This window comes from Spermophilus citellus (assembly GCF_964194105.1).
Source record: "Spermophilus citellus genome assembly, chromosome: 14".
NCBI lineage: Eukaryota > Metazoa > Chordata > Mammalia > Rodentia > Sciuridae > Spermophilus > Spermophilus citellus.
Window position 1 is genome coordinate 96,726,928 of NC_138194.1, and position 141,148 is coordinate 96,868,075.

At 54.3% G+C, this 141,148-nt stretch overlaps 2 protein-coding genes across 4 annotated transcripts; one reads left to right on the top strand and one right to left on the bottom strand.

Annotated features, from left to right (window-relative positions):
* Positions 1-4,048: 4,048 nt before the first annotated feature.
* On the top strand, positions 4,049-29,975 carry CCN4 (cellular communication network factor 4). 2 transcript variants are annotated; one of them, XM_081266676.1, is made up of 5 exons: positions 4,055-4,242; positions 16,815-17,094; positions 23,069-23,329; positions 26,185-26,378; positions 27,839-29,975. In XM_081266676.1, exons 1-5 carry the CDS (start codon positions 4,177-4,179, stop codon positions 28,136-28,138), a joined length of 1,101 nt encoding a protein of 366 aa, XP_081122802.1. In that variant the 5' UTR covers positions 4,055-4,176; the 3' UTR covers positions 28,139-29,975. The 2 variants fall into 2 exon arrangements, with proteins under 2 accessions (XP_081122803.1, XP_081122802.1); XM_081266677.1 differs by lacking the exons at positions 23,069-23,329; positions 26,185-26,378 and having other exon boundaries at positions 4,049-4,242; positions 27,839-28,135.
* Positions 29,976-36,017: 6,042 nt separating this feature from the next.
* Positions 36,018-87,805, bottom strand: NDRG1 (N-myc downstream regulated 1). Of its 2 annotated transcripts, none has more exons than XM_081266323.1 (16): positions 87,682-87,805; positions 75,773-75,853; positions 72,036-72,071; positions 57,933-58,038; positions 56,236-56,356; positions 54,026-54,088; positions 53,260-53,320; positions 52,303-52,389; positions 49,821-49,877; positions 47,137-47,240; positions 46,242-46,298; positions 45,259-45,310; positions 44,123-44,170; positions 42,140-42,175; positions 40,692-40,743; positions 36,018-37,887 (listed from the first exon to the last, which is right to left on the bottom strand). In XM_081266323.1, exons 2-16 carry the CDS (start codon positions 75,833-75,835, stop codon positions 37,646-37,648), a joined length of 1,185 nt encoding a protein of 394 aa, XP_081122449.1. In that variant the 5' UTR covers positions 75,836-75,853; positions 87,682-87,805; the 3' UTR covers positions 36,018-37,645. The 2 variants fall into 2 exon arrangements, with proteins under 2 accessions (XP_081122449.1, XP_081122448.1); XM_081266322.1 differs by having other exon boundaries at positions 75,773-75,856; positions 87,682-87,702.
* Between the last annotated feature and the right edge of the window lie 53,343 nt (positions 87,806-141,148).

The window sequence follows — 141,148 nt, forward strand, 5'->3', positions numbered from 1 at the left end:
CTCCCCTCCTCCCTCCCCTCCTCCCTTCCTCTCTCCCCTCCTCCCTCCCCTCCTCCCTTCCTCTCTCCCTTCCTCTCTCCCTTTCCTCTCTCCCCTTCTCCCCTTCCTCTCTCCCCTCCTCCCTTCCTCCCTCCCCTCCTCCCTTCATCAATCCCCACCCTCCCCTCCTCCCTCCCTCCTCCCTTCCTCCCTCCCCTCCTCCCTTCCTCCCTCCCCTCCTTCCTTCATCAATCCTCACCCTCCCTCACCTCCTCTTTATCCATTTTGTGAATTAATTTGTTCTTTATTAAGGTAAGTCTCCGGCACCTCGGCGGCAGGGTTCTGAACAGGCACTGGGGATTTGGCACAGCTGGGGAGACGTGGCCTGGTCTTGCCCTTGAACCTTGCAACTGATGATGAAAGCGAAGCCAGTGATTATACAAGGAGAGCTGCACGGGCCAGAGCAGAGCAAAGTTACCAGCTGGAGAAGAATGAAGGGCTGCCTAGGAGAGCCACCAGGGGAGGAGACCACACGGCAAAACCTCATGAGCCTCTGTCCCCAGAGACGGGGAAAGTGGAATATTTAAACAACGGAATCATCTCCCACACCCTCCATCCAATCCATCCTTTGGCCCATCTTCTAGGTTTGGTGTGGCTTGCCCCCAAGGTCCCTGTGCTGGGAACCTGGTCCCCAGGGTTGTGGTATTGGGAGATGGTGGGAAGAGATCACAGGATGTCAATCTGCTTCCTGTTTGGTGACACGGTGATTTTTCTGCCATAATATGACATATTCCAATAGGTCCCACAACTGAGCTGAACCAGTGCAAGTTCCATGCCCTGAACCTTCAGAATTATGAGCTAAATAAACCTCTTTTCTCTATAAAGTTAGCCCGTTCGGTGTTTTGTTATAGTAATGGAAAACTAACGAATACACTCTCCATCTACCCATCTACCATCCTGATTCCTCCTTGTACTTATTAATTTCTTGTTCAACACGTAGAGCAGTGTGTCTGCTGGGGAGGAATCCACTGGTAGGGCTGGGTTCTGATGTCCAGCTTCACCAGGCGCTGACATATGAGCCCAAGCCTCAGTTTCCTCTCTGGAGAATGGGGATAATGATGCCCTCTGGGAGCCTGGTTACAAAAGGAGCTGAGGACCTCGTGAGTGGGCAAGTGTCACCCAGCCCATGGCAGCTGTTGTTCAGGTCCGGCAGCCAGTCACGGAGTGTCTGCCCAGCTCACCTGCGGACAGACATGAAAACTCAATCACTGGGCTCGCGCAGTGGCCCCATCTGACTCCTCCAATCAGAAGTGTGGAAACACCCAAGTAACTCTGAGGGCTTCCTGAGGACCTGCAAGGTGGGCGCTGGTATCCTAGTTCTTCAGGTGAAAGAAATGGAGGCACCCAGAGATGGTGGACAGTCCAGGGCCCCTGCAAGTGGCAGGGCTGGGCGTGCCTTGCAGGATTTTGACCTCCCAGTCCACCACTATGCCCAGGCCCCTGGTCATCTCCCCAGGTGTCACTGAACTGGAGAACTCAGCTGCCTGTGGGCTCCTCTGGGCCATCTGAGGGTATCTGTGCTGGTCACTCGGGGCTATCAGGGATCTTCTCTGGGTTTGGCCTGGACAAGCTCCTGACGTGCAGCATTGAGAGACCGGGGCAGCTCAAGTTCACTTGGAAATGCCTGGCCCTCACTCTGTCTCATCGGGGGTCCAGAAACTTGGGTTTCAGCCACAGGTATGTGGTCCCTAAAGTCACCTGCAGCTCTGAGGTTCTGTTCTGCCTGTGTCATCACACGGGGAAGTGACGCTGTCGAGCCAGGGCCTGAGGTGTTTCATCACACAGGACCCCGCCACACTCAGGGTTCACCAAAACACTGCTGAACCTGGACTGGCCCCTAGCACCATGCAAGTTTCCTTCAATGGCAACTCCTGACAGTGCTGGCCTCGAGGATTTGTTCTGAGGAGCGTTCCCTATGTGAACGAGAGGATAGTGGTATTTACTGGGCATCTCTGTGTGGCCCCATGTCCCTGACTAGGATACACATACAATCTCAGTGAATCCTCAATACACCAGTTAGTATGATACAAAAGTATCTTACTATGACTTAAACCATAAGTAATTTTATTATCTCACACAATGGGAAGTCTGTAGGTGATGGTTCCAGGTTGAGCCCAGACTTTTAAAATTTTTTTTATTTGTTCTTTTTAGACATTCATGACAGTAGAGTGTATTCTGGCCTAGCATACATACATGGAGTATAACTTTCCATTCTTGTGGTTGCACATGAGGTGGAGTTTCATTGGTCATGTATTCTTATATGAACACAGGAAAGTTATGTCTAAATTATTATACTATCTTTACCATTCCCATACTCTCCCTTCCCTTCATTCCCCTTTATCTAATCCAATGAAATTCTATCTGCCCACCACATATTGTAAATCAGAATCCACACATCAGAGAGAACATTCAGCCTTTGTTTTTTTTTTTTTGGAATTGGCTTATTTCACTTAGCAAGACAGTCTCCAGTTCCATCCATTTACCAGCAAATGCCATAATTTCATTCTTCTTTATGGCTGAGTAATATTCCATTATGTATATATACCACATTTTCTTTATCTATCATCTGTTGAAGGGCACCTAGGCTGTCTCCACAGCTTAGCTATTGTGAATTGAGCTGCTATAAACATTGATGTGGCTGTGTCACTAGAATATGCTGATTTCAAATCCTTTGGGTATAGACCAAGGGGTGGGATAACTGGGTCAAACGGAGAAGAACCCAGACTCTCATTCCCTCTATTCCTTTATCCTCGGGCTTGTGCCTCATACACCAAAATGGCTACTACAGATCCAGCTGATGCTCACACACCAGGAAAGAAGAAGAAGAAAAAGGGCATTCTTTTTCTTTCCTTGAGCATGGCAATCCTTTCTAGGCACTTCCAGAAGATTTCCTCCTGTGTCTCATGGACTAGAATTGGTCGGCCCACTCCCATGTTAGTGAATAGAGAAGCCATCAGTCGTCTCTGGTGGGGTCGTGTCCACGGGGATCATCAGCCCCTCCACACTGCTCTCCCGAGGCCGCCCCACAGGCCGTGATCTAAGCCTCAGGTAGAGCTGCGGAGGCCTGGAGATGGAACCTTGCTGGGATGGTGGCTGAGCACAGTGCACACGTGGGAAGAGAAGTGTCCAGGGGGGTAGCTGGGCCAGAGGCCATTCGCTGAGGAAAGCAGATCAGCCTGGGGAAGTGCATCCAGGAGATGCTCCGTGTGTGCCCCGTGTGTGCCCCATGTGTGCCCCGTGTGTGCCCCGTGTGTGCCCCGTGTGTGCCCTTCCAGATCTCTCTGGCTGCTCCGAGGCGTGTGAACAGGAGGAGGCTGGGGGAGCCTGGGGACCAGGTGGGAGGCTACTGTAGAGGTCCGTCTGGAGAGGACGGGGCTGGGCTGGGCAGGTCAGCCTCCCTCCCAGACAGCCGAGACACCTATGTGGCCACCGTCCAGCAGGCGGCAAGGCCAGGGGCCCAAACTCCCTGGGGACAACAGTGCCCAGAGGAACTGGAGCCAGCTCCAGCACCCACGCCGCTCCTGTGCGGGAAGAGGGTCCCTGATGACCACCTGGTCTGAGGCAGTGGGTCCAGAGCTGGAGCCGGCGGGTTCCTGGGCGAATTCCTATCATTTCTCCAGGGGGACCGACAGGCAGGGGGAGAAGAGCAATGAAGCCAGAAGCCAGCAGCCTAGAGGAGTGGGAGGAGGTCATTCCCCAGGGACCCTGCCCATCCAGGGACCCTGCCTCACCTCACCCCCCTGCACCCGCCCCCTCCCCGCCTTTGTGGCCTGTCCAGCAGGACCAGGGCTCCTTGGTAGGGACTGTCTGCCGGTGGCCCCTGTGCACCACAGTCCGGGAACTGTCCCTTTAAGAGCTGTCAGGGAGGGGAGGCTGGCCAAGCGGGGCTGGAGGTGGGGACAGAGGGAAGGAAGAAAAGAGAGAGAGAAAGAAGCAGGAAAAGTTTTTTTCAGAGGAAAATGCAGGGCTTGTCCTTCACCCTGACGTCAGATCTTGCTTTAATAAAACCCCCGAGGGCTTCAGAGGAAGCCTATCTGCTGCTCCTGATGGGCAGGGCCAGTCTGGGCCCAGCTCCCCTGAGAGGTGGCCGGACCCTGTGGGCTGATCCGTGGATGCCGGTGTCGTTGGCTTCCAGGCATGAGGTGGTTCCTGCCCTGGACGCTGGCGGCGGTGACGGCAGCGGTGGGCAGCGTCCTGACCACGGTGGGTCTTGCCTGGGGGCTCCGAGAAGGGGCTCTGCTCCCTTCCACGGTCCTGCTGTGGGGGCCCCGGGGCACAAGGGCTGCAGTGGTGGGCCAGGGAGGGCCCCTGAGGGGCACAGGCGAGGAGAAGGGACTGGGCGACAGTGGAACCTGGCGGCCTGAGGAACCAGGGGTGCTCTTGGTCCTGCGTGCCCCCTTCCCTCCTGAAGTGAGACGGAAAGGGGGCCTGCAGGCGGGCGTGGCAGTGGGCGCTGTGTGACCCTGGGCTGGTCACTCACCCTGCTGGGCGGCATGAAGAAGGAGTTGTGGGGGCGTCTGAAGTCTCGTGTGTTGGAGGGTCTGCAGGAGGGGAGCCGGAGAGCCAGGAACAGCGGGAAGGGGACGCAGCTTTGGACACAGCTCCACGCTCCACGGAGAGGCAGGGTGGGGGGCCCCCAGTTGGTGCTGTTCCCTGGGCTGTTCTCCTACCTCCAGAGCTGGTAGCACCACGCATAGGTCTCGTCCACGGGGCCCCCACCTGCGTCCCAGGCACACCTCGGGGAGGACACAGGCTCTACCTCCCAGAGGCCAGGGCAGAAGACACGTGGCAGCCCAGGCCAGCCTGCTAGAGCCACAGTGGGCGGGCGGCACAGCCAGGCGGGTGCGGGGTGGCCAGGGGTGGGCGTCAGGGCAGCTGCTGACCGCGAAATGCCTCGGCTGGGGCGGGAGCCTGTGCCAGGGCAGCAGGAGGCAGGAGGGGGACGTCAGGACTGCCTTGTGCCCAGGGCCTCCTTGGGATCTGTGCACCTAGTCACGGACCCGGAGCCTGAGGCTCCACAGGCAGCTGGTTGCCTGCTGGCTCGAGGCCCCTGTGTCTGCTTTAGCTGGCTCTGAGGCTGGCACCCAGAGCTGGCACCCACTGAGAAGTGGCCTCCCTCAGAGCTCGATGTGTGTGAGGACCTTGAGTGGCAGTGCCCAGCCCCCAGAGAAGGGACACTGGCCCCATTTACAGTTGAGAGAATCGAGGACTTGGAGCGGAATGGGACCTGCCTGGCTCCTAGTGAACAAGTGCTGGGGTTGGGGGACACACTCAGGTCTCGATGCCAAATCCCGACCTCCCCTCCAGGGCTTTCCCAGTTAGGGGAGCAGCGTCCCCTCCAGCCCAGAGCAGGGAGCGAGCCAGGGCAGCTGCTCAGGCCATGGGTGCAGGAGTGCAGGTCGCCTGCCGGAGAAGCGGGGAGAGCTTCAGGGTGGCTGGAGAGCCCCAGGAGAGGAGTCAGCCAGGGGCCCAGGACCTCTCCAGAGCAGCTGGGGCTGGGGGCGGGGGAGCTGGGGGTGGGGGACAAGCTAAGGAGCCAGGAGACCCAGAGGTCCAGGCAGGAAGCTGGAGAGGGCTGCCAGGGAGAGCTCCGGGACCCAGTGCCACACCATCCCCCCCGGGACCCCGCTCCGCATCCCACCCTTGCTAGGGGACTTCGGGGCTCCCAGCACAAGGCCCAGCACCTGGGTTCTTCCAGCATCTGAAAAGCCCTGTGTGGGGATGTGGGGAGAGGAGGGGAAGGGATGAGCAGGGGAGGAGGTGAGGGAGGGGAAGGAGGGGAAGAAGTGGGGGAGAGGGACAGGAAGGGGGAGGAGGGGGAGGGAGAGGGGAGGGGGGAGGCGGGGAGGGAGGGAATGGGGGAGGGAAACACTCCCTCTGCCCAGAAGCCAGCGCCCTGCTCTATAGCTGAGCCCATGCCTGGATTCCTACATAAAGGGAGTACAAGTCCCTTCAGGGTCCTGGAGGATTTTAGTGGAAAAAGTGATTTACAGAGTCCATATGGAAGAAAAAATGTGCGAGATTGCCAAGAAAATCTGGAGGAAGTAGAGCTGTGAGGGAGACTTGCCCATCAGATGAAAACCGAGCACGAAGGTCCCGTCATGGAGGGAGGAGGGGCTGGCCGGGATGGAGCAGTGCAGTGAGGGACCAGACAGGGACCAGGGACACACAGCCAAACAACCTTGGGAACTTAGGATACTATAGTGGTGGACTACAAGTGGGACTTATTTCACCTCTCTACCCTTTCCTTCCTTTGACATTTATTGAGCACCCACCACCTGCTAAGATAAAAGGTCCACAGTTGGAGGGCCCTGCAGGTCCTGTGCCAGTGTCCTGCACAGGACTAGACATCAGACTGCCCCATTGCTCCAGTGCTCATTCCCATTTCTTAAATTCACATTAAGCACCCCTAAATTCTTTAAGCAACAGTACTAAGGGGACATAATCATTCTTCTTTGTAGAGGTAAAAAAAGAAGTGCAGAGAGGTTAAGTAATTTGCCCCAAGTCACACAGCTTCCAGCTTCCCTGGTCTAAATACTTGTGCAGAAGTGGGATGCAGGCAGTCCCTGCCCCAATAGGAGTTTATAGGACAGACAGGTGGAATGGGAGGGACAGAGTGATGTCATCCAGAGCAGAGAGGCCGGGTGCAGGCTGCCATCTCAACAGGACCCTCTGTCACATAGGACCTGTTAATCAGGGCCAGCAAGCCCCTGCCCACCAAGCTCTCTACTGCTGAGTCCAAGCACGTGACATTTGAGTGGGCCTCTCAGAAGCATAAAAGTGGCCAAACAAGTGCCCAGGAGGCAATGCCCAGGCAGACCTGGGGTCAGGGGAGTGCACAGGTGTGAGGTGAGGCTCAACGCTCCCTCCCATCAGTGGGTGTGAGGTGTGCAGCTGACTGAGTGTCTGTGTGTGAACATGGTGCATCCGAGTGCAGGAGCCTGTGTGTGTGTGTGGTACGCAGTCCCACTCTCCACCCCCAGAGTCAGCTGCAGACACAGGCTCATTCCAGGTGTGGGAGGAGGGGCAGGCTAACTGGCTAGCTAGCCTGGGATCAGTGCTGGGACTGATCAGTAAACACTCCCGGATATTGTGTGGGAAAATGGAATATGGATGGTGATGATGGTGGCAATAGTGATGGTGATGGTGGTGATGATGATGATGGTTGTGATGTTGGAGATAATGGCAGTAAGGGTGGGGATGGTGGTGGTGGTGATGGTATTGGTGATAATGATGGTGGTGATGGACAAAATGGTGGTGATGTGGTGGTGGTACTGATGGTGGTAGTAGTGATGGGGTGGTGATAATGGTGGTTTTTATTAATCTGATGGTGGTGATGTTGCTGGTAATGGTGGTAATGGTGAGAACAGTGGGGGTGGTGATGGTGGTGATAATGATGGTGATGATGATGGCAATGATGATACTGATGGTTACGATGGTGATAGTGATGATGATGATGGAGATAATGATGGTGATGATGGTGATAATGATGGTGATGATGATGGTGACGATGGTGATAATAATGGTGGTGATGGTGTGATGATGATGGTGAGGTTGTTGTTGGTGGTGATGATGATGATGGTGGTGATGATGGTGATAATGATGGTGGTGGTGAGGATGGTGATGGTGGTGATGGTGAAGATGGTGGTGGTGATGGTGATGGTGGTGGTGGTGTGATGATGATGGTGAGGATGGTGGTGATGGTGATGGTGATGGTGGTGGTTAGGGTGGTGATGGTGGTGATGGTGATAATGATGGTAATGATGGTGATTATGATGGTAGTGATGATGATGAGGATGGTGGTGATGGTGATGGTGATGGTGATTATGATGGTGGTGGTGATGGTGGTGATGGTGATGGTGTTGGTGATGGTGGTGGTGATGGTGGTGATGGTGGTGATGGTGATGGTGATTATGATGGTGGTGGTGATGGTGGTGATGGTGGTGATGGTGGTGGTGATGGTGATAATGATGGTAATGATGGTGATTATGATGGTGGTGGTGATGGTGGTGATGGTGTTGGTGATGTGGTGGTGATGCTGAGGATGGTGGTGGTGGTGGTGATGGTGATGGTGATGGTGATTATGATGGTGGTGGTGATGGTGGTGATGGTGGTGGTGGTGGTGGTGGTGGTGGTGACAATGATGGTGGGATAGTAAGAACACCTCTGGTCAGGTCTGCCCTCAAGCTGGAGTCAGAGCGATGGGCCCTCCACACTGACTGTGCTTTTCACAGGTTGTGCACTTGCTTGTCCATGGACAGTCCCTATGGTGGCCCCAGCCGTTTCCAGTCTCTAGGGTTGTGGCCATGGGGCGTCTGCCTTGTCCTGCATGGAGGTTGGCTATTGGAGGCGGGTCTTTACGCTTGCAGGGCGGGGGGAGCTGAGGACTCAGTACTGAGGGATGGTAGAAGCACCTGAGTTCTTAAGAAGAGCCCAGGAGCCTGCGTGTCTGGTCCCCTCGGGATTCTTGTGTGCACTGGATTTCAGATCATCTCTCCTCGACCGCTGACATCCTGATGCTGATGGTCCACTTCTGCACTCCACAGACAGAGAGGGAGGTGGAGGGAGGAGGGAGCCAGAATCGGGAAAGAAGCTGGGCCTCTCAAAACAGGAACAAGGGACATTCCAGGGGATGTGATAAGATCGGGCCCGCCCAGGTCTGGGATCTGCAGGCAAGTCCAGGCTCCCCCTCCACTGTGAAGGCCACACCTTGAAGGGGCCCCGGGTGAGAGGAGGGCAGAGCCCGGCACCAAGGAGAGGAAGGGGTCCCTCTAGGACCCCTGCCTTGAGTCTGGGAGTGAGGGGAGGGAGCCGGCCATGAGCCTGCCCAGGGCTAGGGAGGAGCTTGAGGGCCTAAGTGGACAGATTTTGTGAGAGAGCAGGGGTTGAGCCCTGCCCTGGGGACAGAAGGTAGACTCACCTGCATGGCTAGAAGGCCACCAAGAAGCAGCTCATGGCCACCCTAGTCCCGAGCCCACTGGCCCGTTCTGGACGGACCCCTCATTCCACAAACAGCAGGGCTCCCAGGGGGCAGCATCTGCAGGGGAACTGACGGCTGCTGCCTCTGGAGAGAGCGTCACTGGCCTTTGTGCCCAGAAGGGTGTGTGCCGCTCTGGGAGGGCCCTCCCCAGAAGCTCTCCAAACCCATTCTCCCTCTGCCCACGTCTCCCCTGTCAGTCCGCCAGGGCGGCTCCTGGTCTCTGGCCCTGCACCCTCAGAAAGCCAAGAAGCGTGAGAGCAGCTTCGGCCCCTGGGTCCCATGTCAGCCCCTGCCCCTGCTCTGCCTGCCCAAGCCGGTTCCCCAGCTTCTCCCTGGCACGTCACTCAGGTCTTCTCCCCGGCTCATGGGGGCCCTGCACACGCCCCCACGCTCTTCCTGCCATCGCAAGCACCTCCCAGTAGGCACTCTGCTGGCTGTGCCCACCGTGGTCCACCTGCCTCCTGCCCCTTCTTCCTGCACACCAGCCCTTGCTAGGCGGCCACCTCGGCTCCTGCAGCCTTGGTTGGGCCTTGGCTGGTGCTGTCCCTCCACCAGTCCTGCTCCTGCATTCTTTCCTGGTGGCCCGACATGTCCCCCACTCAGCCTTCCCTGTCTGTGCTGGCGCATCGTGGGGCTGGGAGCATCCTTGTGGAGTGAGTGGATTCAGGGGACCTGGAGGCGGGCAGCATGTTTACAGGGCAGGGACCACTGCCCTTCCTGACAGGGGGACTCTGCTGGGGGCAGGGGGGAGCTGGGAGAGCCTGGACCAGAAGCTCAGAGGACAGTGGCAAGCGCTGGCTTCGGGCTCAGTCCCTGAGTGTGGAACTAGGGGTCAGGAGCCCCAGCTCTAAGCAGGTTGTGCTTTCTCCTCTGAGCCTCAGACAAGAAAAGGGGACAAGAAGACCTGCTTGGCCTGTGCTCCAGGAGGGGTGGTGCAGAGCTCCCTCAGCAGGGGTGGCAGCGGGGACAAGAAACGGCTCCTCTGCCCAGCTCCCGCTCCTTCTGTCACCTGGGCCGCAGTTATCCTTTCTGAGATGGACACAGAAGCCCATCGCACAGAGCCCTGTGACTGAGGGAAAGGACGCAGGTCCAGTGAGGAGCACGTAGGAAGCCACAAAGAAAACCAAGATGTCCAAGTGCATGGGATCAAAGGGTGCTGTCCTCTAGGTCCTTTCAGTTCTCAGCAGAGCCTGGTGGTGCCACATGGTTTGGGGTTGGAGCTGCCCACCATCCCAGTTTCTTCCTCCCCCTTTTTTTGCTAGTGGACGCCCTGCGCAGCTCTTTCTGTCCACAGCGCCCACGTCCTGCTGCTGGCAAACTTCAGCTCATTTACCATCCCAGGAGTCCACCTTGGACGGCCCTACTGTGTGCCATGGTTCCACGGGCTGTGCCACCGTCTTGTTAAATCCCACCATAGCCCTGTGTGGGTGACAGGAGGCAGAGGAGACACAGTCCCACGCCATCCATGCTTCCAACACCACCAGATTTCCGAGCAAGGCTGGCGGGACCCATTCCCAGGTCCATCCTGTTGTGTCAGCCCAAGCCCAGAAGAGGGGAGGTAGATGCTCCAGCTCAAGTTAACAGATATTAACTTGAGACAATTAAGAAATTGTAACTCATTGTATTGGTGTGATGATTGTATGGAGGTTACAATTTTTAAAAAATTCCTCATACTTTAAAGATCCATTCTGAAGAATCTCAGGTAAAATCACAGATGTCTAGGATTTGCAGATTTCCAAGAATAAAGAAGCATGTGTATGCATGGTAGCAAGAAAAGAAACAAGAGTAACAGGTGTCGTAGTTATCAAAGCTGGTGGTAGGTATGTGGGTTCATTATGCCATTCTCCCAACCTTGTGAATATTAGAGCATGTATCTGGCAAAGAAGTAACACATTTCAAATTTGTATGTGCATATGTATATGTGATTATATACATGATATATTTAATTAATATTATATACTATGTGCAATATACAATTGTATCTTATAGATTAAAATATTGCATATTCTATATTATACAAAACATACATTTTATAGGTACAACTATATATAATTAAATATAGCATCTATATATTGTCATACATAGTATAGAATATTCAATAGATATCAGTGCTTCTGTTGTGATTTCTTGAAACTCTGAACATGTGAAACCATCCCAGGCTGCCCTGGGGCCCGTGGCAGGGGCTGTGTGCCCACCCTCACCCTAGCATGTGCTGGCTTCCTTCTGCTCTCTCCCTGCCCTCAGAGGAAAGGGCCCTCTCTGTGGTTCTGCCCTCAGCTCTGAGCCCTGCGCTTGGAAGGCAGCAGATGCTGCACCTGTGTTGGACAAGTGAGTGAACGAACATGTGAAAGAGTGCTCATTATTTGGAAAGAAACCACTCCCTGCGAGCAAGTCGGCTTCCCCCACTGCAAGCTCACCAGGCTACGTTAGAAAAAATCTCAGCAAACCTTCTTTATCCCACCAGCCAGGAGCCTTCAGCTCCCAGGACCTGCCAGCTGATCTGCAGGTTCTGGCAGTGCTGGGTGATGGGTCAGTCCCAAAGCCCTCAGCCCAGGAGGACAGCCCCAACAGAGGTGCAGATCCACTGCTGAGAGGCACTGGGAAAGAGGTGGCCTTCCCTTGTGGTCAACTCAGTACTGAACTGGAAATGAGAGAAGCAAGCAGAGGGCAGGCAGTGGGCTGGGCCGAGGCCCTCAGCCCTGCACCCAGGCCATCTGCACCTCCCTCTTCCCCAAGGCCTCTCTTCAGTAGAGCTGTGAGCACAAACTGCTGCGAGGTAGGGCACCCTGTCCCTGAAAGCCCAGGCTGTGAGTCCTTCAGGCCATTCCTGCCTCAACCCTGCCCCCTCGTGGCGCATCTGGGTGCAGCCTCCCTAAGGCCCGCGGTGAGATCTCCTTCCATCCTACTGTTCCCAGGCACGGAAGCCTGTGCTGGGCCCCACACAGGTGGGAAAGGGCAGCCCCTCCAGGGCGAGTCCTGCAGGGGCTCTTCTCTCCTCTTCTGGGGCCTGTGGCAGCATGGGCTCCACTCCACTCTGTTGGAACCCTCCCTGCAGGTGAGGGCCTGTCTTCACCCGAGCACCAGGTGGGTGGGTGATGGGCAGTGGAGGAAGGAATGGCGAAGGAGTAGAGCAGCGTCACAAGCGAGGGCTCTAGAGGGACACAGGAAGCATATGCCACTTCCTGGCTGCTGGCCCTGGGAAAGTCACTAAGCTCTCAGGGCCTCGGGTTCCTCACATATGAAATGGGGACAACACTAGTACCTGCTCAGGAGGGCCGCTGGAGGAGCTGTCACCACTGCTGCCATTTTACAGCTGGGGGAACAAGCTCAGAGAGAGTGAGCACAGCCCAGGACCCAGAGCTGACAGGGGTGGAGTCGGGGGCTGTCACATGGGGTCCTCTCACTGCAAGTGCTGCCCTTCCACTCATCCTGTGTCCTGGTCACCACTGAACCACACACACCTCAGAAGAGAGAGGGACACTTCTTCCTCATTAATGGGACATGGCAGGTCCCGGGTGCCCCCATGCCCACCACCAGGCAAGTACATAATGATGCACTAGCCCTCATGCATGAAGGTCACATTGTATACTTGTTTCCAGGCCCATTTTCAGAGAGCTGAAATACACTATAAAACCCATGGTTACCTCTCACCTTTAAATATCGTCTCAAAAGACAAATGCAGGATTTCTTACTGGGGCTCTTTCTGTTCCTTCTCAGTGGAAATCAGCTTAAGTGTGCCCAGTAAGCATGACTGCAGGAATCAGTTCACAGCTTTTAACCCACCTGGGGATTACCTTTAGTCCAGAGGGGTTAAATATGTGGCACTTAAGGGACTTATCTTTGGGAGCTACTCCTTTTTATTTCCTTCCATTTTTTATGCATTTTACAAAACATCAAGGGAAAATACATGATCTTCAATTATCTGCACAGGGCCTGCTTACTAAGCAACACAAGGCCCGAGGAACCGCAGAGCGATTTGGGCATCACATTTCTGCAGGACTGTGCTGGGGTCAGTCTTAGGCTGTCGGCGGTAAAGCACAAAAGTGTTGGTTGTCCAAAAGTCAAATGTTTAAAAGGAGGTGAGCTGCAGCCTTACCTCCTCCCTCTCCTCTGCCAACTGAGGCAGTGACTCCTCCCTCTCCTGTTTTGAGATTCCAAGGGTTGCTTGTTAGTGTGCAGGCTCTGAGCTGGAAGACGGCAGAGGTCCACCTGAAGCCTGGTGTGCAAGGTGGGATCCAGGGCCCGCATTTAGCAGGTTCCATAGGTCAGTGGTTCTCAAACTTTGCTGCCTTCAGAACCACCTGAAAAGATCCCAACACTCAGGCAATCAGGATCTCTGGGAAAGCGACTGGGCATTGGTGTATGTTGAAGCTCCAAGGTGGTTCTAAGGTACAGGGAAGTCTGGGAACCAGTGAGGCACTTTGGTTCTGTTTGAGGTCAGCCGACCTGGGTAGTGGAGGGGACACCGAGAATCAAGGGGCGGGATGAGGAGGAGCCTGGGTGGGGTGGGCAGGGCGGGGGTGTGGCCAGAGCCTGCAGGGCAGAACTAGGCAGGACACACTGTGACCAAGCCAGCCCTGGGCATGCTTGGGAAGCATCTTAGAGTCATCAATCCATCTTGTCTTCCCCATAAACACAGTGGTGTCTGCGAAGGGTCCGATTCCAGAAGCTCTTCATAAAAGAGGCTTTCATGTGAACAGTTTCAACTTGGAAGGACAGAGGCTGCTTTCCTTTCTTCCTCTGACTTTCCCCTGACAACATTCTCTTTGCCATGATTTTCCACTAGGGCCCAAGTGGCAGTGTGTTTGCAAGGATCAGTCTCCCACTGCTCCACAGACACTGTGGCAGTCAGGACTCTTGGGGAAATGGTCAGGGTTTGGGCATAGTCATGCCTATGGCTGGGAGAGCAGGGGTGGGGTCCAATCCCCAGGGAAAACGAGAGCCTGGCAAGAGGGAACAAGGGCCCAGAGGAGTGTCCTAGAGTTTGAGTAACAGATCCAGCCTGCACAACAAAAGTGCCGTTTAGAAGATCCTCTATGCACACCCTCATGTACACACTATTTGTACACACCCCAGTATACATGCCCCATGCACATACACTATGTACCCTCCCCAATGTACACACTCATGTATACACTCTATGTACAAACCTCAATCTATACACCCCATGTACATACCACATGTATACACCCCAATATACACACCCATGTTGCACACCCTAATGTGCACTCCCATAAAACACTCTGTGTACACACACCAATGCACACCGGCCAAACTGTCAGCCCTGCATGGCGGGATCCGCATGCAGCCCTGTTTTCTTCTGTGCACATGGGGTGGGTTTGATTGGTTCTCAGGAGTCTGGACTACTTGTGACCTGCAGCCAAATGCCCAGGATCTCCACGCTGGCAAGGCAGTGGGACCGGGAGGGTCCCCAGCACTGCACAGCTGTGGAGGGCCTTCCGCCTGGACTGTCTGGGAGCCTGCGACCACTAGGTGGTGCCATCAGCAAAGGCTGGGTCAGAGGACCCGGGAGCCCAGCTCTCCAGCAGGATCCCTTAAGCTACCTGCCTAGCCCCAGAGAAGGTTTCCTGTAACTCTGTAACCTGCTGCATGCCCCAGGGTCTTCAGGCAGGTACCTGGGAAGGGAGCTTTTCTGGGGGATTTGCAACTTGATGTGGAGATCCATGGAGTGGGTACCCGCCGGCTCACCTCCTGCTCTAGCCCAGTCTGCATCCTATCCCTGTGCTGGGCACCAGGAAGGAGGGATGCACAACTGCATCAGGACAGGGGCTGTGCCTTCAGTATATCATAGGCCAGGCCCAGCACGTCCCCTTGCCTTATGCCTTCCACCCTCCCAACAGCTCCTGGGGCAGATGTTATTGTGCCCAGATTACTCTGAAAGTTCATGTGTGACTGTGTCAGGTCCCATGTTCATTTATAGATTCTCAGTGCTGAAAGGAGAGGTGCAGGACATGACATATTGAATATCAAGTGACACTCTAGCTGTTTGAGGTCAGCAATCCCGCAGCCATCCCTTCCTCAGCAGGCCCCTGGGGAGCACTTCTGTGTGCACCTTGTGTTTCAGGCACACGGCAGAAGCAGGGCCCAGACCTTGCCCTCAGCAAGTCCACCAACCCAGGGCCGTGACCAGCTCCAACTAACCTGGCTCTTAGGGCAGGAAGGAGTCATCGCTTCTGCCAAAGAGTGCTGACAGCACAGGGACCCTCAGAGATGGCCAGGGGAGTCCATGGAGCTTCCAGGCGTCTAGTGCCACAGCCCTGCAGGGAAGTGCCTCCCTCCATGGAGTCAGGCAGCCAGCCAGCAAGGCCAAATGACCGTCACTTTCACAGTACTCAATGCCACCTGAATAAACCACCCCTATCTAACGCCTGCTTCTCCATCAGCTTAAGTACAGGGAAAGCTTAAATCCATCTTCCAATGCCTAAAATTTAAGAGAAGCTATAACTAGCTCAGGAAATGGTTGTTAGGTGAATGAAAGCCCAGAGGAGGCCAAGGTCAAAAGTGGGTGAGTAGAGTTACGAGAGGCATTTGGGTCTAGGCCTTGACCCAGACTGTGTCCATGGCCACTTTGGGTCTGTTTCCTTCTCAAGAAGGGAAGATAAATTTGTGTGAATAACCCACATCACGGCCTGTTCTGTAACCATGAAATGCAGATTTATAAGCCACATAGAGTAGGGCCCTTCTGACAGAGGGAGACCCTGGAGCCCAGCCGAGCCCACCCTGCTGCCCCACAGAAGCCCTGGCCTCACCTCTGCTCACCCCAGAGTTCAAATGTCACAGTTGAGCCCTGGAGGATGCTCTGTGGCCTAGAAGTGGCAGGGCCAGCTCCTGCCCTTGCTCTGCGTCCTCCGGGCATCCTCTTCCTCCCAAGGCCTTGGTCTCCTCTGGGACCTAGAGTGAGGGGCCTGGATGGGATTCAGGCTGCAGCTAGGGAGGGCAGAATCCCAGAGGCACAGAAAGCTCAGAGCTCTAGACACCAGGGCCGTCCACCAGCCCAGCCTTCAAGGCCACAGTTGCTCCTTTCAGCTGTCCCTTTTGCCACTGTACATTGCCAGAGTGAAGATGGACTTGCTGACCAGGTGGTGGGAACAGCGTGTTGTGGGCTGCCGGTGGGAGGGGTGGAGTGAGACCCATCACTCTGACTGCAAAATGAAGACTCTTCTCTAGGGGTTTGCTCTAGCAGCTGAGCCCGGCCCACCTCCCCAGGGGCTAAGGAGATCCAGACACAGGGAGCTGAGGTCACGTTCCTGTGGCTGCAGCATGCCCGCCTTTCTTGATAGCCAGTGGCAATATCAGGCCCCCTGGCCCAGCCTGGGCTTAAAGAGCTGTCATCGGCTCAGCTGGGACCCAGGAAATCAGCAGAGGAAAGACGGGGAGCATCTTGAATGCAGGGAGTACCGTGAGATACCAGCCAGGTCACTGCAGTGCGACTCTCTTGTCAGCAGGCCCTCAGCTGCCCAAAGCCTGGGCCCCCTCCTCTGTGACCTGAGACCACCTCCCCAGCCCCTGGGAGTGTGAAGATGAAAGGGAAACAGGAAAGACAGTCAAAAAGAAGGCAAGCGCGAGACGATGTCCAACCTGGGCCCAGCGCTTTTCAGAGATTTGGGCTCCTGGGCCTTATTTTATTGAAAAGGAAAGAGACGCTTAACTATCCAATGCAAGGCGGAAAGTCTATTAAATTCTCGACACTGTGAAGATGGGAAGGTGGTGGCAGGGCCTTAGGGCTTCTATCCCCTCCTCAGCAGCCCCCCTCACTGCTGCCTTTCCCCCACAGGCCCTCGCTCCGGCCCCCACAGCCACGACCTTCACCCCGGCGCCGCTGCAAGACACAACAGCAAGCCCTCAATTCTGCAAGTGGCCGTGTGAGTGCCCGCCATCCCCACCCCGCTGCCCACTGGGGGTCAGTCTGATCACAGACGGCTGTGAGTGCTGCAAGATATGTGCCCAACAGCTTGGGGACAACTGCACAGAGGCTGCTGTCTGCGACCCCCACCGGGGCCTCTACTGTGACTACAGTGGGGACCGCCCGAGGTACGCAATAGGAGTGTGTGCACGTAAGTGAGAGCCTCCGTACCTTCCACCTGGCCCCAGGACCCCAGCTCTGGCCTGGGGCCCCTCGCCCTTGGCACCCTTGCAGGCAGCCATTCATCTGGCCAGGCCTCAGCTTGGCAGGAGGCACCCCCAGCCCAGCCCAGCCCATGGTGAGAAGCCACAGGGCAGGTCCCTCCTGGGGAAAGGGCGATGCCCATGTGCCTTTCATCTCTACACCTTGACTCCTTGCTCCCTTCTCAGTCTGGAAACATCCTTCTCTGGTAAGGAGTTTCCCCAGGGAAGACCTGTTCTCTTAGTGGGTGGCACCATCCCAAGGGATGTCAGGTCACTTCAGAGCGCCTCACCGTTTAGTAATATTATAAATTAAAATAATGTGGTTAAATCCAGTGGGCTTGAAATAATAAAAACCAGCAGCCTACAACCACCCCTTCCTACCAACCACGTTCTCTGGGTTAATTACAGTCACTTTTAACTTTCTTATATTTTCCACTGAGTGGCTCATGCCTTCTGCTGTATTTTAACTGAACTGATATGTCAATTTTGGATAATTTGTTAATAATCCTATATGATAACTGATGACTTAGCTCCTCAGTGTCATCTAATACATCCCTTTTCTTTCAATGTCATTGCCATAATTTGGGGGTACACAATAATTAGTATTTTTAACCTTATGAGTATGGGAATAATGCTCACTACAGTGTAAGATAGTGTACCTGATTGAATTTCTGTTTTACAATGCCTGGAGTGTTTCCTGGAGTTTCTAATTGCCTTTGCTTTTTTCTTGGCTCTTGGTCTTTACATCATCCTCATGTATTTGTTTGCTCTTCAAGTGTTTGCTCCACTGTGGGTACCCTGCTCTGTTTTGTTTTCAGAGACTGCCTCTCTAGGGCTTTCTGACCTACTTCTGGACTTGCATTTCCTTAATTTGACTCATGTCAGCATTGCCGTGGTACATGCCCTAGCAGGACGAAGAAAGGTACTCAACCGTCATGCCACAGCAGCCTAACTCCGGAAGAGTTCTGTGGACTCTCATAAATCCAAGAACTCCCTTCTTCCCTTAGTGCTGAATCAAGACTTCCCCATAATTACAACTCCACATACAGCCCATCACATATTCACACACAGTACAGTCTCTTATCCCCAGATAGCACATTACACTTCCTGAGGTGGGTTGCTGGTGAGGGCTATGCACATGATCTCAAGTCACGCAATCCTGTCCAACCCTCGTGGTTGACTTATGGCACTTTCCTCGTTTGACCATTAGTTCGTTTTCAACTTTCATGACAAGACATGTCTTTGACTTTGCAAGCAGCCCCCTCTGCTTCCTCTATCCTTCCAGTCTTTCTTCTTTTACTGAGACTCATTAATAGTTCCACAAAACAATGTGTTCAAAGAGAACTTGCGACCTGACCTGTACAGATGCATCCAACATATTGATTCAGATATTTATTCCTGATCCCAGTCCAGACTTACTGAATCACATCCTTTGGAAACAGAGATGGGAATCTATACCAGGTGTTTCTCAGGGATGCTGAAGATCAAGACTGACGGCTAACACACAACCTAGGAGGGAAACTGGCCCAGCCTCCTTGTGCTAGAGTCACCTAGATTTATATGAGACTGTCTCATAATTCCTCTCCATTGTTCTTCAAGGTCACTCAAAGGGCAATTCAGTTCATGGCCATTGTACTAATCCCTGGAGCTGTACTACAATCTTGTCAATTACCAGGCATCAAAGCTTTGTAAGCATTCTCTCCTGGATCCAGAGGCTGCCTCTCCTGCTTGCCTCCTCCACCAGGGCCTGGAAGCCCCCTTCCCCACCCCTCCTCCTGCCTGTACATCTCAGGTCCTGCCTGCACCTGCTCCAGTCTCTGGGCTCCCTGCCACCATGAGCCTTTTATGTATTTCCTTGCCATTTATTTGGGAAAACAAACAAACAGAAACTGTGGTCCTGAGAAGATTTTATTGGGTCTTACCATTACCAAGGCTTATCTGGTCGTGTAGGTTTGCAGACACAGGTGCCACTGAACTTCAGGGGCTTGGAATGTTCAGGTTCATTGTCAAGTCCCAAAGGAGCTTCGACAAGAGGCCTTTTTCATTATAAACTTATTTGAATACTGAGATATTTTGCTCAGGTACTTTATTCTCCACTTTCACCACACATATGCACACATGCGCGCGCACACACACACACACACACATTATGTATATAATACATATGTATATAACACATCACATGCAAACCCATACACACTCACACAGACACACACACCAACTCACTAATGTTCTACTGACTCTTGTCCTAGAAACACTGCCACAGTGTAGGACCTTCTGAAACCCCAAATGCAAGAAAGAAGAGAAGCCAGGCTGAAAGCATAGAGAGGATGACACCTCTGAGCCAGAGAGAAGGAAAAGTCTGGTCCAACAGACCCTCCCACCAGGGTCAGCTCAGCCAGCAGAGGGTCCTAGGATGAGATGCATCTGCCTTTGGAGATTTTCATGTAATTATGTCAGGATGAGCCAGGTCATAAAAATGAGCCATTGCGAAGCTGGCACTCAGAGAGGATGGGCGGGGCCATGGCAAACTGCCAGCTGCCAGCTTGGGCTGTCTGAGGTCACCTCCTGGGGACCTCAGCCCTGGTGGCCGGGGGGAAATGTGAGCTTGGTCTTGCCAGTCTGCTCAGTTTTCAAGAAAACCCAGAAGTCTCGATTTGTGTCGTGTGCATAAGTTGGCAAGACATTCAGAATGTTTTTTAAAAACACTTGGTGGGCCAAGCTAAATGCCCCCGTGGGCAGAGCGTGACCTCTGAGTTAGCCCGCTTGGCTATTTTGGTTGCACAAACACTGCCTCTAATGCGGCTGGGTCAGCGCGAGGGCAGGGTGGTTGGTGGAAGTATCATGATGTTCACAGGCACCGGCTGGGGTTTCCGCCCTGGCCCCACTCCTGGCCAGCTACGTGTCTGTGGGCACGTCGCTCGGGGGCTTGAGGAAACCAACCTCGGCAGCCAGGAGGAAAAAGGGAAGGCATCTGCCCACCGGACCAGCGCTCTTGGTTTTGCTTTGTTTGACTCGCCTTTTCAGAAGTCATCTCAGTCCTGTCTGGGGTCCTAATCAGAGGAGGGACAGGTCTGGTTCCAGTCCTGGCCCCGGCCCCAGTCTGAGGCGAGGGAACAGTAAAGGCAGACATGGTCTTTGGAGCTGGCCAACCTAGGTGGGATCCCACCTGTTACCTGGTACTAGCTAGTACTAGTAAACAAGTACTAACAAGGGCTTAGGCAAGTTACCTAGCCTTTCAAGTCTCAGTTTCCTGGAAATGACCAAGAGCACCACCTCTCTGGGTGGTTGGGTTGAGTCCCCACATCTGGGGATGGGTCACCCACAACCACTGCACACCCCATCTCCACCAGGGTCGGCTCATCACAGCTGGTAGCAACTCCCCCCACTTCCCCACCCACGGGTCCAAGGAGACCATGGAACCTTCCAGACCTTGGCTGCAAACTGGATTCAAAAACACCGAAGATAAATAAGCCAAACATGGAGGTCCCCCTCAGATTCCATGTCATGGGCTAAGCACCCGCATTTCCCTAGGTGCCTCTGCTGGTCCCAGGGAGCCACGGGTGCAGAATCTCTGCTCGAGGCCAGGCCTGCCCCACTGCCTTCATCCAGAGTCCCACACGGGGGCGGAGCCTCCGTCTCACCTGCACTCGTGGTCCCCACACTCACTCTCACCCACACTCACAGACTCACACACACTCTTACACCCCCCACACACATACACATACACTCACACACATTCACACTCCTGTTCACAGAGTCCCACACACATGCACTAACATACAGCCATGCCCACACCACCCCCACACACAATCACACAAACACACACTGCCCTCACACACACTCACACCCCTGATACATACATAGTCAAATGCACACTCACTTTTACACACACACACACCCATACAACCCTGACACACTCACACTCACACCCTCATAACACACACCTACACATTCACACAGTCCCAGTCACATTCATACCCCCACACTCACACTCACACATTGAAACACACTCACCCTCCCATAACACACACACCTACACACACAGAGTCAGAGTCACACACACACACACACACACAATTTCCCTCCACACACTCACCCCCACAGACTCACACTTGCAATCTTCTTCCTGGAGGGGGCGGGCTCCGTCAGGGTGACTCAATGCAAAGCTGAACAATGCACTCCTGCCCCCTCTTATCGCCATGCTCTTCTTCCTTTCCCATTTCCTCTCCTCACCTGGTGGAAGGAAAGGGCTGTGGGGTCAGAGCCACAGGGCTGGAGTCCCAGCTCTCTCATTCACCAGCTTCCTGACCTTGAACAAATGAATCACTTGGCCTCCTGGACCTTTCCTGTCTGCAAATGAAGAAAATAAAACTCTCTGATGAAGTCATTGGGAGACCTGAGTGAGGTCACACCCTGGGGTACCTGGCACCAGACCAGATGTCCAGGACATACTGGAGTCCTGCCTCACTGCTCCTCCCCCATGGGTGACCACTCCCTGGAAAACAGCAGCCAGCAAGACTCATGCGCACCGAACCCGCTTCTCATTCTGGTCACCTTGGGGAGGGGACTGCGCCTCGTTGAGGTGGTCTTGCTGTAGTCACAGTGACAGTGATGATGTGCTTCCCTCTAGGAGAAATAACTCCCACGCCTGCCGCAGAGGAGACCCAGGCCCCACACTGGATAGAGGATGATGACTATGGACAGCCCTCCCTAGCAGAAGCAGGGACAGGACAGAACCACAGGCAGGCTGCACATTCCTCCTCTGATGGGCTCCTTACTGCCTGGGGACTCTGTTCTCAGGCAGCAAATGGCATCAAGCATGACTTCTGGCCCCGCAGCCCACAAAACCCTCCCAGAAGTCCAGGCTTTCATGGCCAACTCCACGGCTACTCAGATGCCAGCCCCGACACTCACATCAAGACTCAAATCAGCCTACCTCAAACCCTGCTCCTCCAAGGAGGACAGAGAGCACCTCGCCTTCCAGGGAGCCTGCTCCTCACACCCCTCCACCAACAAGCGGAGCCCTTCTCATGGCCATGGCCCTCCCTGGTTCCAGTCACCACTCACTCCTGCCTCTTGCCAGGGCTGGGCTGGCCTCCCACGCTGCCCTTCACCCCTCTTTACTCTGTTCTCTGCTCGGTACCACACAGGTTCTTGTGAAGCATAATTTACGCCATTCATGAAAGTTACTTATCAAACACCTACTGTGTGTACAGCATGGTTCTAGGCTGTAACTGCTCTGCATTCTCCCCTGGGCCTCCAAGGAAGCCGTCTCTGGCCTGATCTCCCACTCCCCACCCTCTTTCTTCCTGCACCCCAGTTTCCTCCCACCTGGGGTGTGACCCTTCCTGCCTGAAGCTCCTCCCCCAGCACCTGGGCTGACTCACACCTGCCCTCCTTTGGTCTTGGCAGAACCATCCTCCGCTCATTGAAGCCTCCCCAGCCCACCCGGTTTCCATTCAAAGCTGTTCCCCATCCTCCCTCCCGCCGCACTCTTCCCCAGGCGGAGGGAGACGGTACCTAAGCCCCTCCATACGTCAGCCCTGAAGAGGGAACTGGGTTTCCGTGTTCTAGCTTGCCTGCAGGTCAGCTCTCTCAGCCTACGGCCCTCTGGACCAGGACCAGGCTGTGTGTCGATGCCACGGGGAGCAAGCTGCCCAGTCCCTCTGGGTCTGTACCCTCTTACCACAGCACTGGTCCCTTAGGGGTGCTAGCCGCAGCTAATGACCCCTCACACCCCAGGTCCTCAGTCCTCTCCCGCCCCTGCTCTCCGGGTGTGCCCACCCTGGACAGCTCCCCGTGCTCTGGCACCGTGAGCCTGAGCTCGGCGGGTCCAGCAGAGCCCGGGGCCACACAGACAGCCCTGGCCCAGAGCCCTGTGCCTCCTGGGCCTGACCGGGCCGCTGGCTGTGTTTGCAGAGGTGGTCGGCGTGGGCTGCGTGCTGGACGGGGTGCGCTACCTCAACGGAGAGTCCTTCCAGCCCAACTGCAAGTACAACTGCACTTGCATCGACGGCGCGGTGGGCTGCACGCCCCTCTGCCTCAGCACTCGGCCCCCGCGCCTCTGGTGCCGCCGCCCGCGGCGGGTGAACTTGCAGGACCAGTGCTGTGAGCAGTGGGTGTGCGAGGACGACGCCAGGAGGCCACGCAAGACCACGCTGCGGGACACCAGCGCCTCGGGTAGGTGCGGGCCGGCAGGGGCGAGACCTGGGGCGGCGGGTCACAGACCCCTCTGCCTGTGAATGGCTCCAGGCGCCCACTGTCCAGTTCAGAACTCACTGATGTTGTCTTGAGGAAGCCACTCCTCCCTGGGGCCATAGGTCCCCCCTTGTAAAATGGAAATTAAGATTTTTATGCTGAGATTCTCGCAATATAAAAAGAGGAAGCACTTTGTAAGCTTCGTAAAGAACAAAGGTTTTTCACAGGTAAACCCTTATTATCCTACCTGAGTGCTGGGGGGCACTGGAGGCAGGGTGGGTGCCCTGGGAAGGGAGGCCTGAGTGGCAGGTGTCAGGGCAGAGGCGTGGGCCTCCTGGAGGCTTCAAGGTGTCTTGAGGTCCCCAGCTATGGAGGATGGGTGGGCAGGCTGAGCCAGGTAAGCCAGAAAAGAGGAGAGGGAGGCAGGGATGGGCCTGTGTGTTTTACCACTGTCTCCTGGAGCCTAGGCCAGGGCCAGGGTCCTGTGGGTGGGTGGCTAGTGAGGCTCTGAGCTGGGCGGTGGGAGTCAAGGCAGGGAGGTCGGCTAGGCTTGAGTCAGACGGAGCTCTTGTTATGCATCACTGTGGGGGTGAGGGAGAGGCAGGTAGAGGTGACTCCTGGGACTTGTCACTGCTGAGGAGAGAACAGGAGAGACTGGGCACCTCTGGTCGGAGAGCTCTGCCCGCTGTGAGGGGATGTGAGAGAGGCTGGGGCTGGCTGGGGGGGGGGGAGGCAGAGAGCCCTCTCAGGGAACCCCCTGAGCTGCTGAGGGCAGGGTGGCAGGGCGGCAGGGCCCAAGGACACGACACAGAGAGACATAGAGGGCCTGGGACAGAGGTCTGTGGAGGTTGAGCTTTGAGAGGTTCTCAGAAGAAGAGATGAGGAGAAGAAAGTCAGAGAAAACCCGAGCACTTGGTGCCATGGGAGACAGGAGGGGACGCTGCTGGAGGACAGAGCCTCCTAAGCAAGGGGACATGAAGCAGTGAAAACTGGAAATGGGGTCAGGAGTTGCAAGCATAGTGGGTACAAAGTAAAACCCCTAAGTGCGTGAGAGTATTCGTGTCTCAGCCCTGGCGGCCCTTGGGGCTGCAGAACTACTTCCTTATGGTGGGGGCTGTGCAAGGGTCCCCATGTCCTGGCCTCTGGATGTCCGTAGCAACCCCCACCCAGAAGTTGTGATCATCCAGAACATCCCAGGGTTGCCAATTGTGCCCTGTGGGACAGAGCTGCCCGGCTCAGGAGCAGGTCCCTGTAGGTGGGAGAGGCAGCAGGGAAAGCCTGGTCCTTAGCAGACCCAGGGTGTCAGAGCAGCTGTCCCACACAGCCCCCCTCAGCAGGGTCACAGAAGAGTCACTGGGCGGTGGAGGGGGGCAGAGGCTGTCCGCCAGTTGTGGTCTAGTGACCCCATTACAACAGCACCAACAGAGCCCCTGCAGTGCTGCGGAGGTGACCCAGAAACCAAGCCCTTTTATCCTCTAGGCAAATCCTTTCTCACCACCCCCAAGATGCTGGCAGCCCCCCTCAGCCCAGCCCTGCCCTCTCTGTGAGCTTTCCCTCTGTTGACATCCCCGCCCCCACACTCATTCCTGCGTCTTGGGGGGAGGGAGGCCTGCACCCAGGGCCTGAGTGTAGACGCAGCTTCCCTTCTTGATCCACTTCTCTCCTACTTATCTTCCCCCTCCAGCTGCCCCCCCCATGCTTGTGTCCTTGGTCTCCCTCCTCTCCCCTCACTCTTTCTTTCTCTTCCTTTTTTCCTCCCCTCCTTCTCTCTCATCTGGGCCCTTCCGTTTGTCTTTCCATCCCTCCCTCTCCGCCTCTTCTGTTCTCTCTGGCCTCCTGCGCCTGGGTGTCCAGTGGGACCCTCTCCTGCGAGTCTGTCACACCTTCCTGTGGGCAGCTCTCTGTCCTGCTGGCCTTTCTCTGCCTCTTTCTCTGGTTCACTACCCTCCGCTCCTCGGATGACCACAGCACACCATGTGTAGAAGCTGGAGCGTCTGTGAGCACAGACCTGTCCCTGAGTTGGCATTCATGTGGGTGACAGCCAAGTGCCCACACATGCCCACATGGATGGGGGCTACTAAGGGCCAGGGGCAGCTGGAGCATGCTTGTGTGTGTGACATTCCCTCCTCGACCCCAGCCCTGGGAGAGACAAGCTGTGGTTGACCCCATTTGCAGAGGCGGGGCTGGGCGCAGAGGTGTGAGGGAGCTGTGGGCAGCAGGGCCTGGTGATCCCACGTAGTTTATTGTCTTAGCCACCACACTCTCCACGTGACCTCAGTGAAACATCAGGTGCCCAGATGTATGTCCTCACCTTTGAATTTCCCCAGAATCAACTTCATCATGCGGGGGTGGGGACAATGTCTTGCTAGCCTCTCATTCCCAGAATCTAGCAGGACACTAGGCATAGGTTCAGTCCGAACCTGCACCCCGTGGTCCTAGGAGCCCCCCAGGGCAGATATGGTTCCAATGTGGTAGATTGGAGGTGAAGGCCAAGTGAGTGTGAAAAGATCACCCAGCTTGGAAATGGTATAGAAGGATTTGAACTTGGGTCCACCTGTCTTAAAAGATAATTTTCCTTCCATGCACCCTCCTCCAATCAGAAAATTATAAGGAACTCAGAAAATGCCCCCCCTTCCCAGGTACCAGTGATGATTAGAAACCAACTTGCCCTCCTGGGAGAGGGACAACCCAGTTCTCTCTCTCTCTCCCTCTCTCTCTCTCTCTCTCTCTCTCTCTCTCTCTGAGTTCTGGGGACCCCACACCTCCCTCCTGTGGAGGTGGAGAGGGCTAGGGCTGGGGGTGGCTGCAGACTCACGGGCACTCTGGTCTCTCTGCAGAGGCTGCAGGTGAAGTGGAGCCCTGGCACGGGAACTGCATAGCCTACACAAGCCCCTGGAGCCCCTGCTCCACCACCTGTGGCCTGGGGGTGTCCACGCGGATCTCCAACATCAACCCCCGGTGCTGGCCCGAGCAGGAGAGTCGCCTCTGCAACCTGCGGCCGTGTGACGTGGACATCCGTCTGCACATCAAGGTGGGTCCAGAGCAGGGGCAGGCGTTTTGAACCACAGACGAAGCTGGCCTTGAGCTGGCTACTGGGCTTCCTCATGGGGCCACTTGTAGGATGGGAATAATGAAGCCCACCCAGTAGGCCTGGGGCAATGTTATTTAGGATGATCTGGACACGGAGACAGGGCAAGGTCACTGGGAGGAGTTCAGGGACGCTCCACAATGCTCCTGTAATGATTTCGAGGGACCTCGTGGGCTCGCCTCCTCCCTCTGTTCCTGCTAGCCCAAGCCCACCCACATGGGCACACAGGACAGTGTGTGGTGACAGGAGGGGCACTGTACAGGTGAAAACACCTCTCTGCTGTTAGTTCCCAGGGCTGGGATTCATCCTTGCACCTCTGGGCCTCAGCCCCCCTTCATCATAATGGAGCTGGTTTCTAAGATAACAGGAATGGAGCATCAAGGATCTAGCGGGCCACAGGACTCTGAGCCCCTTCCCAGAACTGGACATGGATCTTACCTGCCTCCTTCAACACCCCTCACTCACGTCTCAGGCCTGGGGTCACATTAGAAGCAAAGAAAGCTCCATTTCGGGAGTACACAGATTTCTTGGGGATGCGGAAGAGACGCAGGCTCTGTAGATGCCTCCTGGCTTCCCACCACCCTCATCTGACTTCTGACATTGCTCCTGTGCATAGGACAGCTCCCAGGTCATCTCCTGGGGGTCAGCTGGAGGCAACCCTCCTCTTCTTCTCCCCTCCCTCTTGGTCTTCTCCTTCATCCTCTGAGCACCTTCCCTGTTGGGCTGCACTTGTGTCCTCTGTGCTTGGTGCAGAGCAGGGACTCAGTGGACATCTCTAAATGGGACACCTGGATGGGAAGTGCCTGCAGCAGGAGAGTGGGGCAAGGCAGCTCTACAGAAGCTGAGGCCAGGCCCTTGCTGGAGGCAGGGGACTCCTTCCCAGTTTTGTGTGTATGATTGGGTGCCCTGAATGGGTTCCCCAAATTGCATGAGCTCTACATACCCTGGGGATTAACTTAATAAGTGCCTACTATGTCTAGGCATGGAATTATCCCATAGAGACATAATAGAGCCCCAAATCTCAAGTGGCCCAGAGCCTAATGGAAGGATGGAGTTCCTTTTAGACAAATGTCAGTCCAATTTGATATGGTAAGTGTGCATGGTAAGTGTGCCAGAGGCTGTAGACAGCAGGAGGGGGAGGTTAAGGTAAGGCAAGCCTCTGACCATGGGGTCTGCATTCTAGCACTGCACCTGGCTAGCTGGGAACTGGATTCACTGAGAGGGCTACCAGAGCTTCCTGTGCTGGTGAAACTGTGATGAAGACATTGGCAGGGCTAAAATGCAGGACAGAAGGGAGATTGCAGGCTGTGGAATACAGTCCAGCAGGGCAGTCAGTCCCTCCTGTGATCCAACTGGGCATTCCCTGAGCATCCCCTGCTGAAAGATCCCTTCCTTTCCTTCAGGCAGGGAAGAAGTGTCTGGCCGTGTACCAGCCAGAGACGCCCATGAACTTCACCCTCGCAGGCTGCGTCAGCACACACTCCTACCGACCCAAGTACTGTGGGGTCTGCATGGACAACAGGTGCTGCATCCCCTACAAGTCCAAGACCATTGATGTCTCTTTCCAGTGTCCAGAGGGGCCTGGCTTCTCCCGCCAGGTCCTGTGGATCAATGCCTGCTTCTGCAACCTCAGCTGCAGGAATCCTAATGATATCTTTGCTGACTTGGAATCCTACCCTGACTTCTCAGAAATTGCCAATTAGGTGTGCACATCATGGAACTGGGGGTCTGGCTCAGTGATGGCAAAGCAGCTGGCCCCTCTGGGGCCAAGAACTTCACAACTGAGCCATCAGATTTTGTCTATTTCTCCCTCACTTCTAATTACCCTGATCTGGACTCTTCTTGTCTTTGACTACCCAAATGACCCATGATGGTGCTGCTCAGGTCCACACAATCGGTCCCTTCCTTGGTGACATTCAGCATCACTCCAAAGAAAATACTTATCTCTAGCTGTTCTGGACAAGCCCCAAGCCTGATCCAGCCTGCCCAAGTCATCAAACATCCTTGTGCATCTTGCCCAGTCAGCTGGACATCCACTATCACAAGTTCCCCTTTTGAATGCTAAACTGGGGGACCCTTTAGTCCCTTCAGAATGAAGCACAAAATTGGGGACACTAGAAAAACTGTTACTTGGATATGCCAAAGGGACTCTTACAGGCAGCTGTGTTCATAACACCTTAAAAGTAGCTCTGCTTCCTAAGATTTGTGCACCACATAGTCCACAAACCTTGGTCAAGTGAGGCTAATGGTTGTTTGATTATTAATGGAAAACTGTATTCATGAACCTGGGCATTGTCAAGGTTAAATATCTCCTCACTGCTGCACTGTCAGGGTCTCAACTGGGTTCATCCCAGTCAGAAATTCAATTTCATGAACATCATTTTTGTGCATGAGAAAAATCTCCGGTCACTACCCCAGAGACAGGGCAAGGTCAGCCAATTTTAGAGGCAGCAACTGACCCAAGCACCACATCTGCTGCTGACCAACAGATCTGTGGGCATCTGGCCAGGCACCTCCTTGCAACATGACCCTCTCTCTGCTCAGGGCTCAGGGGAGTTGGTGGAGTGCTGGAGAATGGTGTTCTGGAACATTCCTTCACTTTTACAGAACCTCAGCAGAATCCTCTGAAGTCCACCAGACCACACCTACCAGGCCAGGTAAGGGTCAAGCCACAAAGTGGCTCCACCCTTCATTAGCCTGGCATGGTCTGGGGGACTAGAGATTATAAAGACCACAGAGTCCCTGGGCCCAGGACATATCTTTTCTACTTCAGTAACCTACTTCACAGCCCCTGGGTCTGCGGATCAAAATAACTCAGTTCTGGTGTGAAGTCAGAGGTTGACCAGTTGTTTCAAGGTGGAATGATATTTAATAACATTATCCTTTGGTTAATAGCCAAAAGGAGCTAAAGCTAAAGGAAGAGAAGGTTGGTATAAATATAAATGAGACTATTATTTATTTTATTAGTAGCATATAATACTGTTATCTTTCTTTCTCTGTGTGTTAGACATTGTTCTCAGTGCTTTACATACACTTTCTCATAAATTTTCATGATAATGATGAAAAATCCTATTATTATTGCTGTTCTTACAAATGTGAAATGGAAGCCCCTGGGGTTAAGGAGACATGTCCAAAGAAACTCAGCTGTAAGTGAGGGAATTGGAATTCATATCCAAGGTGGAGTACTTCTTAGTCCACATTCCCCGCTGCTGCCAGAGTTTCCCAAAGTGTCAGAATAAGATACCTTAGTGACATAAGTGACTTCTCTCAATTTTGCTCTTCACCCTGTCTTTCTAGCTTCTTTCCAGAAAGAAGAGAGTATCTGATGTTCTGGTATTTTGGTATTTAAGCATCCAACAATATGTAGGATAAACAGAAATATATGCATCCCTATGGGTCACCCCCTCCTCCAAACCTGGACCAGCTCTTATCAAATCTCCTTACAGTGACCTCCCAAAGGCCTAGCCCATTGCAAGGCATACAGTGGTGCTCAATATGTATTTGATGAAGCAAATAAATTTGTACATGTTTCTACTTTTATTTAAAAGCTCTCTTCTTTCAATTGTGTGAAATATGATTTTTATCAGTGATGATTTTACATTGAATGCCATAGTAGATAACATCTAATATTTCAAAGAAAAGCATATTCATATATGTACAAGAATTCTCCTAGGGAATTTACCCACGAATCATTTCTTCTGTCAATTTGTGTGGATCGTGTTGGATTTTCTTAGAGTGGAGTCATCTGCCACCTACAAACTTGAAGGCCATGTAGCTGCTAAGTGTATATGAAATTTAGTAGCAACCTAAGAGCCAGGTGTTTACTAAATTTGCACCTTGATTTGGGAGCTGAGCATGACTCTTCCCAGATTGTAGGAAATCTGGTTGAAGGAACTGGGGGTTATCCTAGGAACAGGTGGGATGGGATGACCAGAGTGACTCAGTCAGGATTGATTTTGAGACATGAGACGGGCGTGAGCAGGACCTAGTGGTCACAGTATAGAGGAGATCCGGACCCCGACGGAATGAAGCTCTTTCTAACAGGATTATTCTTGGGGGTGTGGCCTTATTCAACAAAAGTTAAGAAAAATAATTACAATGAAAACAGTTTCCATTTCTTGAGTCCTTAGCTAGATAGCCCCAAGCACTATGCTAAGTTTGACATTATCAATATCTCAACAATTTCAAGTGCACTTCTTTTCCCCAGAGGGAACAGCCTCAAAGGGGCTGGAGGTTGGGGTCCAGACCCTCGATTGTTCCTGCTCTGGGAGGCTTCCATCTGAGGCCTGATGACTCCGAGGAGACTCACACTGCAGGGGTCCAGACAGACAAGACTGCCCCTCCAGTCCCTTGGAAAGAAACACTATGGACTATTTGACCTTGGGTGTGGTGGCACATGCCTGTAATCCCTGCTACTTGGAGGCTGAGGCAGGAAGGTCTCAAGTTTGAGGCCAGCCTGGGCAAATGTACAAGACCCTGTCTCAAAATAAAATAATAAAAGGGCTGGGTGTGTTGCTCAGTGGCAGAGCCTGTTTAGAATGCACAAAGCCCTGGGTTCAGTCCCCATCTTAGAAACAAGAAATTAACTCACATTGGTAGATCAGCCTTCTCTGCTGTGCTTAGTTGTTGGAGAGGGAGAGAGACCTGACTTGACCAAACTACTGATTCTTGCTAAACCTTATGACAGGTGTTTGCTGAGCCCTCCACACGTTCGAGGTCTGCTGCTAGGAGCTTTACTGCCATATCTCATTTAATTTCCAAGTGAACCTAGGAACTGTGGGATTAGCCAGTCTTTGTTGTAGAGAGAAGACAGCTGAGTCTCATTGACTTAAGTGATTTGCTTAAGCTCTTATCAGCCAGTGAAGCGCAGACCAAACCCAGAGCCACCTGACATCTGAGACATCTCTTCAGGCACTAAGCCTCTTATCCTGCCCCCAAAGCAAAGGCATGACCTATACAAGAGGAGTTTGCTTGAGGATAGCTGCAATTTTAATTGTGATTCAGAGAGTGGTCCAGGAAAGCAGAGTCAAATGCTATGTTTGTCTACCATCTCACTGATCTTGTACTGTGTATCCTCAGAGACTGTGGGGAAGTGACACAGCCTGTGACAATTATGTTGAATCGTGCAACTGCTTTTCAGAATCTTGTTCTGATGCAAAGTGGTCACAGTGACATCTCTGCAAGGCTGGAATCATGAGTGGCCATAATGATTACTGCATTTCTGTGTGTGTGTGTGTATGTGTGTGTGTGTGTGTCTATTTTCAAACTATGATTTAATATTTAAATACTCCTACTGCCATTTTTGTAAGTGACTAAAAGACACATATGAAGAAATCTTAGGATTTAGCAACAGTGTTGGGCAATCTGCCTTGTCTCATGATAGTCCTCCTTTTTCTCATGATTTATGTAGCATGGAACATATTTGTTCAACATGAAGGGTTTTCATTGCTCAAAGTTATTGTTTACAGCTTTTCTTGTTAAAGCAATGAATCACCAGTAAAGTAACGTACCGGATTTGGTGGAATTTCTTGGAATACCTTGGAATTTCGTTAGGAGGCACCAGTGGAGCACTGAGCATATTAAACCAATGTGTAGAGGGTAGAAATTAGGTCCCAGATATTTTATCTGGAAATAAAAATAGCTTAAAAGTTTGGAGATGATGGAGTTAGAAACCAATTCTGGAATTCACCAATGCCTCCAGGCTAAAAGAGACCTTGTAAATACAAAATGGAATTTTTAGCATTCATTTCTTCATTCCTTCACTTTCTCGTTTATTTAGTTTCTTTCTGTATCCCCAAGTAGAGCAGGAGCCCCTGAGGTCAGGGAAATGACTGCTTGTCACAGTGTCTGGTTCATGTCAGGGACCCAGTAAGCAGGTGGATGGCCAGAGGGTCTGTTTCCAGCCAGGAGCTGGGAGAAGACCAAGGGAGGCTGCATGGAGCATGGAACCCGTCCTGACTGTGGGCCTCCCGGGATCCAAACCTGCTCTAGTCCTTGCTGGAATTCCTCAATTACCTGAGCTGCGGCTTCCTCAACGGTGACAGGACAGAATGACGTGTCTAATTCTTGACAGTATGCACATTGCAGGTACGATTTTAAAACAGAACTTAGAACATGGTAAGAATTTAATCGACACTTCTATTATGAGCTGAGTCTCAGATTCATCATAAACAGGGTAATTGACCACCAAGGTACAGTAAGAATTAGTCTCCATGTGTGTGTCTACACATTTAACTCAGTTACCTTTTGCTTAAAAGAGTAAACAGAGCCGGGCATGGTGGCACATGCCTGTAATCCCAGCGGCTTGAGAGGTTGAGGCAGGAGGATCACAAGTTCAAAGCCAGCCTCAGCAAAAGCAAGGGCTAAGCAACTCTGTGAGACCCTGTCTCTAAATAAAATATAGCACAGGGCTGGGATGAGTGCCCCTGAACTCAATCCCCAGTACCAAATAATGGGAAGTGGCCCCAGCATTCATTTGAACGCTCTTCTCCTTCCCTCATAGGCTGCTTGGTCACTTAGTCATTCAGTGCTGTGTTTTGTGCTCAAACTTCATTCACAGCCCAGCTCCCTCAGGGCAGGAAGGACCGTGTCCTTCTCGCCTCTCTCTTCCACACCCAGCACAGCCAGCATACGCTCGGCTATGTGAGCAGATGCCCTCACCCACAACCCCCAAAACATGATGATGTCACAATAAAAGTCAAGGGGAGACTAGATAAAAAAAAAAGTCACATGAATTGTTTCCAAGACCTTCTATCCTAAAGCACACTTGTTTTTCAAAATCAGAAGATGGATGGTTGGAGTCCTTTTGGGGAGAGATCCCCCAAGGATAGGTAGTTGAAGTTTTGGGGAAATGGAATTTGGAAGAAATGACCTAAGTATTTTTATTATGAAGCGATTTATCCTAAGCAGTATATAGTGGCTGCTGGGAGTGGTGGCACATACCTATAGTCCCCACTAAGGAGTCTGAGAGGAGGATCCCTTGAGCCCAGGGATTTGAGGCCAGCCTGGGCAGCACAGCAAGACCTTATCTCCAAACAATAAAAATACACAGTAGAGATGCCAGCATTCTGCATCCCCCCCACCCCATGGGCAAAATAAAAACGTAACGACTTCCTCTGTATTCAGAAACCCAAGTTCTGGCTGAATCTGGTTCTTTCAAAATGCAGGACTGAGCAAAACTGGCTTCTGAGCTGAAGGAGCTGGCACAGACCAGGGCCCCAGGCCCCATCCTCTGATCCGTCCCAACAGCTCCAAGCTCTGCTCTGAGCCTCGTTACACGTGGATTTTGCACTATACTGACAATATGTATTTCTTAGTCCATTTCACAAAGAGAGAGAAAGGCTTCCTGATAATCTTGAGAAAACAAGGAGACAAATTAAGAACCAGATAAAAACATAAAGGTGAGTGGCCTGAGGTGACTGTTCCTTGGGGGACAGAACACATCGATGGCCTGATCACCTTATGTCCCGGGAACCACCTGATGTCCTACAATCCCGAGGTGTCAGTGGGAGGTTGCCTGGTCATGAGGGTGCTCAGCCGCTGTTCTAACAGGCGGCGAGGGACAGGGCCCATTTTAGTAAAGATCCGACAAGTTGTTTACTGTTGCTGAGCTTTGGTTTTCTCCTCTGTGAAGCCAGGAGAACTCCTTACAGACAAGAATGAAATGGAGAAAAGCTGAGACTTTCTGACCAGAGGAAGCACATATCTGCTTATTTAACAAAAACCTCTTCTTGTGTGTTTGACACTGGGCTAGCCCTGAAAATCCAAAAGTAGGTGGTCACTAGTTTGGGGGAAGGATGCACAAAGTGCCAGGCATTGCGGGAGCTGCATGTGCTACCCCTGCCAGGAGGCCCTGCTCCCTTCCACGTGGGGATGGGGCCGGGCACCCGGGAAGGGCTCTGTAGGAGTGGGAAAGATGTGATCTCCGTCAGGGCACTTGCTGTCAGTGGATTTGATTGTGCAGAAAGGACATAACAGTTCACCTGTCACAGCTCCACGGATGCCTCTGGACCCCTGCTGCATGGGGTGGGGGGGCAGCGTGAGCCCCAGTCATGGTTGAGTGACACTTGAGTCAAGCCGGGCCAACTAGTTTCCTCCCCTAAGAGGCACAAAGAGCCGATTGGTTTCAGTTCCAGAGCTAAATGGTCAGGCTAGCTGGCCCAAGGGCTACCATTCCATGCTTCAGTGTCATGAGCAATAAACATGAGGAAGGCATGTCCCTTGACATGAAGTGACAAAGGGGGCATTTCACCTCTGTGGCCCTCCCCTGGAGAAGAACCCTACACAAACCACAGCCCAGGGAACTCCTACTAAACCCCTGGTCAGTGCTGCTCAGGAAAGTCAACAGGCGAGGAAAGTCCGAGAGACTGGCCACCCAGAGGGGCAAGAAGACACGAGGCTAGATGTCAAGGGTGTCCTGGAAGGGCCCCTGAGTTGTGTTTGGAGGTGAGGAGTCCCCAGAAGCTCATTGTGAGGCCATGCGGGAAGGTTCGGAGAAAGGATTGGGTTCTGAGAGCCTTAACTGAAGGTGGGTGGGTTGTGGCTGGAGGAGGGCATGGGATGTGACTGTGGGGTATATTTGTACCTGGCGACTCTCTCTCTCTGCCTCCTGATCATCAGGTGAGCTGTTGAGCTCGGCCACACTCTTCCGCCATGGTGTTCTGCCACCTGGAGCCTGAGGAATGGAGCCAGCTGTATATGGACTAAGACCTCTGAAACTCTGAGCCTTGAATAAACTTCCCTCCTCTACAGTTGTGCTGTTGGGTCCTTAGTCACAGCAGCAAAAAGGCTGACTAACACCCTGGGATAGGAAGAGCAGCGAAGCCCCCAAGTCTCAGCTTAGTGAGCAGCAGTGAGCAGCAGTGCTCCGCTGCCAGCATCAGCTGTGACAATGGTACCACAGTGACACATGGATGACAGGGACATGAAGGGCGGGGCATGTGTTTGGGATGCTCTGTACACTTGTTGCAACTGTCTTAAATCGATCTTAGATTAAAAGTTTAGATATAATAGAAAGTTATATTAAAATCTGTTTATAATTTTTTCTAAATGTACCGTAAAAAGCGAGCTTTGCTCATGGGTGGACTTCGCACGTACTTTCCTGTAATAAAAATAAAATTTTAAAAAAGACGTTTCCCTCTGACTTTAGATTGAAAAGCTCTACCTTCTCCACGCCCTATTCACCAACTGCTGGGCATCTGAAATGTGGTAGGTGTGCCTGAAATAGGCCTTGAGGGAGAACTATATCCTGGAGTCTCAGAATGGGGAAGAAATGCTAAAGGTCTGGTTATTCCTTTTATAAAAACGGCGATATTTGGATAGATTGGGCTATATGGGGTGCATTATTAAAATTAGTCTCCCTGTTTCTTCCTACTCTTTGAATGTGGCTACTAGAAATTTGAAGTGACGTCTGTGGCTGATAGTTCTGCTTCTCCTGGACTGGGATGCTTTAAAGCAAAAATCCCAGGGGCGAATGAGAGTGGAGGGCCCTGGGTATCAAGATGTGCAATCCCTTCACCGGAAGATTCATCCCCACGCTTGATGTCACACACGACCTCTCAGGTAGAGGAAAGGGACACAAGCCACTGCAAAGTTACAAATTTATTGGTCTGGAAATAAATACAAATATCTCATTAAGAAAGTCCTCTGGAAAGACTTGGACAATAGTTTCTGGTCTGCATTCAGCCACTCTTGCCTGGATCCCTGCACGAGGTCAGGGAAGCCTCCACGTGGCCAGGTGGCAGGTAAACTGAGTCACTGCCTCTCAAGCACCGTGATGGCAGGACTACTTCCTTCTGCCAGCCCAAGGGACCTGGACATCACCAAGGCCCAGCGGCTGATTCTCAATATTCGATTCACTCTGATCAAACTTCCTATAAGAAAATCCACGGTTAGCCAAAATGAAAATCAAAAGGCAGTAGTTCAGGAACTGGACAGCTGTGCTGACGCTGCTCAGAAGAGTCTGTGGCACTGCCCCATTCAGCAGAAGGAGGTTACAGGGGCGGGGAGAGGGGTGGCAGCAGACGCAAGGAAACTCCCGGGGAATGTGTATTCCAGAACCCTCGGTTTTCCCAGCCCACTCCCCACATGAAATCCCATCCCCAACAAGAGCAAAGAGTTCATCTGGAGACCAGTCATGACCCTAGGTCAGAGACATCCAGCTTTCAAGTTCGGATCAACCCCCGAAGTCAACGATTGGAGGCTGGACTTAATCACAGATTCCTGGGAAACAGTCTGGGATCCACAGAAATCACCAGGGCACTGGATCCCAGCACAACCACCAGAATCCCTTAACTTCTAGTCATCGGGGCCCCTCCCGCCCCCCTCCCCACCCTGGAGACCCATCACGGCCAGGGACAGCTGACCGAACGTCTCCCTCCACTCCAGAGCATGAGCTACAAATCTAAAAGATGTTCCCCATGAACAAAAAGAATCACTCAGTCACGTAGGTGGGTGGGAGGCAGGGGCTGCTGGGGAGGCAGACGGCAGGGGTAAAGCCTCTGCCTCCGACATGTGCCAACGAGCACTCACCCCAAGCTGTTTTATAAATACAGCGGGGTCTGTGGCCGGCTTTCCTGGTATGTTAAAAGGAGACCAGGGCAACAGGCTCCCGTGCCTCAAAAGCTTATATCTGCACCCACAGTAAAAGCTGACTTCTTCAAGTGAATTACATGGATTTATTTTTCTTAATGTTCAGCCTCCACCTAAATTCCACCTCTTTTTCTACCTTCCTGTTTTGCCTATGTAAAAGAAGTAGCCACACTCCACCTCGTCAGAAATGGGTGGCTTCTAGGACTTGGGCCAGTCTCTCTGCTGCAGTTGGAGAGGAAGCAGGAAGTAGGTGGGCTGGGGACACACCTGGTGGTGGAACCTGGAAGCCGCTCAGCTGCTCAGCCGGAGCTGGATTGCAAAGTGTTTGCTGCTGGTTTTTGTTTTGGGCAGCTGGGTGTCTCTGAGGGCGGGTTAAAGCGTGGCAGCCAGGCCACTAGTTAATGAAAACAGGACACAAAGATGCCTCCTTCTGTAGGTCCCCCACTGCCCACCCTTATCAAAGAGGCACCCTAGACAGACCCAACCTGTCGTCACCAGAGCTCACTCTTACAAAATAAGCTTTGGATTAATACCAAGTTAGTGCAGGGTGCAGGCAGAGGCGGGAGGGGCTGGAGGGGAGCCGCTACAGAGACCAGAGTCCAGGGCGCGGGCACAGCCGCCTAGCAGGACACCTCCATGGATTTGGGGCCCGCGCTGTTCCCAGTGGCACCCGAGTTGGGGGTGATGTCCAGGTGGGCTCCTTCGCTGGTGTGGGAGCGGCTGCGGGCGCCCTCACTGGTGTGGGAGCGGCTGCGGGCGCCCTCGCTGGTGTGGGAGCGGCTGCGGGTGCCCTCCAGGGAGGTGACGCTGGAGCCGGATGCGGTGCGGGACCTCATCAGACGGGTCATGCTGGCAGAGGGCACTGGGAAGACAGAAGACAGCAAGTTAGGGGATGGAGACCTCTACAGAGGGACCAGATGGAGCCCTGGGGATCAGCCTGGCTGAGTCCTCTTCCCGTCCCATCTTAATCCTCTGGGCTGTCCAGCCACTGGCACCTGATGTCTCTGTCTCCATCAGAGGGGGGCAGTGAGGTCCAGATGGAAAAGGACTTGCAGCCATCACATGGCAAGGGAGCTGAACCCAGGTGTCAGCTGAATCCCCATTCTGTACCTGCTCAGCAGTGTTGTCACCCTGGGAGTGTCCCATTCTGAGCCTCCCTGTCCCCATTTCTAAGGTGGTCCCTCCATGTCAGCAGTCAGGAGGGAGGACACAGAGGCCAAAGGTAATCCCTGCACCTCAGTGGGGGACAAGGCTACACAGCAAGGTCTGGGCAGAGCTGCTTGCAAGCTTCCAGGGACAAGCGACGGCACTGCCCACTCTCTGAGAGCTTCTCCAAGACTTAAAATGCCCTCGTCCACAGCAGGTGCCTGACAGGGTGGAAAGACAACAGAACAACCCTCCCCACCTGTATGGGCCCACGGAGCATTGTCCCCAATTCATGTCCACTTGGAACCTCAGAATGTGATCTTACTGGAAATAAGATCTTTGCAGAAATAATTAGTTAAAATGAGTCCTTCTAGATTAGAATGATCCCTAACCCGGTGGTTGGTGTCCTTACTAAAAAAAAAAAAAAAAAAAAAAAAAAAAAAAAAAAAGACAGAAGCAAGGGACAGGGCCAGAGTAGATGGAGCCGGAGACTGGGATGCTAGCGTTCACACCACAGGAGGCCCAGGGGCTGGGCTAGGCAGAGGCAAGGACGGGTCTTTCCCAAAGTCTTTGGAGGGAGCCTGGCCCTGCCAGTACTTCAGCCTCAGACTTTTAGCCTCCCAAACTGGTAGAGAATACTTTTGTGTGGTTTTAGGTATCTCAGTTTGTGGGGATTTGTGGGGGCAGCCCTGTGAAACTAACACCCCATCCAATGGAAACTGCATGGTGGAGGTCGCGTGTGGACAGTGGAGGCCAGCAGCTATGAATGTGTGTGTGGGGGGGCACCTTCATTCCATGGGCATGCAGGCTGGCTCTCTATGGCAGACACACATAGAATTCATCCTTGCTGTACTGAATTCCTTCCTCAAAGAGTGAATTTTGAATCCGGAAGGGATCGGAGTTAACCCCTGACCCGTGGCTCCCATGTTTTCCCTGAATCTACTTCTCCACCCCAAATCCGGAAGGCTAGCTGACTCCCCGGGGCTATGGCACCATCCAGTGACCCAGGTTTGCCAAGGTTAGTGCTGCTGGCCCACCACACACTAGGCTCTCAGTGAAAGGTGGCTTTCTTCCTCTTGGCCAGAGCCTGGGATTGTAGCTCTTCCTCCTGTTTTCTCCAAGACCCGCAGGGTGCTTTGGCCGGGAGAAGCTGAACTTGGGAATAAAGCTGGAGTAGAAGCTGGCTTGGGGGAAATAGAAACAAAACCTTCCTTTCTCCCTGGAATACATGTTCAGAACAGAAATCCAAGCCCCACGGCAGGTTCCAGGCAAGCCAGCCTGGTTCACACCACTCCCTGCCAGGCCAAGGGAGCCGAGGGGCAGGTGGGCAGGACAGGACATGAGTCCTGCCCCATGCATGCAAATCAGGCTCCCTCCTCTCCACCATGCTAGAAACCAGCCGTGGCCTAGACCCATCTGGAGACCACGCTGGTTTACCAATATACTATTTTACTCTTTTAAAAGGAAGAACAGTTTAAGGAAAAAATGAAAGACTGGAATTTCAGTCTTCCTGGTTAGGAAAAGCACATGAATTGTAATTCCAAGCTATAGGCAAGAAAAAGAGAGAGGACCCTGTTGACGTGCCCACTAGTACTGACCATCTCTGCTGCTGAGCTGGAGAGTTTAAACTGGCCATTGTAAGTGCTGGTCAAGGCCTGGCATTTCTAAAAAAAGGGCCTTATGTGTCTAACAAACTGTAGCCATAAAGCAAGAAGGAGCGAGACTTTGAATTAAGCTTCCATCTGTCTTTCCTTTCCCAAATCTAATGATTAGGCAAAGACATTCCATCTCAGCTCTAAGCAACTTCATCACCCACATAGACAGTATTGGTTTACAAAGGGTGCCCTGCCACTGCTTGCTTAATCTCTCCAAGCCTCAGTCTGTGCACTTATAAACGGAGGTCAAGAATCCCTTGTAGGATTACTGTGATGCTTAAATGAGAAAAATAAAGGCTATATTCATCTTTCTCACTACCACTACCACCAGTTCTCCACCTTCATCCTCATCACCACAATGGGTAGACTCTTAGGCAAGTACGTAATCAAAATGCAAAAGATGTTCATCACTTTGCTCTTCATCATGTTCTTGGTGTTTACAGGCACAACCCTCATCTAACCCTAAAATATCCCTATGAAAGAACTGCCACCTTTTCAACAAGCCACCTGCAGTCACAGGCTGCATAATGACGTTCTGATCAACTAAGGCCATCCATGGATGGACACAATGGTGGTCCCTTAAGATTATGTGCTTAGTGATGTCATAGCCCTCTGGCTTTGGATAAGCAGCTGTCTGATGTTTGCCCAGTGACAAATCTGACCACGATGCATTTCTCAGGACGCCTCCTGCCGTTCAGCCTTGCGTGACTGTAAATATGTCTTTCTCTGCCCTGCCCAGTGTTCAAAGAGCTGAAGCCGGACAAGGTGATACAGAAGTCTCATCCAAACCTGGCCAGCGCACAGCCTCTCCCACCCCACCCCTGCCCCTGCCCCTGCCCCTCCACGCTGGGGACGCCACACTCACTGTATCCCATGCCCTGCACGAAGTACTTGAAGGCCTCGGCGAGCTTGGCTGGCTGTGAGAGAGAAGAGACAGAGCAGTCAGTGGCTGGAGGGACAGGTCGTGAATGGCCACCTGCCTGCTGTCACCTTCATGCAGGAGCCTGGCCTCAGCCACCATGTGTTCAGGGGACAAACCACAGAAGTAAAGGAAAAACTAGGGATAATTTTGGCCAGCAAAGAGCAGTTCCAATTCTTTTCCTAGTTGAGTTATATGACCTGTCTGGCCAGCTTCTTCTATAAGGTGTGGGTGGCATGCCCACCTACGGCCTCTGTGGGACCACGCTGGACAGTGCTGTGCCCAGCATCAGGACCGAGCTGCAGCAGCGTCCCATGACTCACTGTGCTCGGGGACCTGTGGTATCAGCTCACTTACTCTGACATCTCAGGAGGGTAGTGCTACTGTAGGACGTGTCCCAAGCCACAACTAGTACAAGGTGGGTCCTGCAGATGGACCCTGAGATCTCCAACCCCAGAACCCATGTCCTCAAGGCAGCTCACGGTCAGTAGCAGGAAGGAAGGATGGATGGAGAATGGGCTGAGGAATAGTGGATAGATGGGTAAAAAAATGGATGGACGGAAGGAAGGAAGGATGGACAGACTATGGATAGAGGGTAGATAAAAGCAAAACAGGATTGATGGAAGAAAGGAAGGAGGAGAGAGAGATGGACGATAAAAATGAAAACAAGAAAGGGTGGAAAGAACTGGATGCACAGTGGCTGGATGGACATCTGAACTGGGATGGGAAGGGAAGGCTGAGGCCGAGCTCGGTTCACAGCTCCTCAGATGCCTGGTTCTGACGTAGGAGGTGAAAGCTCTAGGTCAGGGCAGGTGCGCAGGCTCCAGCTAACCCAACCCTGAGACCCTGCCTGCGTCTGCTCCTCCTCTCTCCTCTGCATCAGTGACAGGTCCCTGCCCCAGTCCCCACACCTCCACCAGCTCCTGTCGCCAACCTACAAAGACCCAAATGACATTGGGCTATGCAAAAATTGCCCTCTGGGATTTGAGTGACAATGGGGAAAAGGGGCAGTTGTATTAGAGTAGCACACAGGGGACCTCTGTGTCTAAGATGGGAGATATGCACACATGTGCCATTTGGTGTCCAGTCCTCTGACCCTCTGCTCTGGGCTTGGGCTCCCTGGGAAGCCTGCGATCTCGGGGACAGGCACACAGATTCTGACCCACGACCACCAGGCTGTGGGCCCCTGGCACGCCCGCACCCCTCAGGGCTTGCAGGGGAATCAGGGAGACCTCGAGCATAAATCAGCATGTTACAGACAGACAATAGCACGTCCATGGACCGTCACCCAGCGGCATAGTAGGTAGTGAGGGACCAGGGTTAACAGGGTCACCCAGGGAAGTGAACTCGGCCAGGGAGTGGTGACCTTCAACACAAAGCCAGGTGGCACTCACCTGGGAGATCTGAGGGAGGCCGCCACAGTCCGCCATCTGGAAGGGAGAGAAGCTGGTTAGTGCCAATACCTCACCTAGGCAACCTGTGCTCTGTGAGCCAGAGCCACACAGGCACCCAGTGCCCACTGTCCACAGGGGTGACTATGGGTGGCACGCACCACTACCCACCAGGCAGGACTGCTGCCCACCCCAGGCCTGCCCTCCCAGCAGCCAGCTGTGCCCCCTTGGCAACATGACTGGCGGCTCAGGAGGTGCCAGGCCTGAGGATGGGCCTGGAGCTCACATCACTCGTCCCCAGACATAGGAGGTCCCAGTGCCCCACCAGGAGGCAGAGCCTGGCCCAAAGAGAGTTCCAGGAGTCTGCTAGACTGGGCCAGAGTCTGTAAGGGGTCACTGCAAACGGCCCGTGGGCACACGCCCCTGCAGATGGCTCAGAAGGCTTCATGTCCCCCGGCCGGCCACCCTTCAGAAACGCTCTTGACTTCCAACTGAATCACCAAGCCTAAAGCCACCGCCACATTCACAAGGCCATTTTAGGTCCCTGTGAATCCCTGAGGTGGCTGAGCAGGGCTGGGTCTCCAGGGAGCAGTGTGGGAGCTGGAGGAAGATGAGGCTGCTAAGAGGTGACGGCCGGGAGGCTGAGGCCATCCTGGGCCCGGGATCCTCGAGGCTACCTTTTGAGCGCCACCTGCAATGCCCCTTCACCTGGGCAGCTCGCAGCTCTGTGAGAATTCAGGTAGAACTAGGCTGGGGCAACTCTGCAGAGCAGGTGCACAGTGGAGGGATCTTTCTAGAACCACGCTGAGGTGGTTCTGCTCCTGCATCCACCATCAGATCAGCCTCCTGCTGTCACTCAGGCCACCTGTCCTTTGTTGTGGGTTGAACTGTGTCCCCCAAAGTACCCTGAGTGGGGCCTCGCTTGCCTATGCGATGAAGCCAAGCTGAGGTCATGCTGGATCAAGGTGGCCCTACAGACCACAGTCCTTAAAAGAAGGGGGGATCCGGATGCACATCAGGGCCACCCAGCCATATGATGATGGAGGTAACTGAGACCCGAGCGCGCAGGCCGAGGAAGGCCAGGGACTGCCAGGGACTGCAGAGACCACCAGGCCCCACAGAGCCTCAGACAGGGCGGAGCTACCCACACCCTGATGTCGGCCTGCCAGCCTCCACAACAGGGAGGAAATGAGAATCTGATGTTCTAAGCCACCTGGTTCATGGAACTTGGTCACAGCAGTCCCCAGAGCACAGCATATGAAGACTGGCTGAGCGACTGCCAATCTTGCAACTTCCTTTTGAGGGGATCTTGAAGGAAAATATATACAAAGAGCCCAGCGCAGGAACCAGACCTTCCCATTCTACCTTGAAAGACTGGTGCGAGGGACAGTGGCCTCCAGCAGCCACCTTCATGTCCTTCCCCCTCCAGGTCCCTCCCGGTCACCTGCCCTCCACAGGTACACCCAGGTCGGGGATGCCCCGCAGGAAGGAGCCTGCTCTTGTGCTGTCCCCAGGTGAGGCTGCCACAGACAGGCAGCTTTGGCTGTGCAGGCAGCTGACCTCCAGGATGCCAGGGCATGGCAGGGGTGCCACAGGCCCTGACCCAGCTCCAAGAGGCAGGTGTGCTCAAGGGCTCCTGGAGGCAGCCTTGCCCTTCCTTGGCCTTGGGGACATGTCCTCAAAGGACAGGCAGAGCCCTGGGGAGCATCCTGCCCCAACCTGGGGAGCACAGAGACCCCTCCAGGACATTCCCAGCTCAACCCTCCCTGTGCCCACAACCTGCAGCCGCAGAGGTGGATCCAGATTTACTCATCTCTGCAGCCTCAGGCCACCCACCAGCGCCCACAGAGGTCTGTAAGTCATCCATCAAGCCCTGACTTCTGTGGGTTCTGGCACCACTTTGCCCCAACCAGGCCCAGCCCCACTTTGCTGAGCCCCTGGGAGTTTCTCAGGAGGAAACAATGCAAAGCCCACTGTTCCCCGTACCTTGAGGAGGGTGGTCTTCGTGGGATCCAGTTTTGAGTTGCACTCCACCTGGGTGACGGGGAAGAACTTGGTCAGATTCTACCTGACGCCAAAGTCAAAGCCCTCCTCCTTCCCTGTGCTCTATGCCAACACCAGAGGCTCCTCCGTGTCCCTCGTGCAAAAGAATGAATGTGGGCTTCGGGGCTAAACAGATGTGGTTTAAATCCCAACCCTGCCATTGCTAGCCGTGTGGCCTCAGGCAAGTAGTTGAACTTCTCGAGCCTCCATTAATGGGGACAGCATCTTCTTTCAAAGAGCTGTTATGAAGACTAGGCAGAAAACAGAAGACGCTCTAGAAACATCTGCTAAATGAACGGCCATGATTAACTAGCCACTATCGGGGATTCTACGGTCTTCACATCCCAGTCCTTGTTCTTCATATTAAATCACATCTACCAAGATGATTCCTGTCTTCCCTTTGTCAGTGGCCCTCTGAAAAGTGGCAACCAAAATTAAGCAATATACCTATATTCAAAATTCCTAAAGAAGAACCATCAACCCCCTTCATGTGAACAATTTATCTCTATTGATACATCCTGTGATTCTCTTCAGTGAGTCACACAAGAAACTCATGGTTCATTAGAGACGCCCAGGTCTTTACTACATTCCGTAGCTTGCTGCCTAAGACATGTCACCAATCTAGGACTATGACCCATCTCACCCAAGCCTCTCAGCTCCCAAATGTGGGAAGCATATAGTTCGAGTCCTCTCTGTCTCCACAGCACCGAGGTGAGTATTAAGGGGCAAAAGGAGCCAGAAAGCTCTGCCTAAGCCCGATCCCCTGCCACTCTCCCCGCCAGACAACGGGCAACAGTCCAGGTGGGAGGAGCCACCTGACTCCAGAGGAGGGGCGTCCCGTGGCCAGGAAGCCAACGTGTTCTGCACACCCATGAAAACAAGCCCGTGGGTGGGGACCCCAGAGAGGAGCCAAGGAGAAAGGCCAGGGCTGGGCTCCCTGCCCAGAGGCCAGGTGACATTTAAACCATCCCCTGCACTGACAGCGGCCAAGAGGTAGGGGCGGCGGGGAGACTGCCCACAGCATCACCAGACGGAGACCCCCGATGACCGGCAGAAACCAGGGGCTGATTGCCACATACCACAGCGTCCACGGCAGGAGAGTTGTCCCCGACCACCAGCAAAGCAGGGCACCTGAGGTCAGGAGAGAAAAAAGGAGTGAGCACAGGTCACACTCCCAGGCCTCCTGGCCGGGCCAGGACTCTAAGGAAGCCTCCAGCATCTTGGCTCTTCGACATCACTCTCCCCAGTCTCCATTCTGCTCTAGTAAAATGGGTGAGTAGTCCTTACACCTCAGTCTAAATTTCAACCAGAGAAGGTCTGTGGCCTGGAGTTCCTATTTAAAGTGCCCTCTCCTCCATGCAGGCCTGATGGCACACACCTGTGATCCCAGTGGCACAGGAGGATGGTGAGTTCAAAGCCAGCCTCAAGCAGTTTAGTGAGGTCTTAGCAACTCAGTGAGACCCTGTCTCTAAATAAAATAAAAAATAGGGCTGGAGGTGTGTTTTAGTGATTGAGTGCCCCTGAGTTTAATCCCAGTACCTCCCCAAAAATAAAATAAAAAGTGCCCTCTCCTCAGGGAAGGATGCACATGGCCAGTAATCAAGACAGAGATAAGAACCGTGTGAAGGACGAAGGTAGTGACCTGTGTCTAGTGCCCCAGGGTCAGACCCCATGGTGCATCTGGGGGGCACAGAGACACTGGCACCATGGGTAGGACCTCAGCCAGCTGTGTCCACCTCCTCCTAGACGTGCAGGCTCTCTCAGGGTACTCTGTGCCGTTGGTCACTCCCAGCCACCAACATGGTGGCTCAACAAAGGGCGTTCAGAGAGTGACTGGCATTCCTCCTTAGAGACCACCTTTGTTGAGCCCCCCACCCTCCAGAGCTGACGCAGCCCCCACAGAGAGAGCTCAGCCCCTGGGCAGGACACATGGGGGCCCATGGCCTGCAGTGTGCACCCCAAGGGTGGGAGTCCTGCCAGGCTCTGCAACAGGCCCTAGAGCAGCCACAAGCAAGACACAGGCAGTGGGTGCCACCTGCAAGGGTGGGGAGGGGCCACTCACTGAAGGGTGACGGTGTGGGTTCCTGGCATGGGCCGCTCAATCTCCAGGTCCCGGCGGCTACGGACAGGAAAGACATCGTTAGCATCAGCAGACCCGACCCTGGAGAAGCCCTGCTCCCACTGGGCCAAGCCCTGGGGGCCCCACTACTGGCCTTCTGGACACACCCACACCAAGACCTGCATGGGGTCATGTGGCTGTCAGGACACCACCGCCTCTTGGTGCGCACAGAAGCAGTTAAGGGGAACTCAGGGCTCCTACATTCCCAACAGAACCCACCTCATTTTGTCCCACATTACTGTTTTTTAATAGCACCACAAATCATGCCCTCCATTACCAAGGGACCCTATCTCCCTGTGCCCCTGGTCAGAGTCCCCACCTGACAAATGGACCAGCCTCCCCATGGTCCCCAGCCTCCACTCATAACCTGGGTCCTGTCTCACCAACCAACCCTGAGGTCTCTACGTGGTGGCCGATGATCTCTGAAAACCCAGACTTGCTCTTTCTGCTCCCTGTGGCAAAGTCTCCAGTGGCTTCTCAGTGGTGTGAGGTCCACACGGCCAGCTCAGCACCCAGAAGCCTCCCTGATTCCTCCCACCAGCCTGTGCTTCGCTGCTCTCTCTGTTCAGCTCCCAGGGCCCCTTCCTGAAGGTCAGCCACATGGACCTTCCACTGGTATGCGGTGGCATCTTCCTGGACAAGGGACGCTCCCTTGGGACAAAATGTCTGGGTCAGAGGCTCAGACCCTCACCAAGCTTTCACACCTGGTGTCCTTACCAGGAGGCCCTGCCCTGTTAACTAGGAGCTCAGACCCAGGGCCGGCACCCTCTGGGAACTCCAAGCCTCCTCTGCCCCCCTGGTTCCCAGCCTGTGGCAGGGGCTGAGGCAGGCGCGGTACCTGTTGTAGGCATTGATGAACAGGTGCAGGTTGCCGGGGTTCATGTCGTTCAGGATGTGCTGGCGGTAGGTGTGGACCACCTCCACATTGCTGTGCATTTCCTCCTGCGTTTGGAGAGAGGGAAACAGGCTCAAGGCGCTGCAGCCTGGGCGGGGCACGGCTCTGCCTCCTCCAGGTTATTCAGGCACAAAGTGAATCCAGGAGACCTGGTGGAGCCCAAGGAGGGCCTGAGGAATGCAGTGGGCAGCACTGGGTTGTGAGGACCACAGGCAGCAAGGGGACCAGCCCTGGAAGGCACAGCACAGCCCAGGACCCCCTGGCTGGGGAGTCTTAACTTGAAGGCAGGCCCCTGGGCAGAGAGCTTGGTAACACCAATGTCCCTCTTTTGGGCAAATCCTTTAACCTGTCTGGGCCTCAGGTGCCTCAAAAGTGTGTGTTTGGAGGCGGGGGGAGCTGCCTACCTCACCAGGCATAAGACCCCAGCAAAGGGTGCACAAAGTCCTTTGCAAACCAGCCAATCTGATGCAAATGTCAGCAATTACTTTTCTCCTGGAGGGAGTTAAAGTTTTTGTACTTCAAAAATCAAAACCATCTCCTGCACTAGGAAGTCACTGGAAAGAGGGGGAGTCTTGTTCCCAGCCGACAGCCGAACACGGCAGAGGTCTGCTGAGGCCTCGCTCGCTGGCTGCTTTCTGAACGGGAACATGATTTGGGACAAACAGGCCATGTGCTGCTTGGTTTCTAGTATGTACAGTGACAGGCGCTGTGGTTGTCATGAAAGGATCTGATGTGACCAGTGGCAACCAGAGCAGGGCAGAAGAAGAAAGAAAACCAGCAACAAGCCCCGGCTGCTGAGAGTGGTTCACAGTCACTGGAGCAGGAAGGAGGCCAAGAGGCTATTAAAAGAAAAATCAGGAAATGGTTCCAGGAATCGAGCTGGGATCTCTGATGCAGTCAGATGGGTGGCAAGGGGAACAGGAGACTCCACGGCCCGACCTCCCGGGCTCCAAGCTCCTGGTACAGTCAGGATGGACGCCCGGGCTGCATCTCTCACCTTACCTTCAGGGAACCAGAGATGCTGGCTGGGAATTAAGAATTCCTAACATGCTCAGGGCAGAGGAAAGGCCTCTCCAACTGGGGTGAACCACAGAGGAAAAAGACGGCTGTAGCGTGCCAAAGAGCGGCCCCCAAAGACGTCCACATCCCCCAGTACTTGCGGGCATTACTTAGGAAAAGGGTCTTTGCAGATGTAATTAACTAAAGGATCATCCCAAATCCATGGCCAGTGTCCTCAGCAGAGGACAGAGAGGGAGAGTTGAGCCAGGCAGAGTCCTCCTGGGCCATGTGCAGATGGAGGCAGGGATCAGAGTGAGCAGACACAGCAAGAAGGGGACCCCTGGAAGCCAGGAGAAGTGAGGAAGCTCCCCAGGGTCTGTGGAGGGTCAGCAGCCCACCAACGCTGAGTTTCAGCCTCCATCTCTGCACCGGGAGAGGGTGCGCTTCTGTTTCTGGAAGTCCCTTGGGATGCAGCAGCCACAGGGAACTGGACACGATGGCCAAACCTGGTGGACACGCCTCACCAACCCCCAGGCAGGACATCTTCTGTTGCCCTGGACTCGGGAGGGCACCAGACAGTCACATGCACTAGCCCAGGACAGACAGTGGTGTGGAAGCCACAGACAGGAAACAGACAGGTCACCTCGAGGCTGGGAGACCAAGGGTTTCCCCAGACCCTGGATTTGCACCCGAGCACACAGCACAGCACCCCAGGCTGCCAGCCCTGGCGACGGCGAGAGAGGTAGAGCCCGAGGCAGAGGCCAGGCTGATCACTGCCTGCCACGGGCCTGGCTCTGCCCTCAGTGAGCCAACTCTGCAAACAGTAGCCCATCTCAGAGCCAGGCAAGAACACAGGTGCCCAGCAAGGGCAGGATCACAAGAATGGACATTGGAGACAGACTCATGGGTTCCAGTCCTCACCACAGTGCTCCACCACAGGCTGTAGGACCTTACATAAGTCACTCAACCTCTCTGGTCTCGCTTTTCCTCGTCCACAGACTGGGAATGGAACAGTATTGATCCCAGAGATCACAGAGCTCCAGAGCAGATTTGTGAGCCAACACTTGCAAAGCCCTTAGGGCCAAGCCCGGCACCCAGCTAACCCAGGACAAGTTTGCTGTGGACTTTATCTGTAATAACCCCAAACAGAGAAGAGCCCTAAGATCCATAAACAAGTGAACAGAAAAGAAACTGTTCCATCCAAAGGAATGCCACTCATACCGAGACAGAAGGAGGCACGGACGCTCCAACGGCGTGGGTGGATTTCTAACTAATCACCAGAGTGAGAGAGGCAGACCAGGGAAAGGAGCACGCGCTGTGTGGCACCCTTCCCACAAGTCCAGGGACACAAACTGCCCTGGGGAGACAGAAGCAGAGCAGTGCTGCCTGGGAGGGGTCACCAAGGGCACGAGGAAGCGTCCCGGGGAGACGGAGATGTTCATTATCTTGATTTCGGTGATGGTTTGACAGGTGTTCGCACACACCAAGTTTGTAAAACAAAATACGTGCTGATTACCGTCCTTCAGAAGAGGTTTGTAAAAGGCCTGTGTTTAAAGAGGGAAAGAAGGGCCCAGGAGAGAGCTGGTGAACGCCACAGGGTCACCCGTCCGCCAGGCCACGCCACTCACCTTCCCAAAGAGGTGGGACACAACCATGTCTGGCAGGGCTTGGGTCCATCCAGAGATCTGCAGAGAATAAAAGCAGGTGTGTAAGAAACCAGGGGTCCACCGCAGTGAGGAGGTCAGCAGAACCCCACTGCCCAGGGGAGAGCGGCATTGCCGGGTCCCCAGCCTTTGGGTCTTGAGGACACCCCTCCTAGAGTTTGGAAGGGGGATGGTCCCCAGAGGCCCATGTGTCAAGGTTTGGGCCCCCACATGGTGCTGCGAGGAGGTGGTGTGGCCTTCAGAAGGTGGGGTCTAGTGGAAGGTACTCAGGCCACTGGGGTCATGCCCTAGAAGGTGACGATGGGACCCTGGTCTCTTCCTCCCTTTTATCTGTTGCCTCCTGGACACAAGGCAAGCGGCTTTCCTTGGCCACAGGCTCCCCACCATAGTGTGCTGCTCGCCACAGGTCCCGATCAGGAACTGAGGCCCCCAAAGCCGGGACCTGAGAGCAGACAGTCTGTGGCCGGACGGAGTGGCCGAGCCTCCCCCCATTCCCTGCCTCAGAGCCCCGGGCTCGGCGTGCACAGAAGTGGGGTCTGACTAGGACCCAGCCGGCTCCGAGCTTCCCCTGCTCCAAAAGCTCCCCAAGTTCTCAGCAAAGAAGCCCCTGCGCCCCTCTTCTGGACACACACTGAGCCTCCTGGGCCACACCCCAGGATCCGCTTAGCCCCGACTGTCCCTCCTGTGTCACGCTCTGGCTCTCTTCCTCATGTCAGTTTCCTTTCTCTGAACTGACTGAGGTCACCGACGACCCTTCCTCTCTCCCCTCAGCAACAGGCTGTGCATATGGCAGGAGCTCCGTGAATGCCAGCTTACACCAGGCACTCCATAAATGCTATGTGTACTGTAGGGGCTCTGTAAATACTGAGCATGGAGAACAGGCTCCGTGAAGGTGCTGACTTCAGCAGCAGCAGGGACTGATGGAGGGAGGAGCTCTTGCCCTAGGGTCCCGGCTGGCCTCTGCTGTCACCTCCCCATGATGTGGTGCTGTGCATCACAAGACCGGCCAGGGCTACGGGAGGCAGTCGGCACCTGGCCTGACACGCAGGCCAGACCCAGGCCGCCGCACCCAGGTCGCAGCTCCCCAGGGCTGGGGCTGAACGGGAGGGCAAGGTGCACAGAGCAAGGCCACAGTGTGCCTCCGGCTCCAGTGGGCCGTGTCCCCAGCCTCCACGCCTGGCTCACAACAGCTGTTCAGAAGCCAAACTGGCCAGCCAGAATGTCACTTCCTCTGCTGGAAAATCTAATAAAAACCAGGGCATGGGCCACACTCCTGCAAGTCACGTCACCCAGGATGTAGGGCAGGGCTTGAGGGAGAAATGCACAGGACAGCAGAGGACTGGGGGGGTGGGGACCGCGCAACCCCCGAGCCCTGTCCCCACAGCCACCCCAAACTTGGCAAAAACATGCTTTCACGAGACGCTGGGTCACCCCAGCCTGACGGCTTTGTGCTAATTCATTCAGAACTATCCCTCCCTCCTTGGCAGACACTGGGGCCTTTATGGGAAAGAAAGGAAGGAAAAAAAAACAACAATCATCATTTTTAAAAGATAAACAGGGAACCTCAGGACAGCAGCCAGGGCAGGGCTCCCGGAGACAGCTCAAGCCACTTGGCCTGCAGGCAGCTGTCCTGTGGCTCAGGCCTGACTGTGCCCCACTCTGGCCCAGAAGCCCCAGCCCCAGGGATGGTCAGGCCCAGGGACCTCGGTGTCCAAGTAATTATACCCAGTCCCAGATCTGCCGCTAGCTTGTGTGACCTAGACCTTTACTTGACCACTCAGACCCCAGTTTTCTCTTCTGTGAAAGGTTAGGAGAACCCCACCATGAGCGTGAGGGGAGGTGAGACAGTCGACTACAGGAGGGCACGGCAGGTCCCAACTCGGGTGAGCCAACCACCGTGGTGAACCTGGGGCACAGCCACGGCTCCCAGACACGTCAGGAATGGAACCCAGGAGTTCCGTAACCACTGAGCGACATTCCCAGCCCCCTCTACTACTTTTTCTCTTTTGAAACAGGGTGTCACTAAGATGCTGAGGCTGGTCTGGAACTTGTCATCCTCCTGCCTCGGCCTCCTGAATCACTGCGATCACAGGCACGTGCCGCGGCACCCAGCGATACATGGATTCTTAAGAAGCTTTTGTCTTGTTCGTCTCAGGAAGATGGTTCATCAAGATGTTCAACAGTTGAGAGAAGCCGAGCATGTGACAGGAGCCCAGCAAATACTTAGGAATTGAGCCATGCTTATGGAGCTGGCTGGGGGACCCCTGTCCCTGTGGCACCCCTGGCTTAGACAGCACGGTCCGCTTGAGTCTTCTGAGGAACAAAGAGCAGGGCTCGTGTTTGCCATTCTGAGCACAGCGAGGAAAGCTGCGCCAGGCTGAGGCTGTGTGGCCCTGTCCCTCTGCATCTTGGCCCCCACCAGCCCTACCCTGGCCCCCAGCCTCACCTTGGAGGCCGCCCAGTCCATCCAGCCTTCCGCACAAGGGTTCACGTTGATCAGGACGAGGCCCTCCACCATCTCGGGGTTGTTCAGCTGCAATTAGAGACACGAGGTGAGTCAGACAGCCCAGCAGTCTGAAATACAAGGAACCTGGGGTCAGACGGACACTTGAGAGGAGCACCCAGGAAAGGGCCAGTGGGGGGGCACCAGGACAGACCGCTGCTCTCCATCCTCCACCAGCCACTGCCCAGGCAAAACTAGACCAGGCCTTCGAGAGAGCAGAAGGAGGAAGCTGCAGGAGGAGGCCAGCCCTGCACTGGGCAGCCTGGGATGGTCCCTGCGGCTCGCTGGCCTCAGTCCCAGCTGTTGGAGGGGTCAGCAACCTACCCAGCACACAGATCAGGCAGGCAGGGAGACATCTGCAACTCGATTACTCCTGGGACACACGTATATACACAGGAGCCACTTGAGACCTCTTATTAACCGGCTCCGAGCCAAGATGGCCAGACATCTGCGTTCGGGCCACATCCCCAACCTCCTGCAAACCACAGCCAGTATCAGGCATCAAAACACCTACGACTGAATAAAGTGGGTACATGCCATCCTCAAAAAACTGTTGGATGATGATACAAAGGGCTCAGGTCCTGCTGCCACGGGAGAATGGGGCACAACTCGGGAGGGGGCCGTCCTGGGCACGAAGGCATGCGCCCTGGACGGAAGAGCGTGCCCAGCGCATTGTTTCAGCAAAGGAAATACAATGAAATAAAAGCCACGGGTCTGTGCGCGAGAACACACGTCACCCGCACACGAGGGCTGGGCAGCCCTGTCCCAGGGCTCCCTTGGGGACAGGAAGTACAGTGCATTTATTTTTCCCTTTTAGTCTTTTCAGTGCTTTTCCAAATGCCTCTCTTAAATCTTGAGTGAATTTTATTCAAATGTAATATCTTCAATGCCAAGACTCACCGCAAAGCGGGTCAGGATGTAGGCGCCCGCTCCTGTGCCCATCCCGATGACGCTCTTCAGCCTGCAGGCGGGAGGGACGGGTCAGGTCTCAGGAGGAAAGAGTGACGGAGCCTCAGCACCACCACACAGTCCCCTTGTCCCTAAGAGCCCCCTCTCCTCGGTGTCTGTTCAGTGCAGTGAGGGCACCCTGACGGCCTCAAGTTTAAGACTCCACGGAGACCAGCAGCCTAGACCTGCCCCTGCCTCTGTTCTGGGTGGCCGCTGAGGCTCCCAGAGAGGCCTGGCATCCACAGGAAGGCCACAAAGGTGCCGCTTCCTCCCTCTCCTGAGCTTCATTTTGGATTCTAAAATTTGGAATGAAAGCAAATTGGACCAGAACCAGGAGATATTATCAGCCTAACTTGAAAGGCTCAAGCGGGAAAGAAGGGAGCACTGGCAAAATAAGAGTCTGCACAGAGACACTGAGGTCAGGCAGCCCCATTCCAGAACGTTCCATGGAAGAGACTAGGTAGAGGAACAGCAGGCAAGGGCAGGATGGGGGGTGGGGCTGCCATTAGTGCCATAACTGCTCAAGAAGAAAGGCTCAGGTCCTGCAAGGCCGAGGAGGGTGTCAGGAAGAGCGGGCTGCACCCGGGGTGCCTGCCTGGCCTCTTCTTTAAACTCCTAACTGCACTTCAGAGGCCAGGCCAGGTCAAGGCCAGGGAAGAAGAGGAGGCTGGGCCAGCCTCCTCTGCAAACTGTGGAGGAGGTGACCTCTCGCTCTTACCCGAACTGCTGAAGGACCCCAGGAAGCATCTCGGCCAGTTGATCCATAGAGGGGTACATGTACCTGGGGGAGACGTGGAAGGCAGGAGGTGAGAGCCGGACGCAGCTATGGGCTCACCCCACTCACCCACCTTGGAGCAGGCCCCACCCGGCTTCCCCAGGCTCGCTACCCCAGCCAGAGTCCCTCCTTTCATTTTGTCAGGATGACTTTTTATGAACTGCTTCCTCTGTCCCGGGTCCTGTGGGAGAGTCCCACACAACACACAGCTCACTAACCCCAAAAGACTCTACGAGGCTGCTGCTGTGGAGACTATAAACGTCACTGAGTGTGACAGGCCCCTTGGCCTCCCAAGACCAGTGGACGGTTGGCCACAAACAGCTATCTCTGGCTTTGGAAGGAAGCGTCGGTGTGGGCTGGACGGCCACAGCCTCCGTCTCTGGGAGCAGGAACTGGGACAGGCACTGCTGAGTTCTATCAACACAGGCCGGACACACGCCCAGCTCTCAGGAGGCCACAGGAGACCATGTGAGCTGGGCAGACATGGCCCAGCCCAGGACCCAGCTGGTGAGTCAGCGGAAACCAGCAGGCATGACGCATGGCCGGGCTACAAAGGGAACCCGAGGGCTGAGAGGGGACACGGAGATAGGAAGACCCACTCTGCTCTGGTGGGCAGGAGGGGCTTCTAGGGGAAGTGGCCTGAGGGCCCTGGGAGCCTGGAGAGTGTCAGAGATGCTGTCTAGGAGGGGCCGGCGTGTGCAGACGTCCTGCCACGGCCAGGAAGACTGGACGTGTAACCCCAGTGAACCCAGGCGAGCCTGAGGAGAGGGGCGCAAAGACATCCGGCCCCTTCCAAGTGCCACAGCTCAGCATGGGCCCGAAGCTCCCTGAGGGACCTGGGGAAGCCGCCTCCTCCTGCAGGGGCTTCTGCTCCCTCCCTGCTCCCAGGTCTGGTGCAGCAGGGGGACAATGGGATCCTGTGAGGGCATGGACTTCAGGGCCAGGAGCCAGCAGGCGTCCCCACCCTGCATGGCTGACTCAGCACCCAGAGGGCCTGGCAGACCCCACGCCCAGGCTCCAGGAACAAGCCAGGTCCCTCCCACACTGGGCCCCACCCACTCACTCTGGAGTCAACCTAGTGATCTCAGGGAAACCACCCTCCATGATGGTCTCCAGATCCCCGGAACCAAGTCCCTGGAGGTGGGCACACTCCTAGGACCTCCCAGGGGAGCTGGGAGCCTCTGCTTTACCAAGTCTTTCCAACAGTTGGCCCCACCTAAGCGGCCTGTCTTCTAGTTGACAGTTAACTGTGTCCCTTTGTTTCAAAAGATTTTTATCTCTGATCCTACCACAAGGAGTGGGTGTCCCTTCCCTTCCTCTCTGTTAAAGGTTGATAATTAAGAACTCTGGCCACTAAGGAGAAAGGACATCTGCCGGTAAATGCCAAGAAGGCCTTTCTAGAAGCCTGGAAGCCAAGGAACCCCCCCCCCCCCCGACATACACCAGGTGCTATTTGGGGGCCAACAAGCCTGGGCATGGCTGCACCAGGGGACCTCAGGAGGGCTGGGCAGGGCCAGCGCCCTGGAACAAGGCAGTCACATGTGCCAAGGACGTAGGTCTCAGCAGACCCCCTCACCCCAGCTACGTGACCTTGAGCCAGGTGGCTAACCCTCCAGGCCTCTCTTTCTACGTGTCGAAAACAGAGCTCACAACACCAGGCAGAGACCACTGGCCAGAAAGATGCAGGGCAAAGGACATTTATAAGTAACAAGTTGAAGCCTGGCCCAAGGAGGCGCTGCATCGGGATCACTGCCTACCCTCTGTCTTCTCAGCTTTCTAGGTCTTCCTCCCCCTTGACCAGTTGGTCCTGTCAAACTGACTCCCAGGTAGGTCCCACGCAGGGTGAACCCACCTGGCACGAAGCCAGCCCAGCCAGAAACAGGGGTCAGGGTTTAATGGGCACAGTGTGGGGTGGCTAAAGAGTCCTAGAGACAGACCATGGATGGACCGCGGCACAATGTCTGCCCTGTACTAGATGCCACCAAACTGTCACCTTAAAAATTGTTAAAATGGTCAATTTTATGATATAGGTCTATATAGCCACAAAAATGGTTAAAATAGTAAATATTATATTTTATCATGATTAAAAGTTTTTAAAGCCAGCTCGACACTCCCACCCCCAGACTCCACCCCACACAGACCCCTGGTCTCACCCCACGGGGAAGGAGGGAGCACCATCCTGCTGGCCAGGGGCGTCCACGTGGCAGACAGCAAAGTGCTGGGTGATCTCCTGCATGTCCTCGTAGTTGAAGAGGGGGTTGTAGCAGGTTTTGTCTGGAGAACATGCCGGGAAGGGGGAATGGGAAGGAAGTTAGGGGAGGGAACAGTCAGGTGGCAGAGGGCAAAGCACATCTGTTCTGCTACTTTCACTCATACTCAGCAAGGGGACGGAGGACGGGGACATTCCCTGCCCCACTCTGCCCTCCTCTAGGGATAAAGACAAGAGTAAGTCACAGGCAGGGAGCCGGCACGGGGTGGGGACGGTCAATGAGCTCCGCTGTTCATGCAGCGGTGAATATTAAGCTCCTGCTGGTGCTGGGAGGGGCTCTCCGTCTGGCTCCTGCCCCTCCACGGCCATGGCCTCATGTCCACCCTACTCCCTTTCTCTCTGGGTCTTCTAGGCCCTCAGCTCTGGGGACTGAGCAGGACACACACCATCTTCAGACAAGGAGAAGCACAATGGATAAAGCATGGACCCTCCACTTAAATGGCCTAGGGCGAGGCTGCCAACTGCCCTGGTCCTGAAGCAAAGATGGCCAGCAAACCTTTTCCTGCAGGGCACACGCTGGACTACATTTCCCAGGGTCCCTTGTAACCACAGGCTGCCATGTGACTGGGTTCTGGCCAACTGCATGCAATGCTCACAGTTTCCTCTCCACATCTGCCGCTCAGACCTCTGAGTTTCTCTCTCTTCTCTCTTTCACCTGCTGGGTCACAGGAGCCAGCAGGAGCTGCTGAGGACCCAGGGGGTGGCAGAGCTACTAGTTAAAAGGGCCCCACGTCCCTGAGTCAACGCACGGGACATGTTTCACGGAATGCCTCAACTGTGACGGAGTGAGGAGACAGGCCCATTCTGGGGGCCTCTTGCTACAGCGTTCAGCCTGCCCTAACCCTGGGCTAAGCAGGGGAGCAGCAGATCTGACACAAGTGCGCTGCCTTCTCAGAGACCAATGAAACAAGGTGAGGTCTCCAAAAGGACCTGGCGTGGGACCTGGTACGTGATGGACACGAGGGACAGATGGGGAAGTACAGGGAACGTGAAGGGCAACCTGGCTTCCAGCAGCTGACCTCATCCCCGCCCCGAAGGCTCACAAGCTGTAGGAAAAGGTGGAAAGGAGGCAGTTCTCCACCCCCAAAGAGCACCCTCCTGCACACTCCAGCTCAGATGGCGCCTTCTGACTCACCGCAGAAACTCACCCCTGTTCCAAATCAGGTAACAGGGGCTAGCTCCTATTTTACCCCTCTATGAAAAATTGGCCACCCACACGGTAACACTATCTGGTCATGTAAAGAATTCAAGGTCTAAGCCTTCAGAGCAGCACTGTCCACCACAGCCCAAAGCAGAAAGGGCCCCGTGTCCAACAACTGGAGGGCAGAGAAACCAATGTGGCACGTCCATTCAGTGGAACATTACCCAGCAATAAAAGAATGAAGCCCTGATACAGGCAGCAGAGGGCCCCTGTGCTCCTGTATGAGGACAGTGCCAAGCCCCACCAGAGTGCATGCAGGGCTTCCCAGTGTAAACAGTTCCAAGAAGTCCCCCAAGAGGAAACAGCCAGCTGCAGCCCTTCCTGGGGGACCAGATGGCCAGTGACCACTCAACCAGGGAACCGGGATCCTCGGAACTTACGGTTCATGCCAATGTCGTGGTATGTGAGGATGACGGGCCGGTTTCCCTTGGGGGTTCCACACAGCGTGACGTGCAGGGAGCCATGTAACGTCTCGATGTCCTGCTCCTGAGGAGAGACAGCAGACAGAGGCCGGTCACGTGGGGTCAGGGAGCCAGCGTGCCTCCCACTGTGTCGGAGGAGGCTCTGAGCACCCCTCTCCTGTGGCCCCAGAGCCTTGAGTTTCAGGCAGCAGATTTTTCTGGCTAGAAACCACACCCAGAGAAGAGAGAGGGAGGGAGGAAGGGGAGGAGAGCTCCAGGTGGAGGCACAGGAAGGAGTCCGGTGCCCACCGTTGTTAACTGCACAAAAGGCAGGGGAAGGGCCGTCCCGTGGCCTTCTCTGCAATGGACTTTGTTTTCTCCACCCAGAAAACTGAGGCCATCCCAGCTGAGCTTCCTGTCTACCCCGTCTCATGCCTCACCTGTCCCATAGGTTAGTCCCCCTGTGGCGGACGTCTGATGATTTGGGGTTGCCCAGAATTCTCTTCCCATTTCCCAGCTCAGCCTCCAGTTTCCTTGGGAATTCACCCCATTCTCCCCCCAGGAGGTCTGTGATGCTCACTCCTGCCCCGTTTCACAGTCCAAAGCCGATTCCTGAACTCCACCTCCCTGTTGGTTGCAAGGATACGAGCTGGGTGAGGCAGATCAGAGCCAACTACTGCAGAAGTGGATGGGACTGGACAGAGCAAGGCTAGGAGGGCTGGATCTACAGCAGCCATATTGTTACCATGAGGGTGAGGGCCTGCCTGAGGAAAACTCAGGCAGACCAGACAAGGCAAAGATGAAAGAGCTCTCAGCATTGCTGTCTACCACCTGGAATGGCTAAGTGGACCACAACTTCCAGCCCCACATAAGCCATTTGGGCTGGACCAAGAGTCTTGAATGATACCATGTCCCTCCTCCTCCTCTTCTCCCCCAGCCTCACAGAGTCAGGTGGCTCCTCTCCCGGGCAGTTCCCCCGACTGCTTGCTCAAGCCACCTCCCCCAGTGGCCCCACTGTCCTTGTACTAAAGCCAGCCACCAAGATGGGACCTACGTCAGTCACTGCCTGGTTGTGGAAAGAGGAAGCCCAGAGTTCACAGCCTCCTGTGAGACAGGAAGGGCTGGTGGGCCACCCCCTAGGAGCCCTCTCAGCTTGGGCACCTGGACCCCACTGGTAACCTGGAAGGCCGTCGGTCCCCGCTCCTGGGGATGGTGGAGACGCACAGCATACAGCAGGTGGCGCTGTGCATATGCTGTCCCTTGAGGCCCGGAGACCCCGCCACACCACTGTCTACACAGGCTGGGGTGGATCACACCTTGAGGCTCCCAGTGAGACTGAAGCCGGTTCAACTGCAGCCAGCCAATACGCCAGGCTCCCTCAGTCCTTAAAGTAGATAAGAACTCACAAGCTACAGGAGGTGGTGGGGTCCCAGGATGGCAGGTACCTGGGTCACGGGAGCTGAAGAAGAGGACTGTGGCCCCCAGGGGGCTGTGGAAAGAGCCGGAAAGGCTGGAATCCATAAAGCCAGTAGTTCCCCAACCGGGGAATGGACCCCCAGGCCCCCCTCAGGAGGATGGAAGCTCGGTATTACTTTAACCAAAACATGAAAATCCTGTCCCCATCCCAGGCAGAGGGATGCAGGGACTCCCAGCAATCATCTCACAGAAGCAAAGCCAGCCAGCCTGGGGCCACCGCGGTGCCTGGTGGAGGGGACTGACCCTCCCAGGATGCAGAGGGCCTGCCAGGAGAGGGTGCCCACACAGGCCCAGGACAGAGAAGGCCCAGCTCCCTGGTAGTGCCCAGGCCCACCAGGACAGGGTCCGCTTGGCCATCTGCCTTATCACCCCCCAAATAAGTCACTGGATACCAGACGTCTCCGTCTTCCTGTCCCCTTCCTGTTTCATCAGGGCCCAGCACTTCTTTCCTGCCCATAACAAGCGCTGGAAAAATCCATGGCCTGGTAGCAACGGCCCAGCCCAGTGGGGCCACAGATCATCTGTGGGCCCTGAAGCCATCATGGGAACAATGGCTTATTATGGGGCCACATTCTTTATTGTCTTCCAGCCTGACCCACATGGCTCCTTCTAAAAATAGGCCAAGCCGCACGGTCCCCTACGCCTGCAGACCTCCGGGTCCAAGTCTGCATTCCACCCTGCCCGTCGCTCTGGGCCTTGAGGTCCTCGCCTCTCCACCTGGGCTCCTAAAGGTGGAGACCACCACGCGGAGTAGGACAACCCCCAGAGGAAAGGGGGTCCTTGGCACATGCAGCACAGAGTTGAGATAGGGTGGCAGAGCTGGGACACCTAGCCCACTGGTTAGACTGTCCGGGGCAGCCCCCAGGGTGGGGGTGGGAGCAGATTTGGACTCGTTCTTTGGTGATCTTACTAATTACCAACCTTAACTGGAAGGGCCTACCCATCAGTCACAGGGGGAAAGGCCAGCTGGCCCTATTGCTGGTCCACATTCAGGCCTGGCACAGCCATCTGCATGCAGAGGGGCTCAGTGTCCGCTGGCAGAGCCTCTGGAGCCCTGGGTAATGTCCGCAGTATCCCTGTGCATCCTCCACGGGGCACCAGTCCCCTCTGGATCCACTCTCCAGCGCCTCTCCAAACTGCCACACACTCATCAAGTCCTTCTGGACACCCAGGACCAGGGAGCGGCTGCACAGCCCACCTGGCTCACCCTCACCAAGGAGCACAAGAGGCCATCGCCATGGCCACTGCCTCAGCCTGCCCGACCTTGTGCCTGAGCAGGTCCTGGAGGAAGAGGCGTTCGTCATGGTTGGCCTCTTAGGAAGGACAAAGGCCTGGGGCTCCGGAAGTGGAAGTGACATTGGGGCACAAGGTGCAGGCTACCTCTGGTCACAGGTGGCTCTAGGGAAGAGTACCTGACACACAGCTGCAGGAACACCTGCAGACCAATTCTATGGGTGGAGAAACCTAGGGGACTTCCCCAAGGTCACCAGCTTGCAGAGGAAGAACCAAGGTTAGGGCCTTTATCTGCAGGGTCCTGTGTCCTTGTGCCAAGGGTCTGCTGGCCCCCATCATCCCTGGCAAGGTCCAGGTCCACCAGCCCACACATAAAGGAGGAGGAGGAAGAGAGGTGGGTGCTGGGGTGCCTGGGCGCCAGAGCCTGTGCCCCACGTTACGCACTGTGCTCAGGCGGTTCTGAGCCAGCCCTGGCGCACGCTCTCCATCAGCCAAAACCAGGAAGACTGCGTCTGAGACTGAATGGGAGAATGAAAATAGCCACAAACACACACCATTGTCCTCTTCAGTCCCAAAGGAACGCTCTGTCTTCCTGTCCCTGTGGGGATCAATCACCCACTGTCCTGCACGGAGGAACTTGTCGTATCTCCCACGATCTCACCGACACGAGGCACCAGAAACCCAAGCCGCCACCAGAAACCGGCGGCCACAACCGCAGGACGACGCTCTGCATGTCCTCCAGCCTGATGGGGGAACACCTGGCTCCGGCTCCCTGGAAGGCACCCCTGGCTGGGACAATAGTGGGAACACACACCCCCTCCTCCACCAACCAGAACCGATCCTCAGCTGCCCTGCAGCTCAGAGGCAGACTGCACAATCCCTGCTCAAGGGGCCTCACCAGCTGGGAAGGTACGAGACAAAAGCCAGGCCACCCTGGTCTTTCATTCACTGATCAGCAAGACCCTAGAGGGCTACTCTCTGGAGGTGCAGGTGGTGGCGATGGTGGTGGTGGTAAGGACCTTCTCAGCCAAGGCTCCTCACCCCAGGCCCTGCCTGAGCATCCTACATGTGCTTGCTCAGCAAATCCCCAGAGACCCATCAGGGAACAGCTATCTGTTCTGCGCAGATGAGGAAACTGAGGCTGAGAGAGGCAGAGGAACTTGTCTAAGGTTGCACAGCAGGAGTGGTGAGGAGGGCCTTGAGCCCCACTTGGATTTGGACAGTCCAAGTTCAAAGCCTGCTCTCTTTACATCCCTGTTTTGCGCAGAGCACCAGCTGTTACGTGAAGAAGGGGTTCTGGAAGGCCTGACACGCAATCCACAGTGGACTCGCTAAAAAGGGCCACAAGCAGGCTCCCCACATTTATCTACTCCAGCCCTGTGTGGATTTCCTGGTGCTGGAAGTCCACGCAGCACAGGATGGAGCGATAACACTCTCTTGTGCTCTGCTAAAGCTGCAGGTGCCACTGGCAGCAGGTGCATGTGTCTGTGGGCAGGTGCGTGATGGTGGGAGGGGCTCAGGAGGGACTGGCCTTCAGGAGAGGCCCTTCCCACCCCACGCCACACACGCCATGCCCCCTTGTTCCCTTCTCTGGCACTGACTCCCCAGCAGCTGCCTCCTGGGGGCACTGTCAACCCCCCGAGGGACACTTGGGGACTGACGCCATCTACACTGCCTGAGCCAGCAAGTAGTAAGCACGGCACCTGCTGCTGTGGTCTACACTGCCTAGAAGCTGCTGAGTGGGGAAAGGCCCCCCACTCCTACCCTGAAGATCTCGTCTCTCCTGGCGAGGGAGCGCCTCGACCCACGACCGACTCTTGCTGTGGTCATCCCAAACAGCCGAACCCTTCTTTTTGACAACAGAATTCCAATTGTGGGCCCAACAGTTTGTGCCTGATAAAATTCCCTTCCCCATTCCCTGGCATCAGAAGATGGTCAGAGGCTCAGCTGGCCAAGACCATGTCAGCAGAACTTGCTGGAGCTTCGTGGAGAGCTGTGTTCGTTTAAGTTCCAACCTTGGAACTTTCCTCTTGCCCCTCCACCTGCTTCCTACCTGGAGCATGGATAAGATGCTGGGGACTTAGCAGCCACACTCTAAAGGAAAGACAGGAGCTACAATCAGGGTGACAGAAGAGGGAGGAACCTGGGCGGGTAACATTCACGGCAGGCTGGACTAGGCCTTCCAGGTGTCAGCAAGTACAGCAAACATTTCCTGGTGAGGTCACTGCTTATTGAGTGACATTAACCCTAACGACACATCCACCACGTGCCCTAGGCCAAATTATGGACTTCCTCTGAGAATTTCTTCCCTGAACTGTAAACGGAGGTCAGTAAGGAGCCTGCCTGCTCCCCAGAGCTGTTCCCAGGACTCAAACCACCGCTGGGACCTAGACACTGTGTCACAGTGTCACCCTCCTCTTCAGTCATCACAGACAGCTGTTCTAGAGATGACTACCATGACGGGCAAGGTCAAGTGGCTGGACTATCCGGGGCTGTGGAGACCAGCAGCCACACCCTCCATCATCCCCTCCTCTCAGCGGGCCCAGGCAGATGCTCTAAGAGGATGACAGCTTACCCAGGCTGTCAGTCAGAGGGTGCGTGGGGTCACCCTTCCCCTGCCAATCAAGCTTTGGGGCCACAGTGTGGCCAGAGTGGGAGGTGCCTATGGAAAGACAGGCCAGGAAAGCCGACGGTGGCCCGTCAGACCTGCCTGGAGTCCAGGCCCATCACAGGGCTGCAGAGAGTGCGGGGAACTTACCCCACCACCTTTTATAAACTAGTACGCCCTCCCCATCTTCCCAGCTCTTCCTGAGTCCACAGTGAGGAGAGGTGGGCACTCCTAGGAAGGAGGCCCAGGGAGGAGCCGGGGAGCAGGGGAGGACCTCAACAGCATTGGCAGAGGACAGCCACCCACTCAGGTCTGGCCCCACACTGCCAGGGCAGCCTTCAGACAGCCGCTGAGGCTGCAGGTGGGTGCCAGGGCACATGCAAATGTTCAAGGCAGGCTCCCACAGCCACATCTGGCCCCTGCAGGCTGCGCAGGCCCATGGGGACACGGGAGCACAGGAAGCCTCAGGAGGCTGGGCCCGAAGCTCTCTAACAAGGTCCCCCCAGTGGGCAGTGCAGGGCAGCAGGCTGCTGAGAGCAGAAGGGCATCGCCTGGGGTCACCACATACAGCTGGGACCCACCCTGCAGACCTCCACTCCCTGAGGAAAAAAGAACCAGCAGCAAAATCTTTCTGGGACAAGGGAAAAGAGAAAGGGGACCAACGCCATGGGGTAGGAGGCCCAGGCCCAGGCCGAGTGAAAGGCCATGAGGGTTAGTGCTCAAGACCCTCCGAGGCAGACGCCCTCCCTCGGTTAAAGGATTTGAAAGCAGACCCCAGGGAGGCTCAGCAAGTGGTCAGGCGCAGCTGGGTCTGGACACCCCTCTGACCACTGCACCTGGAGACAAGATGGTCAGAAGGCCCAGTTTGGGCCAATAAAATGTCAGCAGAACTGGCTGGGGCTTCAAGGAGAGGTTTGTTTCTTTGTTTTAAGGATCAACCTTGGAACTTTTTTCCTCTTGCCCCTCCACCTTCTTCCTACCTGGAGCATGGATATGATGCTCCTCGGGGATTTAGCAGCCACACTATAAAGGAAAGCACAGGAGCTACACTCAGGATGACACACTGGTCAGTGTGTCAGAGCCTGGACAGACCTCGATGACCCAGCTCTGAGTCCACCCAGGCACCTGGTGACCAAGGCGCCCTTCCATTCCGGCAGGAGGGCATCCAGGGAACCCACAGCAGGGGGGAGAAGCGGCAGCCCGTGTTTATTTCTCAAAGCCTCATTTTACGTTGATCCAGATGAGAGCTTCAGCCATCTGTCACCCGGGTTTGCTGCACAACCTGGAGGCTTTGCCAGGAAGTGGGGCGCTGCGGGGGCGGGGGACAGGGAATGGGTGGGTTGGGATTTCCAAGCTTCTGTCTCAATCTGCACACCTTCACTTAGGGGGCAAACAAGAAGGAACTGTGTGCACAGAACGGGGTCAGCACAAGATCCACTGTTTCCGCTTTCCCTGCAAGCTGATGGGTGTCCAGGGGAGGGGGAAGAACCAGCCCCCCACAGGGACCATACTTCCTGGACCCAGACCTGGGAGACCTGCCCACCAGCTGTGCTGCCCCCGCCCCTCTCCCCGCACCAGGCCCTGTGGGGAGCATCAGCTCATTTCCCAGAGAGTCCTGGTGAGCACACAAACACGATTCCCATGGAAACCAAATCAAACCAATCCATCTGAGTAAGGCAAGATGCAGGTGGAAAGAACTGGAAAGAGCAAATCCAACAGAAAAGGCGCCCGGGGCGCCACAGGGAGTCACTCCGCCTGTGGGGGAGAGTTGTGGGTAATGCAGGCAGCTCTGCCGCTCCTTCCCAGAAACTCACTGTACGACTCTGCTCAGGCCTGGGGCTGAGCGTTCCGCCATCTGTCTCCTCACGGTGTGATACGGGGCAGATCCCTTAAGTCCTCCTGGCACTTATATTGTGGGATGCAATAACTCCCTTACAAGGCTGCTGCAGGGGCCAGCTGAGAGGGCCTGGTGGAGCCCCAGCACTGTTTCTGGGGTGCAGTTCATGCCCAAGAGCCATCACCCTCCACTTCCATGAGGCTACACTTTCAGGAGTCTGCTGGACCTAAATTTAGGGTAATCACATGGCAAGTTCCCCGCACATCTCCAACCTGCACTCTCAAAGGAGGACAATACCTCCCACCCTGTCCAGGAAGCCTAGAGATGAGGTGATCCAGATGAGATCCTCCTCTGGAGCAAAAGGGCTAGAGCTGGACCATCTCAAAGGCACCTGTCAGTTCTGATGGTCTGGGTCATGGAATTCTAGCCAAAGAAAATAAATCAGAGCCGCAAATACCCCAACCTTCCCCTCATCAGACCTGTAAACACAACTGCCTAGACCCTGAGGCCAGAGCCTTCTCAGCAGACCGGATCAGACACATCCTTCCTAGAGTGTGGCGCCTCAGGCCAGCGGCCTCCCGGGTACAGGAGGGCTCCAGAATAGGATGCAGGGTCGGCAGCAGCTGGAAGAACCTCACATGCACCACCGACCAATCTGCCCTGGGACAAGTCCCAGACCAACAGACCCCCTAAGGAGATGCTAGCCAAGGGGAGAGAAGGCCACGGGCCATCTCCTCTGGCACCCATGCTGTCTCTTGAACGGGCTGTCAAGATGAGCAGCACACAGTCAGCAGCTTCTCTCGGCTGAGCTCCGGCCTACAGGGTGTGTGTTTTGACTCACAGAAACATTTAAAAGCTGAAAGGGAAGGACAGGGAGTCTGCCGTGATAGCTCAAATGCTGAAACCAGCTGTTTGTCAAGCAATGACCTGGACTGCTGCTAGGGATGAAAGCAGGTACAGTCCTTAGTCTCCAGCCCCAGGGACCTGGCCAGAGAGACAGGGTGTCCATCGTGATACAGAGATACATGCAATTGGCCACTAGGGAGCAGCGATTGGAATCCTTGACGCATTAAACGTAAGACCAATGATACTCCAGATGTCCAAAAAGAAACTGCAGAGGGCAGTGGGCATCAAGTCCTGCGGGCTGGCTGGCCCTCCCAGGTCTGGGACCACAGTGAGGTCCCAGGGGCCAGAGACCAGTCCTGGCTCAGACAGCTGGCATCAGCAGGGCCCCCTCGCTGCTGGCCACGGGAAAGCCTCGGTTTCCTCCCCGGTAAACGGGGGATGACAGGACATGTCCCAGGGTCTACATAAGAGAGTGAGGCAAGCCCTGGGCACAGTCGGCCAGTCAGAGGACACCGAAGGCCAGGGCAGATAGGTGCCCATCTGGGGCCCCTGTGTGAATGCTGAGGTCAGAACCAGCTGGCCAGTCCCTGGGCAGAAACACTTCCCAGGCACCATGACCCTGCTCCATCACCCTCAGCTCCCAACCCTGTGGGCAGTATCTCATCGGGCCAGCAGGCATTGCTGGTGACACTGAATGGTCCCTAGTGAAGGAAACCCTACACTGACCTTGTACCGGAGAGTGGAGACTCGGTGTTCATGAACACCCTCTGAAAATCTGGGCTAGACCTTCATCAACATCACCAGTCAACTAGGTCTGTGAGCCACAGCCAGATAAGATCAGTGTATCCCAATATCTTCTTATAATAATCTTCATTAAGTGTCACTCAAGCTTGGATTCAGCTCAAATATTGTGATTCATTGGTGAGATGGAGCCTATTAGCAGCTCAAAAGTTAACCCCTCTTTGTCCTTGGAAGGTTCGGAATTCAGGCCAGAGGAGCCCAGCCTGCAATGATCTAAGCTCCTGTCGCATGACTGGGTCCATCTACCCTCAGGTCTCAGTTCAATGTCACCTCTCAAAAAGCTCTGCTGCCCACCCCTGGCCCTGGCCTAAGACAGTGCCCGCCTGCTCTCTCCCACCTCCTGGCTGGGGGTCAGCGGCAGATTGTCTCAAGCAGCCTCTGGGGCTGAAGCTGCCCTGTTGCTTCGCTGAGCTTAGTGTGCTTGTCTCTGCCGAGGGGACTCGGAGCACGGGTCTCAAGCACGTGCTGGAGGTGAAACCCAGCCCTCCCCTCCCAGCTGGGTGGCTGAGGCTCTCCATCAGGGCCTGAGGAGCTCAGCACAGGGAACACCCGGACTAGGCCTCACACGTTCTGCACTCATGAACGTGGAGCTATTCTAGAATTTCAGTTCCTGATAACAAGGGTGCTGCCAGGTACATCTCCACTGTATCCTCAGCACCTGAGACCAGTCACAAAGTGGGCGTTGGTGAAGGGAAGGAAGGATGACAACAGGAAGATGCCCCGCCCTCGGGGAGAGGGCAGGATGAACCAAGAGGCCAGCCCAGGCCTGGGGCAGGAGGCCTGCAAATCCCTTCCTGACCAGTCAGCCCCTTCAGAAGGCTCCTCCTGGGCCCCCACGTCCCCAGTGTCCTGAGGGTATAGTTTCTTTGCCCCCCACACCTTGAGCCACCGTCAGGTCAGCCTGCTCTGCTCTGCCAGCTTCCCCAGACTGCAGGGAGAAACAGATCAAGTGCTTCCCAAGCTACTGAGCGGCACAGCAAGAAGGCCTTCCCAGCACCAGGAAGACCACGCCTCCTAGGCCAGACTGGGCCCAGGGCTTCCCTCACTCTCCTGGAGTCTTCCTGTCACTTGTATTGCAGGGTTTTAAAAAGCTGCAGTAACCATGTTCCAGCAATCCTACTTCTAGTTACAAAGGACTGAAAGCAGAGTCTAGAATAGGTAATTGCACACCTGGGTCCACACCCAGAGCCAGAGGTGGAAGCCACCCACTCGTCTAGAAATGGACGACTAGATAAGCAATAAGCGAGGACGCAGGGCCTCATAAAGGAAGGACGTTATGACACTTTACCACAGGGGTGACCTCGAGGACACGGGCTGAGTGAAACAAGCCAGTCTCCAAAGATGAGCACTGCACGGTGCCATCTGCAGGAGCTGCTTCGAAGTGGCTGCCAGGGGCTGGGCAGGGAACAGGTGTCCTTGATTGATGGGTGCAGAGTTTCAGCTCCACATGGTGAAAAGCCCTCGAGATGAATAGTGGTGATGGCCTTCCCCGTGAGATACTGCAAGCCACTGCCCTGTATGCTTAAGGATGATTAAGAGGACACATTTCCGTGTAATTTGCCACAATAAAACAACCGGGGAAACCCATAGTAGTGGGTAGGGAGGAGTGTTGTGTTCCCAATGGCACTCATGTGGAAGTCACACCACCGTCCCCCGGACTGCCACTTCAGCAAGGCTAGAGTGGCTTCCCACTTCTCAGATTGGGAAACTGAGGCTGGAGGGAAGTGAAGCAACATGCCTGGGTCCCTGGGGCTTTCAGTCCACTTCTCCTAGCCCTGTGTCGCCGCCTGGACCCTCAGGAGGATAGACAACCACAGCACAAGGAAGACACACCCAGCTGCAAGGCACACTCTGTGACAGAGGACATAGGGTGGCTCCTATCAGACAGAGGCTGGGGAGGCCCAGCCTGGCCCTGGATGATCAGATGGCCCCTGGGGCTACCCATCTAAGCTCTGCACAGTCCACAGACCTCGTAGATCATCTAGGGCTTCGGGAGCTGGCTGCTGCAATTTCTACAGCTCTAACTGCCCTGGGTCATGGGTGCAAAAAAAGAAGAGATTAGAAGCAGGATCAGATGTCACAACTCCTAGCGGCCCTAGAGCAGCCCTGGGTCAATGACTTCCCCTTGCCCGCTCCTCAGTTTCTCCTACTGGACTCTGAATATCTGGATGAGATAAACCTAGAATCCCTCAGGCCGATCCTGTCTCCTTCCAATCCCCGTGAGCACCTGCACATGTCCCACGTCCTGAGAGACATCGATGGGCAGGATCAAGCTCTGGATGGCGGGGGAAGCCAGGCCTCAGCACAGGAAGGCACAAGAGAACATGAGCTCGCTTCCCAGCAGGCGAACCTGGAGATGGTTTCCAGTTCTAGCACACTGGCCTCAATTTCCCCTAAACAAAGACGAGATGGCACCTCTCGTGCCACTGTTGAGGCAGAGATACCGGCCGGGAGCCCTGGGTACAATGCCAGGCACAGGAAGCAGTCGCTAACCTCATGGGCATCTGTGCAGGCTGCCAGGAATGTCTGGGGCTGGGAGAGGGAGGCCCAGGATCTGGCACAACCTGCCCCAGTCACTGATGAGTGGCCTGGGTGGCTCACTTCCCTACACTGACTCTTCTGATCTTAAGTACAAGTGGAACTGGAGGCCGCCATGAGACCCTGCCCTCCTTGACCAAGATCTGAGTCTCATGCTCCACAAAGAGCCACAAAATGACATTCCAGGTCATGGCAGGGAGCTGGAGCTGATGGCCCGGGGCTCAGAGAATAAAGCAGCCAGAGCCAGCGGAAGGTGAAGGAGAGGGAGGGAGAATGCTGTCCTGTCTGGACCCCGTCCCCAGACCCAGATCCTTCTTAGACCCCAGGAGCCCCTCCCTGAGCCTGGTCCCGCCCCTGCAGGGGGTGGGCTGGGCCTTCCAATTGTCTCTGCTCGAAGCTCAGATGGCCTGCAGACTCAGCTGAGATCTCTGCTGTGTGTACAGGGCGGGTGGGGTCCCATGTCACCTTGGAGAGGGTGTCCTTGCCTGTGAGCTGTGGGTGTGTCCCTGAATTCCAGTGGGGTCTGAGTTAGCCCTGGAGGAAGGACCAACAAGCCAGGGGAGAGGGAGCGCTCCACACTCCAGGTCTCCAGGTCACGGCCTGGGTAACCTGGAGGTTCCCCAGCTGTAAGGGATGACACCAGAACCTCCCTACCCAGAGTCTTGCAAAGATCAAATGAGTGCATTTCATTAAAGAAATCAAATACAACAAGTTGTAACAGCCCTGGGCACATAGTAGGTGCTCAAAAGCACTGGCTATCATGGTGTGTGATGATGATGATGATAATCCACAGGTGGAAGATAACTAGGTGCAGAAAAGTCCAGAAGCTTGCTGCAGGGCACTGAGCTGAAGGGGTCAGCTGCACCAGGCTGACTGAGAGGAGGGACCTTAGCCAGGCTCTCAGTGTGAGCGGCTCATTTCCTCGTTCCCAGCGTGCAGAGAAACCAGCCCTGGCCTGCATTCACCAGCTGCAGAGCCGGGACAGGCTGGGACAGCCACGGCACAGTGAGGGCTGGCTCCATGAGGCAGGGGGAGGAGGGGTCTCTGGGCAGCCTCCTCCCAGGCACCCCTGACAGTGAGGAGGGGCCCAGGCTGAAGCACTCACTGGAACAGATGACAGCGTCTAGTGGCGGCCCACCATGTCACTCCTCAAGGGACGCAAGTGCCTGAGTCCTGAACAGCAGGAGACTGGCCCCTGACTTTTAGGCCCCAATCTCTTTTACGGGGACTGCAAAAGCACATTTTTAGGGGAAAAGCCCACAGGGTGCTGGGCCAGCTATGGACCACAGGCTGGGCTGCCTGACCCCTTTGAGCTTCAGCTTCCTCTGCTCTAACAATGGACACAGGTGTCCCACTTTACTGGGCACCAGGGATCAGTGGGGTGTCCCTTGCTGTGCTAAGGGGCCCCACATCTTCTAGAGGTCCAGGGCCTGGGGCAGAGTGGGGCTTGGCACATGTGTTCTGGATGTTGGGGCTGCACAGCCATGAGGGTGTCCTTGGAAGAAAAGAACTGACCACACAGAGGGCAGGGTGTCCGATCCATGCCAGCGGTTTGAGAGCCTGAGGTCAGGGTGGTCAGCCCAGGCTGACCCTCAAAGGCCTTGCACTGTGAGCAGCTCTTCAGGGCCCGAGTGACCTGCGCTAACCACTGCCCCCAGCACCCGCCCTGCATTTCCGCTCCTTCCAGAGATAATGCGGGTTCCCTGGCTGTGGGTGGATGGGGAGGGCGAGCCGTCACTGAGACAGGAGGCTCAGAGCCGGGAGCCCTATGAGAGGAGGTGGAGTCAAGATGGGCACAACACAGCCGGCTCTAGTCTGGGGTCAGCACCCCAGAGAAGGCCAGGTTGATGGCCCTTAGTGAGGCAGGACAGAAGGAGTGAGAAATGGGTAGGAAGGAGGCAGAGAGAAAGGACAGAAACCAAGATTTTCACCCAGAAGTCTGCGCACTTCTCCAGACCTGTCACCTCTCCAGACCTGTCACCTCTCCAGCCTGTCTCCCTCCAGGCCTCTTACTCCCAAATTCCTGGAAAAGCGATAAACTTACCTGTGCACTGTTAATTAACCCCCTATCAATCAATTAAGCAAAGAGAAACTCAGTATCTTGAGGAACCTGTAGCGTCAGGAACTTTCCACACTATCTACTGATCAGATAATGAAGACCACGTCGGCCGGGACTCCCCAGACACCAGAACCCACCTGGGATCACTCCTTACCTTCCCAAGCCACCCAAGTGTCCCTTGAAAGAAGATCAGGGAACCCCTAAACCGCACCTCTCACTCTCAAGACGGCCACCTCCTCCCTGGAGTGTGCGCCTGCTTTGCTAGATGCGCCCCGTCCACGCCTCCAACTGGCCCAGGCTGCAATTCTTTCCTGTCACGTACGCCAAGACCCCCGCTTGTCCTGAGGCAAGTCCCCCCTCTCTCTGGGAACTTCTCGAACTCTTCTCCAGAGGCACCTCTTCTCTTGTGACACCAGAGTCAAGGTCACAGGGTCCCTCATCTCCCTGCGTTTGCCCACGACTGTGTGCCTGACCTGGTCCTGGGGGAACTGACTGGCTCCTGTGTCTTCGAGCAGCACTCAAGCCAGCTTCTGCCCTGGAGAAGCAGTGGAGTGTGGGACCGGCTGACACGCCTCCCCCTCTTCCCTGGCCCCCAGTGTTTGAACAGAGATCCACTTCAGACCAGCGGAAAGAGAGGAGAGGAGAGGGGGCAGGGGGCAGGAAGGAGCCCCACCCTGTACTTGCCTGAACGTCAAACTCCTGCAGGAGGCCAGTGATGGTCTGTGGAGACAAGACACATGAGAGGACGTCAGTTTCCTACGGTCCTTTGTTACAGAAATAATGTTGGAACACACATGTCCTGTTATCCACCCTCCGTCCTCTGTAAGGCCCCCTTGTTCTCACAAAGAGAGAGATTCCTTTTCATCTCAAAGAATAGCAGACCAACAGAAAAGCAGAGGCACTGGTTGGGTTCCTTTTTGACGACAGCCTTGGTGAAAAAAGATCTGAAGGTCTAAGCTGACCACAGGATTCAGTGGTTACGGAACGGAAAGTGGTGATTAACTGGTCCCCTCATCTCCATGCACCGGCTTCACTTTTAAAACTCAAACCTGCCTCTTTTTTCCACGGCTGCCACTGTCTGGCCTCTGGATTAAAGTGCAGTCCTTCATAAATGGAAAGGAGATTGAAAACCTCGAAGCATTTCCCTTGATCTAAAAATTGTAAATTTCAGCCTAAATTCCATCTTTCACCAGAGCTTTCAGAGGCAAGAAAGGTCCAGGAAGATAGGGAAAGGCTCCCTGTGGCCGGTGGAGCCATGAAAGTGCGGCGTGGAGGAGGAACGGGGTCTTGCTGGGCTGGGTTTCCTAGAAATGTGGCCAGATGCTTTTCTCCAGACCCAGAGAAGGAATCCAGATGTTCTCCCAAAACCCAAGCCCCAGCCCAACCCACCGCCAGCCTCCAGGAAAGGAGAGCTCAGCGGAGCCAAGACACAGGAGGCCAGGGAAGCAGAATGGGCCCCCTTTGGACAACTGGGACTCAAACCTGCGTCGTAACAGATGGCCAGTTGCTGGGGGTTCAAGAAGTTTCCTGTCTCCTGGGCTATGGATAGGAACATGCCAGAGAAGCTAAACCCAGGTGGAAGCACAGGATTCCTCATGCCCTGTGTGTGTATGTGTGTGTGTGTGTGTGTGTGTGTGTGCGCGCACACACCTTTTTACCCCTCTGACTTTCAAAATGTCAACAGGAGCACAGTGATAGCCCAGAGTGAGGAGAGACATCAGGAAGAACTTCCCACCAGCAAATCATACTTAAAATATTTTGCTGAGTCCGTGTAGGGAACCGGAAGGAATCCCTTTCCATGTGCACCCTGAAGGACAAGGTAAATGCCCTCTTGAGATGGAGGAGCACATGACCTAGAGTCCACAAGCTCTTTGACGCCTGCTTCAAGAACAAGATGTTCTGAGGATACCAACAGGCGGCCTGAACGGATGTTCTAAAGTGTGAACACCCTCGGGGCCAGCAGAGCCACTCCTGAGAGTTCTTCCTCCAGTGGCGCCTGCACACATAGGAAGTGGTGTGCGCACCAGGTACAACAACGGCACCCATGTCCGCTTCACTGTCTGTAATGGCAAAAGGTTGAAAAAACGGACATGTCCATACAGCAGGCACCGCCAGAGGAACCCAGAGGAATCCTGTGCAGGGCAAAGAGAAGCACAGGTTCTCTGTGGACTGGCATTGAGAGGGTCCCTATGACATGCACTTGAGTGACTGTAGCAGGGCGCAGCACACCATTCCCTGTGGTTACACGGAACACACTTCCTGTGGTTCATAGGGGACGTGCTGATGTGTATTTGTACTTCGAGGAGGGTTTTGTCGGACTGTCAAAGACTGTCCTGGACCTAGAGTGAAGATTTAGAAATGGCTGAGAGCATGTGCAGTGTCCAGTAGGGGCGGGCACAGTGCAGACCACCATCTGTTTACAAATAAAGCTTTATTGGGACACAGCAAGCCTATTTGCATACACACTCTCCATGGCTGCTGTCGGGCTATAACAGCAAAGGTATCCAAAGGGGTTGGTTCCAGGAATCCGATGGAGACCCAGATTTGCAGATGCTCAAGTCCCTGATATAAAATCATGTATTTGCATATAACCTAGGAGCATCCTCTTGTATACGTAAATCATCTCTGAATGACTGGTAAAGCCTATTATAATGTAAATGCAATGTAAATAGTTGGTTGTTAGGCTCCAATTCTTTAGGGAATAATAAAAAGTCTGGGCATGTTCCAACTTTGTCTTTAAAATATTTCTTAAAAACATTTTTGATGGGTGGCTGGCTAAATCTTCAGATGGAAGCCCCGGATACTGAGTCCTGGCTGAAGTGGCGACAGAGCCACAGGGACCACGGAGCCAGTGGTGGACACCGGCTGGCCCTCTACAGAGGGTCTGCAGAGCCCGGGAGCAAACAGTCAGCAGGGGCTCCGCAGCCTCCCCAGGCCTGGCTCCTATTTCTACTTGTATCCACATCTGAATGGGCTCTGGCAACGCCCTCCCCAGACCAGTTCCTTCATCTGCAAAATGGGGATGAGGACAGTTGCCCCACGGGTTGGTGATGAAAAGATCCTGAAGTGAGGAGGTGAAAGCCAGCAGCCACGTGTCCAGCCCTGCAGGAACTCCAGGCCTGTCACCAAAGGCAGCGGCCTGGGTTTGATTCCATGGCCCACATTTGTAACTACACGTTTTGCAAGACCCTGCCTCCTCTGCTATAGAGGACACCACGGACCAGCCGCAGTCAAACAGGACTCGCCCGGAGGCGGGCTCAGCATGGCCTACGCATGTTAATGATCATCTGTGAAAGCATTTGGTTGGCCTTAGAGTAACCGCATTCTTTTTTTTTTTTTTTAATTTTTTTTTTTATTTTATTGTTGGTTGTTCAAAACATTACATAGTTCTTAATATACCATATTTCACTCTGCAATAAGAAATGACAAAATCATAGAATTTGGAGGGAAATGGATGGCATTAGAGCAGATTATGCTAAGCGAAGCTAGCCAATCCTTAAAAAACAAATGCCAAATGTCTTCTTTGATATAAGGGGAGTAACCAAGGACAGGGTAGAGACGAAGAGCTTGAGAAGAAGATTAACATTAAACAGGGATGATAGGCGGGAGGGAAAGGGAGAGAGAAGGGAAATTGCATGGAATTGGAAGGTGAGCCTCAGGGTTATACACAATTACATATAAGAGTAACCGCATTCTTGAGCCTAAGTTGCCACACTTTGAAAACGAGGCCTCATAACGAGCAGTTGTGAGTGTCTGAGAATCGGGATGTGAACAGGCTTTCAAACTTTCCACGGAAAGGTTGCTCCATCTCAGAACAATCAGCCCAGGACAGACCAGGCAGCAGGCCTGGGGCAGGAGACTCTGCTCTCAGCAGGAAGCCTCTATCCCAGGAGTTTGGCCAAAACCCCAGTAACAGCAAGCCCAAGGGCTGACAGCTCGGACTTTGCAATTTTGTGGACACAAAGTTGCAAGATGCCATGGCAGGACTGAAACACAGGCCCTGTGGCCCCAGAGTGTGTGGCTCTAACCCTTCAGCTGTGGACGGAGTAGGCAGAGCCCAGGGCAACGGGGCTCCATGTTGCATGATCTAGAACCACAGGTCAGACGGGGGCGGCTGGGGAAGGCAAATGAAGGGCAGAGGGCGGGGAAGGGGCCTGGTCCACAGTGCTATAGCACTTTGAGGTCAAATTGAACTTGAACCTGGGCCTCTACCCCAGTGAGTATGTGTACACACGTGGGGTACACATGTGGTCACACGGGCACGTTACCTACCCGTGCACATGTGCCTGGGTGCCATGCCCACGAGTGTGCATGCTGTGTGCCCATGTGTGCGCCAGGGAGTGTGTCCACATGCATGTGTGTGTCCCTATGTGTGCACACATGTGCATGTGACAGGGACAGCCGGGAGCATCTCAACTCACCTCTCCTTTCTCCACCAAAGGCTTCACCTCGGCCAGATCCACGTCCTGTAGTTCCCGAGACATGTCCGAGTTGTCACCTGCCTGCTGGCGGGGGGAAACAGACAGGTCAGCACTTCCTGAAGGAAGCACGTCCAAGGTCAAAAGGCCAGCTGGGCCCTGCCCAGCAGCTCTTCCCACATTTCCTGGGAGAGGAACCCGGCCTCACAGACACAACTACTTTCCAATAAGGTGATTTCCTGGACTAAAATCACTTCCCCACGCAGAGTCCAGGCCCACCCACTTCCGGTGGCATTTTAGATGGAGTCCCCATTATTCCAAAGCCCCAGACTGACAACCAAAGCAAAGAAACGTCATGGGGCACAGTCATGTGCAGGGGAAACAGGCTTCGCAGACGCGCGCGCACACGCACGCACCCCTCTGGGCCACCTGATGCAGGAGGAGGGAGGAGGCAAGGAGCAGGGAAAACCCTGGCCAAGGGTCTGGCGGGCCCTGAGCATGCAGTCGGATTTGGGAAGAATGAGGTCCTTCGAGGCCAGAAGCACTCTGGGGACTGAGGCAGAGCAAGGTGGTGGGGGGGGGGGGGGCAGGGCTGTAACTCCTTGGCTCTAACTCGGGCAGGTCCCAAAGGGCCAGGAAGGAAGGCTGCAAAAGGACACCCAGAGCGCAGTTCCAGTCCAGCCTGTGATGCTGACTGATGGGCCCCTGGGAGGGTGGGACTTGGGCAGGCAGTGACATCCGCAAAGCACACTGTCTGCAGCTTCATCTGGGAGCTGGACAGACAGACATTCACTCCGTGGTCAACAGTCAAATTGGAAAAGGCAAGTCACTGCCAATACATGGGTGCAGGGTCCTGGGGAAAGCCGGAATGTCACAGGCACTAGGGAAGGAGAAGCCAGTGACAGAAAGGGGCTGGGCCACCCGGCTCTCAGACTCTGCACCTCCGTGGGAACAGCCTGACCCAAGCCCTCACTGCTGCATTTCCTGGTGGGAGCCTGGCCCCTGTTGCCCAGGCCTCTGATGCCATGTGAGCAGAGAGTGTAAGTCTCTGAAATCCCAGCCCCGGGATCCTCTGCAGAGCCAGCTCCTGGGCCCACAGGGACATGGGAAACTCAGAGGCCAGCAACAAGAGCAGGGCCACTCGGCTTCAGGCCTAGGCCAGCACATGGCATTCTGTGGGCTGCTCCTGCTCACCTCTGGGTGCTCTGGTCTGCAGCCACAGCGTGATTGTTCCCCAGGGGATAACCACCCCCCAGGAATGCCTTTATGTGGCCTTTGGAGTATGCTCCAGAACATTCTGAAAACAAAGTCGGTTTTATATCTGTGAGCATTCCTGGCAGCTGCCTGCTCGGAGGCAGGAGGCATGAAAAGCCAGGGTCTGTGAGCCTTGCTAACTCAGCGCGTTCAGGGTCCCGAGACCCTGGCCCGTGGGACTCCTCGCCTACACAGCCCAGAGAGCCTTCCAGAAGTTCAGGATCCTGCCAACACCACCTCCCATGATAAAAAGGAAAGGACTGCAGGAGTCACAGGGGCTTCTGAACCTCCCTGTTCAGCAGAGGACCTAAGGGGAGGCCAGGTTCTCCACTATGCCACTGGGGGGCCTGGGGCTGCCTTCAGCTGCACCTGTGAGCTTGCTGAGAGGGGGCTCACCTGCCCTGTTCCCTTCTCCACCTCCAGCTCCTGGCACCTCCGTGTGCCCGGCCCACCAAGACTCGCTCCTGTAGCATACAGGATACATTTATTTAAATCCCATTTTTCTTCTTCTATTTTTTGTACGCTAGGGATGGTGCCCAGGGGCACTCTACCATTGAACCACATCCCTATCCCTTTGCGGTTTTTTTCATTTTGAGACAGGGTCTTGCCAAGTTACCAAGGCTGATCTCAAGCTTGCAATCCTCCTGCCTCATTCTCCTGAGTCACTGGGATTACAGGCATGTACCACCACGTCCAGCTTAAATCCTCTTTTAAATTGCCACTAACCCATGAGAGCAAAAGGCCTTGAAAACTCTTCTACATCTGTAAGGACTCAGCACATGCTGTGGTTCAGCCCAGTTTGGTCAGATTTCTGTGGCTTCCAGAAATTTCCATCATATTTGAATATGACATCAGCTTCCACAGCTTCCTCCTCCTCCTTCAGAATGGAAAGGAGAGCAACTTCAGCCTCTGCTTCCCAAGCACACGTGGGGAAAAACCCTTTTACCTCTTTTGACCTGGCTTCCCATAGCACAGGAGGCAGTGGCTGGCTGACTCTTAAATACCAAGCCCTTGCGAATCTGCTCTTTGTGGAGCCGGAAGGGCCTCATCTGGCAGAGACCCCCAGTGTGTATCTCAGTTAGGACTGACTTGGTCCCAGGGCACCTCAAGCAATGTCTGGGGCACTTTTTTATTGTCCTGACTGGGGGTTGCTACTGGTTCCTAGTGGGTAGAGGCCAGGGATGCAGCTGCCCAACCTACCATGCACACAGCAGTCTCATGACAGAGTTATTTGACCCAAAATGTCAACAGTCCCTGACTGACACCCTGGCCAAACCAAGGACTCTGACATCCACAGTGGGACTGGATAAAGCAGAAGAAACATTGTTTGTGTATCTCAGGGACAGACACTGTGGGGCCTGTGTGCACATAAACATAACTACCCTGGGAGGGGGTGGGGTAGAACACCTGCCAGGTTTTCCCCTCTAGGTCACCGCCCCCAGGAACAGGGCTGTGTACACCTGGGGCTCCAGCAGATGACCTCTGCCCCTTGAACTCTCCAGCTGCTGGGGTCCAGCATATGGTCAGCCTGCAGCAGGCCAAAAGAGAGCAGCTGTCCCATCTCATTCCCTGGGCTGTGGCCAGTCAACACCAGCCCCTCCCCCATCTCTGATGCCCCAACCAAAGGACTTGCTAAACTTTATTTTCAGACGTTTTTGTCCAAAGGAAATGTTATAACAAAGTTCAAAAACAGATTTTTTAAAAAGAGGTGCTTTGGATGCAGATGGGGACGGGGGCGTGGAGCCTCCCCCGCAGCTGCCCTTCTCCCCTCCTAGGACCTGCTCACCCACCCTGCCCTGCACCTCCAGAGCTGCCCTTGCAGAGCCCCTGAGCCCCAGGAAGCCAGGCCTCAAGGCTGTAGCCTATCAGAGGTTTCCTCCTGTGTAGGGTTCTCCAGCACCTAATATGGGGCTGAGACAAAAGCAGACTTTGTTGATGGGGACCTACTGTGTGACAGGTCTGAGGATTCTGCCTTGAACAAACAGCCAGTTCCTGTCCCCACAGACCCAGTTCCTGTGCCCCTGGAAGCCCCCCTTGGGTTCACTTAACAGGTCTGTGCACTGACCGAATGTCCCTCAGTGGCTCTGCTCTCCTGGACTGGGCAGATGCTGTCCTCACCACGGCATCCTAGGACTCAGCACTACTGACACTTGGGGCCCCAGAGTTCTTCCTGCTGGATGCTGCCCTGAGCATTCTCTGATGTGTAGCCACCATCCCTGGCCCCCCAAACCCACCCCCAAGTCCTGACAGCTGAAGGTGCCTGTGACATGGCCAAACATCTCCAGGCGCAAATCAGACCTGGCTGGGAGGGGCTAACCTTGGCAGTGCCTGGCATGAAACGGGTATCCAGAGAAGGTCTGTCAGACACAGTTCTTATTTAATGTAGTTCCTTCCTCTGCCCCGCATGCCCCACCACATCATTGTTGTCCCTTCACAGAGGAGGAGGCTGATCCGTGGGTCTGATGAGTGTCCTGGTCACACAGGGTCATCTGCAGGACTGGCCAGGGTGGGGCTAGCCAATGTATACTCTTGATTCTTCCCCATACTCTGCTTGTCCCTTGGGATTGGTCACCAACCAAGAGCAGAGACCACTGAAGATCTCACTTCCAGCACAAAACTCTACTTTATGGTGCTTGATCTCCTTCCACCAGGAGGAAGATGCACTGGGTTGGGGCTCTGGCTGGTGCTTCTAGGCCCACTCCCCCACAGGGGCCACACTCAGTGGTCACATACTACAGCTGACAGAGGCCACTTGGCCCAGCAAGTGACAGCAGACAGGAGGTAGGTGCTAGACTCCACCCCTGCACCTCCACAGCTCCCTGTAGAGTCCTAGATGTTGGGATCAGAAAAGGACCACAGTGAAGTGACCAGCAAAGACTCCACACAGCACCATGGATGGACACTGACTCCCTGCTCCCTGCTCCACCTGCACAATGACATGGAGCTGCCACCCACCTCTCCAAAGCTCTCCAAGGAGCAGACATGAGCCCTCGAGGCAGGGAATGAGGTCAGGACAGTCTCCTTCTGCTAAAACCCCACTTCAAAAACAGGGATCAGGCCACCACAGTATCCCACAGGCTGGCTGGCATCACCCTCTTCCTTCTCCACCTGCCCACTCAGAGGAATTCAGAAAACTCACATCAGAGCAGGGGTAGGCTGTTCTGAGCTAAGGGAAAGGCTGGTGGGTCAGACTTGAGCATTGCCCTTCATCGGCATGTGATCCTGACCAAGGATCTGAGACTCTCTGACTCTGTTTGCTCATCTGCAAATTGGACATCATAACTCCTGCGCCCAGGAAGCAGCAGGGGCTTAGATAATGATGCACTGAAGCTGGCAAACTGCTGCTCAGTTAATCAGTGTACTTGTCTTCCCTGGTTGCCTGAGAGCACCTGGGTATGTGTGGAGACAACCTGTGCTTTACACCGTTAGTCCCTACGGTGGCCCAGCAAAAGGGAATCACAGGGAAGATGTTTAGCAAATAGCACAGGAGTCTCCAGCCTTCAATGAACTACCACCATGTCTCTTCCTCACCAGCAATGGCCATCAACAAATGACCAAGCCCCAGAGGGCTGTGCAAATACTTCTCCATTGCATCAGACCCCAGAGACCATCAGAGGTTCACAGGAACTCATGGGTTCCAAACCAAGCCAAGACCAGGATCTGCCTAAAGACAAGCATGTGACCCCAAGGCCTGGGTCTCAGAGGTGTCTTGGGGAATCTGAGACCACTCGAGAATAGTTAACCAATTCCTATGGGACGGAAGGGACACACAGTCTGTGATTCTCAAAAAGCCTCAGTCAATACGAGGCATGAGGGTACACACTTGAAAGCCCAGTGACTCGGGAGGCTGACGCAGGAGGATCGCAAGTTGAAGGCTAGCCTTGGTAAGTTAGCAAGACTCTATCTCAAAATAGAAAACAAAAAAGGCTGGGGATGTCACTCAGCAAAGGTAGATTGTCCCTGGGTTCAATCCCTAGTCATGAAAAAATAGGTTTTTAAAAAAAAATAACAAAAGGAAAAGGTCTTAAGTGGCAGGCGCACTGGCTTTGGAGTCCTTGGCATGGGAATCCTGCCATCTTACCACCTCATAACTCCGGACAAGGCCCTCTCTGGGCCTCAGGTTCCCCATCAGTCAGGTATGCCCAGGGCACATTCTGTGGAAATTGTCTGGTGCACAATGAGTTGGGCCCATGGGAACCGCAGGAACGTGCTACACCAAGGCCAAAGGGCCACGCGCCCGGGACCCTCACAGCTCAGCTGTGGCCAGGTTAACTTCAGTTTCTCAGGCTCCTGCCTGTTAAGCCTGAGGTTTCCGCCTGGCTCTGTCATGCCTCCAACTCAAGCTATTTCTTGGAAACTCTCTGTCCTCTTGAGCAACTGCTTTTGGGCCCCTGGAATCCCTATGGGGTAGGACTGAGGGGCATTCAGCAGAGACAGCCAAAGGAGCCCCCTCTGTGGCACTAACTGAGCTCTCCAGTCTGTATTGCTGCAAGCATCACAGTAGCCCAGCCCAGAGCAGGGCCCCAGCATGCTCACCGCCTACCACGCGGGCACTGAGTAGGACACGCGCTGAGCCGGCAAGCTTCACGCTGGCACAGGTAGGAGCTACCTTGAAGGGAAACGCTGGCAATGACACCACGGTGCCCTGAACACACAGCGGACCTCCCTCCATCTGTGGCAGCGCAGCGTCCCAGGGCTGACTACACCTGGCCACCAGTCGGTCAATGCATGTGGGTGGGTGGGACAGTCACGCGTCTCCTTTCAGCCTGCGCAGTCACAGTCGCGGCTGAGCCACAGGGAGCAGCCTCCACTTGGGGCAAAACCCATCTTAGCCTTCTCTATGCTCCCTTCACAAAGCCCAGAACCGCCTCTGCTTTCAGTTCTCCCCCAGGTGCCCTCCTGACTTGGCAACCGCAGTGCTCTGGAATGTTCCCTCTGCACGGTTTCACTTGTTCACCTCAGAGTCCCTGGGGAGGTGGGTAGTACCATGCCCAGTCTACAGACGGCAGCCCGAAGAGGCTCAAACAGGAGGGACACAGGACTTCCCGGGGTCACAATGCGGACCCCTCCCCTTCAAGGGAAACGCCAAACTCACTGGTTTGCCATGGGAGCGGGTCTGGGGCTTAAAGGAAGCGACCCACAGCCTTCCAGAGTTCTGCAGTGAAGCCCAGGGACCAACCTGGAGGGGACACTGGCAGCTTGTGCACAGATTGTCATCAGCCACCTGCCTGGATTTTGCCCCTTCAGTAACATGCCTGGTTTCAAAGCCACGTGAAAACTAGCCAGAGCTCTTTCCAGTACACTGGGCTCTTTATAGGACAGATCTTTAAAGGGCGTGAAGGGAGAATCAATACTGCTCTTGCCTGACACAGAGACTTCCCCACACAGAAACCCCCAGAAAGTTCCAGAGAACAGTTCCATTTCTGCATGACTCCAAGGAGGACCGCCCTGGGACGTGCCAGGATCCCCAGCCTCACTGTGGAAACATTATTTGGCCGATTCTTTGCCAAAGAGATTCTGAAGCCAAGCTTCAGGTCACCAGCTCTCTTGCTGTTTTTCGGACCTTTGGAAACAGGAGGCCCTGGGGAGGGTGAGGAGGTTGGCAGCCTTAATGCTCAGTGTTTTTCTTGTGTAATTAGCCAAGCAAACAGTATGGGTGGACTCGCTGGACCCTCAAGAAAGTTCCCCAACTAGAGAAAGGAAGAATTGAGATTGGGTTTTCAAAGTCTGAGAGAGAAATCAGGAAAAAAAAAAAAGGTATAGGGTCATGGGCAGAAGACCTCCAGACTAGGAATTCCTAGGGCCTCTGTGCTCTGCATGGAGCCTGAAACCTGGCAGGTATCACTGAATTTTTCAGTATTGAAAGACGAGACCAGAAATCACTACAAGGAAGACAAACCCCAGCCCCACTCACTGTCAGATCACCAGCATGGCCTGCATTCCCTGGGTACCTGCTGGAGCTGAAACCAAAGTTTTGCCTGTTCAACTGGAGCCCAGAACCCAGAGGTCAGGAGAGCAGCTGAAACACAATAGCAGGAAGAGGGAGGGTCTGGAATCCACAGAGGCCCACCCCCTTCTCTGCAGTACACCGGACCTTCCTGGAGGTTCTCAGTGGAGTCTTGGCAGTGCAGTCTGGCAGAGCCACTGGTTTGGCAGAGAGAAGACAACTGTCCAAGGGGCCAAGTCCAGTAACTGGAAGTCCGGAGGAGGACACTGGTCTCTTAAAAGATTGTTCTGTGAATCTGCGGGACAGGCGGGAGTTGCGCTGGATGGTCTGAGATAATTTGTTGAAATCACACAAACAGAGCCAGTGTTAGCCCAGGACGCGGAAATGGATCCCTCATACAGGGCCCTTTGTCCCCAGGATCAGATGCTGGCCTGGCCCACAAGATCCTTCCCCCAGATGGTCTCGGGCTCCCACCCTCGGGAACAGCCCACCCGTCTTCCTGACACGCAGTGGCCCAAGTTATTCCCCTCATACTTGGAGTTTTCCTTTTGAATGGCATTAATGGAACACCCACCAGGGGCCAGGGTCTCCTGTGTTGGAGGAATGGAAAAGCAGAGAAACAACCTAATCCACCGTGATGATCCCAGGACACAGGGGACACTCAAGTCACCCAACACAGGACCTTCCTTCTGCAGAAAGGAGGAGGGAAGACCAAGAGGCCAGGGTTCGCCAGTCAGAGATGCTCAGAGTCACCTGTTCACAAGAATCCCACTCACATCCATATTTGGGGCAGGGTACTCAGAACCTTTCAAAGCCAAGGCAGGCGGAGGTGGGGAGGGAGCTGGGGGGAAGAGGACCTGCACCCCACCTCTCTCTTCGAAGCTCCAGAGGGATTAAAATGCACTCCTGTTTAAAGGGTTCCCAGGCTGAGGTGGGGAAAGGATCAAAGATGGACTCCTGACAAGGCATTCACGTCCCATCAAAAGAGACTGTCTGTGGGCTCGATTTTGTCATCAGTTCCTATTCTTTGGTGGCAAGACTGACTCTCTGCCATTCTCCTTATTCGTGGCCTACCCTGGAGAACTCAGCTCCACACCAACACCCAACAGCAGCCCTCCACCTTCCCGATGGGGCCTCTGTGTCCACCTGCTGTTTGTGCGCTCTCCAGGGAACAAACCCGGCCACACACAGTAGGCCAGGCTGCTTAGCAGAGACTGCCCACAGCTCGGCTCCACTCCACGGTGAAGACAGGTTGGCAGGCATGCTCTGGACCAGACGCAAGCAGGAACCAGGAAACAAGTCCATCCTTGAAGGATGGGCTCAGGAGCCTTCAAGGTGGCCTTAGAGGGCAACACAGGAGTCTGAAATGGCTGGGCCTAGCTCACTACCTTGATCTGAACCCACTCATTTGACAGGGCAGTCTCCTGTCCAAGCCCCAGTTTTCTAACCTGAGAAGAACATGTCCACGAGGTACGTCCAGCATCCAACATCCACTAACTGCCAGACTCAGAGGCCACAAGATGGCCTGTGTGGCCACTCCCTCCTTCTCCCCTCCCCAGCATTCTGGGACAGAGTCTTCACACCCTGCTTTCAGGGTACCTGGCCTTGAGTTCATTCCAAGTCTGGCTCTAGCATGTGCAGGTGCTCTCAGTCCTGGGTAGGTTTAGAACAAGGGGCCCCAGACACTGCCCAGGACATGGTTCCAGAAGGCTGACACCCCTACTCAGTGTTCCCCAGTAGCTGGGCACTTTTCTGTTTACATGGATCAGCTGGGTCAAGATTCTCATATCCTGTTAAGGTTGTCATTCTCATTTTACAGACCAGGAAGCTGAGGCCAGGGCTGATTACCTCTCTGTACTTTCACTCTGGCCTGCTTTCTCCAGGCACCCCAACATGTTTTCATGCCAAAGCACAAAGACTCTGACACCGACTGTCTGGGTTCAAAGTCTGGGTCTCCCACTCTTAGCCACATGGCTAGAGTCAAGGCCTCTGACTCTCCTGGCTCAGTTTCCTCATCCACTTGCTGGAGATAATACAGCCCCGTCTTACAAGGTGTTAAGGGGACACAGCAGCTGCTCTGGAGAGAGATGTCTCAACCCTGCCCAGCCTTCCTTCCTGCTGTGTCTGGCCCAGCTCCCTGCTAGGACCTTAGAGACTGTCACATGCTGGTTTTCCTGCTGAGCCACAGGCTCTTTGAATCATGCCTTGGATGGATGCTCTGGAGTTGGGTTCCAAGGAAGAAATACAGCTTCAGGCCATCAGGAAAACATAATGCCATCTTTCTGGCCCCTGTGAAGCAAGCTCGGGCCAGCAGGTTTCAGCCACCAGCTCTGCCATTTATCCTGGAAAGGGCAGCCCAACCAGTGAAGCCAACCAACACCCAAGTGCCTTTCCCACTCAACTGATTTGGCTAATCTCTAAACATCTGATTTATACTTTTTAAAATATCCCCTGCATTCTGCCTCCCCTGCCTCAAAGTGCCCTGTCTACACTCTTAATGGATGCTAATTTCATATTACCTCTCTATAGAAGACAGGCAAAGATCTAGTTCAGCCCTGACCAGAAGATCCTGAAATGGGCCTAGAGGAGGAGTTCTGGTTCTCACTTAGCTTTGGCACAAGTGTCCCTGTTTCTGGATCTCACTTCCCATCAGCAAAGTGCAGAGAGGTACATTACAAGTCAATGGCTTGCAACTGCAGATTTGCTTGCCACTCTGAGAGAACTCTATCAGGAGAGGAGGCCCCGATACATGATCCATAGCCAAACATAACACCTCCACCCATACCTTCCTTCTTGGGACCCCACCTACTGGACCAGAGGGGAAGGGGACTCTTCCTAGGTGCCAGCTCCTGGGACAGCTGCCAGCCTCCAGGGTGAGGCAAAGTCCTCCTCCCCACCCTGGTTCTACTCACCCTCCTGGAGAGACAAGGTCCCACAAAGCTAAGAAGGTACAGGACAGGGGACACCCAGTGTCAATGCTTACACCTAAACATCCTCCCTTTGGAGTTTTTCATCACCAACTGGAACTACTCCCTCCCTGGCATCTTCCTTGAACCCCACCTGGTGCCATCCTGGCCAATCAGGCTCTGTGCCTTTCGTGCCAGTGCCCCTGCTGCTGGTGGTTGGCTAGCCCCTAAAGGCAGGCGGGGTTTCCCGCTGTACCTTGCTTCTTCCAATTCACATTTGTGAAACGCAGTGGAGACTCCAGAATGTCTAGACAGGAGGAGGCCAGGCTGGAAGGTTTGCCTTGAAGCTGCGTTTTCATACCAAGAACAGGGCTTGTACTTTGATATCACGTTCCCCGGGTGGCGTGGAGGAAGGCGGAGCTGGCTGACTGGCATATACGGATGTCTAAAGCCCTTGTGTAGCCACTAGCTCAACTCTCAGTCTTCCATCTTCCCCAGGAGCTTAAAGGAACCAAACATACTGAAGTGCTCAGGACACGGTGGGGAAAGGCTGTTCTGGGGACGAGATAACCCGGCCCTCCCTTCCCTACTTGCTGCTTCTAACACGCATCTCCCACGTTCAACCCAGAGAGGGGGCGCTGGGGACACGCTAGGACAGCTGACAGCTTGGGTCAACAGACGCGGGAGGAGGGGAGATGGCAGTGGTGAGGAAGCGGTCCCCTAAATCCCAGCTTCAGCTCCTAATTCGACAGAGGCGGTCACAGCGTGTTTTCCCTGGAGCCCTCGCGTTCCACACCCCTGCCCGAAATCTCCTCCCGAGGCTGAATCAGAGACCGCGGCGATCTCCCGGGAACAGCCGAGCAATTCCAGCTGTTCTTCCCGCTGGACCACAGGAGTGGCCGGCCACAGAGACACAGGAGGGAAGGAAAGCGGGGGCGGGTGGGCGGAGGCGACAATGACGACACTCCTAGCTGCAGTCAGCTCAAGGGCCGCCAGATACAGGCGCGACCCTTCGCGCCCAAGCTACCTCTCCAGCGCCGCCACAGCGCCTACCCCGGGCCGCCTCGAGGACTCACCCTGCCCGGCGGCACTCGCTGACACTCGATCTCTCGCGTGCGGCACGCGCCATAACACACCCCGACCCCCCACACCCCGCGCGCGCGCGCGCGCGCGCGCACACACACACACACACGCCCTCTCTCACACGCACCACCCAGCTCAGGATCTGGATCGGCACCGCCCCTCCTATCTACTCCGTTCCTGGCCCAGTCTGGAAACCAGACACACCCACTCCCCCTTCTCCAGCCTCTTCGCCAGCGCTGCTCACCCCTACCCACCCGCATCTACACCCGCGGCGCAACCGCTCCCTCCCGGGTCATCCTGACGCCCCCCGCCAACACACGCACACCTAGCACCTCCTGCGCCCACTTCCAGCACGCACGCGGGCCAACGGGGCCAGCGGTGCCTCTGGGAGGACCCCAGGAAGCGCGATTCAGGTGTTTCAGCGCTGGCTCAGCTCACGTTCGCCGACTCCCCAGGACCCCGATTCTCCAGTTAGAAGAAAAGCAGACGGCGATCAGTCTCCCCCGCCCTTTTCTCTAGTCGAAACCCCTACTCCAGCGGTGCTGGCGCCCCAGAGTTCCTTCCCTAGCCCGAGCCTTTGGGTCACCATGCTCTGGCAGCTCCAAAGCGCTCGCTCCAGAAGCCTGCGGTCCACAAAGGGCGGGCCAAGCGCCCCAACAGCACTCCCAAGAAACCCCTTTCTGCTGTCCCTGTGCCGGGGAGGAAGAGGGTGCCAGGCTTACCTAAATCAGAGGGAGGAAAGGAGCCGGTGGCTAGGGTGGTGGCGCAGCGCCCAGCGACAACACTGGGGAGAAGTAAGGATCGGCGTGCGCTCCGGTGCGACAGCGGGGAGCCGGGAGAGGTTTGTTTATGTCCGGGCGGAGGGCGACTTTATAGGCGCCGCAGCACCGCCTCTCAGCCTCGCCCCTCCCCTGCCTCCGCGCCCCGCACGCAGCGGGGACACACCCCTTTCCCGCTCCCTCCTCCCCAGGAGCGGGTCTGGGCTGGGGCAGTGCGAGCCGGGTCCGCGGGAGCCGTCGCCTGTTGCGCAAGCTTTAGTAGGGGCGCGGCTGGAGGGCCCCGGGGGTGAGCTCTGCTGTCCTTTCCGAAGTCCCAGAGGCCCGGGGCTGGGCGTGCACCGCGGGAGCGTGTGAATAGGGGTGCTGTGTGTGCTCGTGTGCGCGCTCGTGCGTGTGCATGTGGACTTCCTTGTGCCTCGGCGTGGCCGCTTGGCTCCCGTCTCTGCCACAGAGTTTCTTCTTTAAAACGTCTCATCGTGCCACGCCCTGACATCCCTCTGGTGGACTCCTCTAGTTCCTTCAAGTCTCAACGCCTTTGCCCCTAGCCCCACCAGAGACCTTCCCATGGCCGCCTGCTCTGCTTCCTCCGACCAATTTTCTCAGACTCACACCAGACCCCCTCTGCTTCCCCCCAACTCTCCGCTGAAACTCTCGCTCCCATTTAATCTCGTCCATCTTCTCTGATGCACTCCCAACGTCCCGCATCTCCCCTTCCCTTCCCCCTTCCAGTTCTAAGCGCCTCCGCCCGGCCCGGCGGCCTCTCTCCCTGCCCCACAGGCGGACGGGAGAGGGCATCTCACCCTCACGCTGCCCCTCCTGGTTGCTAGAACTTGCGCAGAGCTGCCTTTCCAACCCTAGTCTGTCCCACGGGCGGTGCTTTGTGTAACTGGCGCCTGCCTGCATGTTCTCAAGGACCAAAGAAAGCAGCAGTTCTCGTCCCCGTGAGCAGGAGAGAATCCCCTGGGTCCTGCAGAGCTTTTATTATTTTTTTTTTTTTTTTGAAGGTGGAAGCCACGGCCCCACCCTTTAACAGTTTAATCCGAATCTCAGGGAGTACAGACTGGGCACTGGGGTTTAAAAAAGGCCGCCCCTCTCCTGTCCCCTCCCCAGGTCACCTCTATGTGAAGCTACGCTGAGAACTGCTGCACTGGAGAAACATCCTCTTATGAATAAAGGAGAAAGTGACTCAGCCTCGTCCAGTCGCTGTCCCAAAGCCACCTGCCCAGCTTGGAGCTTGCCACCGAGCCCCAGGCAGGCTCAGGTGCCCCTCCCTGGCTCCTCCTACTGAATGGTGACCCCCTTTCCTCCACCAGCCCTAGAGATATTCAAAGGACCCATGGGAACTGGCTTTCTTCCTTGATTCCTATTTGCCTTAACCTGCCCTGACCTTTATTCTGTCCTAGTGAACATTTATTGAACTGCAGCTATGAGCTGGTTCTGTTCTCAGCCTCTGGGAAAGGACTGAAGAGGAAAAACCCTTTCCTTCCAGAGCACAGCAGAGTAGAGCCCTCTGACTCGGTTTCCCCCACCCATACTAGAAGGTCGAGCTGAGCTCATTCATCCTGTGGCTGTACTGAGACCTGTTATGTCCAGGTACTGTTCTAGACCCTGGGGATGTAGGAATGAACAAATAGCTGGCATCCTTGGGAGCCATCCTGTTGTATAAACACCCGCCCCTCAGACCTGGCAGTTTGCTACCCACTTACAAACATCCATTTTCCCATAACTTCCCCTGCTTTGGTTTTCAACAACACTGATGGAGCACTTAGGGGTTTCTACCCATCAAAGATGCAGTGTTAAGTTCAAAAGTGTGCAGGAGGGTGCCCCCTCTTTCAGTAACCAAGGGAGCTCTTGCTGTGTGGGTTGAGAAGGGCATTTTGCCAGGAGAAACCATGTCCTGACCCTTTGAGGAAGACTTCCTTGGGGCAGTACAACCCAGAACTGCAGCTGGGAACCCTAAGGATGTTGCCAGTGGGGGGCTGGGTTTGTGCCTAGGAAGCCCAGATGAACTTCAGCACTGGGAAAAAAAAAAAAACAGTAGAGGAAAAACAGAAGGGGAGGGGAGAACTTATAGGTGGGGTAGAATTTCCCCAGAGTGGTGACATTTTAAAGCCAGAGTCCAAATCACCTTGGAAAAGTTTGAGGAAGGTGCCATTTGGATTCCACTCTCCTCCTGGGAGGGCCAGCACAGCCAATTTTCCTTCCCTGTTGCACTTGGCTTTTCTTTCTCCCTAGCAGCAGAGGAAGTAGTTATCTCATATCCAGCTAAAGTTGCCATGCCTTAGGGAAAAAGACCCACTTAGGGCAGCCCTGGGTGCAAGGCAGGAGGAAGGTGCTCACCCTGCGGAGGGGTCACTCCGGGAACTGAGTGCTGCCTGCACATCCCCAGCCCCAGACCAAGGCAGCTGAGACAGCAGAAGCTGTGGAGTTGAATGTGGGTGCCACCACATTGAGCTGTTTAAATTATTTCTCTTTCTTGCTGGTCAGCAATAGAATTAGATTTGCTTAGTAAATGTACATACACTGCAGCTCTATCACAGGGTGAGATTAGATCTTCTGGACTAATGTCCACTGGAAATTTCTAGTTAGCAACACCTTCGATTTTTTAATGACCTTACGAATCACCTATTCCCAACCCTCTTTCATGGTGTCTATGGGTATGTGGGGTTGCGAGAGACCCCACGGGAAGCTGGCATTTGTGGGGAAGAGCATTGAGGTCTGCGGCCCCCCAAATCAGATGTCATTACTTATAAATGATTGTGCCTTGGACAAGTTACCATTCCTCTCTCCATGGAGGAAGAGGTGAGGGAAACCATCAGGACTTTTGACCAAAATTTATGAGCCAGCTGGTGCAGACTCATGTTCTTTTCCCTCCTGATTGAATGAGAATCTGACCCCAAAACCCCGCACCTCTCTAGCTCCTGTACCAGGCTTGCTCAGGAGACTCTCTTTGCTTCAGCATCTGTCTCTCCCTCTTTCCTGGGTCATTCTGGTCAGCAAGTAAATATCCATCACAGTGGACGACCCACCCCGGATCAAGTCTCCCTGCAGCTCCTATGGGCTGTTCACCCTCAGGTTTTCTTCTCCAAACTTCTCAACATGGGCATCTGCATACTGAGTTCCACTTCCTCATCTCCTCTTCCTTTTCCTTTGCAGTGTGTGATTTAGCAAGTTCCTCTTGGACTGTTTGAATAATTCTACAAAACGTATTAGGAAGACAACAGCCTCTCCCTGGCCAGCTTCCCACTTCCCCTCCCCAGAAGCCTCTGGTTTCACCTCTCTGAGAGCCATCTTTATTTTATCTCTGCCACTTGCCGGCTCCATATTCTTGGTGGAGTTCAATCATTTTCTGCCTTGGCCTCCTTGTCTGTAAGATCCATATAATATGGTGCGATTCTACATGGTGTTCAACCAGAGAAATGAAAAATCGTGCTCCATTTGTGTACAATAACTCAAAATGCATCTGCTGTCCTATAAACCTAATAAGAACAATGTTTTTAAAAGATACCTATGGTAGAGTTAGCTCACAAGGTCACTGTGAGAAATGCGTGTGTTGATATAAAGGCCTAGAACAGTGCCCAGCACAGAGAAGGCTCTTGATAAAAGGTCAGCCGCCACCACCACCATCACCAGCAGCAGCAGCTGCAGCACCTCACCCATCCGCCTGTTCTCTTGCCCAACACCAAAGCAGAGAGACCTGCAACTGGTGTTGGTTGAGGAAGTGTGTGGAGGCAAGGAGTTCCAGTCAATTCCTCCTCCATTATTCAGCCTCGTTGCTTGGATTCTGTTAGAATGGGATCCTTCTACCTGCTGCAAGATCCCAAGTCCACTTTCAGACCCCACCTGTACCCCTCCACCTGGACATCTTGACCTATGTGGATTTCTCCTGGTTCTCAGGGAAAGCAGTGAGCAATGGCAGGGGGTAAAAAACTGAGAAAGGAAATCCAGTTCCAAATGAGGTGGAATGCAAGGCTCTGCTCAAGATGCAGAGTAAGTCCTCTAGGTGTGGATGAGGAGGTGACGCTGTTAGGTCCAGAGACACAGTTTCTCCTCCCTCCTGGTTGGTCTGCGCTCCCCAGCATGGCTGTCACAGAGTCCCACAGTCTGGGGGGCTGTAAAGCTCAGAACTGATTCTCTCAGGGTCTGGAGGCCAGAAGCCCGATGTCAAGGTGAAGGCAGGGCCCGCTCCCTGTGGGGGTGCTGCAAGGCTCAGCCTCGTCCAGCTTCTGGTGTTGACTGGCAATCTTGGAGATCCTCGGCTTGCACACATATCCCTCCATGCCCTGACTCTGTCTTCGTGCCTCTTCTCTTGTGACTGTGTCCCTTTTCTTGTAAGGACACCAGTCCTATAGGGTTAAGAGCCCTCCCTAATACATTATGGCCTCATTTTAACTTAATTATATCTGCCAGACTCTATGTCCAAATGCAATAATGTTTTTGAGTTCTGGGTGGATATACATTGGGGGGATAATTCAATCCAGCACAAGGTTTATATGTAATTAGCAAATATTTAGAGTAGGAATTAGAATTCCTACTGAGTGGCCTGCTCAGTCAGGGTGGCCCTAGTGACTCTGCTCTCCTGCAGTCCCTAGGGGCCCTTGCCTGGCCTTGAGCTCTGCCCTTTGCCTGCTTCCAGCTCATGCTCAGCTGTCACCTTGAACAGCTTAGGTCACAGCTCCTTCCTCATTAAACCTTGCATGTCTCCTGTGGCCTGTCAGGGTCACCACCCCCTCCTTGGTGGCCATGGGTGGACATCCCCCCCTTCTTCACATTTTCCTCTGGCCACTGAGTTACTCATTGCTGTCTCTGAAAACTCCCCGGTCACCTCCACCGACTCCTTCACTAACTGCTTCCTCCTGGCCTCCGCCCATTCACTCACCCGGGGACACAGACACACTGGGCTCTTCCCGTCCCTCCCACCTTGCAGCGGGCACATGGGTGTGATTGGTGCTGTTGATGGTGGTGAGTGGAAGTGACCTGGGGCACTTGGGATGGGAACTTGCAAGTCCACGTGTCTGCTATGCTCTCCTCCTTTCTGCCACAAGAGTGAGGAGGTGGGGGCTCTGCCTGTGGACCTGGGGGGAGGAGGTGGCAGAGCCCCTGGCTGATCCTAAAGGAGCATGTCGTAGGGAAGCTATGGTGGGAATGTCGGTGCTCCCCCAGATCCTTATGTTGAAACCTGATCTCCACGTGCTGGTGAGGAGTGGGCCTTGGGAGGTGTGCGGTGACCGGTGACCAGGAATGGAGGTGCCTTACAGAAGCTAGCAGGAGCTGGCGGCTCCTCCATGTGTGAGTTCATCGCAAAGGACGGCCATGTGGGAGGGGGGCGCTTCCCAGGTACCAGGCCTCCTCGGCTTTGAGCTTGGACTTGGCAGCCTCCAGTACTGATCCTGTTGCCCACAGGCTACCTGGTTCATAGCATTTTCTCACAGCAACTCCAACAGACTAAGAAGGAAGACTAACTCTGCTGCCAGCATTGCTAAAATTCTTCTTCTTCTTTTCTTTGTCCCAGGGGTTGAGCCCAGGGGAGTTTTTACCGCTGGGCCACACCCCAAGTCCTTTTTTATATTTTATTGAGACTCAGGTTCTGACTGACCTCGCTAAGTTGCTGAGGCTGGTTTTGAACTTGCGATCTTCCTGCCTGAGCCTCCTGAGCCTCTGGGAATTCAGGTGTGTGCCACCTGCATTGCTAAAATTCTAGAGGTATTTGTTACTGAGGCGAACGAAGCCTATCCTGACTGATTCACCACCTTCAGAGCCCGTGAACACTGCCAGATCCCCCAGGAATCCTCACTTGTTCCTCTGCAACTAAGAGCCTTTTCCCCCCCCCATAATTTATTGTATGTGTTAGGAAAGCACAACCCAGAAGGCACAGTATGGGGTGCTGGGAGTAAAGGGAGGAAGTGGGGCATATTTCCAACCCTCATGAGAAGCAATGAAACCAAAAATGGCATACCTATGTGACTACTAGTGAGCATGTGTCTTCAAGTAAGACTACAGGGTCAACGGAAGAGTGCATGACCCAAGATCTACGTACTTGTGAGGGTAAGGAGACACCCTCTGGAAAAAAAATGATATCTGAAACAGAGACTCATTAGGGTAAGCATGGGTGGACTTGACCTCACTTCCTTGTGATCTCCTGAGTCTTGTGTGTGTTCCTTTCTTTTTGTTGGTCAGAACTCTTTAGTGTATGCCTGATATAAATATAATGTCAAATATCTTAAGCAATAAAGGGAGGGGAATATTTATTGGCTTATGTAGCAATAAAGTCTGGAGGAGTCTGGCTTCAGGCACAGCTGGATCCAGGGTCCAATATAACCAGACATCTTTCTCCTTCTTTTTTTGTCTCTAGTTCTCAGTATTTCTCGGATCAGTTTTATTTGATCTTGGCTGTGTTCCCAGTCGGGTCTTTTTTAGATTAAATCACTAGGCTGTCAAGGAAATTACAGACATCCTCATTTCTGAGGAAGGCATAGCCCTGAGAAATTTCCCTGGTTCTCTTTGAGAGGCTGGACCAGTTTTGAGAAGCCTGCTGATATGCTTGCCCTTGATGCTCTGTCTGCTACCTCGCCTCGGCTGGTGGCTGCTTCACCACCTGCACCAACGCCGCACCTGCCAGCCCCCCCCCCCCCCCGCCCCGTGCCTGTCTGCCGCGTGCGGTTAGGCAGGGCCCTCACACCTCTGGACCACACCTGTGCCCTGCAGCAGGAGCTGTGCTTGAGGGCAGAGGCTCCGCATCCTGGGAACACGCCACCTGACACAGGTGGTGCTGAGTGACGCTGGCTGACCCACAGAAAGAAGGCCACCGGTGGGGCTTGAGGGGAAGTGTGAGGAGAGGAGGGGTAAAGGGAGGGAGGAGGTGGGAGGAAGGGGTTTGGGTTTATGAACAGTCAGCTCCCTTAGAACTCCTGGCTCATCAGGCTGAGAGGGTGGCCCGGCGGCTCTCAGCTTACTTCCTGAGCTTCCACCAGCTCTTTGGCTTTGAAGCTGGGCTGACCTTCTCCCCAGATATGCCCGGTGATTTTCAGTGGTGGAGACATTAGACCTGGCCTGACTGGTTCCCCACCCACCATCACCTGGGGCCTGGCCCAGGAAATACAAAGAGATTTCATAGCAACCATAAAACCTATCCCCAGCCTGACACAGGAGAAATGCCATCTGCTGTGCATCCCTGTGGTCAATGATGTCACAGGCAGCCAGGCCCTTGGCTGGACAGGGGTAAATTACATCTCAGTCCCTGAGTTATCCTGCCCAAAGCTGCCGGAATTAGGAGGGCAAGCCTATAGTCTTTTTTCTTTTTTTTCCTTTGTTTTCTTTTTGCATTTTGCCTCCCCCCTTTCCTCCTCTGTCCCTCCCTCCCTCCTCCCTCCCTCCCTTCCTCCCTCCCTCCTGCCCTTCCTACGCTTCCTGAAGCTACATCTCAGTGTCCCTCAGACCCCTACCTGGAGCCTCCTAACCCACAGCCCTGCAGCAGCTTTGGTTCCACAGGGACCTGTCTGCCCTTTCTGCACCTGGACTGCGGGCTCCCAGCCGTCTGTCCCTTTTACTCCCAGCAGCAGCAAACATGAGAGCAGCAGCTTTGTGCAAACCCAGCCCCACCCTGGGCACCCACCCTGCACGCTGCAAGGAATCAGAGGACAGAGGTGGGCAGCCAGGGACAGTGGCTGACACACAGGAGTTGATGTGATTTTCAAGTTACACACAGACCACAGCACAGTGGCCCTTTTCCTAGGCAGAAAGGGGGTCATGCAGAGGAGAGAGACCCAGGCCCTGACCTAACACCCAGTCAGGTTCAAGGCTCACTGGGCGGATGCAGAGCTCCCTCCTCCCTGTAGGCGCAGGCAGAGGACTGCTCAGGGGCAGGCCCTCCTGCTCTGCAGGTGGCTGTGCACCAGCCTCTGTGCACCAGAGGCGATGTGGTGGCTAAGACCACAAAGAAATCCAGCTCTTGTCCCAGGCCCAAGATGGGGACCTCAGTGACCCACACGCCCTATAGCACTGGGCAGGGGTCTGGTGATGCACCCCACTACCAGGCCTCATGGAAACCTCCGGCCAACGCCCGTGCCATGGGGGAGGAAGCAAACCAGGGAGCACCAGGAAACAGGGACCATGGCTGCAGCCTGCAGGCTCCAGGCACCTGCCAGGGGAGGCAGGGAGACAGTGGTCAGAGCCACACCCAAGGAGGGGAGGGTACCAAGATGCCCATCTGCCTGAACAAACAGACGTTCCACTTTACCACAGGTCCAGACTACGTCTGCCCAGTTCGACAGTGACTTCATCTCCAGCACGTGCAACTGAGGGCCCATGAAGCCGCTGGAATCCTGAGCTAGAAAAGTGGTACAACGCTCATCACAGTGGCTTTTGGAGGTTTTAAAAAGAAGCACTTCATGTGGAGCTATTAGGAATTAACATTAGCACTACCTACATACACAGAGACACACACACATCTGAAAATAGACCACAGAAAAGTAAAGCAAAACACGGCCCAGAGATGACCCCCCCTAATGTTTTTGTGTTTTTGCCTTCCAGACACTTCTACGGGTGTGCCTATGTGCAGATGCATGCAAAAAGATAACATTCAATTACAAACAGCTAAGACAGCCTTTTGAAAGGTTATTATACAACCTTGACTTTTTTGCAGCCTGCTTTCCCCCATACATTATGAACATCTTTGCATTAAAAATAGCTACCTTCATCTTTTCACTTTCTTATAAATACCACATGCGTAAAGCAAAACAAAACAGGAAAAACGCATGATACTCCAATGTACGGTATGACAGAATTATCATAAAGTGAACACCCAACGTGATAGCAGAGACCCAAGTAAGACTGAAAACATGGCCAGCCCAGAGAAGCTCCCTCCACACCACCCGTGAGGCCACACAGTATTTTTTCTATCACATGGATGAACACCTGTTCATTTACGATTCTCAAATGGTTGGACAGAGAGAGACATTGGCCATGCTCCACAAGCATGAGCATCCTATCCCTGTGTAAACCTTCACACACCCATTTTGCATAGTCTTCCAGGAACTTGTTTGGGTAGAGTCATAGGATTGACATCTTGGGGTCAAAGGACATACAGATGTCGAGGCTCTTGAGCTGTGGTTGCCCACTGCCTTCCAGTAGACCGCAGGAGGGCAGGGCCCCCCCGGGTGTACAGCGGGATGTGTCTCCATCCATGTTGCTTGCCATTGAAGAGGTGAAGGCCAGAATCTTGGTGTGTCTTGATGCACTTGCAGCCAAATGACATCATTTATTTCATGTATTTATACTTGATCTCCAAGGATCATGCACGAGAGGTACAATTAACAAAATGTTATCATCTCATCCGCTTGTCTGATCTCTGTGTTCATAAAGAAGAAATAAAAATCCCATCCTACCCCTCTGCTTCCTGTCAGGAGCCGTGGTTCAGCTCCTGGAACTGAAGTAATTCTTGGCATGGATGCAAAGTCCTTGGCTCTGCTAATGAGGAGCTATAGGGACTGGGCTAAGTCACTGTTTTCTCTGAGCCTCCTATTGCTCAGTTGACAATCTCAGTTGTCATCTAGCAAGTGACAGAATAATGTAAATGGAAAAGAATTGTAACCCCAGCCTTTAATAAAGCCAGGCTTATTTGCTGTCTATCAAGTGTGAGGCACTGGACTAGACATGTTCTGCCCTTTATTCTGATTTGTGCAACAACCTTGCAAAACAGATGTTATAATCCCCATTTTAAATCAAAGAAATAGGCTCAGAGAGGTGAGATGACTTTTCCAAGGTTTCATGTTGGGAACAATGACTCAACCTGCTGATTCTCAAGAACCTGCTCTTTCCGGGAGGACCTGTACCATGAGCCTCTCTGGATGGACATACAGAAAGAATATCATAGTGTCTAGAGAATGTTATTCTCAGGATGTTCCTGGAGAAGCTCACTCTTCTGCCCTGGTGCTAGTTGCCTTCATACCTACACGCAGGGTGGGAGGGACCACTGCTCCCTGGAAGACCTTCCCCATCGCTCAGGGCCCACCAGATGTCCATTTCTTCTATGGGTCCCTTTCTTGTCTCTGTCTCCTTATCTTGGCTTGAGTCCCACCACCCAGGAAGCTCTTCCTCATGAAAACTTGGAATGTCTAAACCAGAAGAGCTCCAAGAAGAACAGGATGAGAGGGTCTTTCCATGACTAAATGTCTGCCCTTGGCCAAGGGGTGGTTGGGTTTTCATTTTGCAGATGGAGAAGCAAATCTCAAGCTGGTAAGGTCTGGGACCAAGGTTCCCCACTACTGGGAATATCTCACACTTCTTTAGCACCTGGTGCCGAGGAATACTGCAAACCACTCTGATGCGGTCACCCTAACCTTCCCTGTCTCCAAGAGTTGGTGCTTTGGTATCATGGAATGGAAATTCCAAGGTAGACAAGTTTTAAGTCAATTTATCTACATGTCCCAGTAAAAAGTAGAGCTGGGATTGGAATCCAGGGAGTTCCCCACATTTTCCCCACCTGCCACGTCTGGATGACTCTCAATCCCACATCCTTCCTGTGAAACCTCCACGCATCTTCTGCACATGTTCTCTCAGGGCATGTCGGAGGGGAAAGGTGTGTGGTCAACACTCTCTTTCTCTCCAGGTGGAAGAACCTGGCTGCAGAGATTCTGGGACTCTGACCCCAGTCCTACTACAATCTCCGCTCACACCACCTCTCCTGGAAGGGAGAGAGGCTGTGCTGGTGATCTCACCACCTCCTGGCCCTGGGGCTGCAGACCTGGGCGCTCTGAAGGAGTGCTGCTGTGCTTAGTCATTAAGTGAGTAGCCGTGGGAGGCTTCCTGTGGCTGATTATTAATAGAAGTTGTTCAGTGACAGGCGGGTGTTGGGGAAGCCGGCTGGTCTGGCCTCCAGATCTCGGGAGTCACCTGAGTGAGTCAGGATCCAGGTCATCTCCCATGACTCTGCCTGTCTCTCACCCCTGGGACACTCACTCAGGCCAATTGTAGCCTTACCTGTCTCTTCCTGCTTGGTGACATCCTCTGCTCTCAGGCTGGCCACAGGGCCTGAAGCTTCTATACTGAGCTGACCTGGGTGACCCCCTAGGAGACATTGACCGCACTTTCTAGTCTCTTGGGACCTCCATTTCCTCATCTTTGAAGTGGGCATCTCAAGAGATATTCATATAGTGGGTGCTCAGCAGGCTGCTGTCACCACTGTGATGACTGTCCCTGAGGCCACCACAGTAGAAGTGCTGACCGCAGGCCCTTCAAGGACTTTTTATTTTGCATAAATGTTTTGTCCTTGTCCCTCCCCTTTTCTCCTCCCTTTTCTCTTCCTACCAGGAAGGATCATGTATTGCAATTTTTAATAGTGGGTTCTTTTCAATTTTCAGCAGGGCTCCTAAGAAAAAATCTCAATCCAGAGATTAGAGTTTCTGAGAGCAAAGCAAGACACAGCCCTTGCCGGCTTTTGTTTTGGTAAAACCTAGGGCATGAAAGGTGGGTGCCAAGGCTGGGGGCTTGGAGGCAAGGGGAGGAGCCCTCTGTGGGCAGGGAGGGGCCTGGGGTTCTGATGGCCACAGGTCCCATCACTCTGTCCTGAGGGTCTGCGGTGTCCTCTGTAGAGCCTGGTGCACAGGCAGGCGGCTCCCTGTCCTCAGAGCCTTGGACCCTGGTGCCTGGCTGCTGCATGACAGCCCAAGAAGCCTGACGCTGGTTCAGAGGTGGGTGTCGTGCTCAGGACTGAGACTGCATTTCTTACTGGTTAAAAGAAAATGAAGAAATGGTTATGGCCTCTGTCCAATTTCTGTTGTTATAACAAAATACACAAGATGGATAATTTATAAAGAAAGAAGTTCATTTTGGTTCACAATTCAGGAGGCTGGAGGTCCGCAATCAGGTGGCTGTGTCTGGCCAGGCCTCCTGCAGTTTAGTGGAAAGTGAGGGCCCAGTGGGTATGCAAGAAGAGCCAGGAGGGAAGGGACAGCTCCCTTTACCACAGCCCACTCCACTGGTCACTAATCCAGCCCCAGGGGAGTGACCACTCACTCATGCTTAGAACAGCAACACACCATTCATGCTCGGGGGAACCAAACATCTCCACCAGGCCCCTCTTCTAAATGCTGTGCCGAGGGTACATGCCTCCATGCGAGGTTTGGTGGGGATAAACCATTTTTAAACCTGGCTGATATCTCTTTCACATGTGACCTTGTGGTATCAGGTCCCCACCCCACCTGCAGTGGGGCCCTGCGTCCATATCTGCATGCTCTGAGCACCAAGTGTGGGGCTCACATGGAGAGTCACCCTAGAGACGCACGTGGGGGAAAAGGAGAGGCCGTGGGCTGGGTGGGGGGGAGCAGCTTCCTCAATCTCTGGATCTGAGCTACTCCAACAGCCCACTCGTGGCTGGGCTTAAACTATATAAAATGAAATGAAATGAACTGTTAGTCCCACTTCAAGGCTTAACAATCCATGTGACCATGTGGCTATCGCAGTGGCCAGCACATCTTTCCACCACCCAAGAAAGTTCTATTGCTATATTGGTGCATTACCCTGGAATGTTCCATTGGGGCTAATCAACACGAGGCGGCTCTCCAGGGGGCGCTGGGAAAAGGCCTCCTCTCCGCCGCTGGAGCGCTGGGGGAGACCAGGCTTGGCTCCAGGGGCAGCTTTAATGGCTTCCAGCAGCTCGTGTGGAAGAAGAGGCTAGAACAAGCACAGCATGGCTGAGGTTAGGCAGAGGAAGAATGCACGTGCAAATCATTTTCACTTGGCACCCATAGGCGCTCTGTGGCCATGATGTTCTTTGAAACATCCACGGATCCCTCCTTTGGAGGCCTAGCAGGAGGCCTTCCTGATGGACGTCTCCACACCTCCCCCATGGTGACTGTTCCACTCAGCTTTTTCGCTGCTGTGGTCAAAAAGACCTCACCAGAAGGATTTTAGAGGAGGAAAAGTTTATTCGTCGCTTATAGTTTCAGAAGACTCAGTCCACAGACAGCTGGTTCCATTGCTCTGGACATGAGGTGAGGCAGAGCATCATGGCGGAGGGTGTGGAGGAGGAAAACAGCTCAGGACATGGCAATCGGAAGTGGAGAGAGCTCCTCTCACCAGGGACAAAATATATACAAAAAATGACCATAAAATGACCCCAGTGGTATGCCCCAAAGACCCCCCTCCTCCAGCCACAGGCTACCTGCCTTCAGTTACCACCCAGTTAGTCCATCAAGTGGACTGATGGCGTGACTGGGTTAAAGCTCTCATGAACCAATCATTTCACCTCTGAACCTTCTTGCATCATCTCACACGTGAGTTTGGGGGGACCTCATATCTAAACCATAACAGTGAACCTAAGTCGTTCTGGGTGGCCAAGTTATGCTGAAGTCTCGTTTTCTGTTTGTAGTTATGCTCTTGCCCTTGGGCACCAGCTCTTCAGGACAAATCTGGTCACCAGAGCGACCCAGCCTCCAGACCAGGCTCTACATGGTAGAGTCTAAGCACTGGTAGGAAGGAGAGATGCGCTGACAGACAGTGAGCTGGCCTGGGTGGCTCCTGGGATCTCCAGCAGAGCTGGGGATAAAACCTTCTCCAGGAGATCTTGGCTCACTGTGGCCCCAGTTCTGGCACACCAGAGGACTTCTGGATTGTTTCCTTGGTTCATAGAACCGGTGTCATAGGCAGGAGAGTTGGTGGGATCAACAACCAGGAAATGGGGAGGGGAGGAGAGGGTTCAGTAGAAACTCAATAGACAAAAAAAAAAAAAAGACCATAAAAATCCATGGGAGGCACTTGGGGGGAAGAAGCCAAAGGTTTCCCCGGCAGTGACTGAAAGCAAGTCCCAGGAAATACTTATTTTTTTTTCCCAGCACTTTTAAAAATTGTTCAGAGAAGAGAATGGAATATTCCATTGGATCTTTTATCCAAGAAACTAAGAATCTGGCTGCAGATAAGTGTGGGGAAAGTCCTGGAGGCTGGCGGGCCCCACCCTGGAGGATGGGGCAGCTCTGTTAAGGGCGTGCTGGCCCTGGAGGTAGGCCAGGCTCTGTGAGGTCATAAGGTCATGCTGGCCTGCAGTGATGGGCCAATGGTGGACCTTGCGCGGCCCCAGCCCACTCTGCTCCTGGCCCCAAGTGCTCATCTACTCTTCCAGGTGTCCCAGCTCCACAGGTGTCTGGCTGGCTTCTCACAGGGCCCGGCACATGCGCTGGCTTGCCCGCGTTGGGTCACGTCCTCCTCGTAGGCCGCGTTCCCCGTGTCCCCTGCACCAGCCTCTGAGGTGAACGTAACCTCTGGCCTGGGGCAGGGTGTCTGTCAGTGTCAGCCCCTTCCCCACCCCCAAGGACCCAACAAGACGGGCCTCCTCTCACACTCAGCACTCCCGCTCCTCTGCTGCAATCTCAGCTTCATCTTTAACACGTAGAGCTCATATCAGTGCCGAGCGGCCTGAAGACAGTCTCTCAGGGCCTGTGAGCCCTGCAGGAGGCACAGGAAGCAGCGTTCGCCCATTGGCTCATCCCTCATGCATGTCTAGCGATGTTCCCTACGGCAGGCTAAGCGGTCTGTCCTGCCGAGAGGACAGAAGCGGGGCCTCGGCTGGGCAAGGAGTAGGGCGGGTCCATGGTGGACAGGAGTGAGCATCTCAACGGAGGCTAACTCTGCCAGATCCTCTCAAGTGCCCCCCCCCCAAGCATCAGGACACTCTTAGAGAGATGACTGTGGGGTCCCAATGCATCCAGGAGGAGGTGGACAGAGAATTTAAGTGCTGAAGGGTCACATGGCTTATGTCAGTTTTCTCTGGCAGCTGTGACTAAGTCCCACAGATGCGGTGGCAGAAATTTTATCCTCTGGTTTTGGATGGTGGGATCCCGGGTCAGGCATAGCAGGGCTGGTTGCTCCTGAAGCCTCTCCTCCCTGGGTCGTCCATCACCCGGGCGTCTCTCTGCACCTACACCCACATGTTCTCATAAGGACCCCATCTTACTGGCTGACATCACCCTAAGAACTCCTTAGTGGGATTACCTCTTGAAAGACCCCCATACAGTCAGAGTCTGAGGCCTCAGGATTAGGACTTCTCTGGGTGGACTTGGGGGACACAGTCCAGCCATAGCATAGCCAGTAGGGAAGAGGAATGGACCCTGGTTCTCTAGCCTCCTACCCTTCCCCCAGCACTCAGAGACATCTCGGCTGTGAATACTCTAGCTCAGACCCCCTCAGCTACAAGACCCCACAATACTACCATGGAAAACCAAGGCTCAGAGAAGGGATGCGGTTCATGGAAATCAGAAGGTCCACTGAGGTCAGAGGCTGGACACCCCCTGGACTGGGAGCCTGGGAGACAGACTGGGTCATCTTGGATATTTGAATCCCAGGATGTGGAATCAGAGGAGCACAAAATGGCCCTTCATGTGTATTTGTTTTAAGAAATAAATTAAAGAACAATGAACAAAGCAATTCACATTCCAAGTCTCTGTTTTAGGAACGAATCATCTAAGAAAGAACGGGTCCTAGGCACCCACCTTCATGTGCATACTCCATGACAGAGCCAGCCGAGGCAAGTACATTCCCCAGTCACCCTTCATGTGACTGAGTTGTGACGAATGGGACCTAATCTGAAGGGGCTGAAACCTGAAATAGGGGAAAGTGTGTGCTTATCTGAAGGGGCTGAAACCTGAAATAGGGGAAAGTGTGTGCTTATCAACATTCTTTCTCCTTAATGATGGTAGGAATGGAACACAGTGGCAGGAGCTCCCACAGCCAGAGGCCAGAGATACTGGAGAAGGGCTCAGACGGTGCATCTGATGCTTGTGTTCAGGGCATGCCCTGGTGCACGTGCCTGCACTGCTGCAGCAGGGACTCATGGGTAAAGGCTCCGTCTGCAGCCTGGGGCGTCACGGGAGGTGGTGGAGACTTCAAGAGGTGGGAGGTCTTGGTCCTTGGGGGTGTGACCTTGAAGGGATACTGGGAGCCTGGACCCTCCCTCTTTTTCCCTTTTCTGCATCCTGGTCTTGAGATGGAAGCTCTCCTCGCCAGGAGCTCCCCTCCACCATGTGCTGCCTCACTGGAGGCCCACGAGCTCTGGCACCAACCAGCCACGGATGGAACCCCCCAAAACCATGAGCCCAGATAACTTTTTCTCGGTAGACACTGATTATTTCAGGTGTTTGTTATGGTGAAGTAAAAGCTAACTAGCTTCACCTCAGTTTCTCCATCCGTGAAGTGGTTAGGGACAGCACCTACCCCAGGAGGCTGGTGTGGGGATTAAATGAGATACATCCCACAGAGCCAGCAGCCACAGTGCCCTGCAGTGGAAAGCTCGGCAGCGACCCTCAGCTCCAGGGCCCTGGGTGGGCTCGGGGTGGGATCGGGTTTTGCAGATGACAGTAACTGTGTGGACACGTCACTACTGTAGTAGAAGGCCAGCAGTCAGCCTGGACTTGACTGTGGCCGACCAGGCCTCCTGGCTGAGCCTTTATGGATGGGAACAGAGGGCTGCCAGGCTGGAGAAGGCACACAAGGAATTTTCTTGACTTTCCAGCCTCTGACAGCTTGGAGAACTTTCTAGAAAGGCAGGCAGGTCCATGGGGACCTGAGCTGACTGTTCCTGGGTGCCACAGGACTCAGAACCAAACAAGGTATAATCACACAACCCCAGGTAGCGGCATTTGACCTGTCTACCCCCTCCCAACCTCAACAGGTTATAGAAACAGCAAATCAGATCTAGGTGGGCTTAATTTGGAAGGGTTTGCTCTGCCTCAGATCTGGTATTTGAACAGACAAGAAATTCATTTTTTACCAATTCCGGGAGAAGCCATTTCAACTCTCTGAGCCTCAGTTTTCATCACGTGAGCAGGGGGAATGGTATGATGTACCTCAAAATGTTGCCAAGGAGAAGAGATGAAATAAAATTCTCTAGCAAACAGTAGGTGTTTAATAAATTTTTCCTGCCCTCCTTTCTCCACAAGCCACCACAGCAGGCCCCAAGGGGATACACAGGATTTATTCCAAGACCACAAATGGAGAAGGACTTGTGCCGCCTGTGGGCTCTCCTGGCTGACGGAGAGCTAGGCAGGGGTGGAGTGGACGCCAGGACAGCCCCCCAGGGCCTAGAGACCTTGCAGGGAATCCTGCCCCAGCCCGGCCCACAGCATACCGTGAGAACTGTTTTAATGTTAACAAAATGTCATTAAGTCATTTGGAAGGATAAATCTGCTTTAGTAGTTTTTAAAAATTAAATATTATTTTGAATTTTAAGTTCTAAAAGAATCTGAAAAATCAGATACAGCAAGACTGTGATGGGCTTTGGGGACCTGTCTGGGATTGGTCAGTGGACCTCACCCCCGCTCTGGCAACCCACAAGCAATGGGCTTTGAGAACTCCCTGTCCCAACAACTAGTGACGTCTTCCCTGGACATGGAATGCACATGTGACCGCATCCACGGGGCCAGGTCATTTGCCATTCCTGAGCAGGTCCCTCCTTACCACCTCGTTAAATCCATCTAATGAGAACATAACCAAAAAAGTGACCCAGCAGAGCTAGGCGAGGCAAGGAGGTGGCTCGAAGCGCTCTCCTTGGCGAAAGTCCCCACGGGCAGAGCTGGAAGTGAAAGGTGTGTTGACACCTGGATCTGGAGCCAGGCTCCCCGGGTGCTCAGCACCGAGCGCTGAGCACTTGGCACACATCGCTTCTCAGCCAGGCTCCAGGGCGCCCATTGTATAGATGAGGAAGCTGAGTCTCCAGCTTCTGCCTGGAGCGAGTGCTCTGCCTGCCTGAGAGGGACACTGCTCCAGCTCTAGCCCCAGAGCCCCCTCTGCCTTTCACCAGGCCACGCTAGGTTCCCAGGAAGGGAAGGCAGAGGCCCAGCCAACTGGACACGACAGAGACGGCTTCTTCTGTGCCTCTGCAGCGCCAGCTACCCAGGAGACCTCCTGGAGCCCTCTGACTTTGGTCCAGGACCGAGCACTGGCTCTCACCACAGACAGTTGGGTGGTTCCCGCCGTGGTTGGAGAAGCCTGTGTTTTGCTGCAGACAGGTCAGCTTAGCCAGGGAGCACGTTCCTCACGCCTCACCTTTAGAAAGTCATTTCTCTGCATGCAGAGGCAAGCCGGTGCTGACTCAGGGCTGCTTGGATGGCGCGGGGTTGCTTATTCCTGCAGAACTGGGTCTGTCCACCAGCCCCTGGCTATGGGCGGGGCGCGCACAGGCCCAAACTTAGAACACAGGCCACTCTCCCTGAGGGAGAACACAGGCCACTCTCCTTCCACCTGCTCCCCTTCTCCACATTCCCTCTGTAACTAACTGTGCAAACATGTCCATGCTAATCAGGTTACTTTAGATAGGGACTGCACTTTAATAGCTTACGAAATAGGCAATATAAAAAGATTGACTGCTACTTTCTTATTTCTATTCCAATCCCGTGAAAAGAGCTGCCCTCCCCCACTGTAGCAACTACTTTTATAACCTTTGTGCAGAATCTGGGTGTCAGACAGAAACTCAACCACGTGAGTGGATATGCACAGCCTTTCCCATGTGTTAAGCAAAGGTGGGTGTTGCAAAGGCCCCCTGCACCTTATTTCAAGCAACAGTATATCCTAGAGCTTTTGCAATGCATAGAGCCTGTCTCCACATCTTCTCGGCCTTTGAATCTGTCCCACTGACTGGGTATGCTGGAACTATTTACTCTTCTGATGGCTATTGTGTCTGTTTCCAACTCTTCACTGCAAACAATGTTGCAATAATTTATATCACAGAGCAAGTTTACAGGCTGGACGAATTCCCAGAACTGGGATTGTTGGTTCAAATGGTATCTGCCCTTATAAATTCTGTAGCACCCATGACTTACAATGGTTGGACTTGTGATCTTTCAACTTGGCTGTGGAAGCCATGTGCATGGTGTAGTCACTAACTGCTTCAAATTTAGATTTGTGATCTGTTCCCAGTTAGTGACATGGGCATGAGGTGCCATCCAGTAGCCTTGGTGTGTTAAACGCATGTTTGACCCACAGTGGGTTTATTATGGCAAATCCCGTATCTGGGAATATCAATGTGACCAAATTGCCTTCCCTAGAGTTTACACTAATTTACACTCTCACCAGCAATTTACCAATTGCTATTCAACCTCACCATAATTTATTGTCAATATTTTTAAAATCAATCTGAGAGGTGAAAATGGTATCTCTGAATCGTTTTTTATTTGATGATCTCTTATTTGCATCAAGCTATACATCTTTTCTGCACGTTAATAGCACCTTATGTTTTTTACATACATCATTTCTGAGCCTTCCAATAACTCTGCAAGTTGTTGTGTGAATAACTCCTCCTATTACTGTGTAAACTTTTGTTCATATCTTGTGCCCATTTGTCCTTTGGCTTATTAGTCCTTTTCTTTTTTATTTCTGTGGGCTCTTTTCATATTAGGACTATCAAGAATTTCTTCTATAATATGAGTGGCAAACATTTCTCCCAGTTTGTTTTTAACTTTTGAATGTGCTAGTGGCTTTTATTTTTTAGGTAGAAATTTTAAAATTTTGTATAGTAATGTTTATCAATTATTTGTTTTATGAATATTGGCTATAATTTAAGTGTATCCTGCTGAAGATCCATGTGTGGAGAACTTGGTCCCTGGTGTAGTAATGCAGGGGCAGATGGAACCTTTATAAGGACTTCAGGGCATTGAGAACACGACCTTGGAAAGGACACTGGTCTCATGGGGTGAGTCCTCATGAGGGGGAGCCATCATGGAATTCTGAGGCTGGCCTCTGGTCTCTCTGGGCTTCCCGACGTGAATGTCCCCTGTAGCAAATGACCCACCATCTGCCACAGGGCCTTCACCCCAGCCAGCACTGTGTTGTCTGAACTCTGAAGCTCCAAAAGTGAGCTAAATAAACTTCTTTGCTTTATAAACTTAATGCATCTCAGATACTTTTTTATTGTAATAAAAAGGCCAATACAGGAACTATAATTCAACAGGTCTTATTCCATGTTTTCTTCCAGTATTTTTTTTATTTAAATATTTTGAAGTATTTTCATATATTTAACATTTTAAAATATTCTATCTATTTAGAGTTTATTTTAACGTATGAACTAAGGTGTGATTAGCCCATTACCCAGTTTTCTCACCATCCCTTATTGACTTTCTTTCTCTTGATGATTTAAGATGCTATATTTATCTTGTCTTATATTAAGTTGCAGAATGTGTTTGGATCTGCTTATCTACTTTATTCCTATTGGACTATTTACATATCAGTACTACACAAAGTTAATTAATGATTAATTGAATTGATTATTGAGCTTCATAACATTTGAATATCTAATAGGACTGAACGCTCTCATTGTTATTTTTCCTGATTTTTTTCTTGTTTGTTTTCAATATGAGCTTTAGAATCAACTAGTCTACTTCTAAAACTAAAATAGAAGCTAGGTATTTTACTGAAATCACATTAAACAGTGAAGAGAATTAACATTGTTATCAATCAGAACTATCTGACCAAGGACCATGTACTTACCTTTGCGTCTTTTTTTAAATCAGAACTAGGGATTGAACCAAGGGGTGCTCTACCACTAGGCTACATCCCCAGGCCTTTTAGTTTTTGTTTTGACAGAGGGTCTCCCTATATTGCAGAGGCTGGCCTTGAATTTGAGATCCTCCTGCTTCAGCCTCTGAAGTCACTGGGATCAGAGGCGTGGGCAGTCACCTGGCTCACCTTGTGTCTTTCAGTAGTTTTACAGTTTCCTCCGTAACAGGTCTTGGTTATTTCCTTTCAAGTTTATTCCTAGACGTCTTACCATTTTATTGCTATTGCTCATGGGGCTTTTCTCCCATTGTGTCTATTGGATAGGTCAGGATTAGTCAGCTGGCAAAAGAAACCCTGCTGGGTGTTCAGTCCAAGGGAACCCAACACAGGAACTAGTTTCAGAATTACTGGAAGTTCTGGGGCACAAAAGAAGAATTGCCTTGAGCTCAGGAAGGTACTGACAGCCTGGGCTGGAGTGCAGTATGGGGTCCTGCAGGTGCCTGGGGACATGCCACAGCAGCAGGGACCCCTGGAGATCTTTATTGCTCACCCAAGTTCCTGATGTCCCACCAAAGTGTCTTAAAGAAACAGTTCACCTCGCTCCTAAAAGAGACATATAAAGTTGGGAGGGAAGAGAGACCTGGACTCCTGCACACCAGGACCAAACAGCTCTGAGTTCATGGCCCACTGCCATTTACATCTCTAGTCTTAATCTACTTACCAACATCCCCCCCCCCCCCCCGCCCAAATCTGGATTACTCTGAAACAAACCTTAGATGCTGCATTATTTAGTCTGTAGACATTTCAGAATATACCACTAAAGGACAGGTATTTATTCTAAACATAATGACAATCACATCAAATAAGTCAACAATATTTAGCACGATCAAATATTTATTAAATATTAAATTTTCTCCAATTATATCATCAAATCAGAGACCAAATAAAGTCTAGAGAATTAAAATTGTTGTAAGTTTCCTATGAATTTCACCTACTTCTTTCTCATATAGCTGTCCTCAAAATTTATTTGTTGAGTAAACTAGGTCATGTTGCTGGTAGAATTCCTGCCTCTGGATTAAGATGAGTTCCTCCCTAGGTGTCATTAAGCACATTCTCATGTCACTGTGTTTTCTGAACTGTTGATCAGTCTCCTGGCTGTCTCAAAGTCAAGTTCAACGTGGGGTTGAAGAGGAGCTAAGAATTCTTCATAGGTGGTCATGAGCCAATTTATTCCTAAGTTGAGGAATAGTCTCTTACAATTCTTTTCATTTTCTCTCTTTCTTGATTCTTTCCTCCTTAATATTTCTTGTTTATTTAATCTCCTTCTCCCCCCACCCACGATTTTTCTTAAGCAGGTTAGTTTGTGGATCATGTATTTTATTATATTTTATTTATTTATTTTGGTACTGGGGATTGAACTCAGGGGCACTTAACCACTGAGCCACATCCCCAGCCCCTTTTTAATATTTTATTTAAAGACAGGGTCTCCCTGAGTTGCTGAGAGCCTCACTAAGTCTCTGAGGCTGGCTTTGAACTTGCAATCTTCCTGCCTCAGCCTCTCAAGCCACTAGGATTATCAGGCATGTGCCACTACTACGCCTGGCTCAAGTATTTGATATTATTGTTTTTCAAATAAACACATGTTGACTTTAGCTGCAATCTAATTAGTCTACCTTAGTTTGATAAGACTCCTGAGCTGGCCAGTAGCTGGGGGTGTGGCTGGAGGAGGTGGATGGCTCGGGGTGGGCCCTTGGGAACTGTACTTTTCCCCTGGCTCCTTCCTCTCTCTCTGCTCTCTGGCCTGCCTGAGCTTAGCTGCTATCTCCCCCAGACCTCTGAGGCCCTCAGGCCCAAACCAGTGGAGTCAGCTGGCCATGGGCTGATGAACCCTGGAAACCATGAGCCAAGATAACCTAATTTTCTCCTCCAAGTTTTTATTTTCAGGTATTTTGGTCACAGCAACAAAAGCTAACACAGATGCTTAGAACTCCCTATTTACTTTTTAAACTCGAAACACTAATCCTTAGACTCCAGTTGTTATGTTGAAATTCTCAGCAAAATTGCCCAACTTCCTCTCGCCCAGTAGTTTCAGTTGAATTTGCATCCTGCTTCACCAGCTCAACGCCATCTTCATTTTTAATGTCTTAGATAAATAAATACAAATACATCCAATGCTCATGGCAGTCCTTTGCCCAGTGATATTTTGTCCAGCTGAAATGCAGTTTCAGTGTTTCCCTGGAGCTGGACCCGTGGAAACGGCGCATCCTGAGCTCCTGCATATCTGAGCTGGTTCGTCTGTGAGGTCAGCTCAGCTGGGATGCAGCCTTGCCTCACATATCTCAGCTTGCGGGTGTTGGGACGTTGTCACAGACTTCAGCATTGATGTGGCTGTGGCCCGTAGGAAGCCAGCCTGATTTTAACTCCCATGTACGTGACTGGACCTGTTTACCTGACTGTCCAGATAATCTCTCTTTTTAAAGTTTTTATTAGAGCATTACAGCTATATGTGTTAGTGGGGTCCATTTTGATGTAATCATACATGCATGGGTTATAATTTGCTCCTTTTCATCCCCCAGTGTAGTAGATATACACAATGGAGTTTTACTCCATCATAAAAAAGAATGAAAATACGGTGTTTCCTGGTGAATGAATGGAAGTGGAGAACACCCTGCTAAGTGAAATAAGCCAGACTCAGAAAGTCAAGGTCAAATGCTTTCTCTCACATGCAGAAGAAGCTAGAGCAAAATAAGGGAAAGGAGGGAAGGTAAATAATCACCTTAAATTGGATGACTTTATAGGCATATATCTTAAGATGAAACTTGGCGCACTGAATACTTATTAACGCACTCAGCCAATGTGGCATCTCTCTCTCCCTGCAGGTCTGCCCATGGTGAGGGTGGTGTGCCCGCCTTCCTCCACCTGGCGCAGGTGGCCTGGGTGAATCAGACCTGGCAGCTCAGCTCTCAGCTACGTCACCTCTTTGGAAAGATCCCTCTCCCTGCCCTCTCTCAAGCACGAGTCTGTTTCATGTTTTCCATGGTCTGTGGCACCATGGAATGGGTGCTAGCTTGTCTCTCGTCTTTCCCATGAGACAGTGGGGCCGAGAGGACCAGGGCCATATCTGGTTTTGGCACCAGTAAATCCTTTGTGCATAAAATATGCCTGGAACATCTCAGGCACACAGTAAATATTTTCACTCATGCATACATGAATGCACAAGCAAATCTGCCCCAGTTTAAAAACAAACAACCAAAACAAAACAAAAACAGGTAGAGCGAAATTATCCTCACAGCTCTCTGCTGCGTAGGGCTGAGTACCTTCAAGACAGAGGCGGAGGAGAGAGAAGCAGCCCTGGGATGGGGCGGGGAAGGACAGCAGAAGAGTGCATTCTGCCCTGGGGACTCCGGGAGGTCCCCAGCTCTCAGCTGCCCCAGCTGCTGCGGAAACCACACAGACCCCCGGGGGTGTCAGTCTTGGATCTGCCTCCCCACAGCACAGACCCTGGGAAAGTAGACATGGGGTTTTGAAGCAGCTGGGAGAAGATCGGAGCCCGTCGCCGAGGATACTGGAAGGAGCTGGGCAATCCAGCCAGCTTGATGCAGAAGAACTTGGATGTGGGCTCCTGCAGAATGGAAACTGAAAGAGGAATTGCAGCCTCCTCCTGCCCAGAGAAGCGCTGCTCCCATCTGGAGGGGGACCAGACTTGCCCAAGCCACAAAGGGAGCTCCTGGAAGGACCCAGAACCCAGGGCAGTTTTACAGCCGCCTTCATTGGCAGGCGGTGATTCCTGCAGCCTCTCCACATGCTCGCGCACATGTTGCAGCAGCATCTGTCCCGCAGCCTTCCCTCCTGGGGGCTCGGGCACTCTGGGTTTGACCCGGATGATCCATTCCTGGCCATGGCCAAGCTGGCGCCTCTGCCCACACACCAGCCACAAAAGGAGTCATTCCCACGATGGTTTCCTGTTTGAAAGACAGGGACGCAGAGGGGAAAGGTGCTGCTCCTGACCTTGAGGAGTTCCCAGTGCTGCACCGGGACAACTGTGAGGGGACACCCTGAAATCTCGTGTGGGAGAGACGTGTGATTTATACATGAACATATGAATTTGTCTCTATATAAATGTATACATATGTATATATGTATATATAACACACGGGTGTCACACCCTCTGAGGGGCACGTCTGGGGTGCACCCACTCTGGCCACTCCATTTCCAACTGGGTCCTGGAACTCTCCGGAGGTCTCCCAGCTGACCCCACTGTCCCTCCTCACTCACCCGTGCTGTCTCTGCAATCCTTTTCTAGGGCCATCCATTGTTCTCCACCCTGGCCCGGTGGACATTTCCCTCTGGCCAGAGTTCGGCCGACCCTTAGAAGCCAGGTATGTGCTGCACACCAGGTGCGCAGGATTTGTCTTGCTCTCATCTGGGCCAGCGCACTCCCTCTCTTCTCCCAAAGCCGAGTGGGGCCTCTCCTTTCCTCCAGGGCTGCTGGGGACTGATCCTGCTGCTCAGGTGAACTGGCCAGCTCTTCGGCCCCAGGCACTCAGCACAGAAGTTGGCTCCCTGGCTTCCAGGGAGGGGGGACAGGGCAGGCTCAGGGAATCCATCCCCAAAGCTGCTGGCGCTGGCTGTGCCTTGTTCCGCACAGTGTGGCCGAGCCAGCTCCTGGGCTGGGCAGAGAGCCCCAGGGAAGAGGACCCCCCACTCTGGTGCAGAGGGGTCGCTGCCCACGGCACAATGCCCTGCTCTCTGGGCTGGGGAGGGCTCCTCGCCCTGTTTTCTCTGCTCACCATTCAGTCTGTTCACATGGTCTCAGGCCTGGAGGGTCCCGCGGTGGCCTGGAGGACCTGTGCCTGCCTCGGTGGAGCTGGCCTTCCAGTGGGAGGAGGCAGACAGAAAAGGGAGACAACACAGAAACAGGAGGACACAGCACAGCCAGAAGGGAAGGACCAGGAGGTCCTCGGGGCCTTGCCAAGCCTGGCCGAGGCGCTGGGATCCCGGGGTGATGGGGGCCTTGCAAGGGTAGGAGCTGGGCAGAGGCCTCACTCAGACAGCTCAGCCTGGGGAGGGCCCTGAGAGGACCCGGAGGCCGTGGGGGACCTCAGGGCAGTGATGGCTGGAGTGGAAAGGGAGGCTGCCCTGGGGCCAGGGTTCAGGGCAGAGCTTCCTGCCCAGGTGATTGGCAGGGTCCACCTTGGTGGACAGTACACACAGCTAGAGGGACAGTACCTCTGACCCTGGTGTATAGTAGGTCCCCGTAACCACAGGTTCCTTCCCTTAGACTATGAATGTGGTTGGTTTCCCCACTCCCTATGCTGAGCACAGCCCCTGCACACAGTAGGTGCTCATGGATAGTGGTTGTGTTGAGCTGAACATCTTTACCTCTCCAACCACAAGGATGTTCTATTACCTCCCTGCACCTGGGTTTCCTCATCTGTAAAACGGGCTGACACTATGCTCAGCTTCACAGGGTTCCCCTCAGGAGCAATAAGTTAATACGTGGAAATCATCTGGAATAGTCCCTGACTCTTAGTGAAACATACGCAAGTTTCACTAAGTTATTATTTTTATTATCATGACTTACTCCAAAGCTCCTGCATACACCATGATCTGACTAGTAGGTATTGGTAACCACGGGAGTGATATAAGTCTGTCACCACAGCCTGTATCCTTCACTCATTCATGTGCAAAAGAAATTAACTCACATCTTACCCTCCTTGAATATGTGCCATTGATATTCACAGAAAAAAAAACATTTTAATGATGATCTGAGCCTAGAACTTAACTACATTTTACAGAATCCACCAAGGATTCTGTCAGTGTCTCAGTCCGTTTTGTACTTCTATAACAGGATACCAGAGACTGGGCAATTTACAGAGCAAAGACATTTATTTCTCACAGTCTGGAGGCTGGGGAGTCTGGTTGAGGGGCTGGTGTCTGGGGTGGGGGCATGTGGCATCATAACATGATGGAGCCATCAGATGCACAAGAGAGTGAGCAGTGGACAAACTCATTATGATAACAAACTCAGTCCCCTGGTTGACCTTAAACCATCCTGGAGGGCACGGCCCTCATGGCTCAGTTACCTTAAAGGCCCTCTTCACCCTGCTGCGCTGAGGATTTGGGAGGACAGAGTCAGACCACAGCAGTGCTGAGCTGGTGCTTTCTGAATTTTCTAGGAAGCCGTTGCAGTGTGATGGAGGGAAGTGAGCTGAGCTCGGCCTGCGGTCTCTCAGGGGTTACTCACTGTTTTGGAAACTCGCAGCACTCCCAGCCAGGGCACGGTCTTTGACTCACAGGAAAACACACCCAGGTCCTTCTGTTTATAACTGTGTTCACGGCATCGGCTCTTACTCAGGGTTGTGGGGATGGGACCGCCCCTCTCTTCCAGCCCGGCTTGCCCAGGCATTGCGTATCCAAATGCCTGCACGTCACACCGTCTGCTGCTTCATTTCCCCGGTGCACAGAATCTAGAGCGTTATTTGTCTTATCTTAAAGTTACGCACACCAGCAGATCACGCTCGACAGTTTTGATTTTGGGATAATAAAAGGAAATATGTTTTATAAGGAGGTCATAGAAGCAAAGTTGTGGTTTTTTCCTAGAAAATAGATAGGTCAGTTAGAGGAAGCTCACATTGGTGGAGGGTCCCCTGGGGTTTCAGGTACATAGACATTGCTGGAGAGGTCACTCCATGCTCCTTGCTCACTCCTCCCCGACCTGTGTTGCTCTTCCTTCTGGCCTCTGAGATTCAAGCAATACCTCTTCTCTATAACTAATGTGGTTTTTTCCACCCTGGCTGCATTCTGTTTATTTTAGAGGGAAAGGAACTAGTTGGGAGGCAGAAGCCTTCAGTTTAAGTCCTCTTCTGCTGATTGTGTCAGGACACTGTACTTCTCTGAACCTGTGTCTCTTCATCTGTAAAAGTAGAAACAATAATTCTCTCTCTGAGGAGAGTGTTCTGAGATCTGGGGTCATAGGAATACAAGGCAGCAGGTGCAGGAGGGCTGAGAGTAACATGGAGAGAAAAGATCAGGCTCTGCCCAGAGAGCAAGTCATGCTGGGAAGAGCTCTGGACTAGCTCTGTCCACCAGCTGGCCCTGTGTCCACTGTCAGTCCTCCCACCCTTGGTTTCTCCAATACAAAACAGGCCTGGGGCAGAACTAATGAGAGGTGTTCTAAGTCCCATTTGCCTAGAGAAAGCCTATGAAATTAATTACAGTTTGGCCTACTCACAGAAAGGGGATGCATATGTATTTAGAAGGGATTATTTCTAGCACAGCTGGTTTTTACTCATCCATTTGACTGTGCTAAGGGGTGCCCAGACTGAACATCCCAGGTGTGTCTGTGGCGTGTTTCGGGGCGAGCTCAGCATTTGAATCTGTGGACTGAGAATTGCAGATGCCCCTCCCCAGCGTGGACAGGCTTTATCTAATCCACTGAGCACTAGAATGACCTCTTCTTCTCTTGCCCCTGGACTTTGGCGGTTACTCCATTGCCTCTGAGTCTTCAGGCCTCTCAGGCTGGAGAGTCACGGCCACTTCCCTGGGTCTCCGGGCTGCAGATGGCAGATCTCGGGGCTCCGGGTTTCCATCATCACATGAGTCAGTTCCTCATGAATGACATGTGCTGTGGTTTATGTCTCCTGGAGAACCCTAACACATTCTGTTCTAAGACAGCAAAGAAGTTAAGCCCAGTGGTTCCAGAAGTCTGGGAAGTGTCTTGAAAATAATTACTCGTAGACAGGAAGGTGACAGTTGCCATTTCCATGTGCCGTGGAAGCTTCCGGCAGGGCCACTGTGTCTGAGGCACGTGCCTGTCCTGGATTCACACAGGGCACTGTCCTCTCATCGGGCCCCGTCTTCTCCAGCCAGGCCTATGCTGGGCATATCCTAGGTCACTCTAGGTCAGCAGGGATGTGGTGCCTAGAAAAGCCAAACTGAGACCGGGTGCCAACTGTGATGACCTGACCGGGCCCCAGGGAGCTAGGGAGCAGGGCCACCTGACCCAGCTGATGGGCAGGTGCCAGGGGCAGGACAGAGGAGGCACAATCAGATACTTGGGGTCATTTTCCTAGACAGAGGTGTGGAAGGGGTGTATTTCCAGGCAGAGGGAACAGCCCGTGTGAAGCACGGAGGTGTGAAAACGTCACTGAGCTTCGCCATAGTTAACAAGCATGCCTATCAGGTGTGAAGTTCAAGGTCTGGGGAACTGAGATTTGAGCGCTATTGGGCAGATGGGGGTGGCCACAAAGGCCCTTGTACAACCTCATAAGGAGTTCCCATCTTCCTCTGAGCCACTGCGGCCACTGAAGGAGTAGAAGCCGGAGCCTGGGTGACCAAAACGTGTTTTCGTAAGGACTTCATGTTTCCCATAGTGAAGCTCCCCATCCTAGCACCTGAGTGGGGAATACAGCCCCTGTCACTTGCAGCTGTGGAGCATCCGATAGATGTGACGATACACGCTTTGGAGGGTATTGCAAGATAGGAGGTAAAGCTGTGCACAGGTCCTGGGAAGGCCCCGCTGAGGCTCGTGGGGCCGGAAGTCTTACTCACACAGTGGGGTAATAGGCACACTTCAAAATTTAGAAAAAGCTTTTCATTTTTTTTTTTCACTTTTTAAAAAGTGTGTCGGAAGCTGACTCTGTGTCAGGTATTGTGTTGTGCATTATGCGGTTTACTCTTTACACAAGAAGTATGAAGTAGTTACTAATATCCTCATTATTCCCTTTTTATAGATCATGAAAGTATGTTTCAGAGAAGCGTGAGGAACTTGCTCGAGGCACAGGAGAAACACACGATTCTACATTGGAAAGCTGAGAGCAGAAGCCCAACCTGTCTGCTTCTGCATTTTAAATCCCTAAGTGATTGCCTACCCTACATGAGTGGGGTTTAAAATAACATAAAACAATGCAAAGTGAGTAATATGTGGAGGAAAGTCATTAAAACATACCCAGGGCCTTTTAGTCAGTTTGTGCTAAGCTATGCTGGAAGAACAAATGAGCCCACAAATCTCAGGGCTGAACACAAGTGTTTGCTTCTTGCACAAGCAAAGCCTGATGTGGGGCAGACAGCTGTCCAGGGCAATTGTCTCCTGGGAGGTCTTCCAGCCTCCAGTTCTCCAGTTCCCTCCAAAATTTGTGCCATCACCAACTGGACATCTGGCTACCATAGTCACCACAGCAGGTAAAGAGGACACCATGGTCTCCTGGGGACTTCCTCAGCCAGCCTGTGAAGAGGCAGGTACATTCCAGCCATCCATTGTCCAGCATTTGGCCACATGACCCCAACATGACAACAGGGGGACTGGGCAGCATGGCCCTTCATGTGTCAGGAGGAGGGGGCACTGCAGGGGACACGTGGTGTGGTTTCTGTGCATTGGGACTCTAACTCTGTGGACAGATAAAACAAAACTGTGGATTTGCCCAATGGCTCAGGAGGCTGAGGCAGGAGGTTCGTGAGTTCAAGGACAGTGAGACCCCGTCTCTAAATAAAATGTCAAAAAGGGCTGGGCATGTGGCTCAGGAGTTAAGCCATTGGATCCAATCCCCAATACAAAAAAAAAAAAGTGAATTTGTATGTTACTAGTAGTTTCTTGTTGGTTACTTGGCAAATGATCTGTGTGTCAACTCATCCATGGGAAACATTTAAAAAAAATTAGGTCATGCAAACCATCTCCTTTGTAACTGAAAATATACCCATTTTAAAGAGGATGAAACTGAGAAGTAGAGGAAGCGGCTGACTCCAACCCGGCGGCATCAAAGTGGGACTGAGGGAGTTCCTCTCTCAGCACCCCCTTGACCTGCTCCCAGCTGCCCCACCCCAGCTTTCCGGTTCTGTTGCTATAGAGGCATCACCGTTGGGTGGATTTTGCTTTTGCTTTTTTCTTTTCCTGACTGGGGTTTTCGAGGCGTCCCATCCCTGCCTCCGTGTGTGACCCGTGGTAGGGCGTCAGGACTGCTGCAGGAGCCGAGTTCGGGGAGCGGGGAGCAGGCTGGGCTGGTCGGGTCTTCAGGGGAGAGAGCAGGCTGGAGCCCCTGGGAGCCTTCCAGGTAGACCCCGTGTTCCTTAGAGGGCAGGTCTGATGCCAGGTGCCGCGCGGGCCAAGGAGTGGCTGCAGGACCCAGCTGAACCCAGGCTCCTGAGCCTGAGCTCAGCAGAGATGCCCAGTGGCCTGCTGTCTCCCCAGGGAGGCACTAATGCTAATGGGTCCTGTGCTAACCTCACTTTAAGGGTCTTAATGGTCTCAGGGGACAGTGAGGAAGGTCTGGCTGGTGTGTCTTTACAAACAGGGACTGTCTCTCCATGAGACCAGAACGAGTAGGCATTGTGCCTCCAATCTCTGGCTTAGGAAAAGGAAGTGTGCTTCTCTCTCATTACACCTCCAGCCTGGGTGGGCCACCCTGCCCCAGTCTGTAAGAGCCTGTGGCTTCTCTGGGTCATTCATCCCACAGTGGGACGGTTAGTCTATGTTCTGGTCCAGGCTGTCGGTGAGGTCAATCTCCTGCCATTAGCTGTGCTCACTCAATGGCCCAGGAAGGTGCCTGCCTGCGGTGTGGGTTGAGCGATGCTCTGGGGTGGGAGTCGTCACCTCCTCATCCCCAAGGTCACGTGTTCAAATTCTGACTCCTAGAACCTCAGGACGTGACTGCGTTAGGAGGTCAGTAAGCTGCAATGAGCTCATCTGGATGGACCCCAGTCCCACAGGGGCCTAGGGTAGAGGGGAGTCATCAGGAGAGGAAGAGATGGAGTTGGACGTGGAGGGGCCACGCAGACGCCTGGAGAGAGCAGCCATCTGCCAGCCAAGGAGAGGCCTCCAAAGAAACCAGTCCTGGGACGCCTCCGACTGGACTCCGACTCCAGAATCATGATAAAATTGTCTGTGTCGTTTAAATCTCTAGGACTTTGTGAGTGGTGGACCAAGCACACTAGGACAGCAGTGTGTTCGATTTCTGTTGCTGTAAAAAAAAAATGCGCCTGAGATAAGCAATTAGGAGGAGGAAAGATTTACCTTGACTCCTAGTCTTGGAGGTGTCAATTCATGATCAACTGGATCCATCACTTGGGGCCTGTGGTGAGGGGGACCTCATAGCCAGCCGCAGCATGTGACAGAGCAGAGCTGTCACCTCCAGATGGCCGAGAAGCAGAGAGAGAGGAAGGGGCCAACGTTCCCTCCAGGGCCAGCCACAGTGACCCAGCTTCCTTCCAGGAGGCCCAGCTTCCCCGACAGCGCCATAGCTGACGGCAAGTCTTTAACACATGGCCCTTGGGGACATTTAAGATGGAGACCATAGCAAGCAGCCAGTCCCCAGTTCCAAGGGGTCCAATTCCAAGGACCCCTTGCCAGTGCTCTAGGGGAAGGGGGCGAGGTGGTGACACACCGACCCATCTGTCCTTGGTCACCCTGGCAGTGGTGCAGCCGGTACCTAAGACGAAGGCCGCTCTACTGCACACCACCCCAGCAGCCCCCAGTGTCCCGAGAACACCAGCACCAGGTGCTATCCTGCGGGAGGGTTGTGGGAGATTCCCCGCCCTGGCTTTGCTGTGGAAATTCTCTGTCCCTGCAACAGCAGTCGGCGTCCCTGCCCCCTGCAGCCCTCCTTCACTGCAGGGCACACAGGTCCAGGCCTTGGACTTTGGAATCAAACGGCCGGGACGTGAGCTCCTGGGGGCCTGGCTGTGTGTTCCCGGGGTGAAGCTGGGCGTGACTTAAGCTCCCTGAGCCTCGGTTTCCTGGTGGAAGAGCTGCATCTATCCCACCCACCTGGCAGGGGGACTGGGAAGATGTGGCCCAGAGGAGACCCCTACATAGCAGTGTCCGGGCAGTTCCCAGGGCAGCTTGTCCTCCCTGGGCTGTCCCCAGCCACCTTGCCCAAGGATAGGGCTCCTGGCCATCAGCTTGTGCACACAATCATACAGCCTAGTGCCTGGCTCCTTGCTGACCTCTGGAAATGTACCCTGGAAAAGTTAAAGTGCAGACGCACAGGGAAAAGGACGTCTGCTGGTGATCTGTGACGTTCAGACTTTGAGGTTCCGTCTCCTTGACTCCTGTCTTGGTGTTCTGGGACCCTTAAGAAGGTACCAGGCTCCCTCCAGTATTTTGGGGTGCAGGCCACACCAGGGTGAGTGTCTCAGTGGGTTGGTGGCCGCTCCCCCAGGGTCTGGGTGTGGAAGGGGTGCGTTCTCCTTTGAGGGATCTGAACTCCAGACCTTGTGCAGCATAAAACTTCACCCAGGGAGCCGCAGATGAGGGCGGCATGCTTCTGGGCCTGGGGAGCAGGGGCGGCCACCTGGGTGGGTTTAATGAGGACAGGATTTGTGTGCACCATGTCCCATGCCCTGATGAGGCATCCACAGCGGGGCCTGGCCGAATGACCTCCCTGAGCTCCCGTTCCACCCTGCCAGGCCATCTGCTCCAGTGAGCAGTCAGGAATCTGAAGGCTGGAATCGTTCTCGAGGGCGTGGCTTGGAAACGGGGTCATGGATGATTATTGATTGATAGAGACCAGGAGCACTTCCCCCTTGGGGCTGGAAGGTCACTGGGAGTTTATGTATTCATTCATTCAGAAAACCTCTGTGACCACTTGCCTGTTTTCCTGGGGTTGGAGGGTCAGCGAGACTGGCCCCTGGGCTCAGCACTCACTACCACCTGCACCAACATGGTGCTAAATGCCCGGCCCACCGGGTGCTTCACAGAAAAGGGGGGTGGCTCTGGAGAATGCAAGCCCAGCACTGCACCCCACCCAGGGCAGGGAAGGGAGAGGAAGGGTGGTACAGGCAGGGATGTGAGCCAGCCGGGGGGACAGGGTGGGATGGCGAAGAGCAGAGAGCAGTGCTGGTCTCTACCAAACCCTTCCCCCAACAGTAGGGTGCCTGTAGCTCCCCTCCTCCCCCCAGGAGCCCCCCCCCCCCGCTCTCATTCTTGGCCCCCAGGTTACCAACAGGACGTCCTGTGGAGAAAGGTTAGGTACCTTCCCCCAATAAGAAAAAGGTACAGTGACATCTGAGCCCAGGCGCCCCCTCTGGAGCGCGGTCACCTGCAGCAGGCCTCACTATCACAGCCAGGGAGGGGCCCAGCAGAGAGGCAGGGACCTGAGGCCCAGAGCAGGTAGAACTGTAGGGTGTCTAGCCGAGCAGGGCAGGGCGTACCAGGGACAGAGACCCCCGGGACTGGGGCCTGGAAACGGCTCCCTGGTTTTGCAGGGGGAGGTCAAGGGATAGTTAGCGATGCTCCACCTCAGAGCCAAGGAGGATCTGGTGTCCACGTTCTCTGTGGGGAGCCTGCTGCTGTGGTCCTCGTGGGGCTGGCCTCAGCCGCCCTGGGCTACTGTGGGCCTGAGAGGGGCCGAGGTCAGCGGGGGGTGGGGGTGGGGATGATAGGAGGCAGGGACTGTGTACCTACTTTTTTCTTTTCTGGTTAAATAAAAACCCAATGACAAAAGTGCTGTTTAAGCCCGGAGCCCACGTGTACCCCGGCCAGGTCCACATAGATTCGCCAAGCTGGCTGTGAGTGTCCTCTGGAAATGGGGCCAGAGCAGGCAAATATTTAACCAGAGAGGGGACAGGTCAGTCCTGCGCTTCCCCAGAGCGGTGGACTCAGCCCCAGCAATGACCTCAGGTGTTCCAGAAAAGCGCTGCGTGGGGTTTCCTCCTGCCACTGGCCCTGCCCCAGCTCCGCATGTGGTCCCCCCCGCAGCTCCTGTCCAGTCCAGGGCACTGGCCAGCTGAGACACACAGGGGTTCTGCTCCGAGGCCAGAAGCCCTTAGCAATAAGGCTTTTCATCTCTTGTCCAGAGATGAGGAAACGGGCCAGAGAAGGGAAGTCCCACCTTAGCAAGGCCTTAGCTGAAGAGGGGTGCCAGCCAGTCCCCTGACCCCAGCTGGGGCCGCACCCCCCATGCCAGGAAGCTTGGCTGCTGTAGCAGGAGCACCCACGAGGCCGCTTGCCCCACAAACCTCCACCCCCCAGGGCAGGTTCCTGTGCCCCCAACTGGAGCCCACTGAGGCCATCTCTGGTCTCGGATGGCCACATCTTGCTGTGTCCTCCTGTGGAGGAGAGAGTGGTCTCAGGTTGCTTGCTGTCACTCCACAGATATAATTGTATCATGAGGGCCCACCCTCATGAACTCCTCAAACCCTCATCAGCATCCACAGTCCCCTCCTTTAAACACTGTCACAGTAGATTACCGCTGTGACATGACATTTTGGGGTGGACACATTCCATTCATGAAGGTATCTTGGTCCTTTTTTTTTTCCTACCCAATTGCAAAATCTCTACTCCAGCAGCCTCTAAGTCTAAAGGATTCCATGGCCCCCCATTCCCCCCCCCACCAGGTTCTATCCCCAGGAGGTGGCAGCTTCTTTATTCATCTCTGCAGCCAGCCCCAGAGCTGGCTCAGCGCAGGGCCCCAGGGGAGCAGAGGCTAAGGTAACCCCGAGCTGCCTTTCTGTGGGTGTGCAGGGGGGTCTCCAGCCTGAGCAACTGGGAGGAGGCCAGTGTGGCTCCAGCAGAGAGTGGAGAGGAGCTGAGGACAGGTGTCTGTCACTTGGGCTGCCGTAAGTGATGTTCCAAGACCCCAAGATTGCCTGAAACCGCAGAGGGTACTGAACTCTAAACACGCCATCTTCTCTGCTACACACACACCTGTGACTAAATTCAATTAATAAATGAGTCTCGGTTAGAGATGAATGGCAACTAGTAAGACAGGAGAAATCTAAGAACACGCCGCAGGAACGGTCGCTCACCACTGCTCTTGTGCTCTGAGGCCAGGAGTGATTCAGAAAGTGCTACCTGAACACCAGCACCGTGACACTGGCACACTAACTGATAACAGGCGGCTGCTGGTGACCCACAGGCAGTCAGTGCGGGTGCGTGGATAAACTGGGCTGGGGAGTGACTCACGTCCGGCGGGTCAGAGCAGGTGAGAAAGTTCCGGGTTTCCTCACACTTCTCAGAGCCCTGGGCAATGCAAATCTCATAACTTTTTACTTCCAGAATTTTCCCTCTATATTTTTAGACTGCAGTGGACCACTGACCATGGGTAACATAGAAACAGGGGTCTCCAGTACCACAGATCAGGTGGCCTAAACAATAAAAATGCATTCTCTGGGAGGTATCTGAACCAAGGAGGTGTCTTGGGACACCTGGGAGGTATCTGAACCAAGCTGTGGGGGCTGGTTCCTCCTGGAGCCTCCTTGGAGGTAGGTGGTACCCTGCGTCTCCACTTGGTCCTCCCACAACCCCAGTGTCCTGATCACCTTCTCCCATGAGCACACTGTTCAGATTGGATTAGTGCCACTCTAATGACCTCCTTTTACCCTAACCAGCTCTTTCAAGGTCCTGTCCCCAAATGCAGCCGTGTTCTGAGGCTGGGGCTAGGATTTCAACAGAGGAAACTGGGGCTTCCGTGCGACCCTCAGAGACAGGGCTTGGAGGCCCGGGGAGCCCAGAGGGAGCCTCGGCCTGGCTCTTACTTTGTACGAGGCCAGCAGAGGGTATGAGCTGAGGGTTAAGGCGCCAGATTTACTTTGCAAAAAGATCCTCCTGACAGATGGGGACTAGAGTTCAAGGCACAAGGGCCAAAGCAAGGAGCAGGCCTCCGAGTGGAGGGGAAGAGACGGTGGGGAATCATGGAGAGGGGAAATACTAGTGGGGAGCTGGACAGGATGGTGGGATGGGGTGCTGCGCCTGGGTGGCTTTGGTTTTGCTCTGCAGTGCTGGGGTCCAACCTGGGTCCTCGCATGTGCCAGTCAAGTGCTCCATCACTGAGCCACACCCATGGCCCCAGGATGGGGCATTTTGAAGCTAGAAATGGCAGTCCCTGCAGATGGTGACTAAATGACCAAGGACGTCAGGATTAACTCTTGCTCAGCCTCTTGATGCCGAGTGACTCTGGGGAGGTAAGTTCACATCTCTGGGCCTTGGCTGTAAAGTCTGTAATGTCAAAACAAGGGCACACCTAGGGGCATTTCTGGAGACCAGGAGAACCGTGTCATGTGGATGCACAGTCGGGGGGTAGCCACGTGAGCATCCGACAAGTCCCCCCCAGGCTGGTCACTGGCTCTGAAACGATGGTGTGAAATTACCTTCAGCTCTGAGAATAAGATACAAACGAGGGCTGGGGCTGGGGCTCAGGGGCAGAGCACTTGCCTACCACATGTGAGGCACTGAGTTCGATCCTCAGCACCACCTCAAAATAAATAAATAAAATAAAGGTATTGTGTCCATCTACAACTAAAAATTAAAAAAAAAGATACAAATAAGACAAATGCATTTAGGACTCAGACTTGGGTCCTTCCCCAAGATGACTCATTATACATACGTAAATATTCCAATATGGGGGAATCCCAAATCTGAAACACTTCTGGTCCCAAGCATTGTGAATAAGGGATCCTCAACCTGTTGTATTGGCAGAGTGGGGCCCTGAGAGTCACATAGGCATTGTGCATGCTTGGTACTCTTCTCAAGCAGCCTACAAGATACTGTTTCCCCTGCTAGGGTTCTGATAACAATTTCAAAGAGTTTAAGTGACTTTCCCAAAATCACACAGCTAATTGAGTAGAGACATGACTAATGGCCTGTGTTCATCCCACCCTGGCCTGAAGCCTCCCTTCCCCACACGACTTCCCCTCCTTGCACTTTGGGGGAGCTGAGTTTGTGAGCCTTGAGCTGGTCTTTCTTTGTCTTAATGTGAAGAAGAATGGCACTTTCCCGGTGCTGGTCAGAAACCAAGAGCTGACTATCCACAGGACTCCTACAGAAGCCAAGCCCAGCTGGGACAGAAATTTCGTACCAAGGGGCACCTGCTTGGGGCCAGCAGCTCTGTTGATATGAACTTAAAATTGCACCCAGCTTTGGGTGCTAGTCCATTCTAAACCTGAGTATAGCAAGGCTGGGTGTTTCTGTCTCTTGCTCAGACTCACCCAGCTGGGAGGGGGAAAGCCCGGAGTCCAGCTCAGCTTCCCCAGCTCCAAGGCCGACATCTTTTCCTGCCCTTGACCTGGGATGTCAGAGGCTCAGCTCCCAACCCCCAGGGTCTCTCACAGGCCCTCACCTGAGGACTCCTCCCGGGGCTGGAAGCCTGACTTGGGCGCTGTTGAAAGGGCACTTGATGTGGAAGCCCTGAGGAGGACGTAGCCAGAGGAGGGATCTCTCCCTGAGCACACGGGCCTCAGGTGCACAGACCCCGGGCCACAGGGGGCCAAGAAAGACGGGGTCTGGGCTGAGAGACCAGAAACCTCCACCAGACACTCCCTTGGTCTCCAGGCCTGTGAGATGAGGAGGGTGCAGCAGCGAGCTCCTGGGCTCCCCCAGCCACAGTCAGAGTTGTGTGTCCCATTCTTACAAGGACCCCCCACCCCATATAACCACGATATGATAAACAGATGTCCGAGTGTTTTGAGTGAAAACCCCCAGCTCTCTAGCTGATATTTGAAAAGGGGAAGCTGTTGGGGCAGACGTGGCTGGAGGGACCTGTGTGGGGGACCCTGCTCTGCAGCCTCCTGCTCCCTCTGCCCCGAGTGTGACGTGGCCACCTGGTCCACACGCATTCTGGTGAGTTTTACAGGAAAGGCAAAACTCTTATGCCACCTCTCGCTAGAGTGTGGGGGGGCCTCTCCCCGCCTCTCCCCACCATTCTCCCTCCCTCCTCCCCTCCCCCCTCCCCTCCCCCCATTTCCATCTTGTCTGTGTTGCTGTGATTGTTAGGGGCCGTGGGTCCCCTGCTCTGTGGAGATTGAAACCCTGTTTAACACACAGTGAGCCGTGACTGTGGCCTCACCCCTCCTCCCCATGGTCCTCCAGCTCTCTCTGAGGCCTGGTGGCTATTGCGGGGGCTGGAGGTCCCTTCCCCCAGGATCCTGGGCTGCCTTTGGCCAGCTGACCGCATGGCAGCCTGGAGGGTCAGCTGCCCAAGGTGGAGTCTGGAATGTGTTGTTTCATCGTGTGATTCACACAGTGTTCGTTGACGGCCTGACTTGGGGACGAGAGCCAAGGGCGTTCCGGGAGGGTCAAAGGGAGCATGTTTACTGTCGGGCTGTGGAAGTCACTTCCTTCCATGAGCCCTGGGGTGCACCTGCATGTTCAAGCACTCAGCAGGTCTTTATTGAGCACCACTGTGTGCCTGGTGCTGAACCAGGTCCTGGGAAGGCAGGGACTGTGGGGTGACTGCCCTGCAAGGGGACAGCCTGGGGAAGATCAGTGACAGCAGCCAGGCCAGGGGATAGGGCAGGGGATTGGGGCAGGGGACACAGAGACAGCTGCCTGGGAACCTGAATCCTAAGTCCCTTCACCCTTTATTCTAGGGAGTGGACCTCTCCAAGACGGTCATTTCCAAAGCCATTGTTTTGATACCACACACAGACTTGTTTTCCTGACTGCAAGAGCAATTCATTCTTCCTTTCAAAAGCATCAAATGCTACGAACTGGGTGAGTCCTGGGAGAGCACAAGTTTCTCTAGCGCAGTTTTCTTCCAGCTCAGGAGAACTAGCACCCTTCGGGCGCCCAGTGCTCCTGGCCTTGAGCAAACAGCAAACAGCACAGACTTTCTTCTTTGGTCCTTACGCCTGCTGCTCAGAGCAAGCACTGCCTGCGAGTCCCTCTTATAGGGGATAATGACCCAGCAAGGACAAGTCACAAGTCACAAGCCAGACACGTGGGAAGGAGGTGGCCAGCCAGGATTCACACCCAAGACCCCTGGATCCTGCCCTGAGTCCTGACCCCCAGACATGAGTCAAGTCAAAGGCCTCACCTGTAGCCATCAGCTAAGGTGGAGGCCAGGGTGAGCATCAGGCAGCCTCTCCAGAGCACTGAACTCAGTCCCGGCTCCCCCACCATCCACACAATGTGCCCTGCACTGAGATCTGCCCACTGCGGTGTTCTCAGGGTGACTCGGCCCTGCTGCAGGTGGATGGGACCGCTTCACTGTTGAAAGGGAAGCTTTGCTTCTCTTCAAGGTGGGCCCTGGAGTGTCAGCAGGCCACAGTTGACTCTGCCTATCTCCTCCCCATGGTTCATGGGTGGTTTCCAGTTTTCTGCTCTTGCAACAATGTTTCCAATGAGTTCTGGGCAGAGGCTGCCAAGCATCTCTGCAGGACTGATTCCCAGAAGAAGGCTGGCTGGCTGAGGGTCTGCAAGGCCTAGCTGGGAGACCTGCCCAGGCACCCTCGGGCAACATCCCAGGGCTCACCTCCACCACCTGGGAGGGGCAGGGTTGGCTCCAGGCCGTTCCCACTGGGGCTGGTGGCAGGGCTCCCTGTCACAGACTCAGGCATTTTGCATTTTTATCTGTGCTCTTAGATGGTTCTGAGAAGGTCATGGTTTAAAAAAAAAAAAATCAAGCAAACAATAGCTGTGGTTTGCTGAGCTTCCTAGGAGGCCAGCTTGTCCTGGAGGTCCTGTGTCCAAGTGACACATCCGTGCCCCCTTCCTCTGAGCAGCCCTGTGCCAGCACATGCATATCAAAGAACAGAATCCCAACTGGATTTCAGAATTCCGGCCAGGTTTCCTTGTGCAGTGTGCAGCCTAAACAATCTCACACATTCTAGTTAGGGCAGTAAGCTGGAACCCAGCTGCCCAGACTACAATCCAACCTTTAAGTCCCATTAATCAGGTGACCTTAGACAAGCCACTTATACTCTATCCATTTCCCGGGGTGAAATAGAAGCTTATAATCATGGTGCCTCCCTTATAGAGCAGAAGCAGTGAGAACTAAGTTAAAATATTGAAGCCCCTTTGAGGGTGCCTGCTGCGTAACACGCACTTGACAGGCATTTGCAGTTAGCCGCTGAGGGTCCCCTGTGCTGCTTAGGGGGTCCTGCCGCTCCGCCTGCTTTGGTTTTCAAGGGAGTGTGTCTGAACCGTGGGAGGCTGGGCTGGGAATCCCAGATGGATGGAGTCCAGGCTCTGGGGCTCCTTCCTACCCTCCCCAGGACTCCAGGCAACTCTTCAACTCCTGACCTTTGCCCTGCGGGGCTTTGTTTAGACCCTGTCTATCAGTGCCTAGCCAAGAGGTGCCCAATCGGCTTCCCTACCAATGCAGGGTCACTGGGGGTCAGCTGTGCGGGGCAGGAGGACTGAGGAGCTGGGAGGGGGAGGAGCACAGAGCTCCAGTCCAGCCGGGCTGACCTCTCCCAGGCTGACCGCAGGGTCATCCCCTTGCCAAGCCTCCGCAAGGCTCCCACTTGCCAGACCTAGCACCCGACACCTCTGCTCTGCGCATTGTCCTGGCCAGTCCTGAGTGGCCTCCACCTCCTGGAGACCTGGGCCCTGCTCTACATGGGGCTGACTTCTCTTAGGACCCCCATAGCTGGTGGCTTGTACCCGTGGTCCACCTGTGTTCAGCCACCTGTGAGCTGCTTCTGTTCTCCTTGGGATGCGTGGACACCCCCAGAGGGCTGAGTTGGGGTGCTACAGGCAGAGGGGGTGTGGGCATTGGCAGTGTGAGTCCTGGGGTTCAGGTCCCAGCCCCCCCCCACATCCCGAGGAAGACACTCAACCTGCCCGTTTCCCCCTGAGCATCTCTGTGGGGAGAAGTGGCCCCCATTTGCTGGCATCTGCTCCACTCTGCTCTAGACCAGGCGGCCACACCTGCCTGACCTCAGAGCAGGCAGGAGCCGGGTGACCAGAGGGAAGAGCGTAGAGGCTCAGGCTCGGGCCACAGGACATTTGCCTAAGGCTGCAGAGTCTAAGCAGCAGAGATGAAATTTGAACTTGAATTTGCATGCCTGCACCCTTTGAAGTCCCTTCCTCTCTCAGCACGGCCAGGAGCGGGGAGGCATAGGGACAGGGGATCAGGCTCTGTGTCTGTAACGCACGGCACGTGGACTCCAGCTGGACTTTGGCCTCGCGGCCCAGGGTGTCTATTGCCCTGATTAAAGCTGACTGGGCCTTTTCTGTCTGCATGGAGCAGAGGACAGCAGCCCCTCCCAGCTGGGAGCCCTTGCCTAGAAAGGAGGGCAGTGGCCAAAGTTAAGAGAAATGCATGACCCGGCCAGCTCCAATGCCCGGCCTCCCCCCTGCTTTGCTAGAGAACGTGGACACACTGTGTAAAGCTGGCACTAGACATGTCAGCCATGAGTTGTCCCCTGCGGGCAGTGGGGCAGGTGCATCCACGAACCTCCTGGATCTGGTGATGCTCATCACTGTGCCGTGAGAACTAGGCCCCCGGGTTTACCCCTGGAGGAGCCTGCAGGCGTTGGACACGCAGGAGCCCTGACCACTTCCGCACAGCCACAAATGCATCGGTGTTTCTGTGAGCCAGGAAGCACAGGCTCAGGCCGGGCCTGGTCTGTGTCCTCCCAGACACCTGCCCTGGGCAGTTCCCGTGTTACCAGAGGTTATTTCCGCCAAGGGTAACAGTCTGTCCACCGTGTGTATTTTATGATCTCCACTTATAAAGCGACTTAGAGTCTCACCAGATAAGTTCTGACTCAGGAAATAGCCTGTGGGGGGACAGGTGCTTCTATTGGGCCCAGCAGCCCACAGGTGATGTACCCTTTGGCCCAAACTCCTCTGAACCAAGTGGCAGTTGGGGGATGGTGCAAACCAGAGAAGGAGTCAGTTCCTGCCAAACTCTTGCTTCTCACTCCACTGGATCCTTCCGTCCTGTATAGACTGCCATGGGGTAGACCATCACAATCCTGGGCCCCTGGGTCTAGGTTGTGTGATCCAGAGCAAGTTACTTAACCTCTCTGCACATCACTGTCTTCAACTGAGATAATTACACATATCCACCTGGGTGGTAAGGAATGATAAGACAGAAAAGCAGAAAAATCTTGCGGCAGATGGACAATGTCTGATTTGTGTTAATCGTGTTTGTCGTCCTCGTTGTTAGAATAATGTTATCTGTTCCTTTTCCACACACACATTTTCAGAGGTACATATTCACAAGAGGTCGCTCCTGAGGTGATTAGATCACTTTTCACGTTGCCGGCTCGTTGGTGAGTCTGTACCCAGGCACCGACCGGTCGGTCACCCCTGGCCTTATTCCAACCTGTAGCAGTTATTGGACACCATGGTAAGCCTGGCCTGGCTGAGGAAGCCTGGTCTTGCCTGTGGGGCCTGCATCCAGTGGAGGGGAGGAGGGCAGCTCCCGCCACAGTGGGCAGGGGCCGGGACAGGCATCCCTGTAGGCCTGCCTTGGAGCGCAGACTGGGGGACCGGTGCTCGCTGGAGGAGGCGACCAGGAGGGGCCCTTTGGATATGAGCCGGCTGGCAGGTCAGCAGTGCAGCTCATGCTCCTGCCTTGCTAAGGGTCGCCAGGCTGCTCTGGGCTGCATGGGGAAGAGGGTGGGAGAGGGCAGCCGGGGAGGCCGCGTGGAGGCAAATCCTTGAGCCTCTGATTTCTGCCATGTCCTTGCCCCATTGGGGCTCACAGGACAAGGCAGGATGTCAGGCGAGATGTCACACTGGGCATTTCTCTGGGGGGGGGGGTCAGGAGGAGCAGGCAGCACTCTGCAAGTGGCAGTCACCCTCAGCACCGTGCAGTCTAAGATGGCCCTTGTCTTACCCAGCATGCCCTGCACCGTGAAGGCGGGTTGCGCAAAGCCAACTTCCTGGTCACGGAGGGTTAAGCTGACTGTTTATTGGAATACAGGGTCGGTGGCTCTGACTGACTCCAAACATAACTGTGATGCAAACCAGGCGGAGTTTACGTCTCACGCAACCATCGGCTGGGCTGTCCTTGGCTGGAACAGCTGCTCCACTGGGGACTTGGCTCCTTCCTTGAGCAGCTCCACCATCCCTGCTGCTGCTTCCTCCAGGGGATCCCTGGTACCCCACCAGGCCCCAAGTTACACGACTCCTAGCCCCTGGCAGAGAACGCAAGGCACGCAGTACCCCCAGCACCCTGCGGAGAGGGCAGCCCTGGGCTGCAGGGTGCATACTGGACACCCACTCACACTTCTGGTCTCAAAGCCCAGGTCACAGACTTTGCCGCATGGCCTCGCCTGCTTGTGACATGGGACCTTTGTGCTTGGTGGTCCTGCAAGGCCGTGGCCATCAGCTTCCTTTGCTCTGATAGAATGCGCTTCCTACAGTGACTCTTTCCAACTGCCTCCTCTGGCATCTCAGCCTCCTCTGTCCTGGGAGGAAGCTGCAGAGATCCAGTTAGTTCCTCATGGACAGCTGATTTGTTCATCAAGCTTCTCTCCAAGTTGCCTGGCTCCAAGTTCCAGGCTCTGGCCTGGAATCCAGAGCCATTGTTCTTGATTCTAACTTTGCATTAAAATCACCTGGGAAGGTAACTTTTGAAAATAAATATTGATGTCAGGGTCCCTTTGCCAGAAAATCTAGTTTGGCTCTTTCTGATGGGGCTGGGACTTCTGGATTTTTTGTAAAGGCCCAGGAAAGGCTAATGATTTGCAGGGGTGAACACTGCTGGCCCAAGCTGAGCTCCCATCTCCCCTTGAATGGTTAGTCTTGGCCCACTGGTCAGCGGGTGCAAGACTAGCCACTTTGTGAAAGAGGTATTCAGAGAAGTGCTTTGAAAGTTTGTATCCAGGAAGCACATTAAACATTCAGCTTCCCCTAGCACCTGGCACCCCTAGCAGTGCCTGCCTGCTGTTCCCAAGATAAGGGCCCTCCCAGGGTCCTCATGGGTCAACAGGCTTTTTTTTTTTTTTTAAATACTGAGGATTGAACCCAAGGACATTTAAACACTGAGCCACATCCCCGGCCCTTTTTAATATTTTATTTAGAGACAGGGTCTTCCTGAGCTGCTTATGGCCTCGTAAAGTTACTGAGGCTGGCTTTGAATTTGCAATCTTCCTGCCTCAGCCCCTGAGACGCTGGGGTTACAGGTGTGTGTCACCACACCCCATTCAACAGTTTGATAACTGATCATCAAGAGCCCCATGATGTTGATTCAATTCACAGCAATTTCACATTTTTTATTGGTGCATTTATTATTTTATTGGAGTTGGGAAGGAAGAAGAGATTTGGCAAGCAGTGGTTAAGGGGGAGAAGTCACTCTGCGATGGCACCTCCACCCAGAGGCTAACTCTTCCCTACAGAGGCTGCGTGAGTTCAGCACCTCTTTACCTAAGCATGCACCCACATTTTATAGTTCATGCAATGACTTCCCTGGCTGATTGCCACAGTGACCCTCCCTTTGTTGGGACACGCAGAATCATTCTTGGATTCCCTGCGACCTCGATTCCAGTCCCCGCAGACTCCTTCTTGTCCTCCTACCTTGCCATGTCGCTTCCCCACCCCTTGGCTGGGATGAGCAGGACAGAAGGCTTCCCATGCTGCCTAGCACCCCGTGTCTCCCACCGTCTTCCTCTGAGAGAATCCACTGGAGGGCCAGGCTGCTTTGGCAAACGGAGGGCAGAACAGCTTCCCCGTCTGGATTCCTGGACCTCCGAGGGTGTAGGTGGGTGACGTGACGTTGCCATCTGTAACCCAGAGCTGGCTCTGGGTCGGGGTGCAGGAGGAGCTCAGAATGCCCCCCAGGAGCAGAGGAACGTGAAGTGGTCCTCACTGCTTGTGTTCCTTTCTGTCCCCTAGAGACAGGAGAAGGGAGACTCCGGTTAGCTGAGGGTTGGCGTCACATCGCTGTGGCTTCCTGGGAAGCAGATGGAGCTCGGTGGGCAAGATGGACTTGGGGGTGCCCTTCGTGGGTTGAGCCGTCCTTCCCCAGGGAGAAGGACACCTGGGGGCTCAAGGCAGGGGAAGGACGCAGGATGAGCTGAGGGAGAAGCTGAGAGAAGCTGCTGTCCCCACGCCAGAGCCAGCAACCCCGCAGGGCTCTGTGGGGGTGGACAGCCAGGACTGGGGTGGCTGCAGCTTGGAATTGGGTCGGCTGCTGAACAAGCGGGCACACACTGGGTGACAACAGAAGTGTACTGTCCAGACGTCCGAGTCAAAGTGCCGGCGGGGCCTGTGCCCTCTGAAAACTTTAGGAAGGGATACTCCTTGCCGCTTCCAGATGCTGGAAGTTTCCGGAATTTCTTTGCGCTTTCTGGCTTGTTGATGCTTCTGTCCGGTCCCTAGCCCAGTGGCTCGTGGCTGTCTCCCTGGTGTCTCTGTCTCGGTATCTCTTGGCCTCTTCTTCCAAGACACACGTTATGTTGACTTAAGGACGGAGCCACCCTACTTCACTGTGACCTCATCTGAACCAATTATTTCTGCAACGACCTTCTTTCCAAATACAGCCCCCTTCTGATGCACTGGTGGTTAGAACTTCAGTGTATCTTTGGGGGACATAATTGGGCTCCTGTCGGCTGGTTGGGTGTTTATGCCTTGTGTCCATCAGCTCTGCTTGTGGGCATTCAGTGACTTCACCAAGGAGACCCTTGCCATCACCCAAGGGGTTGACAGATAAGGGCTTTCTCTCCACGGATTCCCAGCAGATGAGACGCAGGCCCTAAGTGAAGGGCGATGGGCAGATAGCCTATACGGAACTGCCACACAAGTTAATTGAGACTTTGCTTTATCTATTTGCATGGTTTTAATTTAAACAACTGGGCACTGAGTGTTGAAATCAGATCGAGTATATTCTGAATTGCACTCTTCTAAGTACTGCTCTTATCTATCTATTGCCAAACCTCAGAGCCCAGCAAGGTGTCTTGCTAATCTTTGTCTTTCCATTGGCTGTGAAAGATGAAGGATGCGGGCACGGTTGCTACTGGCAGCCATTCTGTGATCAGAGGGGTCCAAGCCTTCGGACGAAGCCAACACAGTGAAAGGTAGGATGGGGACAGAGAGCAAAGTGGGTCTTGTTGGCCATAGAGTGCTGCATCAAACCTGTCCAGAAGCCCTTCCTGCCATAATTTTTATCCCATCTACCAACAAGTTCCCTTTGTTCTTTAGTCCACCTGTATGTAGGTGATGCTTCTTGCAGCTAAAACCATTGTAACTGGTGTGAGAAGTCATAAGAGGGTCTGGGACACAGGAGTTAGCTACCTTGTGTCCTGGAGACTTCCAGGTTCAGACAACCATGCCACCCCGTCAGTATGTACCACTACAATGCACCAATAAAAACATGTGGGAAAAATGGGGGGTAACATCCCACTATTATCCCTCAATATTGTATCTAAATTAAATCAAGTTGAAATGAAAACCATGAATAGTCTTTAAATAGGCACAGAAACCCAGAAGTAGTCCTAAGTATCGTGGATGAGGGAAAGTCTCAACCTTCAACCTTCAATGAAGGTGGTGTTAGTTTTCTATGACTGTGACAAAATGCTAGAGATAATAAACTTAAAAGGAAGAAAGGTTTATTTGGGTTCATGGTTTCAGAGGCTTCAGTCCATGATTGTTTGGCCCCAGTGTTTGGGTCTGCAGCCGTACAGTGCATCATGGTGAGAGAGCATGGCAGAGGAGGTCCACTCACCTCATGGTGGCCAGAAGCAAAGCGAGAAAGAGGAAGGGGCCAGGATCTCAAAGTCCCCTTCAAGTTCATGCCTCCAGTAGCCCAACTTCCTGAACAAGGCTTCTCCCTCTGAGAGGTTCAGCCACTTTCAACAGCCCCCAGGCGGGACCAGTCTGGGACACATGGCCTTGGGGAGCATCCAGTTTCAGGCTACAGCAGAGACACAGGCCTGGCACTGGTGGTCTAGTTGTGTAGGAGCTCTCCGTCTGTTTCTCATTTTGCTGAGGCCACCAGCTGACGCCCTGGGTCACTGCCAAGACCCCAGAACCTTGCTTCTTGGAATTGGCTCTGACTTCACATGAAGACTGGGGTGACATGCAGCCGGCCTGGGCCCCCAGGACTGTCGGGTGCACTTCTGTTGTGTTAAGCCACCGCTTTGGAGTAGTGTGTCACATCAGCCTGGGAAATAAACACAGCGGTCCTCTCCAGACACAGCTGGGGACAGTTCATGAGAGACTGTCCTGCTCCCCCAAAGTCGTTGCTCTTAAGAGAGTTCTAGAGCGTTGGTTAAAAACTCAGATTCCTAGGCCCCACCCAGACCACAGTCGCCCGCAGAGGCCCTGGGCCGCTGTGACTTTGACAAGTCACTGGATGAGGCCTGTGAACAGAGATCTCTGGCTCCATGTCTGGCATCAAGTGAGCTTCCTGGTGGGCTGGGAGACAGTGACTGGGCAGGAGCCCGGGAGTCTGGAGGGCAAAGGGGGCCCTGGGAAGCCACTGGGTGGGTGAGATGAGTGCGTTTGTACAGATCTTGTCTGTATCTCCCTCCTGCACAGCGAGTGCAGCCCCAGCACACCCAGAAGTAACCTAAACAAGCCCTGCTCCCCCTCTCTCCCACTCCCCTTCCCTCTCCCACTACCCCCTCCCTCTCCCTCCCCCCTCCCTCTTCCACTCACTCCTTCCTCTCCCACTCCCCCCTCCCTGTTCCCCTACCCCTCCCTCTCCCACTCCAGCCAGGGTTTACCCAGGGGAGTGGGCAGTCCAGACAGGCCGGGATCCCTCTGCTCCCAGGTGCTCCTGTGGCCTGGGACCTTTCACAGCACCGTACGGAGTGCGTGTCGACAAACTAGCATGGACGGTTTTGCTGCATCTCGTGTGCAGTGTGCGATATCCCCGAACGATCCTCCAGTAATTATTTTTGGAGCATCAACTATGAGCCAGGCTGCAGTCTAGACACTTAGAGCAGGATGAGCCCCACAGGGTCACCTTCTAAGGGGCAGCAGGGCCATCGGATGAATATCAAGGAACAAAGCAGCCTGTTAGCTGGAGACCAGCGCTACCGAAGCAGACAGCAGGGGACCTCGTGTGTCAGTCAGTGATCAGTCACTACACAAATGCAATAAAAATGAATTTAGAAAGGTGCTGATTTGTTGTTTTCCAGGCTGTAATCTGGGCTTAGCTCAGCTGGGCTGCTCTTCCTGCTTCATGAGGAGTCCACTGCGGTTGGATTGACCAAGACAGTGTGAGAGTGTTCACCAGGGAGGGCCTGGAGGGCAGGCAGCCATCTTTGGAGATCATCTTCCACAGGCAGGAGGTGCCACTTCACATGGGGGAGGCTTCACTGATGACGGTGGATATAAGCAAAGACCGGGAAGAACAGGAGAGAGCCATGTGGTACATGGTCAAGAGAAGTGCACATGCAAAGGCCCTGAGAGAGAAACCTGCTTAGTATGTTCAAGGATGAGCAGGGAGGCCACTGGGATGGCACAGAAGGCATGAGGTCCCGCGTGCTGAGACAGTCAGAGAAGGTCTAGGAGTCAGTATCTGCACCCGGGGCCTGGGGGACCACTGGAAGACTTGGTTTTAACTCTGAGCAGACGCGGTGTAGGTGACCAGCTGTCCCAGTTCATCTGGGGCCGGCAGGATTCCTGGCATGTGGGACTGAGACCAGGGAATCAATACAGGGAAAGGGGAGAGGCCACGGCAGGACCCCAGGTCTGACAGCAGCTTGTCCCACAGAGGGGACACAAGGTGGCAAGATGCAGACCCAGGAAAGGTCAGCAGCAGGGTCCATCCCCACCGCCTCACCCCGGAAGCTTGGAGCTCAGCAGGGCAGCGGGGACATCTAGACACACCAATCAGCTAGAGTCAGCAGTCAGCTCTGAGGGGCGCATGGCCTCTGATGTCACATGCTCTGTGTGTCTGTCCCCAACCTGCCATGCTGTACCGACGGTCCCAGGAGGAGGAGAAGGGCTGAGACTTGGACGTAAGATCCGACGGGGAATCTCACTGGCCGGGCGCCGGCTTCCACCTCTGCCCAGCGCAGCTGCTGGCCCTCGAGAAGCAGAGCAGCTCCGCCCGGTAAGCGCAGGAGCCCGCGCAGCCTCCACGGCTCTGGGTGGTTCCCCAGCTGCTCTTCCCATGGCCACTGGGGACCCAGACCAAGAGCCCAGGAGGACTGAGAAGCTCTCAGGTGTGTGTTGTGCTCAGTGGGGCAGGGGCTACTGAGTGTCAGCACAGGGGGCTGGACATTCAGAAAGGACCAGGTGCCCAGCCATGGGTGGGGGATGGAGAGGACACACACTTCCAGCCATTCATGTGTCTGGACATTTACCCCCGCGGCCCCCACCCCCACGACCCCCAGAGGATCCCCCAGGGCTTCCCCCCCCACTGGTACCGGGAGCCTCCCTCAGCACCACGCGGTGCTCATCCCAAACCACAGGCCCCACCACGACTGCCCTGGGACAGGACGCCCAGGGCCCAGGCCTCACCGGAGCTGGCGATGTCACCCCAGACCTGTCACTCTCTGCCCCTGATTACAGTCATCACGGCCCCCGCCCCTGCCTAACCCGACCGCCCTCACTTCAGACCTTCAGAACCAACCGTCTGTGAGGCAGCACTTTCCCCAGAAATGACCAGGTTGAGGCCCAGGATGGTCTTCAAATCACAGGTTGGGCCCAGGCGGAGGCGGGCTGCCGAGGGAGGGGCAGGAGCCACAGTGGCCAGAGAGGGAAATGGGGAGGCGGAGAGGACCGAGGAGGGTCCAGTCGGGAGAGAAGAAAGGTTAAAATGTGTAAAACACACAGTGACCCCGTCTCCAAAGCCCCACTGTAGGCTCTGAGAAGAGGCCCCACTGAGGGGCCCTGGTGCGGCCTGGCTAGCGCCGGAGACCCATGGAAACTGACCACCCGGCAGGGCCCCTGTGGGACAGGGCCTCCTTTCTGGAGGGAACTACACCCTTGTGCAGTGCCCGTCGCCAGCCACGGGGCCAGAGCTGATTCCAAGACTGGCTTTGGTACCAACAGGCTGGGTGACCTTGGGCAAGACACTGGGACCATCAGAGCCTTGATCTCCTCCTTGGTGAGACAGAACCCGAGCCAGAGGCTAGGGCACAGCTGAGAGCCGGGAAGATGGCAGCTGTCTTCCAGAAAGCAGCAGGGCCAGAGGAGAGTCGTGGTGGGGCCCAGCCCCGGCCTCTCCCTGCAGGGCTCCGCGGGGAGCCACGACCTGGGGAGCAGGAAGATGCCGGCAGCGGGGATGAGGGGCCTCGCTCTTTCTATCGAGCTTCTTAAACCCAACTCCATCATCCTCGGCACAAGGAGAGGCGGCGGCTCCCCTCAGTGCGACTTGGGAGGCCTGGGAGCTGGGGTGGCTGGATTCCAGCACTCGACAGTGTCCTTGGAGCAGTGTGTGTGGACACACGGACGGAGGTCCCCTGGCCAGACAGCACGAGGGGGTCCAGGAGCAGGGGGCAGCGCCCCTCCAGAGACGGGGGGCAGGGACGAGCCCCCTCGGCCAAGAAGGTGGAAGACACACAGACCTGCGTCTCCCGGGGGGTCCTTCAGATGACCTTCAGAGCTGGCCTCGCAACCTGGGGAAGAGCTGAGGGGTCAGCGTAGCCCAGGGGAAGGGCTGGCCGGTGACCAGGCCTGGCCAGGTCGGGGAGCAGGGACCTGTCATGGTTTTGTTTCCCCAGCTGAGAAATCCCTCAGAACCTCAGCCGCCCGCCGGCCGCCGGCTTTCCTCTGGGACACTTTCTTCAGTAAGCAGAGGGCGGGAGAGTCCAGGGCAGAGGAGCCGCCCAGTGGGCCCCTCTGGCTGGCTGCTGGGTCGTCTGGCTGCCGGTTTGGCCTCCGCTGTCACCTGGCTGCTGCAGGGGAGTCCTGTTTCCAGGCTCACGGGTCCCCAGGGTCTTCACCCGCCCGATGGCCTTGGGCTGCTGGTCCTGCCTGGAGGCAGCCATGGGCCCCCACGGGATCTGAGGTCTCCTGGGGCACAGAAGGGGCCAGGTGCCCACTCAGCATGTCCCCAGCCATCACTCCCTTTTATTCACTCAACAAACTCTTCGGAGGGACCCGAAAACAGAGGCCCAGTTTGGGGTGGCGGGGAGGGGGGCTGTGGCCTGCGGCCACTCCTGACAGCAGCTGGGGTCTGTCGTGTCAGCAGGGGTCCCCACCCTCCCCTGGCCACCCTCTCACTTCATCTTGAGAACACGCTTGTCCTGGGGGGAAAAAGCCACCCGAGGGGGGCAGAGGCTCGCCCCCCCCCCCCCCCGGCTCAGCCTGCCCTCTGCTCCTTCAGGGGACCTTTCTCCCTTTCTCCATGGCCCTGAGGTCCACTAGGGTCAGGGACAGGGACAGGCAGAGCAGGATCTGTGTGTCCAGCAGCCACGCGCCCTGGGGCAGAATTACAGCCGGCTCCTCTGTGGGCCTGGGCTGCAGGAGGGCTGGGCCTCAGCTCCTGAACCCCCAGTGCTGGGGCTGGAGACCAGGGACCGCGGGGCTGGGGCACTGGCCACTGACCAGCACAATCCCAAGGCCTGGGCCCGGGGCTAGAGGAGGGGACGGCAGCAGGAGCCCGGGAACCAGGGGTGCTGGTTGGCAGCCTGCCTCTCAGGACGTGCAGCGCCTCACGCCCTTCCCAGGAATCCCTCCCGGCTGGGAGGTGACTCAGCACAGCCTGAACCACACTGGGGCCCCCAGAGGGCGTGGACGTGGGGGAGGGCGTGGAGGGGGGAGGGCAGGGCAGTGTCCCTGAACCTGCCTGCAGTCTGGACTTTGTCCCAGCCCCAGCCAGGCCCTCCCTGTTCCCTCCTCAGCAGGGTCCTCCCCTCTCCCTGGGTCTCTCCAGCTTGCACCCCCATGGGCACCCAGCAGGACACGCTGCAGGAAGCCATGACACCCCCCCGCTGCCATCCTGGGTGTCCAGGGTGGGGAAACCAAGTCTCAGACTGGTGCAGGGAGCTGACATCAATCCCAGCTCAGCCTGGCCCCTGGGACCCCCAGAGACTCCCAGTGTGCGTTCTGGGTGGGCTTCTGGGAGTCCCCGAGGCCCATCTTACAGAAAGGGAGACGGAGGCCCAGCAAACGGAATGACAGAGGAAGTGTGGGAGAGAAGGCTCACCTCCCTGTGGTCCTGCGTCCCCAGGGTGGGCCCTGTGGCTGCCACAGAGGTCAAGGAGCGGGGGTGAAGGAATGAGGTGTTGGAGGGCCTTCTGCTGTGACAGCCCTTCAGCCATGTGATTTCAAAGCACTGGACATGTGACAAAGGAACAGAACTTTTAACTTGATTTCATTTCAACTAATTTCAACTTTAAAACCAATATTGTATTCACAGTTGATGGACTCAATTCCAAGACATGCAGAACCATCTGCACCAGGCCTTGGCGCTCACAGGGCCTCTGCAGCCTCCGCACTCTCCTTTTAGTCTCAAAACTCACTGAGACCCACAACTCAAGTTGCCAGAAGAATCTGAAGTTCTGAGAGGTCAAGAGACTTGCCTAAGCTCACACAGCCAGGAAGTGGCCGGGCCCTAGAACTGGGACATTCTGAATGTCTGTCAGATTCCTTTCCACCCTGTCTTACTCACATAGCAAGCTCTGGTTGGGGTCCACCTCCACGCCTGTCCCTGCGTTACCTCTCTGAATCCGCCCTCCTTGGAGGATAGGAGGACCTGCATCACCACTATTCTAAGAGACACAGAGGACACCAATGTCCCAGGGTCAGAGCCCTGCAGAGCTGGGATCTGCACCCCAGGCATTTTGGAGCGGGACCTGAGACCTTTCACATGGTGGGTGGGGGGCGGAGTGCCCTGTCACCATCGCTGAGGGCCTTGGTGGTAGATGCCTTTTTTTTCTGGCTCTGGGAAGCCCCTGGGCGTCACCCAGATGTGAAATGAGAGAAGGCTCTGTCTGAAGCTGGGGAGGGACTGCAGGGGAGGTGCTTCACACGGCCAGGTGAGAGTCCCCAGACCTCAGAATGGGCACAAGGAGCTAAGGATTCGAGGCACAGTCGCGGGCTGGCTGCGGAGCCGGGCTGGCCACGCTGCCTGGAACAGGTGGGGGAAGGCCAGGCGAGAACCCCAGGTGAGCCACGCTGCCAGGTATGGGCACCAGAAGGCCTGAGCAGAGTGCCGCTGGGCAAAGGTGCAGAGCAGGAGGGCCCGGGACCACTGCTGTCCAGGGCTGAGCAGGGAGGATGGGCAGAGAGGATGGGCAGGAGGCTCCAGGGAGACAAACCAGGTCTCAATTTGGCTGGCCCTTGGTGGCCAGAGGACCCTGTGCCCATGGTCTCATCCCTTGAAGCTGCAGCTGAGTCTCACAGCCAACCCAGGGCACCAAACCC

Coding starts and splice junctions, on each gene's coding strand:
- CCN4 (XM_081266676.1), top strand. CDS start 4,177: ATGAGGTGGTTCCTGCCCTGGACGCTGGCGGCGGTGACGGCAGCGGTG. Junction 4,243..16,814: donor TGGGCAGCGTCCTGACCACG/GTGGGTCTTGCC, acceptor TTTCCCCCACAG/GCCCTCGCTCCGGCCCCCAC. Junction 17,095..23,068: donor CGCAATAGGAGTGTGTGCAC/GTAAGTGAGAGC, acceptor CTGTGTTTGCAG/AGGTGGTCGGCGTGGGCTGC.
- NDRG1 (XM_081266323.1), bottom strand. CDS start 75,835: ATGTCTCGGGAACTACAGGACGTGGATCTGGCCGAGGTGAAGCCTTTG. Junction 53,321..54,025: donor GGGGTCCTTCAGCAGTTCGG/GTAAGAGCGAGA, acceptor TCCCGCCTGCAG/GCTGAAGAGCGTCATCGGGA. Junction 45,311..46,241: donor ACCCACACCGTCACCCTTCA/GTGAGTGGCCCC, acceptor TCCTGACCTCAG/GTGCCCTGCTTTGCTGGTGG.